This window comes from Mercenaria mercenaria, chromosome 7 (assembly GCF_021730395.1).
Source record: "Mercenaria mercenaria strain notata chromosome 7, MADL_Memer_1, whole genome shotgun sequence".
Taxonomy (NCBI): domain Eukaryota; kingdom Metazoa; phylum Mollusca; class Bivalvia; order Venerida; family Veneridae; genus Mercenaria; species Mercenaria mercenaria.
The window spans coordinates 12,203,381-12,325,276 of record NC_069367.1 but is presented as its reverse complement, the minus strand read 5'-3'; the positions used below and the strand labels follow the sequence as shown (position 1 = coordinate 12,325,276).

The 121,896-nt window shown below is 34.3% G+C and overlaps 3 protein-coding genes across 9 annotated transcripts; all 3 read left to right on the top strand.

The window, feature by feature from the left end:
• Window positions 1-2,827: 2,827 nt before the first annotated feature.
• LOC123554946 (RNA-binding protein RO60-like) lies at window positions 2,828-41,345 on the top strand. 7 transcript variants are annotated; one of them, XM_053547570.1, is made up of 7 exons: window positions 2,828-3,169; window positions 20,759-20,841; window positions 38,322-38,390; window positions 38,680-38,735; window positions 40,258-40,333; window positions 40,575-40,676; window positions 41,063-41,345. In XM_053547570.1, exons 3-7 carry the CDS (start codon window positions 38,377-38,379, stop codon window positions 41,175-41,177), a joined length of 363 nt encoding a protein of 120 aa, XP_053403545.1. In that variant the 5' UTR covers window positions 2,828-3,169; window positions 20,759-20,841; window positions 38,322-38,376; the 3' UTR covers window positions 41,178-41,345. The 7 variants fall into 7 exon arrangements, with proteins under 7 accessions (XP_053403545.1, XP_053403544.1, XP_053403543.1 ...); XM_053547568.1 differs by lacking the exon at window positions 20,759-20,841 and adding an exon at window positions 36,959-37,012 and having other exon boundaries at window positions 2,830-3,169; window positions 41,063-41,344; XM_053547569.1 differs by lacking the exon at window positions 20,759-20,841 and having other exon boundaries at window positions 2,829-3,169; window positions 41,063-41,344.
• An 805-nt stretch (window positions 41,346-42,150) lies between these two features.
• LOC123554915 (transient receptor potential cation channel subfamily A member 1 homolog) lies at window positions 42,151-69,110 on the top strand. Its single transcript, XM_045345344.2, has 12 exons — window positions 42,151-42,805; window positions 43,302-43,420; window positions 44,892-45,044; window positions 47,377-47,447; window positions 51,702-51,904; window positions 53,440-53,662; window positions 56,250-56,384; window positions 60,987-61,190; window positions 62,341-62,511; window positions 64,927-64,995; window positions 65,973-66,152; window positions 67,641-69,110. Exons 2-12 carry the CDS (start codon window positions 43,414-43,416, stop codon window positions 67,839-67,841), a joined length of 1,617 nt encoding a protein of 538 aa, XP_045201279.2. The 5' UTR covers window positions 42,151-42,805; window positions 43,302-43,413; the 3' UTR covers window positions 67,842-69,110.
• Window positions 69,111-79,864: 10,754 nt separating this feature from the next.
• Window positions 79,865-88,282, top strand: LOC123555630 (uncharacterized). Its single transcript, XM_045346224.2, has 6 exons — window positions 79,865-80,049; window positions 82,516-82,679; window positions 83,968-84,095; window positions 84,670-84,749; window positions 86,087-86,320; window positions 87,003-88,282. Exons 2-6 carry the CDS (start codon window positions 82,536-82,538, stop codon window positions 87,032-87,034), a joined length of 618 nt encoding a protein of 205 aa, XP_045202159.2. The 5' UTR covers window positions 79,865-80,049; window positions 82,516-82,535; the 3' UTR covers window positions 87,035-88,282.
• The last annotated feature ends 33,614 nt before the right edge of the window (window positions 88,283-121,896 follow it).

Genomic DNA, 121,896 nt, shown 5'->3' with positions numbered 1-121,896 from the left:
TGATATTTTAAAGCTTTAAAAATTTGTACAAATTCTCTCATAAAACATTTTTTGTCTATACATTGATTAATGAACAGTTTCTTTTTTTTTGTGCGTGGGGCGTCAAAATTTTCCTGCGGAGTCGTTCCCTTCCCGGGGGAAGCCGGATAGACATTTTAGTGCCCCATTCATTATACAAGTTTTAATAGGGACCCCCCCATCTTTTGATCGATCCGAGAAGATGACGCTTTTTTTCGCAACGTTGAGACTTTTTTTCATCAAGTAAGAAGCTGCAGGCAAAGTCGTAAATCTAAAAGTCGCTACGGCGAGGGGGGCCCTAAATACAATCGTCTGCCCGACTTAAAAGTACCGTCCCGATTTTGTACATTCTGTACGGGGCCGCCCTGTCCGTCCAGTTCCTCCGTTTCAAAAAAATGCCCCGGCGGTCCTAGATTGTTGTCGACCGAGTGCATGTGCATTTCAAGTTTTTTGTACTTATTTAAGCTTTTTTTTATAGAAAACAACTGACATTATGGAAAAAAATCCGGAAAATTTTTAAATAAAAACCCTTTTTTAAAATTTTTTGCGTAATATTCAATTTTTGTCCGTTTTTAAAGGAAATACCTTGAATGCGAAAAACGAAAAATTTTTCGTTTTTCACGGAAACCTGCATTTCCCCGAAGCATAGATTGCGTGAATTGAATGTCCTAAATACATGTAAATGAAAAGTTTTTGTTTTTTTAAAAATTTTAAGCAATGTTTAAAATAAGAAAAAAAATCGTACTTTTAATGGTTTGGTTTTTGAGGAATATCTACATGTATGAGTCGTAAAAAGCAGAATATACTTTTCGTGCTTGCTTTTCCTCGTATGTTGTGTGGGGTAATATTTTTTAAAAAGAAAAAAATGGAAAAATGCCAGGTCGCTTTTTAGCACTTTTAGCTTTTGAAACACCCATATCTTGGGTTTTGTAAATTTTTTTACTTGCCTCCGAATTCTGTTTTGAAAAAAGATCCTACATTTCATTGAAAATATAAGAAATTTGTTTAAAAAATTTTGTGTATTAATTAATCAGCAAAAGAAAGAAAAATTTATTCCGTCCCGTTTTCACTACTGAGACGGAAAAAGGAATACCTTGGTCCCTTTTAAATCAGATTTAAATTTTCGGAGTTAAAAAATCCCCCTGCAAAAATCGCGAAAAACCGACTTCATGCTTCCAGTTTTTTAAAGTTTCAAAAATGTAAATTCAGTTTTACTATCAAGATTGCTGTAGTTACAGAATATACGCTAGGTCGTTTGTCAGTTGCAAAAAATGTTTTTTCATTCCATAAAGTTTCCCCCGTTGTAGGGGAAATTCCGGAACACCTCAAAACGTTCACCAGCGTCATTGTAGACGGGGTAACGTCTCATTTTTTTCGAGAAACCAAAACGGGCGTTAATCCTCTTTAGCTAAATGCTGTTTTTGTCACTTAACAAAGAGAAAGCGTGTGTTTTAAAAGAGAGATCCCCGTCCTCACGTGCTTTATGACACCTTTTTATTAGCGAGTTCCCTCAAAAGGGTAAAGTTTTTCGGCCCCATAAAACGGTAAAAAAAAGGAAATGCGTCAACCCGAAAAAAAACGTTTTCTTTACCGCGCATTTCATGGATTAATGACGTTGGGGAAATATATTCATTTTCTTTGGTTTTTTGCGTTTTTTCTAGAATACGTTGCGCTGTTCTTTTTGTGTTAACATTTCAGACTCCCTCGGGGGTTTTTGGACCTTCGCCCTACGGGCGCGGGGACCCAAACCCAAACCCCTTTTTTCCCCACACCTTAAGTGGTGAAAAATTCATATTCCGGGCCCGAAAATTTAGCTGAATTTTCTTTATACAACCACGTTGTAAAGAGCTTAAACAAGGAATGGGATTTCCGCAGAAAATATACATAAGTTTTATAAGAATATGAATGAGTATTCTGCAATGCCGTGACCTCAATTATGTGAGCATAACTTGCGCTATATATCGTATTTGACAATCAGAAAAAATAGAATGTTCCTACACGAAATCTTTTAATCCGCTCATGTAAATTATAGATCCTATAAACGTTACTTACCAAATTCAACAAAGTAACAATTTAACACGGTGATAATGTTTAGATATAGTTGAATACTACTATTCATTTACACCACCTATTTTAAAGCAGCAAGTCACAAGTGTGAGGCAGCAAGTCAGTAATCACATGGTTCTTAATCTAAATGTGTAAGTAAGAATCTGTACAAAATCAATTTCCATATTAGACACGTTTAGAATTTGTTTGATATTGTGTTAATGGCATTCATCGAGGAGTTTCTGGACTTCATAACCTAATATCTTGTTCCCTTCAAATAAACAACAACTTAACTACATGAATTAGATGTGGAACATAGCCTTCCTTGAGGATAGATTTTGATTTAAAACAATTCAAATTGATTATACATGTATAAGATAAGCAGGAATGTGAGGACCCAGTTGACTGTTTTCAAATTGGTCTAACAAAAAATTAAGTACACGACCCTATTTTTTTGACATACAATAATGCTTTGAAAAAAAAAATTGGTTTGATAAAATTCTACATTGTAGAAAAATATTTATTTTGAATGTGCAGAACTACCTTAAACAGTTTTGTTATTTCACCTGTCCTATCGTACTTCATAAGCACATTAACTTTTCTTCACGTAGGTTTTTTTGTTTCTTAGTAGGGTTATCAACATATCAATATAAAGTTTTTGATTGTGGCATTAGTCAAGGCACAGGTTGGCATCTGCATGGAGACACCGACATAAGCAAGTCTGATGGCTTTCTCACATGTAAGAATTCTACACCCTAAGCGAGATTTGTTTACGAACCCACAGCGTTGAGTGGCAAGTGATTCGATGTAAGCGACCTAACCACCACGTGGCCCCTACACAGCCTCCTAGAACGTAAATATTAGAACAAACGCATTGAATAAAAACAGAACAGGTTAAACTTCGTGTATGTAAAATCGCGTTTTTAATGACTTTTAAAACCGTTCTGAAATGTAAAATATTAAAATTCATTGTATGTATCGCGTAAATGTTTATTGATTGGTGGATCTTACAATTTAGTAGTAAACTTAAACTAAACTGTGTATTCAATTGAATATGTGGACTGTGTGATCAGAAATCTTAAGGTCTGGGATAAAACACTTACTGGTAAGTGATAAAATTGGTCTTTATTTAATTTACATACTTTGATAAAATTTGATACTTTCTGTGTTTTTTTTAATTTCTACATGCTTGTATACGTCAGTGTAAAGAACACCAACGGTGATAATAGGAACTTTTAAATTTCCAAAATGTCTTGATTATGTTTGAATCTATTAGCTAAAAATGATTTTATTGCGGTGTTTTTCCTTTTAAATTTTAGCCATTTTAACAACAAAAGATTCTGAAAAGAATTGTTTCGAACTTCTGAGATTGCCCGATTTTTATAACGGAAATTAAATTAATGTCATTAAATTGACATTACAAAGCTACTGAGACAATTCTAAAAAATCCACCTACATAGCATTATCTTGTAAAAGAAGGCGGTAATTTACGACAAAACACTGCAATGAATCCCGTTGATCAAACAGTAAAGTATGCTGAAATATATTTTAAGTCAGAATCATCCATATAATCAAAACGTTAATGTCAATTTATAATTTATTTGTCGACAAACTTGGAGTACAGTAAGGCTAACATTTTTTTTTTCGCACATCTTTTATCATCTATTTTGTGTTCACAAAGTTTGGTATCTAGTTGATATAGTTGCGCATGCTATCTAGAGGTTTAGTAACACTAGTTTTCTTTCTTCTTTTTAGCTCACCTTAACCGAAGGTTCAATGTGAGCTATTACCATAGGTGGATGGCCCGGTGTCCGTCGTCAAAATATTTACTTAAGCATCTTCTCCTCTGAATCTACTGGTCAGAATTACAGCAAACTTTGCCAGTAGCATCCTCACATGGCCCTTTTATCAAAGTGGTTCAAATGGTTCACCTTGGCCGCTTTGGGCCCGCCAGAGCTAAAAATAGACAAACCTTAAAAAAGTTCTTCCCATGAACCGTTTGATGGATTTCCATCAAACTTGTTCTGTAGCATCATTGTAAGGTCCTGTCCCAAGTTTATTCAGATATGGACACTTGGCCTCATTTAGGGACCGCTTGAGCCAAAATTAGAAATACCTTTAAACGTCTTCATCTCATGTACTGCCTGAAGGATGTTCATAAAACTTGGTCTGTAGCATCATTATAAGGTCCTGTCCCAAGTTTATCCAAATAGGGACACTTGGCCCCTTTTAGGGACCGCTAGAGCCAAAATTAGAAATACCTTTAAACGACTTCATCTCATGTACTGCCTGAAGGATGTTCATAAAACTTGGTTTGTAGCATCCTGTCCCAAGTTTATCCAAATAGGGACACTTGGTCCCTTTTAGGGACCGCTAGAACCAAAATTAGAAATACCTTTAAACGACTTCATCTCATGCACGGCTTGAAGGATGTTCACAAAACTTGGTCTGTAGCATCCTGTCCCAAGTTTATCCAAATAGGGACACTTGGTCCCTTTTAGGGACCGCTAGAACCAAAATTAGAAATACCTTTAAACGACTTCATCTCATGCACGGCTTGAAGGATGTTCATAAAACTTGGTCTGTAGCATCATTGTAAGGTCCTGTCCCAAGTTGTTTCAAATGGTGACACCTGGTCCATTTTAGAGACCGCTAGAGCCAAAATTAGAAATACCTTTAAACGACTTCATCTCATGTACTGCCTGAAGGATGTTCATAAAACTTGGTCTGTAGCATCATTATAAGGTCCTGTCCCAAGTTTTTTCAAATAGGGACACTTGGCCCCTTTTAGGGACCACTTGAGCCAATTTAGAAATACCTTTAAACGACTTCATCTCATGTACTGCTTGAAGGATGTTCATAAAACTTGGTTTGTTGCATCATTATAAGGTCCTCTTCCAAGTTTGTTCAAATGGAAGCAGATTGTCCCTTTTAGATATACCGTTTAACGACTTCTTCTCATGAACCGCTAGAAAGATCTTCAACAAAGTAGGTCTGTAACATCATTATGAGGTCCTCTCCCAATTTTGCTCAACTGGAGGCAGTTTGCCCCTTTTAGGTCCCACTAAGAATAGAAATGCCTTTAAAAGGCTTCTTCTCATAAACCACTAACAGTATACTGTATCTTCATCAGATTTTATCTATAGCATCATTATAAGGTTCTTTCTCAAATTCGTTCAAATGGGGGCAATTGGCCTCTTTTAGGGGCCACCAGAACTAAACATATAAATGCCTTTAAAAGACTTCTTCTCAGGAGCCACTTAATTGATATTTATAAAATTTGATCTGTAGCATAACATTAAGGTCCTCTTCTAATTTTATTTAATTGGGGCACTTGGCACCTTTTAGGGGTCGCTTGAGCCAAAATTACAAGTACCTTTTAACGACTTCTTTCCATGAACCGCTAGAAGGATCTTTATCAAAGTTGGTTTCTGGCATTACAATAAGGTCCTTTCATAATTTTGTTCAAATGTTGGCCCCTTTTAGGAGCCAATAAAACAAACATATAAATGCCTTCAAAAGACTTCTTCTCACGAACTGCTGGATAGATCTTTATCAAACTTGATTTATAGCATTATCATAAGGCCCTTTTTCAATTGTTTTTAATTGAGAATACATGGCCCCTTTTAGGGGCTGCTAGAGTTAAAACCAGAAATACATTTAAACAACTTCTTCTAATGAATGGCTAAATAGATTTTTATCAGAGTTGGTTTGTAGGATTATTATAACGTCCTCTCTCAAATTGTTAAGATAGGGCAGTTGGCTCCTTTTAGGGGTTGCTAGAGCTAAAAGTAAAAAAAAACAAAACAAAAAAAACATTTTAATGACTATTTATCTATTTATCGTGAACCACTCAGTGAGTCTGCATTAAACCTGGTCTGTGGCATAAATATAAGATACTATCATAAATTTGTCCAGATTGGGGTGTTTGGCACCCTTAGGGTCAGATGGGTACGGTCCTCTTCAGGTGAACGACTTAAGCCCATTAAGATGCGTTTACATTACAACATTGCAAAGTGAATATATCCGGTAGTATTTTTTTTTGGTTATTTTTGCTATTGTTGGGTTTAACGTCACATCAACACAGTCATAGGACATATGGCGACCTTCCAGCTTTTCATGGTGGATGAAGACCCCAGGTGTCCCTCCGGAAATGATGTTATCACGAGCGGGCACATGGGTAGAATCACCAACATTCCGTAACCTATCAGGATGGCGTCCTCAATTGAAGAATTTTACGCCCCAAGTGAGGCCCCAACCCACATCGGTGAGAGACAAATGGTTTGAAATCAGCGACCTTAACCGCATGGGCACGGGGGTATTATTGTCCACCATTTCCTTATTTACAGATGTAAAACTCAGCGGCAAACGCTCAGAACAATTCTAAAGTCTAGGAATAATTCGTGTTTAAATAATAATGAAAATAATCAAAACATATTATGTATTATCATATATTTAGACTGAAGATAAAGTATTTTAAATGTTAACCAATATATACCGGTAAGTAGGGATTAGTGTGGATAGTAGTAGATCACGTTGTGCATGTCATTTTGATGTTGGTTTTAGCGGAGTAATCATACTTTATAGTTTCCGATTTACTCGGCCTACACTTTTCTTTACTAGTCTTACATTTTAAAAAGATTATATTGATAATAGGATTGTTAAAATTACAAATGTATCAGGTCTAACAGACACATATTTTCGAGAAGTTCCCGCAGACCGTCTTTAGCAGTCAAGTGGTGCATAGAATTGTATGTTTCCCATTTCTGGATAACTCTTTTTGCATTTGTTGTATGATTCTGATTAAACGTGATAAGACTTACAATTGTTAGGTGCAGTTTTGTATATTATTCGTTGGTTCCTGTTAATAGATATTGGCCGAAGTTTTGGACTTACGAGCCTGTTCTTATGTTTGAATGTCTTCTTCATTGTACATGCAATGTTTTGTTAAGCTTTGAAACAAAACCAATAAGTTCTTACGTTGCATTTTTGAGGTAGGTTTTTCCATACGAAGATTCGAATGTTAAATCTATCTCATAACAGACGTCTAATTGGGTGTGCCTCGGGACATTGCAGTTTTAAACATAACATAACGATCAACATATTCATTATATTCTTCAGTGAAAAATAATGTCTACAAAATTGCCATCAACCTTTCCGATACAATATAAAATCTAAACAAACTGTTTCAAGTATCATACATTGTGATTGATTCACTTTCAACTAAGTTTTGAAAACAACAGTTTCAATGTAGATTGTCGTAGATATGGAGAAAAGCACTCAAAAGTGATTCTTTATTTGTTCTGTTTCTCTATGTTGTGTTTTGTTATAGGACAGTTTCGGAAGACTGGCACTTTGCGTAGGAATATACAATTAAACGACAAAGAACGAATCTCTTGTTTACATGCACCCTAGATATTTTGTATTTATGTTGTATTTAACGCGCATCGGTTTTCCTCATATCGTCTGTTCACCAATAAAAGGTACTACTAATTGTTTTTGGAAGGTTATCAAAGATCTAGACGCGCAGAAAATGCTTACGCATTTAAAAAGATAGCCTTTAACCGCCGCTTCAAAGTTTTCCTCATATCGTCTTCCACCAAACATAGGTACGACTGTTTGTTTTAGGAAGATTGCCAAAGATATAGACAGGCAGAAAATCTGCTTACCCATTATAAAAGATAGCCTTAAACCATCGAAGTTTTCCTCATATCGTCTTTCACCAAACAATCAAATTGTACACAACTGTCTTCATACCTTTGATCTACTAATCCTTTGAGGTTATCCTCATAGTTTTGTGAAATGTGACTCACACTAGTTATTTTTCCTCATTCTAATCATGCACTGTCATGCTTTACTTGATTGTATTCAATCTTGACAACTTTAAAGCTGATAAGATTTGTTGAAAGGTAAAACATTATGAAACTATATAGGATTTCTAGCCTATCTTACTTTGTGAATATGATACTATTTGTGGCTATTGCGCATTACTTCACCTTCATTTCATAACTACCCTTCCGCTTTGTTTTGGTTTTCGTTGAAAAATCAGATAAGATAGTGACAAGTATGATACGTTACAAGTATTGCATAACATTACATAAAACTTGAAGTTAAATAATTATACCGCTACTAATGCATTTTTATATTCGCTATTGGATAACATAGTTATGTGTACATAAGTTGCAGGTGTAAATGTTTGTTTTTTATTTATTTTTTATGCACATTTAAACCGAGGTACCGTACTGATGTATTAAACGTTGCATTGTTAAAGAACCAGAGGACGCTTATAAGATTTAAATAATGTCTCGCGCGACCCTCCAGTACCTAAAATGACAATCATTCTTCTAAAATAGTCTCACATACAAGTAACAAGTGCCAACTATAAATCAGTCTATAGACCCAGTGTGCGTCATTTACAAATGATTTTGCATGATTTGCCGAAAGCAAAATTAGAACAAGACTTTTGTCAATCGAGCCCAAGTAAATTGTACAATACAATACCTTTCTAGTGACTAATTTTCCTTGGCCTTTTGTAGATATTCAAATGCCAACGTGTTTAAAGTTGATGATGTTGATACGAGTCATAAAGTTTTTCGTCATCTTTGACCGGTCCTGTTTAATATACAATAACACGTGCAATAAGAGTTGTAGTAGTTTCAGAAACTGCATGAAATGGATCAACGTGGGGGAAAACGCTTGATGAAAATATCTTAAAGGTGGAAAATAATTGAAATAACTTGGGATGCGAGATAGGCTCAATATCGTTTCTGAGAAGCATCGAAGTAATAAAACACACTTTGGGGGGATGTGGTTTGGGAGTTATTTCACTTCTCTTTTTTTTAAATGAATTTACTGTATGTTGTATAACTGGAAATTATTTCAGGTTTGGTTGAGGTGTTGCGATCATTCTTAAAAGCAGTTCAGTCAGCATTTTACACTGATATATTATATTACCGGTCTTTCAAATACATCCATGTACATACATCAGCCATGGGACAAACATAAGTCAAATGTGATCGAATGGAAAGGTAAAACAATGAACGTAAACCTAATTTTCCAAAAAGAAAATTTAAAGTACAGATAAAAGCGTTGGAATTCCCATAGACATGTCCTAATTAATAAAATCTGTGAAAGTGTTTTTTTTCTGTCATAATGTGTTTTTATCGCTCCTATTTCATTCAGCTATTAATATCGATGTATTAACTTGTGCATCCATGAAATGCAGCATCGGAACATTTAAACGCCTGCCTGGAATGTTGTTGATGATATGGATCTCTTAAGACGTGTCCTTTACCTAGGGATTGAAACTATGTGCAGTCCATCACATGTATATCCGGACCAAACATATGCCGATCTAATAAACAGGTCTGTTTACAGAGCATAAAACTTGTATTACTTATCATTTGTCAGAGAAAAAGTAATCTGATTGTAATATGCTGTACAAAACCTATATGTCCTATGGACACAAGTCTAGTTAGTATGTATCTTTAGAATTATGAGTATTGTTGGTCAAAACTTGTTTATTTTTAAATGTCAATTGGTTGTCGGCCCATGTGAGTGAGATGTTATCTATATGTAGATCATATAAAACGTTACTACATGTATATAAATACATTTACATTTTAAGAAAAAATACTTGTCAAGACATTTTAAAATAGCCTGCGGCGTTTTAAGGTAGCTCTTCACGTTCAATCATAACTTTGTGCAATGTAGAATTTGATTAAATCCTGACTTTTCAAGATTTCAGAATACATTAAGAAATTCGGATTTTACGGGAAAACCATTATAATTTTTCGCCAACAGAAAGTTTGCTACAATGTAAATATAAATGAAACTTCTCGTAAATAAACATATGTCTATAATATGGTAAATAAAATGTGTTGGGTCGTGTGCCTGTTTTGATTAATCGTGTTGTGAGTTATGGTTGTAACTGAAACGTGCCATATGACTTACATGTAGCAAAGAATTTAGTTTATTATCCATGGAGTTTCGAATGTGTTGGATGTGGTTAAACATGTTTTGCTTACTGTTTTCATTTACAGATGTTTTGATTGAGTTACTGTCCGTCAATATTAAACCTTTCCTCTAAATGTTTTAAATGTTTTATGGAACTGAGCCATGACTTAGTTCTGCTAGCCTGTAACATTTCATCGCATTTGAAAACATCCAGAAGCAGTTTATTTGACGTGTTTTTCACGAATTCTCTGATAGAATTTGAGCGTTTGTTGGGCAATATATTTTTAGGATGACAGTTTACATATAGATGCAAAGTTTGAAGATTTTTTATGCAATCCGAGTGTATATTTAAAAAATCTATTATGTAATTTTTCAAAAGGATATTGGTCAATATTCTGTTTTCTAACGTCAAAATCGATTATCGTTATTTCTGATCCATATGTGTTTATCGGCCTTATCAATGAGTCGAATAATTTTAGGCTTAGTTCCATACTACATGTAACATGTTCTACATTTGAAAGTTTTGATCGCAAGGCAAAATATGCTTTAATTGATTTGTTGTATACATTCTCTACAGCATGTTTCATGTTTCCGTTAAAATATAAAACTATCCTTAGATATTTGTATTCGTCTACTATCTCAAGATTTTGATTCCGAACATGAAAAGGAAACTTTTTTTTGGTATTTTTTTTCTTTACTCATTCGCATGATCTTCGACTTCGAGATATTAATATCAAGTTTCGAACGAACACAAAATGTTTCTAAATCATTAAGGCACCTTTGCAACCCAGAGCTACTTTCTGATAGTATTAGCAGATCATCAGCATGCAATAAGGTGATTGATTTTTATATCATTAAAAGTAACCAGTTCACAGTCGGATATGAATTGATGGACAAGTTGAATGTATAATTCTCGTGAATTACGTGTCAAAATTCTTTTGAATTTATTGCTTCCTTTTTTCGTGACAAAACCCTTGCGTTTGTATTATCAGTACTGTCTAAGCTCTAGTTCAAATCATTACCAAATGTCAAAACCTCACATACCTCGTAACATTTACGTGCAGACAGAAAGGCTTATCTCTGAAAACACAGGACGTCGCCTTTGACATGTTATATCATATTTCACCATGTATCATGCAATTAATGACATAATACTCCTCAAGGGCTTCATTAGTATAATTATGTCCGCTTTGAAAGACGGGGCGTATTATGGGAATCCCCTTGGCAGGCGGGTAGGCGGCGGTGTCCAAAATTTTTGTCCGGGGCATTTCTTCTTCAAGCATCGAGGGCTTTGATGTAACTTTGCACAAATCTTCACCACAATAAGACGGAGTGTAAGAACCAGGCCCCTAGGTCTGTGGTCAAGGTCACACTTAGAGGCCAAATGTCAGATACAAGAATGACTTTGTCCAGAGCATTTCTTCTTCATTCATGGAGGGATTTTGATGCAACTTGGCAAAATTATTCACCATTAGAGGCGGAGTGTTATGCGCAAGAACCAGGTCCTTAGGTCTAAGGTCAAGGTCACACTTAGAGGTCAAAAGTCAAATATAAGAATGAAATTTTCTTGTATGGCCTTTTTAGTGGGTTGATGAATGCTTCTACCTATTGTCACCAAACTTTATATGCAGGTCACTCATGACACTCATTAAGTTAGGAACCCATTAGTTTGTCCTTTATTTTAGTTTAAATTTTTGTTGAGCTATGCATTCACACCCATATTTCCTAAATGTTTCCGAGATGCTATACTAAATCATATATCATTGTATATAAACTTATCTCTGTGCTTGTACCATTACGTTATATAAACACATTTGAAGTCTTTTACACAGGTGAGCATTATAGGATCAGTGGCCCTCTAGTTTAATATTATTTGTTTATTAAGCACATAAGCTTTAGATGAAAAAGCTTTATCAAAACCTTGATTAAAATTTGATGGCAGAGGGCGTTTTACTGTAATGATAGACCATTGCGTCGAAGACTGTGATAGTCTCGGGTAACTCTTGCTTAGAATGGTTTTTCCATTTGATCAACATGATGTGATTTTATGTAATATAATTAGACGGTCAATTTGTTTCAGCTTGAATATGTTTTCCTGATTTTCTTTCAATCACTTGAGTTTCTGAATCAAGTGGTTATTACCACTAAAGTTTAAGGTACACCAAAGAGAGACATCGCTATTTCATTTTAACAGTGAAAAGGTATGACAAATTATGGATAAAGATTATTGTGGCTGTCTCTTTCGTTGGGTGCCAGTGCGTTCGCTTTCTAAAGTATAAATATTATTGTCGCGTGTGTGACAAGGTGGAACGATTTGGCCTTGAATATTGAATAAAGCGCAAGCGTACCTGTAGATGTTTTCCACTTTGTAATTTTACACCTACTCCCATTATACTTTATTCGGTCACGGCCGCTCTTTCTGAAATGCACTTTTGGTGCAATAGATGGTGAAGTAAATAAGAATTAATCTGGAACAAAGACTGTCATTATCGAACAAAACTTTACATCTGAGTTTTAAGAAGAAAATTAATGTGTATTGTGTGACCACATCTCTACAGGTTCGGAATAAAACCATTTTAATATAAATTTAATACTGATTGGATTTAACAACGTTTAAACTCGATATTTTCTGTTGTTTTTTGCAGCTTTTTTATTAAATTGTATGCGCGTGAGGAGGACCAGCAATAGACAGCCTTAAGTTCTTTTCGCGATAATGTGTCTTCGTTTGTAAACTATTGTATGTTTTGTATTTAACATTTAGACATGCAGATACTAGACGTGCCGATAATCTGTGTATGTATTTACGGTAATGGGCACGTAAAACATTCGTATTTTCTGTATGTTATTTCGTCATTCTCTGATATTTTTACGGAAAGTCACGTTGGCATTAAGCTTTAGTTACGTCCGAAGAATGCCGAATTGCCTATCGAGAATACGGAAAAACACGGAAATTGTCGAGTGTCATTACGGGCAAGCCGCCTTAAAGATTAGCCTTTATTCTTCCTCATGCAGTCGTTAAGCAAATAGAATAGCGCATAACTGTTTTCCAGCTTATTTGTGCACGATTTTTATGTATAATATACTTTTCTTCATCTTTGTCACAAAGTATTATATTAATAATCTTTTCTGTCTTAAAATTTGAAAGGGGTGCTTTGTCAAATTATTTCCAGATATTCTCTGATTTTTTTCGTTTGCTTTTACAGTCTTTAAGCAAATAAACAATTTCGTATGACTGACTTTCAACCATTTGACTGTTAATTCTTACATGATTTTGCTGATATTTTTATCAGAATTTTCAGCACACGACTACGTCAATGTAAACGTATTTTGGTCATTTTAGAGGGTCTTTAAGTCTTGAATGGAAAAAAATATTTGATTATCGAATGATTCCAGACATTTATACAGAATTGAAAAACCTAGTCCAACCTATCATTTTAGGCATCCGGACATTCGTTTAAATACTACAGTTTTCAGTCAAGTATGAGACCAATGAATAAAACAGTTCTCTAAAACTGTGACGATTTTTCCTGAAGATTAGACCGTGCGACTAACAAATAACAAATCAAAATAAAAAATGTCCATGTCATCTTTTACAAATGTATCTGACAATGATTCGGTTATCTGCATAACTAATTTTCACTTTACAATATGTACGCGAAGCGGGTGCAAATCTTGCGCATGTGGTGAGCGCTTTAGAAGTGTTGACGGTCATAATTCGTGAAAATTCTAACATTGGCCTTTAATTAATTAATTAAATTATTTCTAGAATTGATAACAGGATTACCAACGCATCAGGGTAAACAGAAAAAAAGTCTTCTAAGAAAAAACAAAACACGTGAATATTCTATGAAAATGGTCACACCACCGAAATTGTAAGTTATATATCGAGATAGTTTATGATACTATTTATAGAATTTGCACTTCTTCACTTTCTAAACAAAATGCGTGTACCAGTTGCAAAATAGGATTGCTGTTAATAATTTGGACAAAAGTATATCCTATTAAGTGTATGGTATAAATAAGGGCCAATTCGTTTCAATTTTCCGGCGTACGCCGTTTTGCCACGGGCAACCGGCTAGGCGTTCATTTGGTTTCCCGGCACTTCCCGGGTCTACCCGGCGTACGCCAATGTGCACCGGTCTTGCGAGATAGACAAAGCGGCGAATCATACATATTCGCGATATAAAATTGGTTAAACATCTGAAAATTTGGGTCAATAACAGTAAAGGTAGAACCGTTCTACAAGAAATATTTTGCTTACTTATTTCGAAAAGGTCTTAATAGAAAATTATATTAAATTAGAAATTTATCTTTTTTATTTGCACCTCACGTGTCCGGCGTACGCCGAAGCGCTCGTCTATTTTTTAATCTGCGAAAATTATTTTCTTATGTCCCGGGTTGAGTGAAACGAATTGGCCCTAACTAACACACGCATCTTTCATGAATAGATAGCTTATTGTCGTCGGATGACTAACATTTTAAACTTTCACGTTCAGTATGTGCAAACGGAAGTTAGTTTTATTTTCCTGGTTTATTTCTCACTAAATACTAATTACTTTTAAGAAAAATGTCTAAGCTTTAAACGTGTTCACAACATCATTATATCTTAATTCAAGGGCGCTTCATATTTATACGAAGTTAGTAATAACCTTTTGATGATTTTTTCAATGATAATATGGCTTTGTTCTTAACTGTTAAATTCCCGTTTGTGTTATCTGTCGTGTTTTAGGTCGACGTAGAACGCGCGACACGGAGCACGACAGGACGCGCTACAATACGACGAGGCACGAAATAGTGTCGAGCTTTCGTATTATAGCACGCACGACGCTGAAATGCTATTGTACGACGCACAGTTTTGAATATGCACGGTACGATGCGTGACATTGTAATGCATCGCGGTAAAAATATACCGCGCGTGGTATTATATATTCTTACCATTTCAAACCCTACAGATTCAAATTTATACGATACTGAATTCATTCAGTATTCCCGGTCACCCTACCATGATATTCATGATGGCTACATAATGAATTTTTAAACCAGTATAGACCTTGAGTTTTCATTAGTTTAAATCTTTGTTCAAGTTCCCTGAAGACAAGTATCTACACATACCCCTTTTTTGCATGTGTTCGACTAAAAAGGCTTTGTAAATAATGATAAAAGGCTAGTCTCGACTTCAAAGCTTGTTGTATCAAATGACCACACAGAATTGCTCAAATGGCGTCATAGGAGTTGACTAATTCAAACATATAATCTCGTTGACAATTCTATGCATTTACTGGCCATGAAACATTTTTGGAATATGATCGGAATTTTGACCTTTGACGCTTCACAGGCCCTTTCTTCGCAAAACAATTTTCGGTCTCAGCTGGGTTTTAGATTGATATCATGACAGCTAGTTTGTTTTGATGGTACTTAAAGATTTAATTCCAGTTGAGACTGACAATCCATACTGAATAGTCACTTGAAAATAGTCATGAATTTAAATCTTAAATTTTAACATGCAATATTGATATCAATAACAATATTTCATTATCAAACTCAACTGAGACCCAAAATGTTTTGAAAACAGAAGCCCAGGAATTCAGTCTTGGCGTGATCTCAGTAATCAAGATCGAGCCTGTCTTGAACATTTTTCAAAATCTGATATCAGATAAATATGTTAATATGAAGTGGATATTCTTTTTTTTTAATTTTCAAACATGCTGATACATAACTAATTCAGGATGTTGCCGCTAAATTATGGTAATATATCGGATCTCGTTTCGACAGAGATGAAAGATGCATGTATGAGAACTTCCCGTATGTTTTGACAAAGTGTTGAACTAAATCATTTAAGATATTTCATTAAACTTAATTCTCATGATTTTATGTAACATTCTACAGTTATCAAAATTAATGAAAAACAATGACTTTTTCAGTACAGAGGTCTACGAGAACACGGTATTTATACTATGCAACAGAACTTAAACGGACGTTTGTTTTATTCAAAATGTATCAATTTTTTTCACAATAATATTTTGTACTGCCTTTTTCTTATGTTGTTGCTAGGAAATACAAGTCTAGGAACCCTATGGACGGACACAAATTAAACCCAAACTGTTTTTTTTTTTATAGGAATCGCCGTTATCTTCAAATCCATGTTTCAAGTTGACTTTTTTGATGCATGAACATATTAAGGTGAAGTATTATCGTTGCACTGGGGATTCGAAGTCGTTAGCGTCGCGCAGAAGAAATGTCTCAATATCAAAACAAAATGTTAAAGCATACGGATATTTGAAGAACATGCTAAAGGCAAGTAAAATGCGACAGAGTACCGGTATTAAGCTGAATCTAGAGGCATCCTACATGTAGACATTTATGTAGCCGACTCGTTTAAATGTGACATGAACTAAAAATAATAGAGTATGACATCTGAAAATTGCGATTACATGTGTTAAATGTAGCCTGTTCACTATCCATATATTTTCAAATGTATGTACTGTTTTAGCAGATAATTATATCACAATACACTAATTTCTACAGTGAAGGCAAAAGTAACTACACATATAGGTAAAAGAAACATATATGCCATAAGTATCTTTTTTCTTGCGAACCTTTAAATACTTTGAGAAAACCTCTACTGTAAGTACGCAGTCCGTTGTCCGCAGTCCGCGTCGAAGTAAGTTGAAAATCTCTATTAGCCTTGCTTCAGACTTTCACAGATGAACAAGCTTGATGTGCATATGACCATAAAGGAGGACTTTTATCTTTATTTTACTGCAGTTATGGTCCTTTGATAGTTTTTCTATATAGAATACTAGTATAGAGAAAAATCTTGTGTGTCCAACTCCTCAAACATTATTAAAAGGATATATTTGAATGTTTCACAGATGAAGGACCTTCAATTAAAGATGACCATAAATAATGGATTTTTTCTGTGGCTATCTTTATAGAATTATGGCTCTTTCTTATTAAAATCTTTGCTATGTAGAGGATGGCGCAGTATGTGGGGGACATCCGTGTCCTATGAACACAATTCTAGTTTTTAGCTCACCTGAGCACGAAGTGCTCAAAGGTGAGCTTTTGTGATCTGTCGTCCGTCGTCGTCCGTCTGTCGTTGTCCGTCGTCGTCCGTCAGCGTCAACAATTTGACTGTTAACACACTGAAGGGCACAATTTAGGCCCAATTTTAATGAATCTCTCAATAAAATCTTGAATGAGTTTAATATTTGGTCATCTGGGGTCAAAAACTAGGTCGCCAGGTCAAATCAAAGGAAAAGCTTGTCAACGCTCTAGAGGCCACAATTTTGGCCCAATCTTAATGACACTTTATCCGAATGTTACCCTTAAATAAGTCTTGGACGAGTTCGATACTTGGTCATCTGGGATCGAAAACTAGGTCACCAGGTCAAATCAAAGGAAAAGCTTGTTAACATTCTAGAGGCCACAATTTTGGCCCAATCTTAATGACACTTTATCCGAATGTTACCCTTAAATAAGTCTTGGACGAGTTCGATACTGGGTCATCTGGGATCGAAAACTAGGTCACCAGGTCAAATCAAAGGAAAAGCTTGTTAACACTCTAGAGGCCACAATTGTGGTCTAAACTTAATGAAACTTGGTCAGAATGTTACACTCAATAAAATCGATTTTGATATTGGGTCTTCTGGTGGTCAAAACTAGGTCACCAGGTCAAATCAAAGGAAAATCTTGTTAACACTCTAGAAACGACATTTATGCTGTATCTTCATGAAACTTGATCAAAATGTTAATCTTTATGATCTTTATGTCAAGTTCGAATCTGGGTCATCTGGGATCAAAAACTAGGTCACCAGGTCAGCTCGAAGGAAAATTTAGTTAACACTCTAGAGGCCACATTTGTGACCTTATATTATTGAAACTTTTTCAGAATATTAATCTTGATGATCTTTAGTTCGAGTTCAAATCTGGGTCAGCTAGGGTTAACAGCTAGGGCACCAGGTTAAATCAAAGGAAAAGCTAGTTAACACACTAGAGGCCACATTTATGACCATTTCTTAATGCAACTTGGTCAGAATGTTAATCTTGATGATTTGTAGATGACATTTAAATCTGGGTCAGGTGGGTCATGCATCGGCGTAATTGCTGTTGTATTTTATGAGGTGACATCATTTGAGTATTTTTGGAGATGTAGCTCCATATCTTATAGTTCCCATATGTCTGTTCTTTTATGAACGCCTGCCTCGGGAAACCTTCTGATAGACAAAAAAAGCCCTTTAAGTTTCGATGGGTTTGCGGTAAAAAAAACTTTTCAGGAGACAGTAAAAACGTATTTACGCTGCCATGGCAAGGGCGAGTCCTTTGGAACAAACTTTGATGTTTTGAATTAGTTTTAAATCGTGTTTTATGTTCGCCATGAGCTTTGCATCATTTAAATATGTTTTATGGCTTATACGCAATTACAAGATTGATCTTACTAAACTGTATGCAAACCTTTTTCGGCCAGTACCAAAAATTGTGGTTCCTATTTACAATATATTACATATCAGTTTTCCATTCATTCAATCTTTCTCCCTCTTGACCAGGATATCATCCAACAACTTCCAGGTTTTATGTAATTTGTTTTTGCCTGTTGAGCTTAACAGATGACAGAGATGTTCTGTAACAATAAAAAGTATTATTGTTTTTCATTCATTTAAAACGGATGTGGAATTCCTTCTTTTGTCACATGTCCTTTACATAACAAACTGAACTCTTACAAAACTGCCTCAGTACTCTTTTAGATGCGCAACATTGCAAATATCACCAAATTATGTTAAAAACGCAGCAGCTATGGTTTGCATGAGCTATTTTGACGTTCTTGTCTCGACCTTTGATTATAACACTTGGATTATAGCAGATGATAGATGACCAAAAGATATTGAGATATTAAGATATAATAATACTTTTAAAATTGTTGGATGTACATTAAACCATAGTTTAGACAGAATTTTCATTTGGTCAAATATCAGGTCACAGAAAAATTCCATTTTTACGTAAAAGAAATAACATTTACAAATATGCAGCTCCAAAGAAATATTCACGCAGAAAAAACAACATATAATTAAAATTCAACAAAGCCGTCTAATTGAATACTCAAATGATATATTACAATTTGAGTGTGTATGATAATTACAAGGTTTATTATAACAAAGGTATGATACGGACAAACGCATACGGATTTTGATTTCTGTCAATACGTATTTTTTTTGTGAAACACAAGCCGCATTTTAACAAAATACATATCAAGATATTTATAGTCACACTTAACAACAAACAGCTGCAACCTGTCCAATAATTTGGCCTGCAATTTTCCGTAACGTTATGTTGTAACGAGATTGCTCGAAAATGATTTCAAAAATACATCTAACTGTGGAATTTATTAACTGTCGGAAAATTTTGATAGAACGAAATGACTACTACGCAAAATAGTTTCCGTTAAAATGCCTGAAGTAAAGATATTAGTAAGGTTTTCCGTGCTTGCACACACTGGTAACCATAACATCTTAAATATCTTGTTCCTCTTACCTAGAACACAATCATATATCTTCTTCATATTTACAGAAAAAAATACACCAAAATTTATATTTAAAAAGAAACGAACAAATACAGGTTTCATGTTTGTATTGAAGTAGTTTCAGTAGCAATCTACGATAGTTTGGGGGCATTCCCTGAATAAAAACGATGAAAAGGAAAATATCTCAACAATATAAAGAGCATGTATGCATGTATTGTACTGTGAACATATTGATCTGACTGTTTTCGTGCAGTTTAATAATTTTTATTTTAAAAGATTACATGCTACGTAGAATACAGTCTATGTAACAATCACTATACTCTTTTGTTAATTGCTCAACGAATTTCGATATCTTGATGTTAAGAACATCTTATATCGACATTTCTTCTTTAAAGATTCGAAGTCTCTATACAATTTTTACTATATAAAGATGTCTTCGGTCAGACGTACTACATTCAACGACTGAAATTTATTCATTAATATGTTACGTCTCTTGTGTAACGTTATCTCAAAACTGACTTCATGATATGCTGTTAACGTTTTATATATTTTTATATCTATAACATAGTTCATATACAGGAGCAATATTTTGTTTGTGAGTTTAAAAAAATACAGTTTACCTTAATCAATTGAACGGTGAAAATGTTCTGTTCTGATCTGCCCAAATCAGCCCAGGGCACTCATGTAGTAAAGGTAATCGGCTGGTTGAAACACCTGAAAACGACGAAAATTGGTTTTATTAGCTCTCTGATTTTGGAAAAAAATGTTAACCATCATTAGGTGACTGTAGGCCCAGAACAATACCTCTGATATGCATTTGTCAATGTTGGCCCTTTTTATGTTTTATGTAGGGAAGTTGGCAGTTACTTGCGGAGAACAGGTTTGTACTGGTACAGTATCCAGGAACACCGGTTAGGTTAACTACCCGCCGTTACATGACTGAAATACTGTTGAAAAACGGCGTTAAACCAAACACAAACAAAACAAACAAACTTTTTATGTTTAGAAAATTTGAGTTTTTTGTTAAAATTTTTTGTTTATGTCCACCTTTTCTCAAAAACTATTAGAGCAACATCTTTGAAACTTTGCACGCTTGTTAATCATTATTAAATGACTATGTACGCTCAGAACCATATCTCTAACCTGCATTTTGTCAGAATTATGGCCCTTGTACATTGAAATTCCGATCTGTAACTCTTTCTTTTTGATTATACTATCCAGCCGAGTGACTTGCAGTCGATCGATGGCACCCGTATGCGGTGCTTTTGTGCTAGGATACATGTAACAGACATTTAAAGTATCAGGTATGATGTGCATTTCTGTTATCAATAGGTCATCTTTATCTAAATTGCGGCTTTTTATAAGTGATCTGAATTTATCCTATTACATTTAAAACATTTTCTGTTGTCAAACAATTTGCATGGTTTCACATAGACAAAAGTTCTTTCCGCAGCGATCCAGTTATAACTGGGGATTACAAATTTATCAATGGCTTGATAGGTAGAAGTATTTGCAAGAGCGGCTGCGTGCTAATGAAACATGAAGTTAAATGCCTCAATATAATCAAATTAAGACTAAAGTATTATACTTAAATGTTATATATAAGAAGCCTCCGTTAATGTTTTAATCGTTTTTAACAATTTTAAATTTCAATTCTGTAAATGGTAGTCACTTATTTGAGGTCAAAGAACACATTAATGTAAAAAAATAAGTTAAACAATTAACAGGCATATCAATATGTGAAATTCCAACCTATATAGCAAATAATACGCAAATCGTATTAAAAATAAACATTCCTAAGCGTTACAACAAGCATTTTGCTTTGCAAAAATATCATGTTATGAAACTCAAATGATTATGATTATCAAATTAAAAGTGACAAGTTTTATGTAGGATTTAAGTACGAATATTAAATTGATCAAGAAGGAAGTTTCCTAGTTTTATACGATACATAGGAATGAATATTACATCATTCAGATACGTAAGTTGATATTTAAACATAAAGAGATGGGCTCAATATCGTTACTTTGAGGTAAGGAATTGGAGATGTAATGGTTTCGTTCTAATGATCATATTGTATGTTGTCTCACTGAAAGTTACTTTCGGACTTTCAGATTGGGATGAGTCTCTTTGATCATCCTTAAAGCAGTACAAACAGTAGTTTACACTGATATAATATTTCCGGCGTTTCATATACATACAACCATTTTAACTACTCATCAATGGGACAAACAGGGTCAAAGGACGGATGGCGACCTCAAAGAAATCCTTTCCAAGAGGTGAGATTGTTTCAGTAGAAAAAATAATTGTATCAATTGCTTGATTTAAACATACAATGAAGGTTACAATAAGTGGTCAAAATCAATGATAAAATTCAGATAAGAACGATTGGTTTTCAAAAGAAATAGAACTATAACATATAATATCAAATCTAAAGCAAAGTGGTTTGTATTCCTGCGATGAGGTATTTTTCATTTCCTTTCAGTCATATAAACGACGGTGTCTACTTCTAGTATTGGGCACAATGCCCAACTTTATAGTGCTGTCTCACTAGAAAATCACGCCGTAGACACGTGACATGATAACCCATCCAGACACATTATACTGATATCGGGCTGACCAGTCCTAGCACTATCCTGTTAATGCTGAGCGCCAAACGAGGAAGCTACTAGAACCACTTTTTTGTCTTTGGTATGACGTCGAAACCACGACCTCCTCCATTCGAAGCAGGCGCTCTACCACTAGGCTATCGGAGCGGTCCATATATAATGTACATGTATTTGTTTTGTATCTGTTTCAGGATGAAATGCCACATCCGAAACAAGTTAAAACGGACGATGGATCATATGTATGGATTGTTGAAGACATGGATCTCTTAATGCGATTTGTTTTCCTCGGGTCAGACACTACGTACAATGCATCAAACGAACATCCGCAACGAAAGTATGCTGAATGTATAGACAGGTCAGTGAACAGAGCAAACTATACGCTTGTATTACTTGCTGAAAGAGAGTGGTAATTGCAAAATGATACATAAATGAGACTGCGGCAATTTTTAGCTCACCTGTCTCAAAGTGACAAGGTGAGCTATTGTGACCGCTTGATGTCCGTCGTGCGTCGTGCGTCGTCCATCGTGCGTCGTGCGTCGTCCGTCGTGCGTCAACAATTTCTAAAAAAATCTTCTTCTTGAAAACCACTGGGCAGAATTACACCAAACTTCACAGGAATGATCCTTGAGTGGCCCCCTTTCTAAATTGTTCAAAGAATTGAATTCCATGCAGAACTCTGGTTGCCATGGCAACCGAATGGAAAAACTTTAAAAATCTTTTTGTCCAAAACCACAGGGCCTAGGACTTTGATATCTGGTGTGTATCATCATCTAGTGGTCTTCTACCAAAATTGTTCAAATTATCCCCCTAGGGTCAAATATGGCCCCGACCCGGGGGTCACATGGTTTATATAGATTTATATGGAGAAAACTTTGAAAATCTTCTTGTACAAAACCACATGGCCTAGGGCTTTGATATTTGGTATGTAGCATTATCAAGTGGTTGTCTACCAAGATTGTTCAAATTATACCCCTAGGGTTAAATATGGCCCCGCCCGGGGGTCCCAAGTTTTACATAGACTTATATAGGAAAAAAAGTTTAAAAGTCTTCTTGTCTGAAACCACAACACTTAGACCTTTGATATTTGTTTTGTAGCATTGTCTTATGGTCCTCAACCAAAATTGTTTAAATTGTACCCCTGGGATGAAAAGAGGCCCTGCCAAGGGGGTCCCAAGTTTTATATAGACTTATATAGGAAAAAGCTTTAAAAATGTTCTTGTCTGAAACCATACGACCTAGGCTTTTGATATTTGGTATGATGCATTGTCTAGTAGTCCTCTACCAAAATGGTTCAAATTATGTCCCTGGGGTTAAAAGAGGCCCCACCCTGGGGTTACACAGTTATGATGTGAGTTATATAGGAAAAAATACTTAAAAAACATCGGATTCTATTTTCAAGACTGTTAAATTATAACTACCTGATGACCCCAAGTAATATGATGTCACTTGACTGTGACATTGACCTACTGACCTTCTTTCTTGTTTTTTAAGCCTTGAAATTTTGATGACATGCACAGTTTTGCACACAAATCGTAAAACTGAATTTCATTGACCATGAATGTGACCTACTGACTTTCTTAATATTTTATCATCAGTTTGACATTTGAAACATGTAGCTCATATTATTCAGGTGAGTGATCCAGGGTCATCATGACCCTCTTGTAGTAATAATACGAGTATAACTCCTCGCTCTAAGCATTTAAGTTATACACGTAGTAAAAAGACTTTGTTTATTATTATGGATGTATTACGTGATGGCGCGTGCGTCCGTTCTTCTGTCCGTCTGTCATAGTTTATGTCCGGAACATAAGTCAGCCATTCAATATATTGGCTTTAAACTTGGCATATAGGTAGATGATGATGAGTCAGTTGAAGAGCGTATGGTCCAGGTTGATAGGTCAAAGGACAATGTCACAAATGGAGCTCAAATGTCAAAGTTGACTCTTTTATTATTTGTGTCCGGAATAAAAACTTTATAATTATTCAAGGTATTAATTTTCAACTTTGCATATAGGTAGAAGGCGATGAGGCAATTTGTAGGACGGTAGGTTAAAGGTCAAATTCGAAACTGGAGCGAAAATGTCAAATATGTCCTCTATATTACGTGTCCATAGCATAGCTTAATAACAATTCAAGTTATTGACTTTAGTCTTCTCATTTTGGTAGGTTGCAATGAGACGATGTGTAAAGTATATGTGCCGGGTCTGTATTAGAGAGGTCAAGGTCAAATCTGTCCGTCTTATATTGTGCCAAGAGCATAATTATATAACTATTCAAGGTATTAACTTCAAACTTGGCATATAGGTAGGTGGTGATGAGACAATGTTTATAGCTTATGAACTTGTTTGGCAGGTCAACCGTGAAGGACACAAATTGAGTTCAGATCTGCCCTTTGTATTTTGTGTTTAGAGAAATATCCCAAAACCATTCAAGGTACTTTATACTTGAAATATAGGCAGTAGTTGGTGACGTGACAACCCATATTACTCCCCCGCACCGGCCCCGCCCATCTCCCTCCTCCTCCACCCCGCTCCACACAAAAGCATTTATTTGATAGTTTAGTGCCTTTTTATTCGAGCGCATGAACCATGACGTTAGGTCAGAAGTCAAGCTCTTGTAATTGTGCAGGTCTCAATTAGTTATAAATACATACAATGCGCGCTGGAATTCATTGGTACTAGTAGTTCCCAATATGCTCATTGAAATGAAACCATAATACTAGAATGGGATTTCACTTTTTGTGCACTGGGATTAAGTTTCATATTTTGATATCTTTTAGACTGATTCGTGACGGAAGAGGAGAAGCTGTTGTGCGTCGTATATCAGAGATAAGTCATTATGGATGGGCTCCAAGGCAGAATTTCTTAATATTTGCACTTGCAGTCTGTGCGAGTTCAAACAACCTTGCAACTAAGTAGCTGGCTTACGAAAAGCTCTACACGATTCGTCGCACTCCTACCCACCTTTTCTTGTTTGTTCAATACTGCAAACAGGAAAAACAGGAAAGTGGTGTAAAAATGGGCTGGGGAAGAGCTCATAAAACAGCTGTATTAAAATGGTACGAAGAGAAAAGCAGAGACCCTGAAGGTATCGCGCGTCTTTTAACTAAATATAAAGCACGTCAAGTGGCTACATATGATGGAAAGAAGGGGAGATGGTCTCATAGGGTAATTTTTCGGCTTGCTCACCCATCACCGTCTGATGATCTGATGAAACTGGTTGTGGCGTTTGTCCTGAATGGCTTCGAGGAAGCTAAAAACCTAGCATCAAAGACTTCAGGGAATAATGAGAGAGTTACGAAGTTTTTGACTTACATTGAAGGAACAACGAAAGCAATGAAATGCACTGATGAAGATGAAATGGTGGAGCTTATCCACAAATATAAGTTAGAACGGGAACACGTTCCAACGCAAATGCTGAACTCAAAAAGCGTTTTTGAAGCAATAATCAAGAACATGAAGCCTGAAGCTAAGATCCGTAGTATCGGCATGATATCTGCTAAAGGTTTTTGTGGCGAAAAGTCCGAAATCGAAAAAGAAATAATAGAGACGCTTACCGATGCTAAGATTTTACATGATGCAAGGGTACATCCACTAAAAGTGCTATCGGCGTTATTGCGGTACAAAAATGGAAGAAGCTCAAATGGGGAAACAAAATGGACCGTGAATAAGAAAGTTGTAGAGGCTCTAAACAAAGCTTTTTTATCTTTTGATAAATACCTACATCCGACAAAGAAGAGTTTACTGCTAGCAGTCAATGTAAGCGACAGAATGAAAGTTCCATGTGAAGGTTGTCCTGCAGTGAAATGCCACCAGGTAGCGGCCGCGATGATGATGATGACAGTTCAAACTGAACCCAAATGTAAGATTTTCGGGTTCTCTGAAGGTTTGTCACCAATTTACCTTGCCAAGACAGACTCACTTTCTCAAATTATAGAGAAAATGAATTCACTGCAAGGGGGACAAGCTGATAGTGCAATACCAATGATGTGGGCAAAAGAAAAGAAAGAGAAGATTGAAGTTTTTATCGTGTACACTGACAACATGCGTACCGGAGGACAAACTCAACCATCAACGGCCTTAAAGGACTATAGAAAAGAAATGAATATGCCTGAGGCGAAACTAGTTGTGGTGACAATGGCATCCAATAAATATGCAGAAGCAGATCCTGAAGAAACTGATTACGGAGCGATGAACATTGTTGGTTTTGATGCTAATGCGGCCGTGCTAATAGCAAACTTCATTGCTTGAATAATTGTCGTTTTGTCTTGCAACTCTCAGCGGCTTATCGGTTGGACAGCTACTAAGCAAGTATTTCAGAGAGAGAGAAACTAAATGCTGTTCTATAACAACGAAATTTGAACTCTAAAGTAACGTTTGTGTCTGGTTTGATAGCTAATTTTGAGATATTGTATATAAGAACGACTGGAATTTGTTTTTCTTGAATAAACTGAACCAGAATTACCGCCTTTGAACGATCTGCGTCTACACCGGGTGGTTCTCTTACGCACGTAATGGTGACACGGAGCATCATATGTAAACATGCAGGAAAGTATGTGTTGTATTACTTTAGATAAAGCATTGTACACTGTGCCGTTAAATCATTTTTATTAGGTATCAAAAGCGCCTTAATGTAGAGGACCTCTTGGAAAAGATGCCATATCCCTCTTACTTCAAGGAATAATGTAAATCATTTACGCTTCGTTAGTCACATATTCCCAACTGATTTGTAACGTGTAAATTTCATACCACCAATCTGACATCAACAATAACATCATGTTAATTAGTGTCGTGGCGTTAAAAAGTACATTTTTCAATGTTACACAGCCAAAACAACGAAATGTTTCTCATTTAGTTGCTAAAATGCAGATGTAACATAAAATAGGCACTCACTCTATTGCGCTCTTATTTTGTGCAAAATCTTTGCTAGAGAGATCGTGCATATTTTCCGATACAAATCAAATAACCTGTCATTTTAAAGTGTATTGTCTACTGAAAAAATAAAATATAAATTACATGACAAAAATATATTATAGATGTTTTATTTTTTTACTTGATAGTCTTCAATGATACGATTTATCAAATCGCAGTCAAGAACATGGCTTCTTGCATACTTTTTTGGTCGTTTTATTTACTAATTATTGTTTATATTTTCGCTCTATCCATTGATATTTTAATATATTTTCTTTAGAATTAAGATATGTAAGTGTGTTCGTTCCTTATATTTGAAAATTCGCTAAAAGTGTATTCGATGTAACCATTTTATTTTACATAAAATAAAGAAGTGGGAAAACGGGAGGTTTGAAATTGTTTCTTAGAACCGGAAATTCGTTAAAAACATGTTCGTTATAAGAAAAGTTATGTATGATGAGAGATAATTGTTTTTCTTGTTTTGTTCTGCTTAACTTTACCTTTGTAATGAATAATACATTTACGATTACTCCGAGTATTCTAATATATACGAGGGGTGTTCAAATATGAATGCAACTAGGCCAATTTTCAGAAGTGCTTAACAAACAATGCCAAAATAATTATCTCAATCCTTCAAAATACTCACAACCATGTGATATACAAAGTTTCAGTTTTTTAATCCAATATTTAAATTCGTTTTCATAATCTTTTCGAGGTATACTGTTCAGACACTGGAAAAAAGCCGAACCGAGATTTTTGCGCGTTTGATATTTTCTTCCAGCAAGGTGTTTTTGAGCCTCGGAAATAGGAAAATGTCACAAGGGGCAAGATCTGGCGAATGAAGAGGGTGAGGAAGCTCGACAACCTTTTCCTGTTTCAGATATTCGCGTACATTGGCCGCTTTGTGTGACGAAGCATTGTCATGCAACGATCGGACACCACGGAGACCAAGTGCTGGTCGACGGTTTGCGAAATATTTTTTTTTAATTTATGAAGGACCTTGCCTTTGTAAGACTTGGCATTTACAGATTTACCCCTTTTGTACGGTAATTTGAATAGCAGGACCTTGATTTATAAAGAAAATTACATACATTACCTTTTTGACGCTCATGGTGCGTTTTGCTATGCAAGGTCTTTGGCTTCCTTTGGTTGCCCATATTTTGTTCTGTATCTTTCGCTTGGGCTCATAAAAGTGACTCCACGTCCCATCGACAGTGATCATATTGGCGAAAGAACGATTGTTGTATTAAGGGAACTGTTTCAACAATTGACGATTCTTACCCGAGCAAGTTTTTGCTCTTTTGTAAGGAGATGGGGTATCAATCTGGCACTTGTCCTTTTCATTTTTTAATCACGTCTGAGAATTGTATGAGCAGCTTCTACTGGGATACAAACGCCTTTAGCTGTATGCTTAGTTGTAAATCTTGTATCGGTAGCAATCAAATCCTTTACTTTTTCAACTATTTTTGGCGAAGTTGCAGTTTTCGTACAGCGTGCATGAGGCGTATCTTTTACAGAATCTACACCACTTTTAAATTTCTTACACCACCGTGTGACAGATGAAAAAGAATGTTCATTGTTCCCATAAACACGACATATTTCATTTAATATGTGTTTCGCCTGTATGCTAAAAATACAGCTGTTCTTGATATAGGACCGTATTTGGTCAGTGAAAGGAGACCTCTTCCTAACCATTTTAACTTTAGTGTACACGAGTAGATAGAGTTATTCGAGCTATTGTCAAAGCTAGACTAACGGATTTAAAAACCTGCTCCAGTCCTACCTTTTAACCTTAAACCGTCACTGAAAAAAGCATGAAAATCCTGACTATGAACTATGAAATAAAGTGTGGCGCGTGACCGTTAACTGTTACCTATTGTAATCATGGGTTGCACACACACAATAGGATTTGAATAGCCGCGGAGCAGGGCTTTAACATGTATTGTTTCAATGGATCTATGCAATGCATGCAATTTTTGTGTGCAAATCTTGGTTAAAAGCGAGATATTGGCCTAGATGCATTCATATTTGAACACCCGTCGTAATTGCATGTTTTTATACTCCCGTCTGAAAGACGCGATCGGCCGGCGTCCACAAGCATTGTTCGGTGCATTTCTTCTTTATGCATGGATGGATTTCGTTGTAACCTGGCACAAATGTTCACCATCATGAGACGGAGTTTCATGTGCGAAAACCAGGTTCCTAGGTCTAAGGTCAAGATCACACTTAGAGGCTAAAAGTCAACCTAAAAAAAATGACTTTGTCCGGAGCATTATTTTCTTCTGGCCGTTGAAAAAATTCAAAACCACTTTCTGTGGTACAACATGCATGTTATATCCATTTTAAGTGTATTTTGACCCAGCTCTACCTAGAAAGGAGCTTTGTGTGGAGTTGTATTATATAGAACTGTTTTAGGAATAACTTCCCTTTGTTGTTACTGTAAATATCTTATATTATAACTTTTTTATAATTGGCAAAAAAAATAATCCATAATTATGCAAATACAAGTGCTAGTGTAAAGGAATTTGCTATGACGGGCGTATATTGTGACATTCTGGCACTCTTGTTCAAACATTTGAATATTGTTTTACATGACAAAAAAGCATGCGTAATATACAGTTACATAGAAAGAGGCCTTGATCTCACATGCGGATTCTGAATTCAAGCTCTTTTAATGGCAATCAGTATGTAAATACAGAAATATTCAAGAGAGTAATAGAATTTTGTTATTTTGTGTCATTCCCTATTATGCTTCATTGTATTATTATTTGTTTTATATTGATGACTCATCGTTACTGCAAATGCTGTCCAAGGTTTGAGACGGAGGTAGGAGAAGACCTTTATAAGCTTAGCTTTCGGATCTAATCCTTTTTCAGCATGTATGATATCAATATTGTAAATTGTAAATTGTAGTATGCACATATGTTTGAAATAAAATATGTTTAAACTAAACTAAGGTTTGAGATATTATGTATTTCAATAAGTTATTTATATTCTACGGTTTTCTAGAGGGTTCCAGCAACAGGTTGTTTACATTATAGTAAAGTCTTGGTTATTCTGGATTTTTCCAGAATATTCTTTTTATTCTAAGTGATACATGAAAGTGCTGGAACCTTCCATGATGCTTTAAATTTCAAAACTGTCTGAGGGCAGGGCAAATCCTAAATAAGATTTTACTGAAAAACGTATTAGTATTTCTAGAAAGCAATATATTACCAGTTGTGCTTTCAAAAAAGAAATTTATCTTTAAGGAGAGGATTCAAATTTGTTGCATAAACTAAATACAGTATAAATACTGTGAGGAATTCGCAATTATTACTAATTCGATCGAAATTTTACTAGGACAGGATTTGGAATATTCTAAGACTGGATTTTACGGCTAGTTGACATTTTAAAGGCATTTTAATTGTTAATATTTGTTATAAACTTCGTTATGTTAATAGTTGCTGGTTTGTTTTTCTTTTACATTTAGTTCTTTAAGTAACAATAATCTATTACTCTAGTCGTAACAATAATAAATGGGGGCCTCCGAGCCGAGTGGTTTAGGTCGCTCTGACTTCAAATCACTTGCCCTTCACAGATGTTGGTTCGAGACTCACTCGGAGCGTTGCGTTCTTCATGTGAGGAAGCCATCCACTGGCTTACGGAAGGCCGGTGGTACTACCCAGGTGCCCGCTCGTGATATAATAATGAATGGAGGGCATGTGGGGTCTTCCTCCACCATCAAAGTTGGAAAGTCACTGTATGACCTGTAATTGTGACGTTAAACCCAACAAAAATAAGATAACAAAATTAAAAATGTTCACACTTATAAAAAAGGAATGTCATAGCATTTTTATAAGGTTATCGGATATCTTTATCAATTGGTGAAAATCTCTAGAACAGTCAATAATGACAGAAATAACTTGTGTGGTCTTCCGTATGTGACCTTCAGAAAAGTGTTATTTGTTGCTATGGATGCATTTAGCAAATATTCAACGCTGATTTATTGTAAAAAAAACCTTTGCACATAACCTTCTGTTTCAGTCAATTTCAGTAATGGGAAATACTACGCTTGTAAGTTATGGCATTTGAGTTAGCCAAACGTCATATTTTGTCCACATGTTATAAGTTTACGGACAATATTGATTGAAAGGGTATAACTGTTTCAGTTATACTAGAGTTATTACCCTTGAATCAGTTAATACTGCTCCTTTGCATATTTATTTATAATAGTTTTAACCGCCTCGATTGAGTCGCATTGAGTTATTGCCCTTTAATTATTCAACAATAGTACATGTATAATATAAAACAATTCTTGTCCGAAGAATTTGTCAGCAACCAGTGTTTGGAATTCAGCCATACGTCAGAAGAAATTTTTATTGTCTTAATAAGAATTGCATACTATCTTCTTGTACTGGTCAGATGATTTATCACAGTGTTATAGACATCTATTATTCAACAATATTATACTAAGGTACATCTCTTGTCTGGTGTGTTCCACAACAACCAATGGTTGGAATTTATTGTAACTTCATAGAAAACTTCACTATCATGATGAGATGAACATATTGTTTTCATTTTCCGGTCGGATGATTATTAACCGAGTTATTACCCTTTGATTATCCAACAAAAGTAAACTATAATACAATTCTTGTTCAGAGTATTTTAAGTACCACTGGTTCTTTATAGAAGACTCCACTATTATGAGTAGATGCGCATATCATCTTCATTTTGCGGTCGAATGATTTGCCACCAAATTATTGCCTTTGGACTAATTAACAGTAGTATACTAAAGTACAATTCTTCTCAGCTACTATTAGTCCGAATTTAGCGAAACTTCATAGGAAGCTTAACTATTAAGAGGAAATGCGCATATAATCTTTTTGTTTGGGTCGGTTTAGTTTTCGCTCAGTTATTGCCCTTATTATTCAGCAATAGTATACAATAGTACAATTCTTGTCTGAAGCATTTCTCAGGAAACATTGGTAAGCGCTTAGCCATTCTTCTTAGAAAAGCTCATCATCTCTAGGAGATGCGCATATTATCTTGGTGTTCCGGTCGGATGATTTTCACATAGTTATTGTCCTAGATAATTAAACAGTGATAACCTATAGCACAATACTTGTCTTGAGTATTTCCCAGCGATCACTGGATGGAATTTAGCCATACTTCATAGGAAATTTTACTAACAAGAGATCGAGATGCGCATATTATCTTTGTATTTCTGTCAAAAGTTTTTTTCACTTATTGCCCGTTGATAATTCAACATTAGTGAGCTTTAGCGCCATCATATTATTTCACAGCAACTTCTGCCAAATGCATAAAATGCTTCTCTCTCTAGAGGTGATGTGCATATTTTCCTTATCATCCGTTTGAATGATTTTTAATGAGATATCGCCCTTTGATTATTCAATATTAGTAAACCAATGAATTCCACTTTTTTCTTTTCATGTGCAATTTTCGAGGAGCATCCATCGGTTTTACCGATATTTTCTTGTTTATATTTATCTATTACCGCGTGAAACACAACAACATCTTGGTTTATATTGTTGCAGTTTTCAAACTTGCCATCGCGTTTCAACAACACAATAAAACGCATATTCATATATTTCTTTTTTTTTTTTATAACGCTGCAGTGAATTTTACCCGAAAGCATCACATTTAGATGGGAAAGTTATAATTGGGATTTCTTGCCTTCAAATATGTAGGGGTCAGTATAATAAAGGGGTAGTGTGTGTGGGGAGGGGGGGGGGGGGGGAGGGGGGGGGAGAGGCGTTAGCCGAGTCCCGCTATCTATCATACTGTGCCAGAATAACTTTTAGTTGCTTGTTGCTGAACGTCACTAAACCAGGTGTTGTAAATTATGTACTGCATATTAGTTTAAATGGAAGCAGAAAAAAGTTTACCTATATTTACATGTATACTCCTACCATAATGTCTCACCCAGAATTTCTAAACAGAGGGTTAATGATTGGCGTAAAATTATAATAACATGGAACGCCAGAGTTACAGATAACATCTTTAGATTGGTTTTTAATAGCCCTAGCAAATTACCAGCAAACTTCTGCACAGTCAGCATTTTAGCGCTTGATCGCCCTGTTAACACGCTAGAGGTCACAATCTTAACACAATCTTAACGTAACGTGGTCAGAATGTTAAACTTAATAAAATTTTGAATGAATTCAAGATAGGGTTATCTGGGGTCAACAACTATGTCACTAGGTCGGATCAAAGGAAAAACTTGTTAACACTGTAGAGGAAACATTTAAAACTGCATCTTCATGAAACTTAGTCAGAATATTATTCTTGATGATCTTTAGGGCAAGTTTGAATCTGGATCAGGTGGGTTCAAAAACTAGGTCACCAGGTCAAATCTAAGTAAAAGCTAGTTAACACTCTAAAGGCCACATTAATAACCAAAGCTCCATCAAACTTGGTCAGAGTTATAATCTTTATGAACTCCAGGTCAAATTTAATTCTTGTTTAGCTGGGGTCAAAAACTAGGTCACCAGGTCAAATTGAAGGAAAGCTTGTAAACACTCTAGAAGCCACGTTTATGATTATATCTTGATGAGACTTGGTCAGAATGTAAATCTTGATAATCTTTAGGTCAAGATCAAATCTACGTCATGTGGGTCAAAAACTAGGTCACCAGGTCAAATCAAAGGAAAAGCTAGTTAACACTCGAGAGGTCACTTTATGACCATTTCTTAATACAACTTGGTCAGAATCTTAATCTCAATGATCTTTGAGTCAAGTTCAAATCTGGTTCAGGTGGGGTCAAAAACTAGGTCACCAGGTCAGATGAAAGGAAAAGAATTTTAACACACTAGAGGCCACATTTATGACAATATCTCTATGAAACTTTTTAAATCTTGATGATCTTTAGGTCAAGTTCGAATCTGTGTCAGGTGGAGTCAACAACTAGATAACCAGGTCAAATTAAAGGAAAAGCTAGTTAACACTCAAGAGGCCACATTAATAACCATAGCTCTATGAAACTTAATCAGAATGTTAATCTTTATGATCTTTAGGTGAAGTTTAAATCTTTGTCAGATGGGGTCAAAACTTAGGTCACCAGATGAAATCAAAGTAAAAATTTGTTTACACACTAGAGGCCACATTTATGACTGTTTAGTCGTGAAACTTGGTCAGAATGTTAACATTAATGATCGTTAGGTCAAGTTTGAATCTGGGTTATGTAGAATGTGACCTACTTACCTACTTTCTTGTTTCTTAAGATACATCCTTGAAATTTGGAAAACCTGTTTAGTTTTGCACACTGATCTTACAACTGACTTTCAGTGACCATGAATAAGACCTATTGACCTACTTACTTGTTTTTAGCTCACCTGAGCCAAGGCTCAGGATGAGCTATTGTGTTCGCTCACCGTATGGCGTCCATCCGTCCGTCCGTCGTCCGTCCACACTTTCCTTTAAACAACATATCATCCTAAACAACCAATCCAATTTTGATAAAACTTCACAGTGTTGTTTCTTTCGTGATTCTCATTAAATACTTTTCAAAGAATTGAATTCCATACAGAATTCTGGTTGCCATGGTATCCAAAAAGAAAAAATATCTTCTCGCACAAAATAACAGTAATCACAATCTACCAAGTTTTTTTTAAATTATCCCCCTATGGTCAAATATGGCCCCGCCCCGGTCACATGGTTTACATAGATTTATATAGGGAAAGATTTTGAAAATTTTCTTGTCCAAAACCACAAGGCGTAGAGCCTAAATATTTTGCAGGTGGTATCATCTAATGGTCCTCTATAAATTTTATTCAAATTATGTCCCTGGGGTTAAAAGAGGCTACGCCTCGGGGGTTCCAAAATTTACATAGACTTACATTTGAAAGAACTTATAAAAATCTTCTTGTCTGAAACCATAAGACCTAGGCCTTTGATATTTGGTATGTAGCATTGCCTTGTGACCCTCTACCAAAACTGTTTAAATTATGCCCCTGGAAAGAAAAGAGGCCACAGCCCGGGGGTCCAAAATTTTAAATAGACTCGTATAGGAAAAAAACTTTAAAAAGTCTTCTTGTCTAAAATCACAATACCTAGGCCGTTGATGTTTCATATGTAGCATTGCGTTGTGGTTCTCTACCAAGAGTGTTCATATTATGCCCCTGGGGTGAAAAGAAGCCACGCCCAAGAATCCCAAGTTTTACAAGGACTTATATAGGAATGTTTTAAAAAATCTTCTTGTCTGAAACTGCAAGGCCTAGGCTTTTGATATTTGGTATGTTGCCTTGCCTAGTGGTCCTCTACCGAAATTGTTCAAATTATGCCTCTGGGGTAAAAAGAGGCCCTGCCCTGAGGTCACACGTTTTACATAGACTTACATAGGAAAAACCTTCTTGATTGAAAGTTCAAGGCCTTGGCTTTTGATATTTGGTATGTAGCATTGCCTAATGGCTGTCTAACAAGATTGTTTAAAGGATACTTCTTGGTGAAAAGAGGCCACGCCCCGAGTGTCTATATGAGTTATATAGGAAAATATACTACAAAAATTATCTGATCATATTTCCTAGACTGTTTAATTATAATTACCTGATGACCCCAAGTAAATAGGGGTTATTTGACTGTAACCTTGACCTATTGACCTACGTTTTGTTTTTAAGGCATATACAGTTTTGCACACCGATCTTAAAACTGTTTTCCTGTGACCATGAATGTGACCTACTGACCTACTTTCTTGTTTTTTAAGGTACAGTTTTGAAATTCGGATGACATATACAGTTTTGCATACCGATCTTAAAACTGACTTTCAGTGACCATAAATGTGACCTACTGACCTACTTTCTTAATATTTTAGCATCAGTTTGACATTTGAAACATGTAGCTTATTACTAAACTATCAACAACAAATACTGTTCTGTAAGTCAATTCTAAGTGTTATTGGACCTTTAACAAACAAAACAATCATGTCAAGATATTATTTTTTAGTAGTGATCAACAAAAAGCATGTTGTAAAGAAGTGGAGAACAAACATTTATAGACAAATTACAGCATGAGACTAATTTCTTGTATGCGTTCAGTACCAATATGATTTGATTAGACACTAAGTTAATAACTTCGATATGATACTAGTTTTTCTTTGAAAGCTACATTTAAAATTAAGTCATGTCATAAAACTGGTGAGTATTTGAACATACTCTCATCTGTATGTAAATATCGCGGTTATGTAAGTAGAAGTGTCAGTATATCTGGTTTAATTTTTAGTGTCTATTGCAATTCCTTTTTACAGTCAAACCTGTATAAAAGGCTACTTTAGAACAAAGACCACAACTACAAAACCTGTCGTCAACGGTCACCATTTTTAACTCATTTTTTTTATTTCACAATTATGTATAAATGTACTAGAAAATTATAATGAAAATAATCCATGACACATTAATATTATTTAAAAACAAATCTGGGCACTTATGCACTAAAAAGAAAAGAAAAAAACCCTAGTCAAGTTTGCTTAGTATTGTTAGAGCAAAGACTGAAAAAAGATAAATTGCAATTAAAAGAATTTTTCCATATTCTTCGGTTTTGCATTTTCAAGTAGAATAAGTGATCAATTTTGAACATGGTGCTTTGATTATTTGTATTATTTTTAATTTATTCATTGGTAAAGGTCTAAAATGAGCAAAATATCCCAATATGCCATAAATTCGAAGTGTGGAAATTACCAGTAGAAATGATAGCATATTTTCAAATGATAAATTACTGGCATAATGTTGCTAAAAGTACCCATACTTACTTCTGAGTTAAAGTGTCCTTTGGCTTCAATTTTCGTCTCGCTCCTTTCTGTGGAGTGTCATCCTGTTTCTTTTTTTATTGTCTTTTATTCTGCCTAAAGTATCAGCATGCTCTGTGATATATCTTAATTGAAAAATTGCTACCAAGGTTATATTCTACAGTTCCAGCAGTTAACAGCTCCGTTTTCAAGGAGGTTTGGCAGTGGTGGCAGTGAGGTATATATAACATTTGATACTGATTATAACAGTGAAATCTCGCTTTCATCTTTTGTAAGCATGTTTACGCATTACTGAATCCGATGTTACAGCAGTTCGTCTTGCAAATAGTCATACATATCAAGCCGATCCTCTGTTATAACTGGATTACTACAAGAAGGAGTTATCTTACAGAAGTAGTTGTCAAATACAGGCGTATGTATTACATAAGAAAATGTTTAAAGGTCTAATCAAATAATTTCCGATCTGCTATTTAAGCTTATGTTTTAAAATAATAATGTTAACATTTACTTAGAAGCTTTATAATTTAAACGAAATGATTTATCACCCAGTATATAACAATACAAGTAGTTCATTTTCCCTTTTAACTACTTGGCAGAGCCTTGCATTTTATTTTATTTTTAATTTGTTTAATAAATTCAGGTATGATATGACACTGCGTAAAATAAAATTCAGGGTATCGATCTTTTCAACGTCTTAATAGAACAGCAAACTAGGCCCGCCCACGATGAAATAAAAAACAGTTAACGACTTTTATTTAAAAAAAAAATACAACAAACAAAGAAGAAAAAAAATTATATCGTCTTGTCGATTCAATTTTGATATTTACAGTCAGATAAAATAGCTTTAGTTATAACTTGTTATTCTTGTCCAATTTTGAAAGATTTTTTCGAACGACGACATTTAATTTATGTGCTTTGAAATTCAGTAATGACTACAGATCGCTTATAAATATATAGATATGCCGATATGTATAAAAGCTTATAAATGTATTGATTTACATTGTATGATTATGTAATTCGACTAAAACTGGAAGCTTTTAAACTTGGCAAGTAACTGCTATCTGTATCACCTTATATTTTATTTTATATTATATAATTTGTTAGCTAAGTTGAATATATTTGAAATATTTTCTAAATTTAAATCAATATTTAATAGAATGATAAAATATTTTAGTGAAAGATAAACGCGGCACATCTTTAACGTAATTTATTTATATATATATATATATAATTTATTTGACCTGTCAAAACATGTTTCTGGCTTCCATGTTAATATCATATAGGCGTGAACAGAATATAATGAAAGCCGGGAACATGCTTTGACAGGTCAAAGTAATTGTACAATATATTTGAAACATCTGCTCCAAAAATAGGAAAATAGTATATTGTTTTACTTTGTTTGTTTTTAACTATTTGTGTTTCGTAATATTATCGTTTGATATTAGTAATACTATTTTAATTTTGTTCGTTTCCTATTTATACAATTCATATTTTGGTATTTTTATATGTAATAATTTTCATTTAAGATGGCGAATGAGACAGATCCTATGATTGCGGTTGGAAGTGAAACAGAGAATAGTCATGAAATGCACACGGTATGAATATTACGACACAATAGTCATCAACATTTCTCCTCTCAGTTACATAATAATTATACTTATCACACGTGTACAGTGTAAGATGGCCCATTTCGATATATCATTCAACTGCAAAGTTAACAACAATCTACAAAATGTATGAATGAATTGTTGAAATGCCACATCCCATTTTAGCTTAGTAAAACATTTAGCAACTGTATCAAAATGAAAAAAAATACTACAGCAGTTGTAGCATCAAGCTATTCACATAAAACTAATGTAATAGAATTATCAATTTACATTTTAGATCGAAGAAAACGGTACAAAAAGACCAGAAGAACGACATGCCTCAAATGGTGCTAAGTATGTCTCTTCTTTAATACAAGTTTTTACATTATATATTATAACATGTATATTATCATCCCTATCCGTATTTCATATGTTATATATTTTATGTTTAGTTTGTCTTACAAACATTTAAATACTTACTGTGATACTACGTGTGGTGACGTCAGGACTCCTTGCACACTGCACACATAATTCCAACTGATACAAAAACGCATCTATCTATCTGACTTAAGGAAGGTCGGTGGTTCTGCCCAGGTGCACGCCCGTGATGATATAATGCCCGGAGAGGGATCTGAGGTCTTCCTCCACCACGAAAAACTGGAAAGTCACCATATGACTTGTAATCGTATCGGTGTGACGTTAAACCGAACCAAAGCTTAAAGTTTTGCCGCTGGACATTTGAATGTGACTCTCCACTGTGTTCTTTTATTTGTTTGATTAATCTTTGTTGTTATTATGTTTTACTTTCTCTATGCATGTTTGTGAATAGTTTTGGCGATGTGCTCATTCATGCATTCATTGCTGTAAAGTGTCGGCATGTTTAGGCTGTCTTCTTTCCACTTTACTTTGGTATTGAATCTTAGGCTTTGTTTGATATATTTCTTTAATTTTGAATATCAATCGTGTGTTGCTTTGAACATCGCAGTTCTGTCTGGATTCATATTTCGCTCTACCAAAAATCATTAGGATATATTTTTATCTTTATTTTGATTATCAGTCATAAGGCTTAATGCAAGATTTCACTATTCAAATACTAAAGTGCTTTTTACTTTATTCTTGCAAACTTTTGACCTTATACTTGTACGCAAAACACACTGTTACAATCTTTATCAATCAAAGTCGCAAAAACAGTTACCTAGATTAACGAGAATCTCTCATTTACATAAAACATCGACTGTCATTCCTAACATTCTATCCTTTCTTTTCTTATGATGTGGTTTCGTTATACTATCGGTGTCATGGTTGTTCTTGTTTTCAGTTACTTGGTTTTCTACATTTGATAAACACAAAGTTAAATCATTACACCGCCAATATTGATACTTGCTACCATCTAATAGACAGTCTATGTTGGAATTTAATGCTTCATCGATAATTACTGCCATTTTATATATGCTGAAATCTGATGCAACATGTCTAACTGACGGTCTATGTTGGTCTTGAATGCAACTGTTACATTGATAATTATTGTCATATAATCGACAGTACTTTTTGCAACCTAATGAAACATTGATAATATCTGCCATCTAATAGAAATGCTGTAATGGAATCAAATGCAACATCAATTGTTGGAGCATACTACAGGCTATGTCAAAATCTAATGTAACATCAATAACTATACCCGTTTAATATAAGGCTGTGTGGAATCTAATGCAACATCGATTATTGCCGCAATCTAATGCTACCGGCTTCTCGTGATGAAGTATTTTCTGTGTACAGAACATATCAAAGAATACAAAGTAACGTTTCATACCTTGGTGTTTTAAGTAGTTAGCATAAAATCACTTTTCCATTTAGTATGATTCTTTTTTTTTTGTAGATTGTGTGAAAAAGAGTCCAATAGATATAGAAACACTGAAAGAGTTCATTAAATCTGGTGCAGATGTAAATTCTTTGTAAGTAGTTTTTCTAGTTTAGAAAATGCTAATTTATGATCAACGTATTTTTCTACCGCATTAAACTTCCATTGAAGTTGCTTCGATTTATTTTCTTAAGTTACATACCATCGTGTTTCATAAACACTTGTAAAAAATGTAAAATACCCGTGCTAATAATCAATACTGTTAAAATTTAACAAGAATACAAAGCAAAAATATAAAATTTGATTGCCGTCTTACGACTTTATATTCATTACAGCGACAAGAATGACAAGAGAACGGCTTTGCATGAGGCTGCCTTGAAAGGAGAAGAAGAAGTTGTCGATTTGTTGCTGAAAGCCGGAGCTCATATTGAATTTAAGTGAGACTTTCGCTCTTTTTACGCACACTTATTAATAATAAGTAAATCTGTGAGAAGTTCCCTTTGAAGTATGAAATTCAATAAGGCAAAGTTATAGAGCACAATCGGTGTGACTGAGGAAATGCAATTTGCATAATCTCTTACGCATCCTCCTCAGCAACAGGCACTCTCTTTTAAAGTAATACTTAATGGTCTGAAAGGACCAGAACAAAATAATTCTGAATGAAAAACTTACTTGATACATTTAGGTTTCGTAGCAAATCTTTATCTAAATTTAATCGAAACTATTTATCTTGTTCACATTCAAAATGAAACTTTTACGACTTCCAGAAGTAATAAATTATTCCTCTTATATCCGATAGAATTATTTTTTTCTTGTTTAACAGAGATACCGGTGAAAATACTGCACTACATTTTGCTGTACAAAGTGGTTCGGAAACGGCCTGTGATGTATTCAAACGTCTTCTTCCCCCAAAGGAGGTAAGGAAAATAAATAGATAGCTCGTTTCACTTATGACACAATATAATTTTTACCAACGTGCTATTTCTCTTTATGCGCCTGTGGAGATATAAGCAGCCCGCCTGTTTAGCTCAGTAGGGAGAGCGTTGGTCTACGAATCGCGGGGTCGCGAGTTCGATCCACGGGCGGGGCGTATGTTCTCCGTGACGATTTGATAAAAGACATTGTGTCTGACACCATTTGTCCCCCACCTCTGGTAATTCATGTGGGGAAGTTGGAAGTTACTTGCGGAGAACAGGTTTGTACTGGTACAGAATCCAGTAACACTGGTTAGGTTAACTGCCCGCCGTTACATGACTGAAATACTGTTGATACTGTTAAACACAAAACAAACAAACAAACAAACAAACAAGAGATGTAAGCATTAAAATGTTGATTGATTTAAAAATAGTTTACGGAATATACCGTAGTATACATTATTTACATAGAATATGTATCAGAAATTATGAAAGCCAAGAACAATTTTTCTAACTTAAAAATATTTGTGACCTTATCAACACTACAAATGATCTGAACAAAAAGCAATGACCCACAGTTATATATTTATAAAGTTGAAATAAGATAAAACAAGGACGGCCGTTTTACAGTGTTTTCCAATTTAGTTCTAAACAGCAATGATGGTGGTCTCTTCAATGTAGCCTTTGTAGGTTGCCTATGCATTGTGATTTGTTTTCGAATTCCAGATAAAATGTACGTTGTATGAAACAGATTCCTTTCTATTTGCCATAAAAATATCGGGAAAGTATATAGTTTTACATATTGTTTAAGTATATCCAAGCTTAAATGTTCTTATATGAAGACGTCTAACAAATTTATGTATTGAATTTCTTCTATATGCAAAAGAATTTTTATCACTGCTTTCTAATCATGACATTAGGAAGTATGACAATGTTTTTGAAGATTAGTAATTTTGTTACCAATATCATACTGTAACATTTTCTACGTATTGTTGGATTTTTTATGCCGACAGTCCTTTTAAGATTATATATTCGTTTCATAAGAAATAAGACATTTACGTATAAGTAACAATTAGCTATCACTCATCGTGTCAACTTTACGTTGGTTTTATTGATGAAAGGCCTCGTCTGACGTTTTCACAAGGTATACATTTATATTGAGTAAGAACCATTTGAGATACGACGAATTGCCCTAAAAGCTAGATGACATTCAAGATTTGTTTAGTTTTACGTAATTTGATTTGAACATTGTATCATACTAGGTCTGTAATATGTCTTTGAAATGGCTGATGTGTTATTAAATTGGTAAAGTTGTGTTTCCTTTACAATAGTTTGTACATATACTCTAACTGTATTTAAAGTTTTGTTGCAGTTAAGACCATTATATTAGCATAATCCTTATGAAACTTAGCATAACTTTAGATAAATTAATGGCTTTTTCGAAATCTATTTTATCTATAGACACTTGAAAAAATATGTGGCAATGGGGATGTACAGGAAACCACAAAAAGAGGTACACGTTATGCTCAAAAGAAGAGTGACCGTTGGATTGATACGGCTGTATCAGTAAACAAAAAAGGCTTCAATGTTTTAGATCTGGCGTTAGAGGAAATAGCGGCTGTTAAAAATGATACGATTACTGAGGAGAGAAGGTAAAATCTGTTTCATTTATAGATAGCGGAAATGTTCATTAAAAAGGACACAGTGGTAATATTATATATGATACAAATGCAAATACAGAACATGCTAAGGGTATAGATCCTTACGTCCAAAATTTTTGTTTTATTATTAAACATAGGTAAATCGGGAAAAAAGAATATTTGAAGATAACAGGGAATGAAAATATCATTTGATAGCGTAAGTATGAATTGGAAAATGTATTAAGGCAAAATGTCATTTAATTTACTGTATACCTTACAATGTTTATCTACGAAAGATTTTCTAGCCTAAGAACTTGTTTCAATGTTTTGTAAATACTGTATTGGTTTAAAGATGCCAAACTAAACACGTACCTGTTAATGCATTGACGAATGTGCATTATCAAAATGCCTGCAAGACAGATTCCTATCGTCCTGGTAACATTTATTCATTTCCAATATGAACACAATTTTCACAAGCTTCAATTATATAATTTCCGTTAAACTTTAGGAAAATTGTCCGTTATATAGTTTGGGAAACTGGTCGTGATTGCTTGCTTAGACTGCTTCGAAACAAAACTGGAAATACATTCAGCACGCCTTTCCGGGTACTCATAGAAAAGATGCCAGGTAACTGTTCATTTTCCCTTGTCCATACATTAAATTTTACGAGATGTATTGAAATAAAAAGCAGCGCAATAAATATTTTATAGTCCTATACTTACTTTACATAAAATCATAACAAGCTATGTCGCCTTTAGGGAAGCATTTAACCAATAATTCTGTATGCTCCTGATATAAACAGTTATTTGGTGGAAAGGGAAAAGTTATTGCGGCCCAGCAATAGCATCAATCTATCGTTAAAGTAGGAAAATGCACATGAAAGACAAGCACAATAATTCAAAATGAACGCAGCCTCCCGAAACAAAACCCCAAAAACAGTGTCTGTATGTGTGCTCAAAAGATAGATTACACATAAACCGTCTGACTTAATAAAACAAATAGAAATCAAAGACAATACAAACACATTAAGGAAAAGAGTGGGGCAGCGTCTTGGAAATGTCAGTCGCAAATTCACCACTCAGGAGCTTAAAACGGCTTATTCCGCGCAAACCCTTGCTCGTTATCCTAACCATGTTCCAAATTTACATTAACAGTGTTAATTAAAGTTATCCCCGCCAGGCAAATCCTTAACGTGGTTATTGTTAACTAACGGCACAGAAATAGTCATTTAAAATGTATATTAAACATAAAACACCCAATACATAAGTACTCAATGCATTTGCAGAAAGCAGAGCAACAAGTAAAACACTGTTAATTAGGACACGACGACACAATCAAAGAGGAAACTGTCAAAGAGTGAAAAACAAACATGTGGTGTGTCTCAAAATACTTGGGTCATAACTTATTTCAATTAAACTTCCACTTATCGTCCCAAACCACTTGGAAAATTGAAAAGTCCTTTAGTAAATAACTTCCCCATAAAAGTCAGGTTTTGATAAACCTCATCACAGAAGTGTTTTCACATTACTGTGAAATTTTGAACCCAAATCTGAATTCCGAAAGTAAAATATTTTCGCAGATTATGACAGCGGGAGCCCTGTTGAAGGAGTTTTTTGGTAATATACTAATTGTGTTCATTAAAACTTTCAGCATGTCTACATGCATCAGAAAATCTGATTAATTGAGAAATATAGACCCCATAAAATATTTCGCGTAGTTCATCTATATGAGGGAAATTAGCATTACCAGAATTAAAATGATCTTTCTTGTCAATTTAATCTTATTAATTTTAAACATTATTATATATATAGATAATTAAATCCTAAAAAGAAGCAACAATATCCGAACTGTTTGTTTCATTCAATATGAGCTCCTGGAGATAAATAATAGCAATCATTTGAGGAAAAACAACGGAGTATGCATTATATTAAAAATTTCATTCAGATAGCGTGGGTTAATGCACATCTATATACATTTCTTTATACGCTTGACGATATATTGTACTTTGAGATTTTAAAATGAATTCTAGGTTTTTTAAGTATAAACAGCAATAATAAATATTGATAACAATAATATTTATTTATTTTTATGGGATAAGAGATTGCATTGGAGGTGATGAATAAATGTATTACAAAGAAAGGGAAGGAGATACATTTTCATTACGAATTCTTGGACGACACTTATTTTCTGAAGTACTGGCCGCCGGACCATGATGATTACCCGTCTACCTGGGAGCACCGTTTGTTGACAGGTGGGTTTGTTCAAGTTCAGTCAAATTATGTGCGCAATATGACTTCATCAAATATAAATAATAAAGACATAAGTAATGAAGGTATAAGTAATAAAGACATAAGTAATGTATAGCAATTATGCATGCTAGAATAAATGCAGATGAATAAACTTTAGGGGGAAAAATCTTATTCAAATGTACTAATGCATATATCAGCTATGAAGTTGCATCCATTATAATGATGCCTGTTTCCCGTAATTTTTAATGTAACATTCCATACCGTTTTATCCGTTGTTTATTATTAATTTTCCCTGAAAAAGGCAGAGTAAATTGTAAATTGACTGCGTGTTTGGTTTGTAACAACAGTATGGTGAATGAATTTTGAAATGCTCTGTTCCCTCACTTTTTAAAGCTTTTCAAACTTTTTTGAAGTTTATTGATAAAGAATAAAAGGAAGCGAGCAAAATAATAGCTGATTCGGTTTAGAATCATTCATTTATTAGAGGTAATATAGTGGACATCAGTCCTCCATCCAAGAACTTCCTTAAAGGAAAACGATCATAGAACAAAATTGAATGCACTCGATGACCCAGTGGACCGTTGGAAGAAAAATAATAACAATGCTGAGTCAAAGTACGGTCAACCTTTTTGCGACCACCTCAAGGAATGTAAGACCGTTGTTGTGAAAATTAATGTGATGTGTAAGAAGACCCTTTGAAAACATACCAGTACGAAAACTTCAGAAAAATCTAAGAAAAGTTGTAAGGCAGATTCCGCTAGTTGCAATTGAGGTTTATATAACACGCTAAAAGCAGGAATATGCTGCGAATTATCTTAGGCGGAAACCAGTTTTAGAAATCTGCCCAGACAATATTTAACAGGGAAAAATCTGCCTAAAACTTCCGCCGAGAAAATTCATTAGCAGGCAAAAACCTTTCTAAATTCTTAACAGGCAAGAAATCTGCTTAAGAAAAAACATTTGGTTAATGGAAGTATTTAGAAAATACAAGGTTCAATGCTACAGTTGCATTTCCTACCAGGGGCATGAAGTATTAGTCAATCGTCTCGTTCAGTATCAGAACAGACGTAAATACCGTGATATAGGACTTTCCTGCCCATGGTCTATGCTTTTTGTCTGTAAAAATTTATATCTTGATATTGACACAATTATTCGTTAAATCTTCGATCGTTTCACTACCTTACATGAACAAAATCAGAAACGAGGTCAAAAGAACAGGAAATGCCATATTAAAAAATGTATTCACCTATACAAAATTTCGCATGCGTTTCCATACAATTTACTAAAATTGGCAAGTGTTATTACATATCTTCATTTCCGTTTTTGATGCAAATGACTTGTTTTATATTTTGCAGTTTACAAAAAGAATCATTATCTTTAATCTGTAAATATAATGTTTGGTACAATGAACCATTTAAAAGACATGCTCCAGGACACCAGTTCCGCATATTTGTCTTTAATATTGATATACGCTTGTTGGCTTTTCTAACTAGACCCCTAGCATTTCTAGGAAGTATACCAAATTCATAACACATTAATTCTTGGAAATTACTTTTATAAGTACATTTTGTACATGTTAATAAATTGTTAATTCACTTTATGAGAAAAGATCACGTTTTAACAATTGTAACACTGGAAATAATAATGTTCCACAACAAGACCCATGCAGTAACAAATAGTAAAATAATAAATAAAAATGTACACATAATTAAATTTTGTATTTAAAACTTGGGTTATCCTGCTTTCACTTCTTGTAAAATTACGTAATCAATGGCTCATGATGTTTTTTTTTGTAATGACTGATGAAATAGAGGTCAATACTGGTCCAATCTAAGGAATTTTAAGGGCATTTTCGAACTGCCTAAAATGCAGTGGTAATGGGTTGGCCACACATTCGTGCAAAACAGTTCTTAACCTTTTCTAAAATAAAATTGAAGACAAGTTTAAAAAATGTGTCTGACATATGTTAAGACTTGATTCTTTTATGTAATTTCATAACCGTTCTGTGTGACATTCCAGCTTGTACCATCCTTACTCCGTGTGCTTGCTTTTAGAGACGCAACGTAGTATTGTATTTTAACTCTGAAATACACAGCTATGAGATAAGATATCTTTATAATAATATGACCAACTGCGATATAACTTATTTGCACGTGCATTGCATGGTTCAGTTAATGCTAAGCAGGTGGCTAGCTGTAACAGACTTCCATATTATTTTTATTATTGTATAATTAACAAGTTATTTAAATACAGATTGGTTTGGTTAGAAAAATCCGGAAGTACACATGCGTATGTTTTAGATTCTTTATCTTTATAGTGCTTATATATTTACAGATACTGAGAACATTGAGGCATACATAAATAGTATGAAGAAGATGAAAACCAACCATCCCCTCCGGTTGATGGTATTACCTTTTTTATTTTAACAAATCAGTGCATCGTCAAAACATCGATCTAAGTTTCGCGGATGTTTACTTAATTTATTTTGACTAGCTTAAAAAAGATATGTTGTGATCCGTTAAACTAACTCTTAACACCATTAAATAGCTGCAACATTCATCATTTTGAAAATCATTACATGTGGTGATACTACGCATTTTCCCAAGTATATATTCCTCACTTTCACGTGGTTTAAATTTACATTAGTTTCATATAGAAAAGAGCTCAACACTGAACCTGGCCATTTTACACATCAAGTTTGCCTTGGCGGCAAACAGGTGACCATAAAACCTGCCTCATTAATCAATATAAACACAATTTATTTCAGGCGAAACTGGCATGAGATATAGTATTAGAGATATACCCAAAAATTTTCAATGATAGTACTACATTAAATAAAGTCTAGAAATTGATTTCCAAGTCCTTGAAATAACCAAGAATGATTTCACAAATGTGAAGTTTATGATAGTTTTGTTAATATCAATAACTGAAGTTTTTATTTTTGATTTAAAGTTGTGATCCACAAAGAATGACAACTCTTGCCTTAGGCTAGTACTTATAAGCAGAGATATCTATTAGTTTACTTCCCTTTCGATTACACAATTGAATGGAAAATGAAAACTGTTTTAGACACAATATCATACTTTTTTGCACAACTAAAACATCCAGGATTTATTTATTTGTGTTTGATTTACCCCTCAAAACATGGTTCCTATGATTCTGGACATGGTAAAAAATTAACTTTTAACAAGCCAATAATAAAACGAAGTACCAGTAAGTAACTAATAGTGCAGATAATACAGTTTTGCTTGTATCAAAATGTCACAATAAAAGCACTTTTGTAATACAGAACACCTGGTAGGATTAGTAAAGGTGCAATTATATTGATCTCTATTTCCTATGCCTAGATATAGATATAATAAATATGCAGATATCTGTGAAGGGGAGTTCTCACAAAATTGTTTCTCTAAGTATCATAGTTTGGGCTTATCTGGGATAATATTTAATATTTGAGATAAATATTGGAGAGTACTGAAAGAATTTAATTATACCACAATTAAGGATCGAAGTAAGTTAAAAAAAACATATCCTTGTCAGAAGTTCGAACATTTGATCAATTTCTAGATCTAGACATACAATGTGGTCAGTTAACCAAGCTCCGTAAGGGAGCATCCACCTGTTCCATAGACCACCCGTTTGTCTCCAATAATATGTGGCCAGTTATCGTAAGACGCTACACTAGGAGGGTTATATCTATTGAATTGTGCTCTGAGTTATATAAATATTAATTTTTAGCTCGACTTTTCGAAGAAAATGTAGAGCTTTTGCACTCGCCCCGGCGTCGGCGTCGCCGTTGGTTAAAGTTTTTGATAAAGTCAAATATCTCTGTTACTATCAAAGCTATTGACTTGAAACTTAAAATAGTTATTTACTATCAAAGTCTACACCAGGAAAAACAATCTCCATAACTCTGATTTGAATTTTGACAGAATTATGCCCCTTTTTAACTTAGAATTTTTGGTTAAAGTTTTTGATAAAGTCAAATATCTCTGTTACTATCAAAGCTATTGATTTGAAACTTAAAATACTTATTTACTATCAAAGTCTACACCAGGAGAAACAATCCCCATAACACTGAATTGAATTTTGACAGAATTATGCCCCTTTTTAACTTAGATATTTTTGTCAAAATTTTTGATAAAGTCAAATATCTCTGTTACTATTAAAGCTTTTGACTTGAAACCCAAAAAAGTTATTTACTAACAAAATCTACACCAGGAGACACAATTCCTATAACTCTGGTTTGAATTTTGACAGAATTATGCCCCTTTTTAACGTAGAATTTTTAGTTAAAGTTTTTGATAAAGTCAAATATCTGTGTTACTATCAAAGGTTTTGACTTGAAACTTAAAATACTTATTTACCATCAAAGTCTACACCAGGAGAAACAATCCCCATAACTCTGATTTGAATTTTGACAGAATTATGCCCCTTTTAACTTAGATTTTTTTGTTAAAATTTTTGATAAAGTCAAATATCTCTGTTACTGTTAAAGCTTTTGACTTGAAACTCAAAATAGTTATTCACTATCAAAGTCTACACCAGGAGACACAATTCTCATAACTAATTTGAATGTTAACAGAGTAATGCCCCTTTTTAACTTGGATTTCTTTTACTGGCAAAGCTCAAATTCAGAGTCAAGCACAGAGAAAAGTCGAGCGCGCTGTCTTACGGACAGCTCTTGTTATGTTAGGAAATCAATCTCAAAGAAATTAAAAGTATAGTCTATTGTAATAAAGTATGATCTGTTCTCAAATACGAAAATGCCAATCCCTATATTTTCATTGGGGCTGTTATTACCTTTACAAGGTATCAATTTTTCATTTGGCTGTTAAATGTCAAAGTCCTGTAATTTTCACTCTGACCAATTAATTTTCTTATTTCTGCTGTCATTCTAAACCAAACACTTCAATGCTTGGTTTTCCTTGTCTATCCAGACATGTAAAATCAAAAATAACAAGTTGTACTCTTTTCGATCTCAGACTATTTTCTTTGCTGTGACATCAAAAGTTCTGACTGCGAATGGTACTGCTTGCCTTCCTGACGGCGTTGTTTCTGAAAAACGTAGCGTCCATCAACATTACAATAGATACTGTTTTTGTGTGACATTATTACATATTCAGTCAATTCCAATTTGTTCAAACAAATCTGATAACATTTTTGGGATTTTGTCAAATATGAAATGAGCCTCTAAAAGCTTCTGATGATACCTCAGATTGGCGGTATTCGTTGGACTGATGACATTTGGGATAGGTTAGGGTTCAGTTTTATAGTACATACATCTACACAATGTATAAGATAATTCATAACTATAATCTTCCTCAATCTGAGTCTAAAGTTTACAGGATTTAAGTTTCCACATCAACCTTATGAACCTTCCATTATTGTGAACTTTAATAGCACGTTCTTTTGTTTGATCCTCTTTGTAGATGTGTTTGTCATTCTTGTCGCTTGGCTGATGTCCGTCCGTACGTCCATCAGAAATATTTTGTGTCCAGTTCCACACACAAAATTATTTTGATTTGCTTCAGACTTTCACAAATGAACAAGCTTGATGTGCAGATGACCATCAAGGAAGGAACTTTTTCTGTGACTATTCTTACCGCAGGAATGGTCCTTTGATAGCATAGAATAAAGAAAACATCTTGTGTGTCCAACTCCTCCTAACCTTTTAGCCTGATTTGCTTTAAACTTTCAGAGATGAACAAGCTCGAATGACCCAGAAGGAAGAAACTATTTCTGTGACTACTCTTACCGCAGTTATGGTCCTTGATAGTTTTGATATATAGAATATAGAGAACAACTTTGTGTGTCTAACTCCTCCCACACTATTAGCTTAATGTGCTTTAAACTCTCACAGATATAGATGACAATAAATGAATGAACTTTTGCTGTGACTATTTTTACCGCAGCTATAGCCCTTTCATAGTTTTGCTATAATGTAGAATAAAGTTAAAAGTCTTGTGTGTCAAACTCATCAAACACTGTTGAAAGTATGCTTGGACGTTTCACAGGTGAAGTACCTTCATGTGAAGATGACAATAAATAATGAACATTCTTCTGTGGCTATTTTTTTCTAGAATTATGACCCTTTCTAAATAGGCCATAGTGAAGAAATTTGGTGCGTTCAACTCCTTGTATACTTTTTGAGAAATGGATTCAAAATAACGCAGTTGCTGAATACAATTTGCTTCAAAACTGTTGTCGAACATCCTTCGTGTGAAGATGGTCTGTGCTACAAACTTTGCTATTCAGAGAATGATGCAGTATGTAGCGGCATCCGTGTCCAAATGACACAATTCTACTAAATTCGTGTGGTGATCTAAAGATAATTCAAACGGTCGTGGCACTTGAATTTTTACAGTGCTAAATTTGACCAAGGGTACTGAGCTTAAAATGAACAGTTTCGTCCTTCTGGCGGATCCAATCTAAATATATAGTTTTATATATTTCCAAGCTGCAGGCAATTAAACAGATGCAAATGGTTTTGATATGAAACAAATCGAGAATGCTTTTGTCAACAACAAATTTATATACACCAAACTTGCAGCTTGAAACTTGTCGGCATGATGGCGTAATTAAAATTGCGTCACTTCTATATAAAATTGATCCACTGCTAACTGATTGACTTTACTGAGTAACTTCTTATTCAATTTCAGATGGATTGCAAAATGACAGATCATTCATGTGATGGAATCTACCAAAAGCTTTTGGATCACCCCCTTGTAGTAGCCTTAGTCAGCCGTAAATGGAATCATATAGGAAAGAAATTCCATGCAGTGAATTTTCTACTTTATCTGATCTATCTGGCTGTTTTCACTGTGTTTGTGAGTACCACTGTTCCGCCGTATATACATTCTCGGTAAGTAGGTATTATGATTTACAATTTGGTTCAGAATATTAATGAAACTTATTGTTAAATTTGATAAACCAAATACTCTGACTCTGGTTCAAATACATTTTGAGATAAATTTGACACAAAATTTTATGCATTTATTGTATATTTTGACTAAGTCAGGGGCCATGACTCTGGTCTTAAAGAGTGAAATCAGGTGCACAGATTCACATACTATATAACAATCCCGTGCTTTTTTGTGACTCTAGGTCAAACATTTTCAAGACATGTGCCACATAAACTTTTAAGAGCTTTATGTATAAATAAGAACGTAAGTCTGAGTGAAATCCCCAACAGAAAGCAAGGTGCGCAACTCCACATTCTAAGTCAAATACTTTTTGAGATGCATGCAATACAAAATTGTATGTCCTTTGTGCATATTTATGACTGAATAAAGGGCCGTAACTCTGGTGTGACCGTCAGATATCCAAAACAAATCATACCTGCATAAATTTACATGCTGAAATATATGCATATTATGTTATGAATAGAATAGAACGAAATGTACACTGAATAGCTTTCAAAGAGCAAAGCTTACATTGTTATAAATAACCTCAACATAATATATGCCTATTATGTTTCATGACCCAAGATCAAATGAGTTTTAAGTTACATACGACAAAAACTTTTATACATAGTTTAACTAAATGAAGGGCTATAACTCTGATTTGGCTGAGTGAACTCTCGAACAAAATCGTAGATACACAACTTAACACGCTGAATACCAGCGTAATATTCCTTTGCTATATCATAATCCGAGGTCAAATACTTTTAAACATACATGCGACACAAATTTTATGGCCTTTAAATGCATAGTTTTGACTAAGTCAAGAGCCATAACTCTGGTTTGGCTGTGTGAAATCCCAGTTTAACACCAGGTGCACAAAATGCGTCGAGTGTGACATTCTACCAAGACTGACCATAGTCCTGACATTCATTACGAATGGAATATACTTCTGGCATTTAATAAGATATGTCGTGTGTGACATTCACCACAATTGGCCATGATCCTGACATACACTAAGAATGAAAATTCTGATATTTAATATCATTTTTATACAGCAAAATAACAATATTTACTCGTCTATTTCCCAAGAATGATAATCCCATATTTTATGAATACGTGAAGAAACCATGATTGTGTTTTATGTGATTTTTTAAAAATGGAATGAGGTCATGAATAGAATAATATATTAATATGATTAAGCCGCACATGTGTAGAAATTTGGTTTTAATATATCCACAGGATATACAAAAGGATGATGTTTTATAACGTTTCAAAATATTTTGAGTCTTTGTAACAAACTGATAAGCAACTGTCCAAGCATAAAGAAAAGAAAACAGTTTTAAATGGTACAAGATCAGATCAATACAAAGAGGAAATAAAAAACAATATGTGCAATTATATGTACTACTAAGGTACTCAAAAAGTTTAACCTGTGACAATGACCGAAATTGGAAGTTATAAGAATTTAAGATTTCTTTGTATATTGTCATTCTAGACGTCAAAGCGACATAACCGCATACGGGAACACGACTGCTGATCCAAACGTCTCCCCGGCAGAGACTAAGTGCCAGAACACAACTACGAGCTCGAACAAGACCACATTAGGAAATCCTGAAATCAAAATAGCGTGTAATTCTTTTGAAAGTAACAGAAAATCAACGATTGTAGATATGCAATGCTTAGTCATAGCCTTATCTGTCATCATGATTTTAAAAGAGGTAACATTTACTTACATAATAATGAAGAATAGACTATAAACTATAAACATTGATCGAAATTACATTAAGGTGAGAATATCTTAGTAAATAACAAACTCCCCGGTTTTATAATTATGGTATTGTTATGAATAATGTTGTAATGTTTGAGACTAGATTAACCGATGTGCAGGCTGATCATGATCTACCTGGTCGCAAAGTCAAAACCAATCGTGTTTAGCATGATAATGATTAGAATAGAATAGAACGAAACGTATACTGAATAGCTTTGAAAGAGCAAAGCTTACATTGTTATAAATAACCCCAACATTAGGTGAAAATGTTCAAACGTAGTGCTTTCAAAATTCGTGTTAAGCATGATAATTATAGGTTATCAGCTTTATATCGGGAAATATGCACGAGTTCTCAGTGAAAATATTGCGCGACGTTAGGAGCGCAATATTCTTCCGCTGAAGAACGAGTGCATATTTCCCGATGCAAAGATAATAACCTTTTTATTACATACACATCTACACGTGTAAATATCATAAATTTGTTCAATAGCCTGAATAAGATTGACAATACTGAACTAAATAGAAACAAATAGTGCGAGAACAAACAGTGAATTACGTCACGCACCCGATATGAAATTCAAGCGTCAGTGTATGGAAAAATATTGACGTTTCCGGTACCAGTGTAACTTAACGGGGAATAGAAACGTGTATGTAATAAGAGTTAGAATAGCATGGAACGGATCGCTTTGAAAGCGTAACGCTTACATAGTTATAAATAACGTCTAAATTCGGTGAAAACTCCAAAGCTCGCCCAAAAGTATAGAAATTGAGACCATACTATGTTGCACTTCAGATTATGTGCACGGAGATCGAAAAATTTGGCAATTGTCATGTCTACATCTTTTAAAGAAAACATGTTTTTAGGACAACTAGCGGAACATGTATGAAAATGGTCATCCCATTTTGCTAATAATTATCATCTTACTTCTTCCTGTATTGCTATTCTATTCATACCAAGGTCAATGTCTTACAGGCGGTATCACAAACAAAACACACATGGTCGATTATGTAAACTAGGTCAATCGTATTTGACAGTCCCGAGTGGACAGTCTGTTTTATGTCAACCTGACTTCTAAACAAAGATCTGAGGATGACTTATTCACATGCATGTTTCTGTATATTTGGATTTCCGATATTACTGTTTTCATTTTGCGCAAATAGATTTTTAACTCGACTTTTCGAAGAAAAAGTAGAGTTATATTTCACTCGCCCCAGCGTCGGCTTCGGCGTTGGTTAAAGTTATTTGATAAAGTCAAATATCTCTGTTAGTTTCAAAGCTTTTGACTTGAGAAACTTTAAGTGTTATTTAGTATCAACACCAGGAGAAATTATTTTGATTTGAATTTTGATGGAGTTATACCCCTGTTTGACTTAGAATTTTTGATCAAGTCAAATATATCTGTTACTATCAAAGCTGTTGTCTTGAATCTTAAATTAGTTATTTACTATCAAAATCTGTACAAGGAGACACAATCCCCAGAAACTCTGATTTGAATTTCGACGGAATTATGCCCCTTTTTTATCTTAGATTTTTTTTGTTATTTTTTTTTTTATAAAGGCAAATATCTCTGTTACTATCAAAGCTATTGACTTGAAACTTAAAATATTTATTAACTATCAAAGTCTACACAAGGAAAAATAATGCCCATAACAATGATTTGAATTTTGACAGAGTTATGGCTCTTTTTGACTTAGAATGTTTTGGTTTCATAAAGATTTTACTGGCAAAGCTTTAATATAGAGTCAAGCACTTAGAAAAGTCGAGCGCGCTGTCTTGCGGACAGCTATTTTTATTGGAACCAATCAGACGACACGTTTCAACAAGCATTTGCCTGACCATTAAAATAGCGTCGAATGCACAGGTTGAGAAAAACGTGCAGTTCGTCCAGGGCTCGAACCTGGGACCTCTCGCTTACAGGGTGAGTGCTCTACCGACTAAGCTAACAGGCTGCCTGACATATATTCGCCCCTTATGTGACCAAGTCCATACCTTGACATATGATACCTCTGAAAACACGAAGTGTTCTTTAATATTATAAACATGATAAACACAGGCTAAAGATATATATTTAAAACTTCTGCTTTCACTTTCAAAATATTGAAAGCAAGGCTCTGATAGGCTAGCAGAAGGGTCGTCGCCAAAACTAGTCTATCAACAGCACGTCTTCAGATCCAATGCGTAGCGTTAATTGGAGATGTACTTTTGTCAGATTGGTTTTATATAAACATTAATGATTGACAGTTTTGGATACGCCCATTACTGATCCTATACATTGTATCCTATTTGTGAAAGATCTGAAAATGTTTTCTTTCAAATTTTTACCATCTAAATTCTAAGTACCAGGTTTAATTTATTTCCTAATTAATATCATTTCAGATTTGCATAATAATTGTTTGAAGACCGCTTAAAATTTGCATGCTTTAAAAGGGTTCATTGTACTTATAGAAATACAAAGATCAGAATGTATAATAAGCCCTATTACAAAATTTAAATATCTAGCAAAGATAAATCTAACACCACCTGAAATGTTTCACAGGTTTACCAGCTGGTCCGAATGTACGGACGTGAATACTTCAAACAGAAAGAAAACTACGTGGAATTAGCTGTTTACATATCCTCTATCTTGTTTGTTGTAAACTTTACAGACTGCGAAAATACAGACTACCGGGCCGTATGTAATATTTGTCATTCTTTCACTAGGTGATGGTGTATACTGAAATATCTGACACGAGAGTTACTGTTTAGGCGGTAAGTTACCGCGAGAGCATTTACCCGAGAGATAGATATCTCCATCTTCTATAAATTCGTTTGTTTTTTGCAAATCTATTGGAACAAGTGAATGAAATATTGCCATGCAATACAAAGTCCCCTACTGGAAGACACCTAATGTTCTCTACTGCAGTATAACATAATGAACTGATATCTATCAATGATGTATAAACACTATTGTACTATATATATACTATATAAATATTGCATTCCTGAGAGGGTGATATAAAAAATGTTTACCGCCAGATATATGAATATCGACCGAGGCGCCAGCCGAGGTCTATATTCATATTTCGAGGGGTGAACATTTTTCATATCACCCTTTCAGGAATGCAATATTTATTTTATTATACCGAAAGATCATAAGGGTCAAAACACTTACTGGAAAATCAACATGATAATTATTTAACATTAAAAAGTAATTACTAAGGGGTTCCAATAATGCAGACAGAATTAAAGAGTCTTTACTAGTAAACACTCAAGAGTTTGTGGCGACTTTGCTGTGTAATATGACTTTTTTATAGATTTAAGTCGAGACGTTTACATATCGCTGACCCCTATATTCAAAAATAATATCACATGTGCAGAAAAACAAAATAGCGCTGTTGCGCATGTGATATGAAATTATGGATCATATCACCTGCGCAGAAATTGAAAGTAACGATTTTGCGCATGAGTTATAAAATTGCCGGGAAATGTGATATATTATTCAAGTTAAACTAATGGGAAATTTGCATTGGACATTTATGTGAGGTATAATAAAATATAATATAACAAAGTACTTGGATAAAAATTTGCATATTTTGCAAACGTACAGTTGTTTTCATTTCGATTTTGTTTTGGCCGATTACACAAAAAGTTATCATAAAAGTTATTTATAGTAACAACAAAGCGAAATTAACTCTAAAAAAATCTATAAAATATAAGTCCACAAGAACCTCTTTAACAGGAAGAAATAGATCAAAATTCACCTAAAATTTGGATGTACCATGCATGTTGTACCACAGAAAAGTGGTCTCGATTTTTCCCTACGGCCAGTAATGAAAACGTTACAATATAATCTATCTATAGTAACAACAAAGGGACATAATTCTAAAAAAGTGTGTCTCATGGTGGTGAACATTTGTGCCAAGTTACATCAAAATCCCTCCATGCATGAAGAAAAAAGGCTCCGGACAAAGTCATTCTTGAATTTGACCTTTAACCTCTAAGTATGACCTTGACCTCAGACCTAGAGCCGGGGCTTTGCGCACAACAAGTTGTCTCATCCAGGGGAATGTTTGTGCCAACTGATATTTAAATCATGTTTTGCATGACAAAGTTATAGACCGGACAGGAAAAAATCATATTGAACTTTGATATCAAAGTGTGACCTTGACCTTTAAGCTAGGGTTCTGGGTGTTGCGCATGATACGTCGTCTCATCATGGGGAACATTCATGCCAAGTAATATTGTAATCCCTTGATGGATGACAGAGTTCTGGACCGGACAGGAAAAAAACCCTATTGAACTTTGCCTCCAACTGTGACCTTGACCTTTTAGCTAGGGCTCCGGATTTTGCGCATGACACATTGCCTCATCATGGGAAACATTTGTGCCAAGTAATATTAAAATCCCTTCATGGATGGCAGAGTTATGGACCGGACAGGAAAAAAGCCCTATTGACATTTGACCCCCAATGGTGACCTTGACATTTGAGCAAGGGCTCCGGGATTTGCGCATAACATGTTGTCTCATCATGGGGAACATCTGTGCCAAGTAATATTGAAATCCCTTAATGAATGACAGAGTTATGGACCGGACAAGAAACAGACCCTGTTCATGCCATGTTAGCATTTGACTGCTAAGTGTGACCTTGACCTTTGAGCTAGGGTCTGAAAGTTGTGCACGACACATCATCTTATTATGAGGTATAATTGTGCCAATTGATATTAAAATCCCTTCATGGATGTAAGAGTTATGGACTGGACAGGTAAAAAGCCCTGTTGACCTTTGACCTCCAACTGTGACCTTGACCTTTGATCTAGGGGTCCGGGTTTTGCGCATGACACGTCGTCTCATCATGGGGAACATTTGTGCCAAGTAATATTAAAATCCCTTCATAAAAGAGTTATGGACCGGAAACTAAATTGCGGACGGACGGAATGACAGAATGACGGAATGACGGAAAAGCGCATTCCTATAGTCCCCGAAACTGGTTTTCAACCAGTAGGGGACTAATAAAGTTCTTTTTAACACTAGTAAAATATATATTTACCTTGGCGGTTTCAACATATGTCAGGTGACCAGTATTGTACTGTGTGAGTTCAGGATCAGGATAACGTATTAACGTATTCAGGTTCTTTTTAATTATATATAACAATATCCGAAACCTACAGTCAAAAAAAGGCCACATTTTTCTCCTACTGAACTAGAGTCCAAAATATCAATATATGTTCTTTGTATTGAACGGGACAACTCCTAAAATTCCTTTAGTCAAGGAGTTGATCGTTATTACTTCCCTTGTTGCATTTCAGTAAAATAGAAATAAAACCTGCGTTTCAGAACGAAATATACAAGTCTGGGCACTCGGTTTTCAAGTTAGAACATTTCCTATCTGTTGATTATGGTTTCAGTTAAAACATTGATGAAAAGTTGTTTCCATTTGTTGGCGCTTCTTATGTTTGTTGTATCTGGAAGTGTTTCCAACCGTCATTTAAAAATGTATGTAAATATTTGCTTTTCTATATATTTTTTTCATTATGTTATGCAGACAGTTTTACCACTTGACAACTGCGTCCGCTGTCAACATATACAGACACATCGTTTCAAGCAATATATCATATATTAATCGTATTAAGTTAGTGCGGAGATTGTAACGAAGGTTTTTGCAACGTCCAATATGGACTATCTTGTATCCATTGACGGCCAAGCGTATAAATGCAACTTTGGCAAAGAATGAAGTACTGATAATGCAAAATCATGAAACATAACAACTACAGTTTAGATTTTGATAAGTGTAAATTGATTGACTGTGCTTCTGTATACAAGCTTAATTTAGTATTTTAAGACCTGTACGGTATAAATGTATAGTAACTAAAAATTATTTTATGCCCCTGCCATAAAATGTCCGTGTCCGGATCATAACTTTAACATGCATAGTTCGATTTCAGAATAATTTAACAGAAATGATAAGCATGGATAGACGATGTGTCATGCTCAAAGGTCAAGGTCACAGTCCTTTGTTGAACTTGGCCGATTTTCACTACATCCCCACATATATACTGATAATGTGGTCTTCGTGGCCGGTCTATAACTTTAAAATGCATGGTCCGATTTCAAAATAATTTGACACATATGATAAGTATGGAAAGCAAATGTGTCACACGCAACAACTATTTCACTAGCTTAAAGGACAAGTTCACAGTCCTTGGTTGAATTTAGCCTTTCTGGTTTTACTACAATATTTTATTTTGTAAACAAATAGGGTCAAGGGTCCTTCTTTTAGTTTGTGAGCAGTACCATGCCTGTGACCATTCTCATGTTGCGTGGGCATCCGTGTCTGCTGTGACACATTTCTAGTTTGTTGTTTTTAGCTCGACTATTCGAAGAATAGGGGAGCTATCCTACTCGCCCCGGCGTCGGCGTTAGCGTTAGCGTGAGCGTGAGCGTCACACAAATGTTAAAGTTTGCGTGCCACCCCAAATATTTTCAAAGTCCATTGAGATATTGCTTTTATATTTTGCATACTTGTTTACCATCATGACCCCAGTCTGTAAAAAGGAGGAGGCAACTCTATCAAGCATTTTGACTGAATTATGGCCCCTTTTCGACTTAGAATAAATGTTAAAGTTTGCGTACCAACCCAAACATTTTCAAAGTCCATTGAGATAATTGCTTTCATATTTTGCATACTTGTTTACCATCATGACCCCAGTCTGTAAAAAGGAGGAGGCAACTCTATCAAGCATTTTGACTGAATTATGGCCCCTTTTCAACTTAGAATAAATGTTAAAGTTTGCGTGCCACCCCAAATATTTTCAAAGTCCATTGAGATATTGCTTTCATATTTTGCATACTTGTTTACCATCATGACCTCAGTCTGTAAAAAGGAGGAGACAACCATATCAAGCATTTTGACTGAATTATGGCCCCTTTTCGACTTAGAATAAATGTTAAAGTTTGCGTACCACCCCAAATATTTGCAAAGTCCATTGAGATATTGCTTTCATATTTTGCATACTTGTTTACCATCATGACCCCAGTCTGTAAAAAGGAGGAGGCAACTCTATCAAGCATTTTGACTGAATTATGGCCCCTTTTCGACTTAGAATATGCCTATTGTAATGTTAAAGTTTTACTCATTGCTTATATTATACTATCAAGCACTGAGAATAGTCGAGCGCGCTGTCCACTGACAGCTCTTGTTTTTTTTGTTTGGTAAATTGTAGTATCTTAATTGTTAAGTTTATTTAGATTGTAATCTTGTACACCATTGTAGAAATACTTCTTATAATTTAAACAGAATTGGCAGTGGATACTAGGCACATTCTCCATCCTTCTTGCGTGGACTAATGTGCTGACATATGCCAGGAAGACTTATTATCTGGGAACCTATGTTCTGATGTTGTGGACAATTAGCAAGACATTTCTGACGAAGGTGTTACCTATCGTCGCCGTCTTACTCACCGCACTTGGTACAGCATTCTGCTGTGTACTCCAAAATCAGGTTTGAAATTTTTGATTACATATTTAGCAGACAGTAATTTTCCCTACATTTTATAAGTAAGCATTTATAATGTTTGATACAAATCAAATCTTGATCTATTGCAATAGTATACTTAGTGATTTGACGTGCTATAGATATGTATTACTTTACTGTAAACAACAGAAATATTGGAATCGTACGAAGCTTCTATGCGACATCCCAACAGATATCGCGCTTTGACTGTTTGTACAAAAAATATTCGTATTTGTTCTGGTAATTAACTAAACTTGAATTATCAGCGTAATCATTGTATTAGTTTACAATTTCACAGAATAAACAGTGAAAAAATACACCAAAATAGATTCCGCGCCATTTCTGACGCCGTGTGGGTAAGATTAGCAGTCGCTGGTAATGTGTGCACGCACGACTAGCCTAAAATATAGTAAATTATAGATGATTTCGTACGTTCATATTGTCCTACATGAGCAGGCTCTTCATACCTAATGTTTCAAAATATGTATTAACCTGGGATAAGTTTTTTAATTGATTTTCTTACACCAGAGTGATATACATTCAAGATATTTCCAGTTCCTTTATTTGTATATTCAACAGGTGATCAAAATTCAAAAGCATTAAAACAGTTGCATGACTCATGATTTTTAACAAGAGAAATAGCTATTGTTTTCAAAGATGTTGCATGTGAAAATTCTCAGGTGGGAGAATCTGTTCTGCATTATACGTGTAATAAATGCTTCGGCTTTAGAAGATATCTATTCCTGAACAAAAGTACAAATGCTTGACCTGAAGCTTCATCGGGAAGCAGCATTAAACAATGTACTGATAATGGATGTTGTTCAGATTGGAATAAATGAGACAGCTTCTTCTCCTGTTCTTATGAAAATTAACATACTTCGGCTAAACACATGGTCAAGAAATTAGAATTCAACTTCAGGTAGCACACCACCCTTAGTGGTTTGACTTGTGAGGAGACATTAAATGATTACAACTACCTTTATTTGTTTAAAATTGTTAAATATGGCAGCATGTTGTTACATGTAGCGACGAATTTCTTGAAAAAGATCATTCACGATTCAAACGAAACTTCGTCATAATAAATTGTTATCGTAAAACAATTATCCTGTTAGTGTTTTCTTTCTTTTTTTTCTTACAGGATGAATTTGGAAATCTTGGGCATTCCATACTGGCGACGTCGTCATTCATGGTTGGCGGATTTGAGTATGGGGAATTTAAGGGCTTTGTCGATAACAATAGTTTAGCCCCTGTCGGTTACGTAATTTACAGTTTGTTTCTAATTATTACGATTATCGTCTTAAACTTGATGGTAGGTGTGAACACTATTAAGTTTTGTGTTGTTTTTTTTTTTGTATGCCCCTAAAATATTTTAGGGATCATTTAGAGTTGCCTTTGTCCTTCCTTTATCCCGTCCGTCCGAATTTGTGTCGAACATATCTCAAAAAGTAGATCTATTTGATCCAGAGTCTCACAGGATTGTTATTCAGCAAGTGAAATTGTTCATTTGATGTTTTATTGGGATCTCCCACAGTCAGGCTAGAGTTATGGCCCGTGACTTAGTCAAAAATATGCATAAAGGGATCTAAAAGGTTGTGGTATATCAAGAAGTATCTGAACGAGGATTATGAAACACATCATATTTATCATTATGTATGTGATTTTGTATATCTTGGGTTTTGTTAAAGATTTCAATAGGTCAGACCAGAGTTATGGCCCTTGACTAAGTCCAAAAATATGCATAAATAACATATAAGCTTTTGTCACATGTATCTCAAAATGTGCTTGACTTTGAATTATAAAACATTACTAGATTGATAAATAGAATGTGAAGTTGCATACCTGGTGTTCGGATTTCACTAAGCCAGACCAGTAAGTTCATTTTCATGACAACTGCAAAAAAGATGTAGATACAAATAGTATAGGTGTCAAAACTTTGTACGCGTTGCATCATGAAGTAGTAATCATTAAGGAAAAGTTCGACATGAGCTGTTCGGTATAAATCAGTTTAGTATTCAATTACTTCTCAAGATGTTAACACTTTATTTGCTGTCAGATCGTTGTTGGAACGATGTTCTCATTCATGTCTGTATGATAAAATATAATAAATGTTTTATTAGACAGAATGTATACCTATTATTCTGCCAAAAATACCGCTTGAAATTCACAAGTAAATACGAACAGACAGAAAAATACGTATTGTACCTTTTGTATTGTATGTTGACTGACTACTTTCATTTAATATGCATGGCCTGACAGAGTTCTATAAATGGCGAACACAAAACATATTTCAAAATCGATACATATTTTAGATTTCTTTCGATAACAAAACAACAAACAAAAAGCTGGAGGTATACAAAAAAGGGTCATTTCAACAGTAGCTAGATTTGTTATTTTGTATTCGGGTCTTTTGGATCTTTCCAGGTCGGATCACACCTGGCGCATGTGCGCGATCCGGCCTTGCAAAATTCCCTTAAGCCGAATACAGCATCCCAGCTCAAGATACTATTATATCTTACCAGCTCAAATACATGTTTTCCTAAATTATTCGTACATATTAAACATTTTTGTTAGTGTTATTGAATAATTTCATTATATTATTAACGTTTAGCCTTACATTTTGAGAAAAACAATTCAGACAACCTCAAATCATAGAAAGAAAGGGTTGTTTCACTCGAAAATTTAACATCGTATACATTATGTTTATAAATCTACAAAACAATTGTCTGTATACTGATATACACTCAACACAATTCCTAATTGGTCAGTTTCTATTGTATTACTTTTTGTTAATAATGCATGCATTTAAAAGAAATTTTACATACCGATATTTGAATAGGTACTGCAGCTAATTATTGATTAGTATTTGCCGACTCACGGCCAATGTAACAGCATTAATTGTTTAATCCATGATATCATATTTAGCACGTGCAGGGCATGTGCACCAATATGCACGTGTCCATGAACACTTACGGCATTACTGACGAAAGTCCTACTATAAAAACACAAATCATGGTGAGAAGAGCAACGCGCCCGGGCTGTCGGAATTTTACAACAAAATTCAAAATCGGTCACTTAAATGAATTGTACTTAGGTTAAATTTCGCCAAAAGAGCGCGGATGATAGATAACCACCGATTGAAGGTTCTTGTAAACGGAAATAAGGTTAAAAATGGAAATAACCGCCATCAAAGTGACAGCGACAAACAAATTATTTCAAAATTCTTTTGGAATTGCAAAAACAAATACACACGTACGTCTAATGCGGCCGTGAGTTGCCAAAAATAAATAAATAATTAGCTGCAGTACCTACCCAAATGTCGGTATGTGGAATTTCGTGTGAATATATGCATTATTAACAGATAGTAATACAATATAAACTAACCGATTAGGAATTTTGTTGAGTGTATACATTGAATTCCGGAAAGAGAGTGCATCAAAGTAACATACTTTCGTACAGTTCAACGCCTTTAAAACACAACATTTTCAAAGAACTATTTACATGTTTTCGTTTTGATGCATTTCTAATAATGCCCCAGTGTTCTTTTGCTGTAAGGCTAAGCGTTTAACAGGGTGTGAGGTGTGGCTGTTCCAGTGAATTTTGTCATTCAGTCGATAAGTCTCGCTGTATAGTCTTGAATTGAATGATATATCTATTAGTATATCGTAAGCGATGTTCGTTTTGGAACACCTAACGTTGTTATTTAAATGAAATTACAATTTTGTAGGTCGGGGAGGCAGTGGAAAATGTTGAGATGATTCACAAACGGGCATGTAATACCAGATTTGCTCTACAGGTAAGTCAACACTATTTATATATTAAAACAAACTGTGGTTGCTCCCCGTTTTATGTTCATCCAAGTCAGTCTATAGTAATAGATTTTAGTTTCTACATGTACCTTTTGAATACCGCTGGACATGTTAGTCAGAATGTAGTAACTGACATAGGAACGGACTACATTTCGGTTTCTTAAACATCATGTTTGTAACCTTAACGAATAAAAAATAGTAGAACCATGAATGTAACCACGCAAGTTTCGTATAAGAAGATTTACGGTCATTTTAACATGATTTTATAATACGTATATAGTGTTTTATTCCACTTTCTGTCCGTCTGAGTTATATATCGGACATGGTTTGAAGGATTTCAATGAGACTTGGTACAAATATAAACTGCTATAGACCTTTAAGTTTCATTCAGATTGGTAAAAGAAGACAATATTTATGACCCTTTGCAATTATATTTAATTATAGTGCAATACATATATAGTGTTTTTATTAAATTTGTCATCCGTCCAGAGTCATATCTCATAACTGGTTGGTAGGATTTCAATAAAGCATGGTAGAAATGCTGGCTGTTATAACAAAATGTGACTCTGTAAGTTCCACTTAGTGTGCTTGAGAATGTCTTCGACAAAATTTGGTTCCTTGGGTGAAGGTCATTATCATTTCTACTAAAAAATGAAAAAATAGTTTTTCGCATCATCTTCAGTTAGGAATGAGGTAAGCAGACCAAACCTGGTAAATATGTAGCTTCCATAGAGACCAATGCATTTGTTTCATTTTGGGTAGCTTGTATCAAGGTAACTTTTACTTAACATAAAACAGTTTTCAGTCAATAAATGAGTAAGAAATGAGTAGCTTTCAAAGAGACTAAATTCAATTGCACTTAAGTATCTTTATAGGCTGTGAATACTTTTTCAAGGGTGAAACATTCAATCCGTAAAGCAGCAGATACAAATTCACTGAGTTGATTGTTTTCTTTCACTACTAGATTAAATACGTTTTGGAATTCGAAGGAATTATATGCTTTGTCAGTTCCAAACTGGAGAAGCTTTGCTGTATCTTCAAGCTGAAGAAATGGTTTTTTCTTAACCCAAACGAAGCAATCAGTCTGAGAGATTTTAAATCAAGAGGACTTCAGGTGCAACCGATTTTGGATCTGATAGATAAGGTAAGAATGTAGCTACAACTACTACAAACTGACAACGCGATTATCTACCCTAGCGCTACATTAATCACTGCGTCATAAATACCACGTGACCATGAAAATTATCGTTAAAAATAAATTAAAAACACGCAAATTAGTTTTAATCGATGAACTATACTAAAAACAGCTACACTGAATAGGAAATATACATTGTCACTGAACCTACACATTTTTATGCTTTGGTATTCATTTTTCAATGAAACTTGTATCAGATTAAAAAGATTGGCTATGAGCAGAAATCTTCGGGGAACGATTTGTTGCCCCTAGGTTTTATATATTTATGAAGGTTGTACAACCATAGGGACCTCCATGGCCCAGTTGTTAAGGTCGCTGACTTCAAATCACTTGTCCCTCATCGATGTGGGTTCAAGCCTCAATCGGGGCGTTGAATTCTTCATGTGAGGAAGCCATCCAGCTGGCTTACGGAAGGTCGGTGGTTCTACTCAGGTGCCCGCTCGTGATGAAATAATGCACGGAGGGGCACGTGTGGTCTTCCTCCACTATCAAAGCTGGAAAGTCGCCATATGACCTATAATTGTGTCGGTGCGACGTTAAACCCAACAAAATAAATAAAATAAATGTACAGCCAGATTCAGTTGATTCATATATAACAATTAATTTAAAGTTTTATTTACTACACATGTAGTTGATCTCCCACATTTTGGAGAAAAACGAGAACTTCCCGCAACTCTTATCATTAATAGTGAAAACTTAATAATAGATGGTTTGTATCTTTAAAGGCGGTGAATCGTATTTTTATCAAGTAATAGTTTTGGTCAAAAGTTTAAGAAATGATCTATTACACGTAGTTGTGCCCGCTGACGACGTAATACATTTTGGAATTTCACTGGGAACATTTTTTTAAAATTTGATTGTCCTGTCCTTGTTGCGCAACCGAGATAGAGTTATTTTAGCATATGTATAAATTCAGTAAACATACTTTGTCTAAGATATCATATGAATATAAGAACTATTTTATTATATCTATGAAATATTTACATTGATTAATTATATATCCATTTAGCCGAAATTCACCAAAAACAAAAGTTTGAAAATATGATTATCTCCCTCTACCTATCTTGGATGCGCATCCAGGATAAATTGGACACTTAATTACCGAAGCTACACACAGATTTAAAACTTGCCTTCTTGTTCATATTGTTAAGATATCTCAATATCAATCAGATGCTAATGTAAAATTAGAGATAATATATAGAGATCAAAAGTTTTATTCCATATTTTAATACGTTAGTCTTAAAGGGGAGTTATTACAAAATCTCATGAAAAACAATAAAACATCCTTTTGTTCCTTGGAAAAATCACTAACAAATTGTACTAAATGAAAAGTGTCCGCTTTTAAACTATGTAAATTTGTAATGTTAACGTATATTTCACTTATTTTTTTTTTACCTACAACGTTCCGCATATTACACGGCGCTGCTGGTTTTTCAGACCAAGGAGACCAAGGCAAAAGAAGGAAAAGATGGTTTACATGAAGAAATCACTACTATCAAAGATGAAATTCTGAGTATGAAGGCGAAAATAGATGAACTAAGTACCATTAAAGATGAAGTTTTGAATATCAAGGAAATGCTGAGTTTACTTAGCAAAGACTTGGCTAATACAAACAAAACATCAACGAACCTGAACTGACTTGAAAGATTCAAATGGCTTTGGGTGTTATGTGAGACAATCCTATTGTATGCTATCAAAATAGTATTCATGCGAGCAGTATAAACTGTATAAATAACACAACAAAAGTTACAGGCGTTTGTCACGTCTAACGCTACCAGATTCACATATACATATACATATTTGAATGGTAATAATAGATAAGTCAGTTTTGCATTTAAATCTAAAGTCTCTAAGAATACATTACTGTATAATTTCTAAAAAGTGGTGGCAACCTTTGAAACATAACGTTGTAAATCAGCACTAGCTAAGGGGATGGTTTGTTTTAATGATTTAACTAGATTCGTTTTAACGTATATCAAATTTATTGTATAGGGATAGGAACATCCCTTACTACCTTAAAACGTCTAAGGTTGACTTTGGGTTCGCCCCGTTTCAAAAGTTTGTTTACAAATTCTTACATTCGTAAGATTGAAAAACATCAGTTGTTTTGGTAAAAGTAATGAAAAAAAAAATGTTGGAGTATTTTGACTCAATGAAACTTAAAAGTTTTGTTTTCATGAAAAACTGATGTAGATATATTGACTCAAACTGATAGATTCCTTGGCTTGAATGGTAAACTTGTTCTTTTTTATTTTGTTTTCGATGCACTTCTGATATCCAACATGTGTGCATGTACACCGCACTCGTGGCACTACTGAGTAAACAATCGAGAAGCTTTGCCTTATAAGTATATCATTTTAGATCAGTTAGGGTTAAGAAACGATATCGGAAAAACGGAAATAAATGAATCTTGATACAGGGTTTTAAAAGTTTTTTCATCAGATAAATTAAAGTTATTTTGTCAGCTAAGTTGGTAGAGTGTAGAGTCCCTTTCGGGAGGACCGGAGTTTGAAACCGGAAGCAGAAGGTTTTAATCTTAACATTTTTCATTTCAATTTTACCCTTACCTTTTGTCTTTCCTATATAGTACCTTGTGCCAGTTTTTTGCATTCTTTTAATTTCTTTGAAATCAAACAGGACTTTCAGGCAGATGCAAATACACAAATTGAAACAGCAGAATGTGTTTTATTTTCAGGTACGTTTTATTCACAGTCGTTTAAGAATATACAAACTGTTCCATACTTTAGCTTCATTGCTTCATATACTTCTCCAATGCATCGTTATGTGGTAGTTAATTGTTTACTTATTATACGTCTCTTTGTTCATTATCGTTAATGAATTAACATATATGTATATTTGCTGAGCTGCACTTAGACTTTTATGCAATAAAGCTGTCAGTACTTCCTATGTTTTAGTTGTTATTTGTTTGTTGGTGGATATAAAGAAAATTACCAGCTGTTAAATATTCATAGTACCCCTTTGCCGAAGTGCGCGTTTAAGGTGAGAAGAGCTTCACTGAAACAGCCTAGTATATATTCAGATTGGGTTTAATGATGTTTTTTCTTTCTGTTGGTTCAACGTCTCACCGACGCAATTATAGATCATATGGCGACTTTCCAGCTTTGATGGTTGAGGAAGACTCCAGGTACCCGTTCTTGCATTATTTCATCACGAGCAGGCACATGGGTAGAACCACACAGCTGGATGGCTTCCTCACATGAAGAATTCAAAGGAACCTATCTTGATGACTGGCAAGTGAGTCTAGATAGTCAGAGCCGTTAACCATGGTTCTCATAGTATTCCTAGGGATAGGGTAATACATGTACCATCGATGACATTTTTTCCTGCACTAATGTAAGTGCGCCCAGCGCCTAAAATTGGATATAAAATTCATTTTACATTTTACCCAATATATACCCCAATTTAAAAAAATAAATGAACGTTAACGAGTCTAAAAGATATCACAAGCTGTGGTTTTATGTAATATGGTTCATTTGCGTTGCTCACGTAATTACAACTATAAATCATGTTACATTTTATTTGGCCGTTTAAAAGTAGCGTAATCGCATTTAGATTTAGATACGGAAAAAAGTTTCTAATGCATAAATCAGTGAAACAGTTAGTGAAAACAAGAATTTGTTTGCTTTGATTCTGTTATTTTTCTCATCTATGGAACACATTAAAAAGTGTCATTTATAAGCCTACATTTTTAAAACGGTTGGTGATGTACTTAACCTCCTCCTTTATCCCCAACATGCTCCAAAGTTACAGGACGATGTATATCTACCGCTCAGCAGTTCAGCTCTAGTTATAAAGAAAAGCGTAGCGTACATCTGGAAAGAGGTATTACACGAAATATTCGGTGTATAGCAAACCGGCCGGACCGTAACCTCGATGAATGAACAATAATACAAACCATGATACAATATGAAAACTGCTAATGATAGTTTGTAAATAGCATCCTCATAAACGTAAAATGTGATATTTCTTGTCGTAAAACTGAGTTATTGCTTATTTTTAAACTTGAAAAGTACGATAGAAAGAAATAGGTAATGTATATACGTAAATTGTAATGGTGGTACATAGCAGATGAAGTAAAAATAAACATTGACCAAACCGACAATTAAAGGTGCACTTAAGTAAAGCATTTTAATAATGTAGCCCGCACAATTGGCCAAATAGGGAGAGCGCAGATTTACGGATCGCGGGGTTGTGAGTTCGATTGACCGGGCGAGGCGTATGTTCTCCGTGACGATTTGATAAAATACATTGTCTGTAATCATTCGTCATTCACCTCTGATTCATGTGGGGAAGTTGGCAGTTACCTGCAGATATTTTGTTTGTAGTGGTACAGAATCCAAGAGCACTGGTTAGGTGAACTGTCCGCCGTTACATAACTCAACTACTATTGAAAAATGGCATTAAACCCAAAACAAAACTACACAACGGTGTTTATAAGGAACTGTCATAAGTTTAAATTCTAGAAGGAGTTTTGTTATAACACATGGCAATTAGTTTCATCCCTCCAACTTTATTATTGCTAACTCAACATAATGAAAGAAAGTGACGCTGATAATAAAACCTTAATTTATCAGTTACTAAATCCAAAGTTCATGTTCTGCCATTAAAGGCCCCTGCACCAGAGAGCCGTCTTTACCAGATGACATGTCTGACAAAATTCAACGATATGACCCGCTCGTAAGTGTAAATGTCGCAAACATGAAATTTCTTTGAGTATGATTTTTGATATTAAATTCGTTTTCTACGAAACAAACTTTCCATTATCCTATTGTGATATGATTATGTCTTTCCTTGCATGAGAAACTCGTATTAATTAAATGTAAATTTTGAACAAATTGTATTGATTTCTGTCATCAATCAATCATAAATAAGAGTTCGTTAAATAAAATATTATTTTTTATTTTTATTTAAGAAATGTCTCAAGCAGTGATTTATTACTGAATAAAACTCAGTGCTTTGTGTTCAGATGCGAAGCAGTTATGTCACGAGGGCGCAACCGCACGCCTTGTAAACAAAGCTAACTCTTTCATAATAACACTCACCTTTGTTGATGTTCTTTATGGCGACATGTACTAGCTCGGAAGTTGCGACAGAGCTATTTATCGTATACTTCTGAAAGAGGTAGCTCTGTTGTTTACCAGGCGTGAACCGGAGTGATTTGATAAAACGCATCTTAAACAGCTAAATTAAATGTACTTTACCCTAATGTTAACGTGATTCCTGCGCAAAAGTTAGGACGCGCCTATTTCCCGAAAATTGTTGAAACAAACAATTTGCATTACTTGTACATTAATCACAGCTTGATAGCAGTATTTTGTTTAATGCAACTGCCCAATATATATATTCAAAACAGCTATGGCTGACAAAATGCACATAACAATAAATCGAGTCCCCATAAAGAAATTTGAGGGTTTTTTTCCCCGTTCATTTTCATTCCTGTTCCTATTTCCCCATTTTCTTCATTACTGATTTTCTTTTTGATAATTTGTATTCATATATACATGTATATCTTTAATTAACATGTTCTTCGTACTCACGTCCTGTTTAAACGTTTATATGAATTTAACATCGCGTTTGACTTGATACTAAACTTTTCCCTTATGCCGTATCGACTGTCGTTGTGTCATAGAGAAAATGAGAAAACACTCAAACCAATCTAAACACTTTTAATGCAAAAATAAAAGCTACAACTGCTGTCAGTGCGTCTCGAACCCTGACGGCAAAATCTTTTAAATATAATTAAGATAATCTACATGTATGCTAATTTGTCGCTGGTATTCAAAACAAGGATCCATGCTGTTCGCTTTCAAAGCCTATTGCAATTAGAGAAACTGTTAGCGAACGGTATGGATCCTGACCAGACTGCGCGGATGCGCTGGCTGGTCTGTATTCATGCTGGTCGCAAACGCACTAAGTTGGTTTTCTCATGGCGCGGCTCATTTCTTAACTAAGAAGTAGTTTTCCTTTCCTAACTTGAAAGCTTCGTTTATATATTTCGCTACAGTTAATATGGTTTTCTCGTTTCTAGATGATACAAAAGAAACCAACATATGAATATTCGGCCATGTAGTGTTTCTTAAATAATTGAGTATTTTTGACAAGTAAAATGGACTGCAAAGTAGAAAATGATATTCAGATTCAATCATAATCAAATCGAGAGTTTACTCTTCTCGAGTGAGGCGATTACTGAAGATGATGATGATATTACATGAACAAACTTTACAAATACATCCCCCTCTTATAGTTCCAGAAAATTTACCAGATTCTGTTACTAGCTCATGCGAGCTCAGTTTAAAGCATGTTAATTGTTTTCTTAATGCATTATTGGTTACTATATCTAGATGATTTCATAGCCAAAGTTCGTTTTAAATTTTTAGAATCGACAGTGTGAAAAATAAGAATTTGCCATGGCCATGGTTATATGTCAGTAACTTGTTACAATTTGCTTAAAAGTTATCACTATACATATTCTCGTCCATCGGAGTGAACCTTTTTCAACGTTGCGACAATTGTCTATCATTAAAAAATAATAATATCTTTGTTGATTATGTTATTTCAACATGTAAAGCGATTGATATGCTAGACTAAATCACCTTAACGTTTAAAAGAAAATAGTATTCTGAATGTATAATTATGATGTAATAGTTAAGCATGTAGTAAAAGTCTTAAATCAATGACATTTAAAGTAAACACTTGGTATAAAAAAGCATAAATTTATCCTTTCAAGAAATAAATGACTCAATTGTAAACTTAATGTATTTTTATCGGTGGGGTTGAAAACAGTCCGGATAATCAATTTGATGCGTACGACATGTTCCGATATATAGGGCAAATAGAAGGCTGACGAAACGTTTTTGTGACATGGAGATGAGGCTATATGTCTCGGTTAATGATTTAAAAATGTGTACAGGGGCCGTATTCATAAAGCATCTTAAGTATAAGTTTTGACTTAAGTTGAAGATTTTACTTAAGTTTGTGGTGATTTCAGATTAAGTCTAAGTAAAAACCTAAGTCCTATTCATAAAAAGCTTAAACTTAAGATACGTAAGAAATGACTTAAGTCAGAAAACAAAATAGCGTCGTTAGTACCATTAAAGTGTTGTTTTTCAGATAAAAGCACTTTAAACATAATTGTGCATGTTGTATCTGTCTGAAATTAATGTTGTTTTTGTAATGTTTTCGTCCACAATAAAAGCCAAGAATTACTTATTAAGTTGTTTTATGAATAACAAATATACTTAAGTAAAATAATCAATTTCTTATACTTATACTTATTAAGATGCTTTATGAATACGGCCCCAGGTCTATGCAATAATATTTGTTTTAGGTTGCTTATGCAATAATGTTTGTTTTAGGTTTAACGCCTTTTTTTTCAACAGTATTTCAGTTTTGTAACGGCGGTCAGTTAACCTACCCAGGTTCCTGGATTCTGAACAAGTACAAACCTGTTCTCTGCAAGTATCTGCCAACTTCCACACATGAATCAGAGGCAGAGGAACTGGTGGTTTCAGACACAATGTCTTTTACCAAGTCGTCACAGATCGAACTCACGATCCGCGGTCCATAGATCTGCGATCTCCCTATTAAACTAAGCGGGCGGGCTATTCTGATTATTGTAATTAGACTGTTACACGGCACTGTTATATCATTTTGAATCTGTTTTTTTTTTTTTTTTTTTTTTTTTGTATAAATTAGTAAATCAAGTTAGGGAGCACACTTTCTGTGTCAACATGATGCTAATATTGCTGTGTTTTAATGAAAAATATTTTTACGTTTAATCAGAATTATGGTTAATTAGGAAAAGCATAATTAACGAGAATTACGATCCCGCTTTTACTTAAAGGCACATCTGATAGTTTCTTTCTACTAATTTGTTTACTTGACGAATGGACTAAAAATACTTATTTTTACTTATACATGTATATGTTTTACTGTATGTTCCATATAGACATTGAACAACATTGTAAATTTGCCATACCAAAAGAGCACTAATGTATAAAAATATAAACAGAAGTGTTGAAGTGCTGAAGAGAAAAAACTCTAGCCATAATAAACCGGGGGATTACCCACTTTTCCCCTGGGCCATCATTTTGAACCAAATCACATGAATATTAGTCTCTAAATGCCGCGAAAAGAAAAATGTTGCCAAATCAAAAAGTCATGTTATGCATATTTTTACATTCTAATTACAAAATTAATGTACACGAAATTGTACATATCCACTCTATCAAATTATGACATTTATTGCAGGTCTTTCACTCAGAAACTTCAACAGTTACCTTCTATCACAGGGTGAAACAGTAATACATACAAGGGAAGTCTTCTAGCAAAACATGGAGGACTTTATGTGAAGAAGCTGACAGCATACATTTTGATTTCTGTGTAATGCTGTAACCGCTCTTTAATAATCACTTGAACATTTTTGTAACTTGAACAGTTTTGTAACCTGAACAGTTTTGTAACTTGAACAGTTTTGTAACAGTTTTGTAACATGAACAATTTTGCAACTTGAACAGTTTTGTAACATAAACATTTTTTTAACTTGGAATCAATGTGGCTGTTTCCAGTTTTCAAAACAAATTCTCGCTCTGGCAATACATTAGATTGTTTTGAAATACTTTTAAATTAGTACATAGGGAATTTTTATAAGTAACCAAATAGAGTATAAAATGATGAAAGTAACGTATACAAGTATAACATCATTAAAAGTAAATATCTAAAACAAACACGTCGCGGAATAACTAAATCACTGCCAAATATGTAGTGGCAAGTCAACATTAAGTGAATGAAACGTTTTGTTTGTTTTTTTCCGCAGAAAGGTATCATTCTTTTAGGATTAAAATTTGGATTACACATTAATGACTAAATGATAATAATCATTTTAATCAGAAATTTTACAGCTGCATGTTATTCTCTCAAATGGTTTCTAATAAAATCTGTAAAAAAGGATCCTTTGGAAGCATAGAATGCAACCAAGCAGAATAATAGCAGATCCGGTTTGATTGAGCCTGTTCATGAGAGGTAATGAAATGTGCAACACCTCTCACGCCCCATAGCACCGGCTTAAGCGGAACTCTGTTACACATCTATTGAATAGATTCCATGATCCCAAAGGTCCAGAAAATTCATACATTCATGACCCTAGAATGATTAAAGTTTCTTTTTAGTACTACAAACATTTATCTCATTCTTAATATAAATAAAATCGGTTTGAATTGGGAAAATCAGTACAGGGTATAGTCGATAATTTGGTATCCAATATATATATATATATATATATATATATATATATATTATAGTAGAGAGAATTTATACGAGTAGAGAGAATATACCAGACCAATTATGGCAAAGCGCCCAGCAGTACAAACGAACACGCACATGCCACAGCAAGTTTACTAACACAAATAAGATTAGTTTCGATGCTGCTTTATATACACGTCCGAATTGTACTACACATTCGTACTGGTTCAACATTTGCATATATACTCATATCTCTGTTTTCATGTCTCACAAAACAGAAGTGACATTAAAGTCGTTTTAACTGATTGGGACCAGAGAAGCTATATTTTCTCTCTCTGAAAGTAAACAAATTATTTATATGTATAATTCTGATCGCCACTTTAGTGTTGTATGATTATTGATATACTTTAGTGAATATGTTGTAGTTTCTGATAGAAGGTCACTGTGTATCATGGACATTGATTTGTAAATAGTACCAAAAGTACCTACGCACTCGGGTCCATACTAAAGTTATTCTAAAGATTTTATCATTCTAATCATGATAGATCTCATTAGGCAATGCAGTCATGCAGATTTTATTTGTGCGGATCATACTAATTTATATTGTACTTAATACATTTGATGATAATAATTTAAAGTTATTGTTCAATATGCGCGTGTCATTTACATCTATAAATAATGCTTAAAACTAGAACACACCGTTTTATATCCACAGAAAACAAGGAGTTCATTTCGCATTCTTATGTATTCAGGGTTCGGGATGGCTGGGGTGGGAGGAGGAGAGGGGGGGGGGGGTGTTGACCAATTTAGATCAAAGTCGAACTTACACCTTTAACAGCCGTTTAACGTTTTGAAATATTGATTATCTGCGTTTTATTCTGTACAGTTTCGAAAACTGCATTCAGGTTATCATTCAAATTATATTCCTGAAACATAACTATAAGGTCGTGGATCCGTAATGACAATCGGCAATTTCCGTGCGATTACGTATCTTACGTATGTGATTTCGGCATCCTTCGGACAAAACTGAAAATCACTTTTTAAAACAAACGGAGAATGCCGGAGAATGCGGGAAAACACATTCGGAGATTACATAAACGAACGGAATTTGCCGATTGTCATCACGCGTCCACTGTCTTAAATCAATAGTTTCGCACCTTGGTGTTACTATTTGGATTGCTATGGATGTTAACGGAAATGACGTCAAACCAAAGTTAATGATATATACAATATACGGTCTGCACTTACATAGCCATTGAATGTTCATTCGATATGCACCCTGTCGTCAAACTGTACTACAGGAAATTGGATCCTTTGGAGTAGTTCTTTTAATGTCTAACTTTTAAATTAATCATAAACAAATATTAAAGTATTAAAAGAGACAAGTTCATGCTTATTCCTATCATACAGAGCACTTTGACTTTTGTAAACTTTTATTACAGGTATTGATGTATTTATTTTCAACAAATGTCATTGTTAAATGTATTTTATACATATTCATAAATCAGAGTGGCAGTTTTTATTCATTGTAATTCATATTTTTTTCTGTTTTGTAAACTATTAGTATAAAGTAGCAGTAAGCAGAGCTGATTATAATATTTTAATACGTTGAGTGATTGATGTACCAATCTACAATTATAATGCTTAACTAAGAGTGCAATGATCATATAACTTGACATGAACTTTGCAGAAAATAAAAATTGTTATTTAATCGCAGCCTCCAGTACTTTTAACAACATTGTATTATATCAGTAAACATGTATACAGAAATATACATGTAGGGAAGTTGTGTTGTGCTATTTACGTACATCTGTATCAGTTCGATTTAATGGGATGCTTCTCGTATTTAGACAAATAGTAATTTGAACAATAACAAAAATGTACAAAATAATTATTATCTAAAATTAAAATCATTAATGTTATAACTTTACGATGTAGTACAATTTTGTGACGAAACGACTCAATCAAACAGGCTTGCTATTATCTTGCTTGGTTGCTTATTTTTTTGCTTTCAAAGGATTTGCAAACCGGCACCTTCGAATATCAATTATTCCTTTAAGTCATCACATGTCGACAGTGTCTACGTGAGGCTAATGAACAATCTTTGTATTTTTAACAGATAATAGGTGCATCAAAATACTGGAAATACTTAGAGATAGAATTAAAAATACTATTTAAATCTATAAATTGTATTTCTGTTTTTAAATAGATTCAGAATCACTACTTTGAATCAGATATACAGCTTCATAATTTAGATGTATATTGATATCTAAACCTAACAACATACAAAATTCTTATGAATTCATTGTTATTACGATTTTTTTCGAGTCCGGTTGCGGAAGCGAAGACATAGTTGTCCAAATGGCTGTTGTGTGTGTGTGTGCGTGCGTCGTGCGTCAGTGCGTGCATCCGTGCGTCCGTCTGGATTTGGTTGTCGGGACCATAACTTTGACATGCATGGAGCAATCTTGTAGGGATAATACACGTTTTTTGTGTATTAACATCTGCAGAAGCCCGCGGGATTGTTTGTGACCAAAACAAACTTGTATTGTCGCTATTCTTGCATTAAAAAAAAAAACATTACACGACGACTGAATGCATTGTTTTTATATGTGATGACTTTACGATTCCGGTACATGTTTAGTTACCATTCGGTTGTTCTTGGAAACGGTAAACATGTTTTAAATATCCATAACCGGGCGCACATATCAACAACACTACCAAGAGCGTAATTTGAAGGTTTTTGGGCATCTTATTTTTATTTCTAGTTATTACAAACGTTACATTACCCATAATTGTGTATATAACTTAAAAATTTGATTAACAGGAACACAATTTTAAGAATAATAACTTTACATTCGAATTATTTTGAGTACGTACACATTTAGAGTACGGATGAGCACGAACGTAGTGACAAGCTTTCAAAATGTTTTATCCGAATTCTTCGCAAAATTAGATAAAAACAATCCGACTGATACTTATAAAAATCATTAAAATGATTCCTAAAAACAAACAATTGCGCAAGTTACACGCAGTTCTTATACATTCACGGTTATCAACAAAAAATAAATCAACTCCGACTTCTTTAAGGGGGTGTAAACAAGGATGGAGCGAATAGGTACATTTTTGGGGGTAGTGCGTTTGGTTTTGTTAACTGATACAGCAAAACATACTATGGATTACATTGCATCTTTTATGCTAAAAGAAGAGAATATTATGGAAGAATCAAGACGCAAATACTAGATGTCAATCTGCGCAGAAATACATATATACATCCCTGACAAAGCATTTCAAAAATAAAAATCAAGTATTAACAGCACGTGAATTGCCTTGTTTGCACATGATTTTTCTCCCGTTAATACATGGGCGGATCAAGTAAAAAAAAATAGTTTTTATGCAAGAATGTTCATATTTGGCATAAATGTTTACCGCAGTGAACCGGAGTGTCATGTGCAAACTCCAGGTTATTGTCTCAAAGGTCAAGGTCACAGTTGGAGGTCAAAAGTCATGTCAGAGCTTGTAGGCCCATAATTTTGACATGCGTTGAGAAGTCTTGTTTATATTTAGTTTGATTGTTGATCTCACTGAGACAGAGTGTCACGTGCAAACCCCAGGTTCCTATCTCAAAGGTCAAGGTCACAGTTTGAAGTCAAACGTAATGACAGATCTTGTCCGACCCATAACTTTGACGTGCATTGAGGAATCTTGTTTATATTTGGCATGGATGTTTAACCCGATGAGACGGACTCTATCTTAAAGGTCAAGGTTACAGTTAGGGTTCAAAGGGCGGGCTTGACATTTGCCCGTGGGCATCTAGTTCAACCGTGTTTCCAAAATCTGGGTTTAAATAGTCTTTTTTGTTTTCCAAGTGTTTGCAAGCTCTGTCTAAAATATATATCTTCACATTTAAGTTCAGTTTTTATTAGATTGCACTAATGCAAAACTGGTTATTATCTACATTAAGATGTATCTTGTGTAAATTTTCAGTGACCTCTATAAGCTTGACCTTTAGACGAATATATTTTGAACGTGTTGTGACTGTCATTTATCATGTGCAAAATACAGTATCTATTAAATGAGAAGCGACATGCGAATACCAACAAAGTGCATTTGCGACTAGCATGGATGCGCAGGCTGGTCTGCATCCATGCTGGTCGCAAACGCACTGTGTTGGTTTTCTCATGTCGCGGCTCATTAATGATGAATGAATAGCCTTATTTGTAAAATGGCTATAGTTCCATTGCATACAAAACAGGTAAGAATCCCATCCTGGTGAATGATGTTTAACATTTTCATCTTAGCACAATCAATTAAACTTTTCGATGTTTTGCTGTTTTAATGTTTACCTTTTCAATAAACATTTATTTACGGCTCACTACAGAGTGCCGAACTGTATTGCAGTTATTATAATTTTAAATGACTGACTTTGCATAGTCATTCGAATAACAAGTAGACGTTTTCCTGGACTGATTAAAATAAATACGTCATTCAGAGTTAAATGCTGCTATAAATTGTGTTGCTTGGGGGATGCCCGATCGTTTGCACGTTGGTTCTCGAGGAAAAGATTATATTGCTTACCAGATACGTATGTAGATTATTTTCCTTTTAATATATTTGACGCATTACGTTAGTAACTAGATTAAGTCTGAAGTCAGATATTTGAACAAAATTAGAATGTCTTATTCTAAACTTGAAATTGATCATTTAAAATGTGAATGCTAGTTTCAAGCAGTATTTATTTGATTTAATAAAACATGAGGCAAAAAATTTTCATAAGATACGAGGAGTGTTCGATATGAATTGCTTATTGTCCTCTAGCTCGATATCCACGTGGGGCACGATAAAAACCAATACCTACCTGTATAGGGTTATTCAATACCTACACAACGGTGTATAAATGTACATGTTAGACTAAGTGTAAGACATAAAATTTGCCATTTGAATACACGCAATCATTGACCACTGTAGTAAGAATGGTTGGTAGAAGCGTCGACAAGAAAGATGAAATACGGGCTTACATCAAAGCTCGCTCAAAACTTGGTTGTTCTTTGAAGCAGCTGATGACTGAACCTTCTGCTGCTTATGGACCTTCTTGTGTGTCTTATGACACAGTTCGGCGGGGGAAAAAGAAATTTGAGTCTGGTGTAGAGTCCATCAAAAATGCACCGAAATCAGGTAGGCCAAAATCTGCATCTCGTAAAGAAATCGTTTCCAAAATAAAGGAAATCATTGAAGGAGATGCCAGATTTACAGTTCATGATATTGCACGAAAGGTAGGCATATCACTATCAATGGCTCACCTTATTTTGAAGAAGATTTTGAAAGTCAGATTTCTGCTAGATGGGTGCCACATCTGTTGACTGATGAGCAAAAGAGGCAACGGGTTAAATTGGCCAAAAAGCTGCTTCAAATGTTTCAAAAATATGACAAAAAGCAGTTTGCCAATGTCGTCACAGGTGATGAAACCTGGGTCCATTATTTTGAGCCCGTCAGAAAGGTTAGCAATAAGATCTGGGCCACTAAACACAGCAAACGCCCAATAATTGCCAAACGTTCTTTGAGTGCAAAGAAGGTTTTGTACGCAATCTTCTTCTCTGGTGAAGAAGTCGCAATAAAAGTGCCGGTAAAAAAGGGCAAAAGCATCACCGGAAAGTACTACAAAGACGTAGTACTGAAGAAACTGAAAAAATATTATCAGAAACGACGCCCTGCCACTGGTTTTAAACATGTCCGTCTTCTACATGACAATGTCCCCGCTCATACCTCCGCAATAGTTGCGGCGTTTTTGAAGAAAGAAAAAGTAACTGTTTTGCCTCACCCCCCGTATTCCCCAGACCTTGCCCCATGTGATTTCTTTTTGTTTCCGAAATTGAAATCATTCCTTGCTGGGCGGAAATACCAGTCCCGACAGGCACTTGGATCTGCCATTCATCAGTACCTTATTACTGTGCCCAAATCAGCGTACCGTGACGCCTTCAAGAAGTGGATACATCGGCTGAAACTTTGCATTTCTAGCCACGGGGAGTACTTCGAGGGCATGAAATGAGCCCTTTTGGGCTAACTTGAAATTTGAAGTCTCCAGATAGAAATAAGCAATTCATTTCAAACATCCCTCGTATGTAGGAATGCTAGGTATTACGCTAATCATTTAATAAAACACTGATGTTAAATAGTACGAATGAGCAGAAACTCATGGAATATTTAGTTAAATGTATTAGTATAAGCATTTTGATATTTACACACGTTGCTGTCATATTGTTTTTGCTTGCAATGTTCTTTTCAAGCATGCTCCTGAAAGCGTATTACAGCAGTCTTTCTTATTTAACTTTAGCTTAGATTTGTAGGCACATAATTATAAATAAGAAATATTTCTAAGTATAGAAACGTTGTTTCACGTTATTGACAAACTCTAGTTAGACAAATATTTATTATTTACTTAGTTAATAGATAATATCGTTGCTTGATACTTATGGTATTGTAAACTTTATCTAAGAATGTCAGATTATGATATTATTTGAAAATATTTTTGAACAAAAAATCCTTTTTCCAAGCATTTTCAACCAGTCACATGAAGCAACATTAGCATGGTAAGATATTTAGTTCAGCTTAATAAGGTTAAGGTTATGTGAACGAATCGTATAACTTTCCTTTACTTGCATATTCAATATCTTGACTTTTTTAGTTTGCTGCAGACATTATATTACAGAGATAATTTCCTTTTTACTTAATATTTCATATATATAAGCCATCTATGAAATAATAAGTAAAAAGGAATTTATCTCTGAAAAATAATGCCTGAAGCAAACTAAAAAATTCAAGATATTGAATATGCAAGTAGAGGAAAGTGAATCATTTTTGACACACACACACACACGCACGCACGCACGCACGCACGCACGCACGCACGCACGCACGCACGCACGCACGCACACACACACACACACACACACACACACACATATATGTGTGTGTGTATGGGTGTGTGTGCGCGTGCGTGTGTGTGTGTGTGTGTGTGTTTCAAAAATGATTCATTTTGCATTTATTTGTTTAGGTTAAAACGAAATAAAGACGATGACCTTAAAAGCTTTGATAGTTCTTGCTGTTCTAACATACACTAATAGCCAACTTCAGATTGGACAGAATCCACACCCTGGAAACGTAAAGGAAAGATTAAAGACACCGCCTCTGCCAATGCCTGGCTTCAATCTTCAAGCAGTGAGTTCTTTTTTATTGTTTATACGGTCTGATTAAGACTTAGATTTTCCTTACAATTTAAAATAGATGAAAGAGATGTAAATGTAGCTCAAAGGTACTAGTGCATAGTTCCCGTCTTTAAATGTTACGAAGAGCGCCCCCTTAAGGAACCTTCATTTCGCACGGAAAACCTAGTTATACCTCTACAAGTCAGGTGAAAATGGATTGAAATTGATTATTTTCCACACATGCATAAGAAACTTTATTTTAGAAGTTGTGAAATATTCACAAATCAGTTTTAGAACTATATTTAAACAAATATGTGAAAAGCTCGCACGTTTTGATCGGCGAAATGAGAGCTTAAAAGTACATGTTTGTTTTACATATCTCATCACATAATAAACAGAATTCCAAACGAACACGTGACATAGCATTGACGGATACCTTAAAATATGAAAGGCCAAACTTCACATTTGAAATCTTATCAGTATCTTTGTAAACATAGGATGCATATTTTACTGTACAAACAGTGTTATACGCCAGGTTTAAAATGATAAAAATTAATATCTGTTAATTGATAAATATCAAATGTAATTGTACGTAGCTTTCCATAAACAGTAAGTCTATTTGTTTTTGCTACTACACTATTCTAGCATTTCCATTGGTTAAAATGTGGTCACATGGTGGCCTTCTATGTCTGTGAAGAGTGTCTGCTCAGTAGTAATATTTACATTTCAATACAACAAATCTAAAGGGGAAATAATTGTGATTGGATAGAGTAGATTACTACACATTCCATTCCACTGCGGCCTCAATAGATAGATATGCATAAAGACTGTATTTATAGGATACAAATTTTTACCAGAAAATGTTATTGTATGATTATTAGTTAAATATAATAAGTTTATTGCCCTGACCAAGTGAATATAACCTTGGTCAGATCCATACGTATACTTGGATATTCACCGATATTTTCGTTCAATAAGTGTTTTGTTTTCTCACTACACTATCTTACAAAAGCAGTTTGGTTAATATTTTAGATTGTTCATTAGAAGACACGCAATACACAATTTTATCGAAATGGCAGGAGTCTCCTGATTGGGATAGATATGACTGACTGGTGTTGACAGATCTATATTTAATAACGCGCGTCAATTTGTTTCGAAAAATAGTTGCTTGTTCAAGTTTGTTTACAAGAGTATCACTTTTATGCGGCTGATGTCACATTCTATGGATCTAAATGAGATCGGTTATCGACCAATGAGATAAGCGGAATTTTCCAATCATAAAATAAATTTATACATTTCAGTGGAGTGGCCGGTGGTTTTTTCAGTACCATAAAGCTCCGTGTAGCTGGGCTATATCCGAGAAGTTCTCAGATTATACCCAATTCACTGAATTGCATGGAAACGTAGCTTTATACCACGAAACTATGAGGTAGAGTTACATCAGTTCTGAGATATTAATTCAATTAAAAGAAAATCATTTTGTATATGTGAATATGATATAAGTGTAGCATATGAATATGATATAAGTATAGCATATATCATAATTCTTTATGTAATCTAACATGACTCGATTTGATTTCCATTTAAACAAAGCTCTGTATATTCTGCGATAAACAACGGTTGACGCGCGGACCGATAAGAGAGCATTATGACGTCAATTATGACGTCAAATTGCCGCATGACGTCCGATACATTACTCCTCGGGTAAATGAAGTCCAGCATAATATTTATTAAAATATGTCAATGAGCATGTCAGAATGAAAACAATCAATGCCTTCTTGTTTTATCGTCTAATTTACAACGGTTCATCTTTCAGATGCTTCGGTATTTAATCATTCAGTATTTCAAACAGAATGATGTCATCCATCCCCAGTTCAATTCTTACGTATCTGAACTCTGAACCGTGGTAAATTAGACGATAAACCACACGAAGGCCTTGATTATTTCTAAATTAAAATATATTTTGTTAATGTTGCATTCACAGTAAACATTTTTTCTTTCAGGAATCATGACTTGTGTAATTCCGTTACATCATCATTACGCATTACTGGTCCTGGCGTTTTTATAGGCAATGACCCTGTTGGTAAATACATACCTATTTTATCTACTTTTTGTGGGTATTAACAATTTATTTAGTGTTCGCCATATATATGTAGGCTACGTCCGCGGTTGTGTTGTTAGGACAACTGCCTTCAATTTACTTATCTTCTGTTTGCTTGGCATTCGAACTCGCCCTATGTGGGAACCAGTCTTTAAATAATGGCCAGAATGTCTAAACCTCTCATATTTCGTTTCGGTAAGGGGTTATGATGATATTGCTTAGGGTCCATACGCACATCATAATGGGTATTAATGTATATTGTTAAATGATTTATATATGACTACTTATAGATGATTTGCTCTCAATGGATATATACAATAAGTAATATTAACGTGAAAGATTGTAAAACCGTACTTTATACAGGCATTTTGTAATATATGTATGATGAAAGAAACAAAAACAAAAAGTTGTATTAACATTGCGATATATAGTATCAGTAATTGCTTTTGGAAATGTGTAAATATTTGTGTATTTTTGTTTATTTATGTTTATGTATGTTTCTGTATATATGTATGTGCTATGTTTTGTGGGTAATTCATTATTGGAAAATAATAAGTAAATAATAATAATAATAATTCTATCAAACAGAATGATGTCATCCATCCCCATCTGGTTTGTGTAATACTGCCGTTTCTGCCCGATTACACGTAATTACACCCGTATGAGGTATCCGGAATTTTCCCCTACAACTATATACCAATGAAATGTCGCTTTGACTTGTATTCAAACAAAGGCACAAACCGACAATTCTTATGAATGTCTAAAAGCATATTTCGGTATTTTCAAATGAAGCAAATATGCGTATGCCATGTTAAACAAAAAAAGATGAATTTGCACCAAACGTTGTAAATGTATTAGTTATATCTAAAATTATGGTATCATCGTCCCTGAGTAGGAAAAACTAGCGCACAGTATACACGTCAATTTACATTCTGTGACTCCGTAGAAATTCGAAACAGCGCTACAAGATTTTAAAAAGCTACAATGTCTGATGCCATGCCATCTTACGTTTGCAAAATTATATATATTTCAGAACTAGTCAAACTGTAATCCTGTAAGAACTGGCAAAAAAGCTTCCTTTTAAAATGGGACAGTTTGTGTTAAAATCCGTGTTTATGATAATTCAATTTATTATGACAATGCGTTCACAACCTTAATTATTTCGATTTTTTAGCCTATATGAAAGTAAGATTATACAATAAAGAAGCTCAGTTAGTCATAATGGCATACCATACTACAAAATTATAAGCATATCATATAGATATCTAGGAACGTTTTTCGTATCAATGATCATTTTTATACTAACTAGTATGTTTCAGGCGACAATTGGAGTGGAAAAGTAATCGTGGTAGACACGGACTATAAAACTTATTGTATTACCTGGGGATGCACAAAATGGTCAGCTTTTTATAATACATGTGAGGATCCTTGGATATACATTAAAACAAGACAGATGAACCCTCATCGAGGAGTACTGAGGCGTATAGAAATGGCCCTTTATAAGCTATGGGGTATCTCTATTAACCAGCTGACGAGAATAACTCACGGAAGACGTATGTGTGTTTTCCACTTTTTCTGTTTGATGATTGTGTAACCATTACTTTTGCTATGGGTTAAAGATCATTCGATGATCTTCACAAAAACAAGATTTTGAGGTAACTGAACGCAACAAATTATAACTATTTTCAGTTTAACAGGTAATAGTGTAAGTAATCATTAATAATCTCGTATTGACCAAATAAATGAACTACTTCACGTAATTCAGCCACCATGGAATAACAGTTGTTTAATTACGTAAAATATTCCATAGGGTACAATCAAAGCCGCAGATGCAGTTAGAATTTCATTTAAATTTGAAACAAAACAAAACAAAAACGAAAACAAAACCTTTTGTAAAGAAACAAAAGTCTTAAGTTTCTTTGACAAAAATAATTATCAATGTTTAATCTGTGAAAATGTCGGTATCTTACTTTGTATCGTAGTGATACTTGCATGAAGGTACTCATAACATTGTTTTAGAATATATGTTGCTTTCAAAACGACACCAAAGAAAGAATTCAAAGTAAAAAGATAGTGAATTACCTCCCTTTAGATTTAAAAAGAACTCTTTTGGATGTCTGATAACATCAGAATAAAAGTGTGAGTATTTTGTTGAAGCAATGATAGAGAAACTATACTCAATCTTTGAAATCATTTTAGTATCTTTTTCAATATGAGTTTTTTCCTTTACTTTAGCTTGCTCAGCCGCAGGGAAACTGGCCTACTGAGTTAGCGGAAAACAACAGCAAATGGAGTGACATGACAGCTTTTGAATCGACATACAATTGATGAAAATGTGAAATGTATGATTGCGGTTTGGTTATGATCAACGCTTTAACCATTTTGGTGAAAAGACATAAAATAGTTTTGTACCCGTTATTGGGAGTTTTGTTATTTAATCTTAAAGTGCTTTTGGTAATAACTTCTACATGTCTTGAGATATTTAAACACTTAGTGTCTTGTATCCTACATGTAAGTGTTGTGGAAAAATGTTCATTTATTTTAAATTTCTATTGTTTACACCTCATATTTTTCATTAGAGTCTTTTTAAACTTTAGCGTAATCAAACGGATGGTACTTTCAACGGATATTCGGTTTTGTTGTTGAAAGCCTTTAATTTTGAGCACCTGTGCCGATTTTGAACAAACGCGCAATATAATGTAGATGGTGGATTGTTTCGAGCGAAGTACGACATGGCATTTTCTTTTGAGTATTAAAATCATCCCCAAAGGGTATATAAATGCATATGCTCTTGCAAATTCAACTTTAAATTTTCTATAAGTCCAATTTTATAAAATCCAAATGCAACTATTACTTACAAGTGCTCGTCAAATTCTATTTACAACCCCACTTCCACTTTATATATGTTAAGGTACAATTTTAATATTATAGAAGTGCATCTACATGAAGTACGAGTTACGAGTGAATCATTTGCTAAATTTCAAAACTGTGTTCCTACGTCATTGGAAGAGATCATCCAATCAGATTATTCGTTACATACTCTGTAGTCTAGACAAAATATAATGTAACTAAAACCTTGCTTGTGTTTTTGATAAAATGTAGAAACATTTAGCATATTATCGGAACAGGCATATAAATATTAAAAATCAGTTTTGAGAGTATTATATTATATATACATTTTTTAACTGCTGCGAGGAAGGCGCATTCATTCAAAATGGCTTAACTTGCATCGAATTTGCATTTAATTACAGACTCTTTTTAATTTTTATAGATTATTATCCCTTTTCCAAAAATATATGTTTTCTACTTCTATGTAGTTTTCGTTATTTTCATTTTTGCTTATTAATTTCTTAACTGCGTTTATTTATCAAAATTAATATTCGTTATTTATCGCACTTTTGCTTTTATTAATAAACATAATTTGTATATACATGCATTTATGAAATTCTTGTAACTTAGTTCGCTTTTTCCATGCACGTCTTCTAAATTTGTGTTGCTATGTGCAGAAAGCAATAAAATATGATGAAATCATCGCATAGACTTTCGTTCTTTTTATTTCTAAGATATTATTTGGTGATGACTGTAATACTAACACTTGGGAGTCTAATGTTAACCCTTTTAAGCACTTCTGTGGAACGTTCGAAGGATGGAGACACGATTTCAAGAACTATTAGTCTCTGTTCCATCTAAGAACAATGCTTCGGGATATTTTATCGGCAAGAAGGTGAGTATATGATACATATATTCCTGTTGCATTAGAAGTAATAAATCCCAATCAGTGAATTGTCGTTGAATAAAATCAATATTTGTAGTTCAGATGCGAAGGAATTCTATGACGAGGGCGCGGCCCGATTAATAAAATAATACAAGCCTGAACGGAAAACAATGATTTTGTTTGAGAGAAATTTATTACTTCGAATATATTTCGAAGATCATAATCCACATCATCCTTGACGGCGTCCGGTAAATATTTTCTAGCACGTCGGTATGACTTTTGACGCTATGAGGTAATGATATTGACTTGCACGCTGTGATTTTGTTGCATAATCAAACACGATCCGATTTATTTTCCTGTAGAGCAAAAAAGACCGAAATTATGTGTTATTTGGGATACATTCACGGTATACCATAGCGTGAAACTGAAAAACGAGCGACAGCTAAGCCCTCATGATATAATTTCTTCACATTCGAATTCCTAACAACTTTTCTAAAAGATAAATCACTGTTTTGGTATAAATACATTAATTCTGAAATATCATTCAGTGTGTAACTGGAAATTAAATCGGGTCGTGTTTGAATGCAATCTAACTTGTATTCATAAAGGTTTAGTAAATAAAACATATCTGTAAAAAGAGATCCTTCAGAAGCAAAGAACACAACCAAGCGAAATAATGGCTGACTGCAAATATCTTTTTCACTATTCGTTTTGATAACCGGACCTCCAGACAACCTATTTATAGTTTTAGGCTTCGAGTCTAGATGTCTAGTTACCGGACCCTTAGCCATTGTCTTCTATTATAGAAAAAATGAATGTTTTCCATGATTCAAAAAGAACCAAAAATACAACAAATATTTATTAGGTGAAAATTAAAATCCTTTGTAACATAGAACGCAACCAGACAACAAAATAGCAAAGAAGGCTCTGCATGACAGCCTATTCACGAGAGGTCATGAATTATGCAGCATTTCTCGAACCCGTAGCATCGGCTTAAAAAGAATCCTTTAACAGTGAAAATGAATGAGCTCCATGACCCTAAGGACAAAAATATACCAACAATGAATCCATATACGTGGGGGACTTTTACAGCCGCCACACGGTATTTAAAGACCGCTGTTGTGATAGTTAATGAAATATGTAAAAAAGATTGTTTGGAAGATAAATGGTAAGAATAGATTTCTCGGAAGCACAGAGCACCCCAAACACAGCCATAGAGCCATGCATCGCGATGTAGGCCCACAACAAAAAGAAGCTGTAACGGAAAATTATTGTAGACGGGTTGCTTCAAGAACAAGGACATTTTTAATTACATGCAAAATACATAAAAATGGGAGAGGGGTGGCAAGGTGCAGGCAAAAGAGTCGGATGAGTGTGTGGTTGGAAAGGAAGAGTGGAGCAAGGATGAATATTCAACACGGAAAGCCACGTTTCTTAAACGCAGTATCACTACACCGTAAACCACAGCAGCACAGACACGCACAGCTAACATACATAGATGAACAAACAGACAAGAAAGAAGAAAAAGCCCTTTGGGGCACCGCCAAAATCAAACAGGAGCGCATACACATACACAAACAATAACGGTGGTGAAAACCACGGCTGGCACGTCAACTTACTCGTAGTAAGGGAAGAGAGGATGCAAAAATAAGGTAGCACAAACGCAAGGGGAAGGGATTGGAGGGGGCGACGGGGGCAATGGGAAGAAAGAGGAAAGAAACGCTAACAACAAACGAGACAACACACGCAACACAAAAGAGACGGACATGCCAATGGGCCGATGGTCTAGTGGTAACACGCTTGATAGTCATTCCAGATATCCGGGGTTCGAATCCCAGTCCGGGCGCCGGAAATTTCTGAGATGCTCTTGAGCGTCTTCCGTCTAATTTAGAGTCCGTACTGGTTCTTTCCAGGAAAAACGGCTTCGCGTGAATTGGTGCTATACACCGGGCACGTTATTGAACAAGACTGTCTATTGGCAAAGAGCTAGGCTAAGTGAGTCGGACAGACTTGTATCTTAAAATTAATCAATGCTCTCTCTCTCTGTCTCTCTCTCTCTCCCTCTCTCTCTCTCTCTCTCTCTCTCTCTCTCTCTCATTCTGTTCTGGGGGCTTTATCTCACTCTGTCCCTCTTGTCAGATCGCTCTGTGTCTGTATTGGTAGAGGGTAGATTTTGCGCCGGATCTGTGTGGTTATATGGAAAGCGCATTTAAACGTTTTTATCATGGAAAGGGCGCTATATAAATCTGGTATATATGCATATCCGAATTAAAAAGCACAATACGGATTAAATACAGGAATAAAAATGTGGAGAAAGATGCTTAAGTCTTTACATTTTAATATTGTCTAATATAAATATTTCAAAATCAAAAAAAATAAAATCTCATTTCTATGTAAAAGTTTTATTTCTTGATTTTAAAATGTTTATGGACAATATTAAAATGTAAAGACCTGAGCATCTTTCTTCACATCTTTGTTCCATATTTATATATTTATCAAGTTAGAAATAGGCACAGCGCCTTGGAACTGTCAGTAACCTATATACAGAAAACTGGGGTTTTAAACGCGTTTTGGGCATGCCAACCGGGCACCTACCCTATTTTGAACAAGTTTGACAAGACAGTGTAAACAAGAGCACCGCAATGTGGAGCAATATACGCCCTAAGGTATGACTGTTGATCCTTAATTGTGATCTTGACTTTGAAGCAAGCGATCCAAAACACGAGCTCTGCAGTCTAGATGTGGTGAATATTTGTGACAAGTTTCGTTAAAATTCTTTAAGCAGTTCAAGAGTTACAGAGCGAAAAATGTATGACATTTGACCCCTACCTGTGACCTTGACATTGAAGCGAGCAATTCAAAGCATGCACTCTGCATGTCGCGATGTGGTGAATATTTGTGCAAAGTTTCTTTGAAATACTTCAAGCGTCCAAGAGTTACAAAGCGGACATGAAGTTGCTAATAGGAGGAAGGACAGACGGGCACCGGCGTCATAACCTTATATGTCCCTTTAGGCAGATATTAAAATCATTCCCCGCATTAGTGACAAAATACCAGATCATGTATAAAATATAAAAAAAGATCAGTCTAAGATATAATTACACCAATGTACGCAACAATTGTCTGAAGTCAGAATACCGCAGCCAAGCAACACAATAGCAGACTTGGTTTGACTTGATCTGTTCACGAGAGTACCATACCACGGTCTTATTTTACCTCCGGGAATAATCCTTTAAATACTGGATGCAAAGAAAGGGAGCTACTAGTACCATTTTTTTACGTGTAAGTTAAGGAGCGGTCGGGGAATTTCATTGGAGTTTATCGGAAAATCATGTACGCAAATCCCCATAAAGTCAAATGTGGCCGCCACCATTTTGACTAAGTATTAGGATATGGAGTTGTAGTTACACGGTACCATTGACCTCAAGATCTTCGCTACTTGGTTTACTCAAGGCTCAAAGCTATGGTCTCTCTTAGTCATAATCTATATAAAAGACATATTTATACATCACGAATTCGTCAACGACGTCTGCCACAGGAATAGATCAAGCCTCGATACCGTCTATCCTATTTATAATCTGCCATATCGTGACTGAATGGTAGAGTTCGCTGATTACGATTCACTTGTTCCTCATCGACGTGAGTTCAAACCCTTGCGTAGGATTAAGGATCCTTTAAATATGAAGATGTTATCTTGCTGGCTTACAGAAGGTCGGCTGTTCTTCCAATGTGTCCTTGCCTGAAAACATTGCAAGAAGAGGCCACCTTGAATCTTCCTTAACGGTATGTATTGGTTTTTAACCAAACCAAAATGAACGAATATAACCACAATGGCCATTCACACAACTGGCGTGAATATGAAGTAGAATTGTGATAGAATTACTAGTGATTTTGCAGTGTAAGTTAAGCGTTCGTGTTTGATTACCAACACTTAAATATCATGAATATTAAACTCATTAACATGATCCAGGACACATATCACGTCTAGTATATTGATCATCATTAATCAGAGTTAGACATTGAACAAAAGCTTGTATGCTAGAATAAGCCGTATAAAATTGATCTAGGTTACAAAAAGATTCCAAGTCTATCCAATGCATCACGTTTAAAAATATTGACAAATTACTCCAGGAAATAAACGCAGCCACTTTGTTATCAAACTATTCAAACAAAACGATTTTTCATTAGACATAAACCTGGTGCTTTGCTTTTGTTGGAAAAAAATCTCAGCTTTTTGAATTCTAATATTATATACAATATTACATACGGTTTCTTTCTGTCTCTTGAATACAATATAAACAATACCTTCTTTTGTAATTAAAGTTTAACCATTGTGATATCGAACTACTACTAGTTAATGGATATGACGTAATTTATTTAACTAAGTTCAACTAGCGAGTGAGCGCGGTTCGGGCTGTGGAACAGCAGCATTTTCAGTGCTTTATTTAAATGTATTGTTCTTGATTGCTGTTAAAAGATATCTGGAACACACAGACCGTGGAGAAATGTGTCTGTATGGTGATGTAACCTTTTTAATTGCCAAACGTATTTAAAAATAAAGTTTTAGGACAGTTCCTATGGTCCCAACAATATTTGTATAACCAGTATGCTCAATATAATATAGTAGCTATTAAAGTACGTTCGGTTTCGCGCATGTGCAGAAACACTTCCTATTTCTTACTATACTATACACTATAAACAAAGGACATATTAAGCATGTGCACATGTGTTTTTTCATTTTCAACTAAGTGTATTTGTCTATGACTTAATAGAGTATATACGAATACTTTGAAAGTTTCATTCTAAACTAAAACGATTGCACTTATTGTTTACTTTTAAAAGGGAAATCGAGCAATCGAGCAATTACAGAAAACTGTATTATAGTCAATCGATAATGATTTTAATAAATAGATATTTTGTTTAATGAAAGGCTGGAAAGTTTGAAAAAAAAGTTATCCACGCGGTTATTCATGAGGTTGTTATTGACTTCAACATGTAATAACAATTGCTTTGTTTGTAAATGCACGCAGTGAACTATGTTTGAAGAACTCCACGTATAAAGGTGACAACGCTTACGCTTTCATTATCTGCTTCTTTGTTATTTATTATTCATTTATTAAACTTCAATTAAACATTTTTTCTCCTTTTCATCGACATAATCTTATTTATTCAATTAATAGACTTATTCCTTAATGATGTTGATATATATTGTTGTAATACAAAGTACATGTACTTATGTATTGTTTCAGTTACGTTTTAAGCATCGTGTACGGAACCACAGTATTTGAATCAGATTTACTGAATAATGATATGTAATTATCATAATCAAAGAACATGTGTTTCAATCATGATTACAATGAAATAATTGCTGAACTTTTAAAGTCCTTTAGTGTACTTCTGAATCTAAATCATTTTGTGCTATAAATGAATTAATATTTTACTCGTTGGTAAATGCAAAAATTAAACAAGCTTGTAAGTGGAGTCATAAATGCTGCCATATTCGTGAACTAACATCATGTAAGTCTTTGTCTATCAGCAATTTAAAGGCATGTGATGCTTTAAATTTCCATATTCTTTACATCTTGTTCACGTGAAGATCGAGCAACTTTAACATTGTCCTACAGTCAAAAATGTTAAAGATGCTACCTACATTTGTAAAAAAATGTCAATATTTGGGTTACTATAACCGTTACTACAGAGTTTGTATATTTTTGCTTCATTGTTTTTCCAACGAATACTTGCTACAAGTAATGTTACTAAGGTAGATTTTCACTACAGCTCTGTATAAACAATTATATTCTATATAAATATTAAGCCCAGTTTGATATATTTGCAGAGAATTCTCAAGATCAAAATCGAAAAGTTAATATAGAATATAGTTGCAAAAGATGCAGCTTTAAATACGTCATACACTTTCTGGAGAAAAGAAGACTTCTCAAATCAAATAGAGCATAGAGCATAGCAAATCCCTCGTAGTTAAAATAATATTACTAAATTAAATAGCCATTCCAAATTATATATATTTCATTCTATGGCCGCTGAATTCACAGACTAGATTGTTTCTATAGCGGTTTTTTTTTATTTCTAATTTCTTAAACATCATTTAGAGCAAAATGTTGCAAAACCAATACATTTTTGTAAATGTCTTACATTATGTCCACTGTGTCATACTGACATATAAACAACCGACTTAGTGGTGTATTCACAAAGTTCTTCCCTCATGTAGATACTGATGATCGCATGACCTTCTCATTTATTAGACTGAGTACCTTACACATCTTGAAAAGACTACACTCATATGACTTAAGTTTACTAAGATTATTTCGTATTTATGTTATGACCTGAATACAATACTAGTAAGCAGATAAAAGGAATTTTATGAAATACAATTCGGCCACTATAAAATACAATTTGGCCACTATGAAATACAATTTGGCCACTATGAAATACAATTTGGCCACTAAAAATACAATTTGGCCACTATGAAATACAATTCGCCCACTATAAAATACAATTTGGCCAAAACAATAATGCAAAGCTATTACCGTAATCTTTTAAAATGATGAAAAGCATATCCCTTGAAATAACAATAATCATGCGAACAAAGGTAAATGTGCACATGCGAAATATAATAAACGTAGGTTACCATGTTCATTTCATTTTCAAACTTAAAAATAAAAGAGAGTTTTAAAGGTTGCAATAAAGCGTACCATGCCTGTTATATTGTTTGGAATAAAACACAATTGTGTACGAAAAGTGAAATTTAAGCTAAAACCAGACACGTTACTGTTCGTGCAATGATTTTAACATGCTTACCAGACTATAATTACGAGCACATAAACAATGAAATGTGTTGCTTCAAAGCAAATAGTTTCCTCTTCTTGAACACTGTAGAGTAGATATTCGCTTGAATAAGAATATTTCTTCTATTACAGCGGCTTCTTCGTTAAAACAATTCAAGTAATATTGCTAAAGAATAATCGAACAACCTTCTGTCATCTTAATTAGACTACGTCAATCCGTTCGTCCTTACTAAACTTGTTAGCCCAATAGTAACATTATTTTTGCCAATATCATTATATATTGTAATGAGATGCAAAGTGTTCTGAAAATTTCATAGGATCATCTGGAATTTTAATATTTCCTTTGTATTATAGAAATGGTGTTGTATGTCTTCTTATTTGCGGTAAATTTGATCGAAATCGATGATCATATAATAAATTGACATATAGAATATAACAACAATGTATTTCGTTTAAGTCCTTATGACTTTAGACAACGATAATCAGGAATTGCCCAATTTATCTCTCAAAACGGTTTGTATTTGCCTCCTTTCTTATCCTTGAACAAAATTTATACAAAACTTAAGTACTGTCTTTATAAAGCTGAATTCTTTGATATCGAAAACGTCTGCTGTTTAAACAACTTTATTTGATAAGGCCTATATTCCAGTTGTTATTTGGCTATTTTAAAATGCTTTGCTAGATTTGGCTAGGTTTGAAATATTTGCAAGATTTAGTTGAAATTGACTGCGAAAGCATAACAATTGAATGTTGCGTTCGTGTCTGTAGGTCTGAGCTTTTGGCGTTTATTGGCCCTTTTAGCATATGCAAGGTAGAAAGTATTTCAATCTTTCTATCCATTATGCAATTATGAAGGAAATAGTTATAACATTACCAGGTATGTATTCCCATTTTTATCAGACTAATATAATATTTCACACTGAAACAGAAGTTGCTGTATGTCAATTACATCTTCTCCAATTAACATCACCATTGTTTGTATTACTGATAATACAAATGAGTATCCAAATCATTCAAAGAACAAAAAAATATTGTAGAAATGTAAGTGTTGCCACTTGTTCAAAAGTAATTGCGTGAGTATTACAAAGTCCAGATTTAATGCAAAAACAAATAATATACATTAGTACAGTAAATCTTGCTGCCTTTTTACCCTGATACATGTGATAAGAGGGTTCTAGAAAACCATATCAAGCTATTACCAAAATATAAAAAGAAACTGCGGAACCATTAAGTCAAGACACACAGCTGAACAGGCCATCACTAAATTAACACTAGTGTAACGCTAACGGTGTGTGTTCAAATGTTTTCAGTCGAGTGTTAGGGGCAGGGATATTTAGGGTTTAGTGACTCCACGATAGGTAACCTTTAAGTAAATTTTCGGTTGCATAAAACAGAACATATAGATAGCATCTGTTCGAGGGATCAGTACACTTGTATACCTTATAACGTCGGAGCCCAACTCATAAATAAATTTGAAACAGAATATTTGAGATATTTATTTTACATAGTACTTTTTTTCATCTGAAATATATTTTCAAAATAGTGACATTTGTTTTTCAAACCTGCGACGTTTCATTTTAACATCTGGAATGTTATGATTTTGGCTAAGACTGCATTTACTACTTTACACTTCAGAGGGAAAGTTGGCAGTTACTTCCGGAGAACAGATTTGTACTGGTACAGAACCCAGAAACACCGGTTAGGTTTAACTGCCCGCCGTTATATGACTGAAGTACTGTTGGAAAACGGTGTTAAACCCAAAACAAACAAACAAACAAATATTTTACACTTCTTGTAAAACCGGCCTCTTCTTAAACAGATTTTGCAAAACTGAAATAATTGAAGAAATAAGAGATACTTTTGGGAATCAAATAAATTGTCTGCTGTCAAAAAAAGACTGTGGCGCCACGGACGGTTATAGAAGTTCCTAAGGATCATCTAAGCTGTCGGGATAAATAATGTATGATAGAGAAAAGAAGTTAAGTAACAAATCTTTGACTTTTTGTGTTCTTCTAATTAGACCTTCAGATAAAGTCGTTATGACAAGCAAGATTAACGATACCATGAAGATAAGTGTAAGAGTTATCTGTATAAGATTTGCTTTGAAATAATGTCTGTAAGTGTGACGTTATGAGTGGCAACGCAAAATATGAGAGATCGAAATAATTATGAGGAAGGATGTCCTGGATGTCTAAAATGAGGTCGGTCAGTTTCAAATTTCTGCTCCTTGATAGCTTTTGGTTTGTACCTGAAAATGTCTTTCACATGAGGAAGCAAGCCATCCAGCTGAATTATTGAAACTCGGTGGTTGTTCTACAAAAAATAAACAAAACAGTTGATAATTACAAACTATGAAACATGAAAAATCTCACTTTCATAAGGTATTATGATGGTTTATTAAAGGGGTTATGTAAATGAGAAGATAATTATACATGCCATGCTATCTCACGTAGAGGATATATAAATTGAATTTAAGTTATAAAATTGTTTTTAAAATTTGTTCTAGTAATGTTTAGTTTTTCACTTTAACGATGCTGCGTACTAACGAATAATACCAGACAGTCATGACTTAGTTAAATACCAGCCCTTGTGTGAGACAGTTTTTCATTTAACATGCTCCCTCATAATTCCAAGTATTTGCACAGATTTTGTGAGGGCGTTTAAATGAGCTATACAAATTGTTTGTTATTCAGATTGAAGTGAAGAATATAAGAAATGTAATTATTGGCGTCTCTTCTTGCCATGATTGATTTCTGTCGAATAGCACGCGCCAGTTTTACCATCTGCTATAATTGCCGCCTTTTCGCTAAATTTCAGCTACAAATTTGTCTTTTGCTTGTTACTGAACAAGTTCCTAGCCTTTCTAAGTTTGGAAAGCGAAAATGTTGATCAAGCAAATGTGAGTTAAAAAGCTGACCCAAATATATCTCTTTTAAGTCATGTTTTTGTTTTGTTTTGCTAGTTTGACCTCCCTTCTTTCTTCATGTGAAAGGTGAATGCAGGTTTTGTATAATCCATAATACTTATAATTATGAGAATGTTTGCATTGTAAAAATCAATTCAGAAACAGAAATTAAAATAATGACTTTAGATTTCATGTTATAATAATGATTATAAGGTGTCCGATTTCCAGATAGGTAACAATTGGATGCCTGGTGACCCCAATTTTTGGTATCATCTGAAAGAGTTGTGTCTGCTGAACAAGAATTAGTAAATAAGATGACCATTAATAATATGCAAGAATAATTACAGTCATTTTTTGACTGCGAAATGATAAATCTTACACTGTAATAATTGAATTTCTGATAAAGTATCACTGAAGATTATAAATTAAGAAAATAAAAAATGTATTACATATTTTTGTCATGTAATTTATATTATCTTTCTTCAGTTTACAATACACTTACAAATGATACCAAAGTTATATCAGCTTACCAGGCATCAATATTTGATATATTCTAATGGCACTGTTATATAGAACTTACTTATTTGTGGATAGGGTACCTTAACATACTAACAAGACACTACACATGATCATATAAAAATGATATTAATTCATTGCTTTTCATTGTGTTCTTTCCAATGCACACATCTGTATAATATTTTTTTCTTTAACACATATTTACTAAATGACAAGTGTAGGTATATATGCGAAGTAATGAAATTTAACTGTTCGGATAACTGAAATAGTCTTGTCATGCTTACAGAAGAACAGTTACCTCCCTTTAGTTATCCCTTCTCAACAAACAAACTATAATTATGTACGATTTTGTACAATTTAAGTTACATCTTTGGACGAGTGATCATTCGAAAGCACATATATGACGAGTCGGCAGGAAAGTCTTACTGTCACAAATTGACATACGGGCCTTATTTTAGCTGTAGTGTAAATGCAGGTATTGCATCATCTTTTTGTAAATTTTTGAGTTATTGAGGTAAATGTCAGATTTCACGCATGAAATACCTCTCATGTTTTTCTGTATTTCATAACTTAAATTTCCATGTAAATTTCATTAAATTCTGTTCAGTAATAAGAAAGTTGATATTTTATAAACTTCAGTAATTTATGTTTTTATCCCCAAAACCACTATAATGGGCCTCAAATTGTCAATTTAAATCCGCGCCAAAGTAGTTAGATTCCCCGGCTATATCGTGAATCCCGTGGAAACACAAATAGTCGGAGTCCACGGCTTAGCCGTGAATCCCATGAAATTTAGTATTTGGCGGGACATTATCCTTTAAATAGACTGGACTAGATATGCCTTGCGCACACCACCTTACGACTTTATAGACGAATCTATGTCTGAATTATTTTCTTGCTAGAAATTTATGCTCGATCGAGGTAAGAAATTTATTTGTTAGATTTTTGTATGATTTTTGCATTACGATTTTTATTTGGTAAATTTTTGTTCATTCTACAGAATTCTGTAACATTTACTTTTCGACACATGATTTTGGCTAGTTTCGGTATGTCATGATAATTCATTAAATTTTTCAGACTTTTGTAAATTATTTAGAAAGAGGAGTCTAAACGTTTCGTTTATATAAGATGTTAGATTTATACTGAAATTTGTATCGTGATAATTGTAAAGCACTGTTTCAAAAACTTATGTCAAACATTTTGTTAATTATGGAACGCCATTACTGCATTGTATTGTTATGTATAAATCTGTATGGCAAGTCTAGTACCATGTATGTAATATATTATTGTAATTTGTAATTGTGTGCCAGTCTATAGCACATCTAATTAATGTCCGTTGTAGTGTATGGCATTAGTATATGGATGCCAACTATGATATAACATTTGATTTACATTGAATTTTGTTAATTTGTAGTTGTAAATAATAGCTGCAGTTTATCATGTCCGTATCTATAATGTTTCATCATATACTTTTCATATCATTTCATACTTTAACTTTAGTCTTTTAAGTAAGTAATCTTTGTAATATGGAAGTAATAAGTGACGTATTTTAATCATGTGACGTTTGAACTTAGTAGCACATATGTTTTGTATAAGTAGCACGTATTATTTATGGGAGCCTGCGGAGGTATGGTGTACCCAAAGGAGCAGTTTTATGCCCTGACTTATTTGTTTTGCTATGGTGCTTACCATATGTTATATATTTTAGCTTCTTCCGCCAGACGATTTTTCCTGGTGATGTCATAACCCGGAAGTACAATGCCCGAGGTTCACTTGTCTTCACTCGCCTGGATGTGATATTCCCAGCGCAGAGCTTTCGTCCCATGGTTGTGCCGTAAACCGCAAAGACGATGATTTTTGTTATCCTCTGAAGTCAGCTCAGGGATGCAATCACCTACCACCATAGGGAGCCAACACGGAATCAACGTATTCACGGTTTAAAGGGACTGAATTTAGAAGCTACGTTTTGTTTGTGCTACTTAAAGTTCGCAATTAAATTAAAGAACTGTACCACGTCAGATTAGAAATGGAACTATAAGAACTTTTGTATCTAGAGATACTGAACTTTCTTTTTATTTTTTTTTTTCTTATAATCAGTTTTTTTTTTTCTTTTCATATCTATTCATTGTTAATAATCATCTTTTGTAAATAAATTTGTAAATATTGTAAAGGGTGTTGATTTGTTCTGATGGTTACTGTCGCCGGTACGGCCTTTCCTGTCACAATGGTGTCAGAAGTGGGATTGGTCGACCAGACACAGTAGCTATTCGAACATTATTAACACCCATTCAACTGCAGCAATAATTTGTAAAGATTCCTCTTGTTTTGTTCTATTGTTACACATATAATAGTTTTATTCATTTTTCAGAGTGACGGCTTACCTCAGACAAGACAAGACAGATCCGTAACTTCAGCTAACCAGCTTTAGTGGTCACAGACTAATAGACAGTTGTATACGACACTTGGATTCTGGGGTGAGTTCGTTCCTTTTATTTTTCTTTTGGGTTTATTTTGTGTCACTCTATGATTAAGCCACCATATATCTGTGCTGAGAGTGATCGCCCTTGACAAGGAGAGTTATCCTACTCACTCTTAATTGTGCGTCGCCCTACTTCTCCCAGTGATCCTATTTTGTATTAGTGTACTGTATACATACCAGATACAGTATTATTTTTTTTTTTTATTTGTGTGTTTTAGCAATCTTGTTTACTTGCATATACTTTAACCTACTCTTATGTTTTAGTGCTACACAGTTGTGTTATACCTATACTTTATCTTAGGATAAAACACGTTGATTTATTTTTGTTTATTTGTTACACTAAAGTGTTAACACTAGTTACAGTTGATTGATATTTGACAAGGCTAGGGTATTGTTACAGCCTACTGTCACTGTACATTGTTGATTGTTGCCTATATGCAACCTTGATTGACACATAGTACTGTTGCGCAACATAGTGTATTTTTTAGTGAGGACGTTTTGTGTAGTATATACGTAGAGTATAGTATTTTGTTTTGGCTTCAGTGGTAACTGTAGAGCCTTAGTGTAAACTAGTGTAGTCTAGTATTCCCTCACGATTGTTTATTTAGTGTCTCAGGTTGTTATAGTAGCTGTAGTGCGTAGTGTTATATAGTGTTAACGTAGTGTAATCAAACATGACTAGTGTAGTAGAGTTAACGAAGGTAGGACAGGAGTTAGGTTATGAAGGAGAGGAGTTACGTAACTTTGTTAAGGAAGAGCAGGCTAGGGAACGTGAGGAAAGACATAGTAGATTAGAGGCAGAGAAAGATAGATTAGAGGCAGAGAAAGATAGATTAGAGGCAGAGAAATTAAGAGCAGAGGCAGAGAAAGATAGGTTAGAAGCAGAGAAAGATAGATTAGAGTTAGAAGCTAGGTTGCAGAAAGAAAAGATAGAATATGAACGACGAAGTAGTTTAGAAGCTGAGAAGGAAAGATTAGAGTTAGAGGCTAGGTTGCAGAAGGAAAAGATAGAGTATGAACGTAAGTTAGAATTAGATAAGTTAGAATACGGACGTAAGTTAGAACAGGATAAGTTAGAAATGGAAAAGGAGAAGTTAATGTTAGCTAGGAAGTTAGAAACAGAGAAGGAGGAAGCAGAAAGTAGGAAATTAGAAACAGAGCATAAGTTTAAGACAGACTTAGAAAAGATGAGTAAGAAAAAGGTAAAGGTTAAGATGTCTCCCTTTGATGAGAAAATTGATTCCATGGATGCGTACTTGAATGTGTACGAAACGTACGCTGTTGCGCAGGATTGGGATAAAGAGATATGGTCACTTAACTTACCGTTCCTTCTAAAGGGTACGGCAAGAGAGGTTTTTGATAGGCTTCCGTTGGAAGATAGGAAGGATTATGATAAACTGAAAGCCGCTTTGCTACGTCAGTTCGAACTCACTGACGATGGCTATAAGAAAAAGTTTAGAACTGAAAGGCCTCGGGATAATGAGACCTTTGTGATGTTTCTAGCCAGAATAAGTAGATATTTAGACGGTTGGCTTAGATTGAGTAAGGTAGATAAAACGTACGAAGGATTATTAGATTTTATTCTTAGGGACCAATTTTTAGATGTATGTAATAGAGAACTATACCAGAATTTGAGTAGTAAGAAGTTAGTTAAAGCTAGGGATGTAGCAGAAGATGCAGATTTGTTTGCAAAGATTCGTGGAGGTCCCAAGTATGTCGTGAATCGAACCAATAAGGACCGGAACTATAAACCATATGAAATACCTCAGAGACAGTATCCTAGTAGTCGTAATGTAGGCACTAGTAATAGAGGTAGTAGCAATGTTGCTAATAGAGGTAGAGGTTTTCAACCCTTTGGTGTACTGAAGTGTAATAAGTGTGGTCGAATAGGGCATAGCTCATATTACTGTAGGAGTGGAAAGTACGGTGGTAATAGTGCTAATGCAGCAGTAGAGGTAGAGGTAGAGCAGGAAAGTAGTAAAGGGGAGAATAGAAATAGTAAGGAAAGTAGAAATAGAGGTAGAGGCCGTGACCGATCTAGGAGTAGAGGTAGAGGAAGAAATAGAGATAGAGATAGGAGTAAGTCAAGTAGGTCAGAGAGTGGAAATAGCATTATAGAACTAAGTGATGTAGAGGAGTTAGGTATGCTTAGTGTAAGTACATGTCCTACAAAACCCGGTACTTGTAATGGTAGGGATGTAATCGCTATGCGGGATACAGGTTGTACATGTGTGATAGTGAAACGGGACTTAGTAGAAGCAAGTCAGTTTTTAGAGAAAACCCGTAGATGTAAGTACATAGATGGGAGTGAACATAGTCTAGATGTAGCTAGAATAGATATTGATTGTCCGTATTTCAAGGGTACAGTAGAGGCGTTGGTTGTAGATAATCCTACCAATGATGTTATAATTGGTAATGTAGAGGGAGCTGTAGAACCTCAGTTTAGTAGTTTAGCGTCAGCAGTAGAAACTAGGGCGCAAGCCAAAGTTAAGAAGCAAGTAAAGCTTAAAGTTCCGTCTCAGATTTTAGATGTATCTAGAGAGGAATTCTTAGAAAAGCAACAGAAAGATAGCACTTTAGATTTGTGTAGAAAGAAGGCTGAGGAAGGTACGATTAAGCAGTGTAGAGGTAAAGGTTCAGTTAGGTTTGAGATAAGGAATAGATTGTTATATAGAGAGTATACCGCCCAGAATTTAGACAAAAGTAGACAGTTGATTGTACCTAAATGTCTTAGAGAAACTGTGATGAAAGTTGCACATGATTCGTTACTGTCAGGAAAACGAGTGATAGGGTATTAGGCGAATTTTACTGGCCAGGAGTAATGGCAGAGGTTAGGAGGTACTGTCAGTCATGTAGTATTTGTCAACGTACTATAGCTAAGGGTAGAGTAAGTAAAGTTCCGTTAGGAAAAATGCCTTTGATTGATACTCCGTTTAAGAGAGTTGCCGTCGATATCGTTGGTCCGATCGAACCTATGACTGATAGGAAAAACAGATACATTTTGACTATGGTAGATTATGCTACTAGATATCCGGAAGCCATAGCACTACCTAGTATTGAAACTGAGAGAGTAGCAGAGGCATTAGTAGATATGTACAGTAGATTAGGAGTGCCAGAGGAAATGCTTACCGATTTAGGATCGCAGTTTACGTCAGAACTTATGGCAGAAGTAAGTAGGTTATTGTCATTAAGGCAGTTAACTACAACACCGTATCACCCTATGTGTAACGGTTTAGTAGAGAAGTTTAACGGTAGTTTAAAGCAGATGTTGAAGCGTATGTGTAGTGAGAGACCTAGAGATTGGGATAGGTATTTGAATGCTATGTTGTTTGCTTACCGTGAAGTTCCGCAAGAAAGTTTGGGATTTTCTCCCTTTGAGTTACTTTATGGTAGAACAATCCGTGGACCGATAACTGTGCTAAGAGAGTTATGGGCTGGTAAGACGGAGAATGATGAGGTTAAAACCACTTACCAGTATGTTATGGATTTGCAAGAAAAGTTGGAGGATACGTGTAAGATAGCTCAGCAACAGTTAGCAAAAAGTAGTGCTAAATACAAGAAGTATTACAATAGGAAGGCTAGAGATAGGAGGTTTAAGGCAGGTAGTAAGGTACTTGTATTGTTACCTACGAAACATAATAAGTTGTTGTTACATTGGAAGGGTCCTTACGTAGTAGTAGAGGTAGTAAATAGACTAGATTACAGGATAGATGTAGACGGAAAGTTGAAAACTTTTCACGCAAACATGCTGAAACAGTACTGTGAAAGGAAGGATGATAGTAAGTCTATACCAGATAAGGGTATTTTAAGTAAGGTTGGAGCAGCTATTGTAGAGGAGGATCAGAGAGATTATGACAGATTAGATCCGAATGAAAGTAGTGATGAGTTTTCAAGTAGAGTAGAAAAGGATATAGTTTTGTGTCCTATAAAGCAGGGTACAGAAACGTACAAAGATGTAGAGGTAAATCCAGAGTTACCAGTAGCATGTAAACAGGAAGTAGTAGATTTGTTAGACAATTTCTCAAAGGTATTGACAGATATTTATTTTGTATGTGTATTTTTATTGATATTTTTTAAGTTTATCTCAAATTTCGGCGCCATTGCAGTTCCACTCACAGATTTGACGAAAAAGGGTCAGCCAAATCTTGTAGAGTGGGGTGAAAGTCAAGAAAAGGCTTTCCAGACTTTGAAGGCTAGCTTAATGGGTCCGCCTATTTTGAAGTTGCCAGATTTAGATCAGACTTTTATATTGAGAGTAGATGCTTCAGATGTAGGTTTAGGCTCAGTATTACTTCAGGAAAGTGATGGAGAGAAATTACCTGTAGCGTATGCTAGTAGAAAATTGCTACCTAGGGAGCAAAAGTACTCAGTGATAGAGAAGGAGTGTTTAGCGATAGTATGGGCAGTAGCTAAGTTTCACCGGTATTTGTTCGGTAAAGACTTTGTCTTAGAGACAGATCATCAGCCGCTCACTTATTTGAATAAAGCGAAACTTAGCAACTCCAGGCTGATGAGATGGGCATTGGCATTACAGCCATATAGGATCAGTATCAGAGCAATTCCTGGTAGAGAAAATGTAGGTGCAGATTATTTGAGTAGAGTGTAGACAGGTGGCTATATTATATGGTGTACAGATAGTGACAGTGCGTTTTTTTTTGTTGTGTTTGCTATTTTCAGTATGTCATTTTGTTTTCATTTAAGAAAATTATAAATTTTCTTTTTAAGGGGGGGCGTGTGTCACAAATTGACATACGGGCCTTATTTTAGCTGTAGTGTAAATGCAGGTATTGCATCATCTTTTTGTAAATTTTTGAGTTATTGAGGTAAATGTCAGATTTCACGCATGAAATACCTCTCATGTTTTTCTGTATTTCATAACTTAAATTTCCATGTAAATTTCATTAAATTCTGTTCAGTAATAAGAAAGTTGATATTTTATAAACTTCAGTAATTTATGTTTTTATCCCCAAAACCACTATAATGGGCCTCAAATTGTCAATTTAAATCCGCGCCAAAGTAGTTAGATTCCCCGGCTATATCGTGAATCCCGTGGAAACACAAATAGTCGGAGTCCACGGCTTAGCCGTGAATCCCATGAAATTTAGTATTTGGCGGGACATTATCCTTTAAATAGACTGGACTAGATATGCCTTGCGCACACCACCTTACGACTTTATAGACGAATCTATGTCTGAATTATTTTCTTGCTAGAAATTTATGCTCGATCGAGGTAAGAAATTTATTTGTTAGATTTTTGTATGATTTTTGCATTACGATTTTTATTTGATAAATTTTTGTTCATTCTACAGAATTCTGTAACATTTACTTTTCGACACATGATTTTGGCTAGTTTCGGTATGTCATGATAATTCATTAAATTTTTCAGACTTTTTGTAAATTATTTAGAAAGAGGAGTCTAAACGTTTCGTTTATATAAGATGTTAGATTTATACTGAAATTTGTATCGTGATAATTGTAAAGCACTGTTTCAAAAACTTATGTCAAACATTTTGTTAATTATGGAACGCCATTACTGCATTGTATTGTTATGTATAAATCTGTATGGCAAGTCTAGTACCATGTATGTAATATATTATTGTAATTTGTAATTGTGTGCCAGTCTATAGCACATCTAATTAATGTCCGTTGTAGTGTATGGCATTAGTATATGGATGCCAACTATGATATAACATTTGATTTACATTGAATTTTGTTAATTTGTAGTTGTAAATAATAGCTGCAGTTTTTTCATGTCCGTATCTATAATGTTTCATCATATACTTTTCATATCATTTCATACTTTAACTTTAGTCTTTTAAGTAAGTAATCTTTGTAATATGGAAGTAATAAGTGACGTATTTTAATCATGTGACGTTTGAACTTAGTAGCACATATGTTTTGTATAAGTAGCACGTATTATTTATGGGAGCCTGCGGAGGTATGGTGTACCCAAAGGAGCAGTTTTATGCCCTGACTTATTTGTTTTGCTATGGTGCTTACCATATGTTATATATTTTAGCTTCTTCCGCCAGACGATTTTTCCTGGTGATGTCATAACCCGGAAGTACAATGCCCGAGGTTCACTTGTCTTCACTCGCCTGGATGTGATATTCCCAGCGCAGAGCTTTCGTCCCATGGTTGTGCCGTAAACCGCAAAGACGATGATTTTTGTTATCCTCTGAAGTCAGCTCAGGGATGCAATCACCTACCACCATAGGGAGCCAACACGGAATCAACGTATTCACGGTTTAAAGGGACTGAATTTAGAAGCTACGTTTTGTTTGTGCTACTTAAAGTTCGCAATTAAATTAAAGAACTGTACCACGTCAGATTAGAAATGGAACTATAGAACTTTTGTATCTAGAGATACTGAACTTTCTTTTTTTTTTTTTTTTTTCTTATAATCAGTTTTTTTTTCTTTTCATATCTATTCATTGTTAATAATCATCTTTTGTAAATAAATTTGTAAATATTGTAAAGGGTGTTGATTTGTTCTGATGGTTACTGTCGCCGGTACGGCCTTTCCTGTCACACTTACATGTTTTTTCAGATTTGCACGAATCAAAATATAACTCGCATTATTCTAGAAAAGTGTTAAATTATAATCAGACGAAAACAGTCACTACCACTTAACATTGAAATGAATTTAGAATCAGTGTAGAGGCTACCGTGGTCGAGTGATTAAGGTTACTGGCATGAAATCACTTGCTCCTCGGAGGAAGCCATATCTAGCTGACTTACGAAAGGTCAGTAGTTTTGCCCAGGTGCCCGCCGATGAAACATTGCCGAAGAGACATTTTGGGTCTTCCTCTACCATCAAAAGCTGGAAAGGTCGCCATATGATCTAAATTGTGTCGAATTTATGTCGGTATGACACTAAACCAACAGAACCAACGAAACAAAATCGACCGCAACTATCAGCTTAGATGACGCCACTAGCAATCGTTTTACTGTAAAAAAATGGTTTACGAGTTTTATGATATTATCAAGGCTATGATTAAGGATAAATTGATATGGAACGATCAATTTGGTCTTTATGAAATAAATGAATGTTCGTGAATTATAAAGCTAATAAAGGTGCCACTATACCATCAGTGTTATACAGTCAAACAACATTGGATTTTTAAGTTCAATTCTGCAGTGACAAATTCTTTTAAAAATGGTTATTTTCGTAAAAGTGTCATTTTTTCAACATGCTAATATTAAAAACATTGTTGACAGTGCGCAGCGCTTTTGGTATAAATAAGAAACACTAGCGCCTCAGATATAAGCCAGACAGGTTTTGATGGTTTAAATTATCCATTTGTAAAATATAATAGCAAATGTCTTGAAGAACTCACTGGTCCATTGCCAATGATCTACTGTCGTAAAACGTAATGTTGGCGAGAGCGTATATTGTCTTGAAATAGCTGTATACATTTTTTGTATATCGCCTTTTAGATATAAACATCATAACAGGCATAAAATCATTTGGAGAAATGATACCACTGACCGTTACCTGTTTTGATTACAATTGCTTCAAGATCAACGACAGGCATCTAGTAGGGTTTCCTTCGGTCGAGATATGAATATGTATATAACAGATATGTACACACAATACATTTACTCAGCAAACAAAAAGACAAGTAGGAAAATCAAACAAAAAAGAAGTTTAATTGGGCTCTGCCTGTGAACGTAAAGTTGCCAAAGAAAAACCAAAGGGACTTTTGAATTGACTACAGTACAGTGAACACAAAATGTTTCCCCTGCAAGACGAATCCCTAACAAACTTAATTGTTATAAAGGTCATAAAATGTGGACATATTAATATCTATAAAAATGACATATCCAATTACTGCAGAAGAGTAAGCATTTAGAGGAAATCAATCACGGGAGCAATAAAAATTACAAAGTGGGATACTTCATAATACATGTGTATTGTATATAAAGCTGTATCCGAGTGCAAACAATAACGGAATAAAGAAGAAAATTGAATTTATTGCATTCAATAATTTCGACGATCGGTTCATCCGGATGATAATACTTACATTTCTAACAAATTAACAATTTCATTTTTTTTTTCAGCAAATATCGTGCAATTTCTTTGAACTCAGCTCATTTTCTATACATTCATTATGAGTCATGTCCGCCGCCAATTTTGTGAACACGTTTTGTTAAGCTGGACAAATTTTTGCTTATTTAGATAGAACGGGGAATATAAGAAATGTGATTAATTCGAATCTCTTCTTATGGTGACAGATGCCTGTTGAATGCCCCCGCCGATTTTGTCATCTGCTTCAGTTGTTGCTTGTTTGCTCAATTTGGGTTCCGATATGGTCTTTGTGTTGAATAAAAAAACGAACTGAATTTTCTGATTTGCTTCAGGAAAACCGAATAAGTGTTTAGCCTTCCAGGAGATGAAAAAGAAATATTGATTAAAGACGATCTTAAAACTCGACCCGAAAATTACTTTCGCAAATCCTTCTTTTGCTAATGAAGTTTTTCTTCTTATCTGAACGTTTTGCCTGAAAGATGAATAATTATCTGAATAATGTTTGCATGATAAGAGATAATTTAAACAAAGACTGAGCAGTCATGCCTTAGGAAAGTTCGATTTTAATGTATTCTTTATAATCCCATATCGATGAATGGAATTGTTTGGTTGTAAGTATTTTAAGAATTATTACTACCTTAGGTACATTACAGCGTCATATGAACAGTTCAGCAATAACACAACTTTTATTGTTCACGCACACTTGTACTATACTAAAGTTTGTTCCTTTCGTCCTCCTTGTCTGTATTCTTTAGATTGTCTATGTAATTTTGTGCATAATTATGATAATCAAGTACATAATCAAAAATTTCTCTTCTATAGGACTTAGGGGGCAATGTCCGTGAAACTGAACTTTTCCTCTAGGATCTTTATCCATGATTGCTGTCCATTTTCTAATGCATTACAGTTTGATTACAAACTTTTTAACCGGATGATGAGAAATAATTGAATGCAACCAATTACAGTATAAACAAAAACTTGATTTGATTCAGTCTGTTCACATGAGAGGCAACTAAACAAATGTGCAACCTCCCTAAAGCCCACTGGCATTATATTATACCGATATTGAAATGACTGTTTGATACCAAATGATTTATATAATTCAGTGCTCTTGTATAAATCGTTCAACCATTGTACGCCAAACAGCCAATCTGTTTAGTTACATTTATGTAATGTTGAGAAGGAAAACCTTCACCTCACCAGTTATATAACTTCTGTTTCTGTCTGTATCTTATGGTCATCAGAAAACAAGAATTGTATTTGAATGTTCACATTAAAGGGATGGGTTATACGTCCCATTTTACGACTCTATAACTTTGTACTAAACAATGCCACTCATATTATAGCTACATCAACTCATTCAGAATATGTAAGAAATAGAATTCGCATGGTTTACAACACTTTGTAGGTATATGATAAATCGATCCGTCTGCATCCGCAATTTGGAGCATTTTCTAATTTTGGCTGTTCTTCTGTCACGTTAAGTCTGCAAATCAGTATTTTCTGAACTTTACATGTATTATAGAAGGTGGCTAGTAGTACATGCGAATATTTCTAATGGTATGCTGGACAACAGTTTCTTATTTGAAAACAAGAGAATAGCTAAACGAGGTTAATGTAAACAAAATATTCGATTAAAAAGTTTGTGTATTAACAGTCCTATTAAAATCACAGAATAAATGTTTACTACCACAAAAATACTGGAAACTTTTGACAAATGACTGTTACTTGCATGCCTTTAGATTATGAATGTCACTCTAACTACACAATTTGGTTATATGTTTAGTGAAGTTAAATACTGTGACACTTGATGAGGATTTTCTACGTTTGAAGAAAATGTCTAAAAATAGAATACTTAAAAGAAAGATGGGAGTTTCATCTTGTCCACCTTCTTTTAAATTAGAATTTTAACATTAATTTCTTTATATTTGTCAATGAGTAATTTGTTTCATTTGTAGGACTTTTATTTTCGCAAATCTGTATAAAAGTCAATTTGCTAAGAGTAATTTCCACATACTTTTAACCAATTCTGTTCATTGTGTCTCTGATGTCATAAAGGCACATTAAATTGCCATAGAACAATTAAATTGTTACCGCTAATGTCGTTTCTTAACAATGTTTATGAACATACGTCATCTGATTTAGAACACCAAAACCGTCGTAACCAACTAATTGAAAACGAAATCTGTCATCAACCTCAATTACTGAAACTTGATTTTGACTGTTAATTGCTTACCGATTTAATTGCAGTTGGTCTTTAAATTCATTTAAACTAACTTTGTGTTCATGTGCATGTTTGATTTGAGTGATTACATCTAAAATGCAGTAGACAATCTTTAATCTTTTAAAAATGCAACACAAAAATAGTAAGTGTTCATTGTGGTTCATTTTCGTTTGAAGAGTGGAAATTTGCGGTAGAATCTGTAATTATAAAGTCATTAATCTTAATCACCGCTTATTAGAATGTCATATAACTAATTATAAGAATATTTACAATATATCAGTTTTATTGTTAAAATCACATTTTCGTTAAACTGAACATGCGTAGTGTTCCATTTAGCAATCTGCAGTCTGTCATGCTAAGAAGGAAGTTACGCGTTTATTTCATACAGTTTTCGAACACGATTCGGGCCCTTATTTTACACTGATGTACAAAACAATAAATATGACTACATACTAGCAGCATATATTCTGAATGTTAAAACTTACATTTCACAAATGTTGAGAAAAAATATATTTGAGAACATTATCAATAAATTCTGTAGTAAGACGAAAACTTCGTTTATTAAATGGGTAATGAAATCACTTCATCCAATGAAAGAGTTTTAATTGAACAAAATCTCAGCTTCCCGTGTTACAAAATTCTGCACCATATTCCTGTGCAACAATGAAACAGCACTAGCAAGTGATTTACTCGAGCAAAATAGTGTAATAATGTACATCAATAATACGTGCTCAGTTGGAAGAAAGAGATGTAAGGTACTATGTTAGTATTAAATATTTCATTCTATGGTGTTTAACTGTACATAATCCTTTAAGTATGTATATTCAATAAACAAGGAAGAATAGGTAATATCTAACAGCAAACTGTTTTATTACTAAAAGTGAATGTAACATTCCAACTAATAACGACAGCGTACGCAACATCCTCTGTGCAAAACCTGTATTAAAATACAAAATATTCACGAAGAACATTCTTTTACCTTTCACGTCTGAAAAGGAGAAGGTTCACTTTTGCCCAAAAATGGCCTAAAAAGTGAAAGTCTCTAACTGGAGTAAAGAACACGTTTTCTTTCATCTAGAAGTATTTGTTTTATCAAACTGCACGAAATATGTTACAATTCATTCATCATCACGTAAATGAAAATACTTTTAACAGTATTGGTATGGGAAACCCTCAGCTTTTAAACAAATCTGAAATTTAGAAAGAGTTTCTAAAAAATCTTATTAGCTTACTACTCGATCCTTCCTTTTGTAAAAATGTATTGTAATCACATGCTCTTTGATGAATGAAATATTGTTTAAACCAAAGATCAGCCTGCACATCCCTGCAGGCTGATCATGGTCTGCACTGTTCGCTATTCAGTTATTAAATTTTCAGTGAACACCCCTTCGAAAAATAAATGGTACTGCCCAAATTATAGACCAGTCCATTTTAGACATTTAGCAGGGTAAAGGTTAAACCACTTATTATGCAATACTTATGTCATGTCAATGATACAGGATTTCTCATATATATATCGTAAAATTATAAAATGACTTCACACGCTCGCTTAGTTTTTCTTAAATTTTAATATAAAAGTCACAAACTAGTTTCGCCGTGAATGGCTCATCAGTGTTTTTATTTATTATATATATATATATATATATATATATATATATATATATATATATATATATATATATATATATATGCGACATATTGTTACAGTTACCCAGGATTCGAGCCCGCATCAATAGCAATCTACCTGTAACGCGCAGTTGCCAGATTGCTGAGAATAATAAATTGTTCTTGTTGTCAAACAGATACAACACAATAAGTCATCGCTGTCAGATGAAAACCAAAAGAAATAATTTGATGCTACTTCTTATTTAATTTTCTCAGTAACCTTCACATATCCGAAGAAAATACTCGACTCTGTAGCTGATCAGACACATAACGGTATATTTTCTTATTAAGAAAACATTATGCATGATTAACACTTACTTTGAACGATATGAAAATATTTTGTTTTTTTGTTGGGTTTAACGTCACATATGGCATACGGCGACTTTCTAGCTTTGATGGTGGAGGAAGACCCCAGGTACCCATCCATGCATTATTTCATTACGAGCGGGCACCTGGGTTCAAAGACAGAACTTCTGTAAGCCAGCTGGATGACTTCCTTACATGAAGAATTCACAGCCCCGAGTGAGGCTCAAACCCACATCCACATCGGTGAGGGGCAAGTGATTCCAAACCACTCGACCACGGAGGCCCTGAAAAAATTAAAAGTCCAGATGTTCCATGGCCCTCGTCGAGCGATCTTCAAACGAAGATCATCTACGACAAGTTTCGTTGAGGTTTTGTTGACATGTTCTACACGTCTAGTCTTTTAATGCAACTTTAATGCGACTTTTCTAAAATGGAATGAAGTAGTAAAATGGCCAAATTAATATGACGTCTTAGTTTGAATATATTATAATTTTGAAAAAGCATTAACGACATATTGTTCTAGCGTATTGCAAAAACTTGCAAGGAAGTCCTTTTCGTAATTTTTAAGATGGAAGCTGACAAAATAATAAGTGGCGGGTAGCCGTTTTGTTTTCAATGTATAATTGTTTCGGACTTGAAAATCATTTGGATCAAAAGGATACAATAAATTTATACATTAATTACAAATACATCAGTACCACAATACATAATAAGCAAATCATAATATCTAAGCATAAAATACAAGGAAAGCTGAAATTACAGTTTAGGCGCAGTGTTTTGTATGTTTTAAAGCTGGTTATTGTTGTACCTTTCTTACCTAAATCGTGTTTCTCCGAATGTTAATATGCCTTTCTATTAGCAAGATTATTTCTAATGTCTACGATCGTCTGAAATAAACTCTATCAGTGTTTCTTCTAATTTTAGCTGAATTTGTTTTCTAGTGTGTTAGACAAGACATCATATGTTAAACAATTTCTGCCAATTTTGTACAGACGTATTGAGATGTTCTGTAAATTGTTGCTTGTTTAGATCGAAAGCAGGAATATCAGAAATGTAATTTATCCGCATCACTCCTTGTGGTGACTGATGCCTATTGAAAATGGCGCGCTAATTTTGTCGTCTGCTAAAATTGCTGCTTGTTTACTCAATGCGGTTCATAGTTGGGCTTTTATTGAATGGGAAAAATAAAATCCAATTTCTCTAAGGATACTTGACCAAACAAGTTTCTAGCTTTTCAGAATATATGAAATTAAAGAAATATTGATAGAAGAAAATGCGATCGTAGAACCCTGTCCGAAAATTATTCCCGTTTTTGTTTTCTTTGTTCATTAAGATTTTTATTCCCTGTTAATTATCAGAAATATCCATGCAAGCATTATGATGTTTATATGATAAGGGATAGTTCAAATATAGAGAAACAATTCGAACTTAAATAAATTTGATTAAATACCCTATGTCTAACTTTGCACAAAATGTCAAGACTAAACAGTCACGGCAAGGACAGATTGATCAATGGATTTCATACATAAAAGAAGTTATTGTAGCCTAGACAGAATTAACACCATATTATTCTAAAGTTAATACAAACACATCTATCTGTTTGTCTGTAGATATTAGAACTCAGGCAGGTTACATCACCGCATTTATGCAACTTTATACTGTTATACTGGTTTTGCACGTTTTCGTATGTATATCCATATTATCCAATATACTTTATTTTTCTCCAACTGCCAATTAAAAGTATGTCGTAGCTCTTGTTGACAAGCGTACAGTAATCTGCTCTCTTCATGACATATATCTGGAATTAATTGCAGCAGAAGACGATGTAGCAATGGTAAGATATGGAAATCAGTGTCGTAATAAGAACAATACAGTTGGCTGGTTATAATGTAAATGATAATACAATATTATTAAGCATCTATTCAGTTACCTGGTTTTGAGTAACGCCACATAATTTACATATTTTGATAGGATATAGAGACCTCAACTGACCATTTGGGTATTATTTGGAGAACAAAAATGAACATTGACAAAACCAGATTTTCCGGAGGCCAGTCGGATAACTTATTCTGAAAAAAAAGAACAACATAGCACTGCGTCCCATTTATTGTCACTTGGTATCAACGACAGAACCTGATTAGTTCCAAGTAGAACAATTTTTGTACGTGGTATTGTTCAGAATCAATGTATGGCTGTGATATTCGGCACAGCTAGTCACATGATAACCAACTAAATTAAAAACAAATAAATCTAATTATATCCTTTTAATAAAATCAAATAGTATGAAAAGAAATAGTTAATACAAATCTAATCAGTCTTCTTCAAACCTTACTGAAATAAAATCAGATCAAATATAGAAGAATTAAAAAAAACCTATTTATTTCCTGTTGACCCAGATCTTATTATAATCATAGCAAAATAAATCCAAATTAATTTTAATTGTTGAATTTGCGCTCCTTAAACCGGAAGGGAAATAGTATTCTTTCAAGCTTACTTTTCAGTTCGTCTTCTGCAAAAAAATATCATTATTCAATTATTCTTTCCGTTCTTTCACTACAGTTCGATTACGTGTACTAGGTCACACGTGTTTACACGTTTTCAAACGAAAAATTCTCTACTTACAAAATCGCCTTTCTAATTTTTTATTGTTTTGTCTTAGCTTGAGCTCACGATTTACTTATACTAGAAACATTAAAATATGGAAGCCGGTGTAAAGGTTACAAAACGCAATCTTTAATGTTTACAAACATGTTGTTTACAAAAACGAACTGTACAGACTATTTATAAATAGAAATGTTTTAAAGGTACCGTTGGTTTAACCTTAGACATCTTTAGATGTACAGATACTTTAATGATACTCTATTTGTGATTCGTTTATTGCATTACATTAAGCATTCCAGTGTCGCTTAAGTGAATATTTTGTTAGAAGGGAATATGCCGCTACATGACATGTTAACATATTTGGTGTTTACGGTTTTTTAACGTCACATTTTATTTAAATATATCCCGCACGTATCAATTACTAAAATAGTTTTTAGGTACTAGCTTTAAACGTTAAAAAGTCTTCATCGAACGAATTCAACTTGACTAAAAATATAAACTCAATATGTTTTTAGTGTTACATTCACTATTAAAGCTATTCGCCCACAGTTTGGGTGATTTTATTTTCAACTGTTCATTTCCACCAAGTTTGGCATAGAATTTAAATATGACACTGAAAAAGATAAAAGTGGGTGAAAATGAAGGGTAGATACTATAAAAATGCAAGAATAATGTAAATTTTCTGCAAAATTTCAAAAGCGTTGCAACTGTTCACTACCTTCCGCACAATACTTTTGGTTATTTATAAGAATATCCTGCAAAGGTCTTATGTCAATAAGTTTTTGCCACAAGTCACTTTCAAAGTACTCACTTTTATGGATTTTTGAGTTAAATTATTTTTCGCCTATTAATAAAATGTCCTTTTAAATATCCTGTGTAACAATCGTTACATGTGTTCACAAATAGCCAGATTTTCAGTGGAATATAGTCATCCATATTGTGCTTAACTAGTTTTACATATATTAGGTACGCACTATTCTACGTTTATAACAGGTTTGACTTGATTTCTAGTTAAACAAAGAAAACCCCCAGGTATGGCCCTGGATTGCCACATTGTAAGAATGAAAACAAGCAAGGCATTCTTGTGCTTTATCGTGTAATTTACCACGGACTGACGCCCCTGTACATATGATCTTTGTACCGTGATGAATAAGACGACAAACCACACTAAGGCCTTGATTATTTGATCATTTTACACACAAAAAATTGTACAAAACGTGCAAAAACGTTTCGGGGTATGGCATCCAAACAATTAAAATTATATTTCAAGAGCGTGAAAACACACACCCACACACACCCACACAAAAGTTTTAAAAACATTAGCAGGATATTTCATTGAAAGGCAAGCACAGTTACTCCAGAGTGAAAACACTACAGCCAATATAACAGGTCCAATTGAACAAAATAACAGCATGCATTTCTAATGAAATATTCCACTTTCTTCCCGCATAACAATTTAACAACACTTGTGAATAATTTATCCTGGTAAACCGTGATGATATTGGCTACGATAAAATTAGATATGTTATGAAAACGGAAACGTAATTGTACGTTGTGCGTGGAAATTACTCATGCCCTGCTGGTTAATTTACGTAACTGTTGACAAATAAACAAAAATTATAGCTAAAATTGCCAATCGTATCGAATGTTGAATCCTTCCGTCAACGTGCCTGTTATCCTCTTGCATTTAGCAACAATAACTGACTTCTAATTCGACATATATTAATTAAAATGTACTTGCTGGCGGATTTTTGAAGCTAACTGTCTACTATAATTCTTTTTCCTTTACAGGTCCTTTTTGTGGCGGGCCTACTTTGCGATGCATAGCTCTGTGGCTGTTTGGGCTGCTATGTGCTTCCGGGAAATCTACCTTACCTTTTTTCTTCTGAAGCGAGTTCGTAATTTACTGTATTTTGTTAATATTAGTAACATATTTGATATAAACCATCAGGAATCATCTTCTTCTAACAGGTCAATGTCTTCAGAAATATTGTATGCTGGATGGAACTTTTTGAGCTACCATTTTAAAGGAATATTAGATCCAAATTTCATATTCAAAAGCATGAACTGTTACAATTACTTCATATAGTCTTTTTATAAACATAAAATTAACCTGTTTATGTGTATTAAAGGCCCATAACGCTTTAAATATTTATCTTAAAAACAGATGAAACAGCTATCCATATAGATTTGGGCGGAGGGGGGCGGGAGGGTAATAAAATTAATAGATTCAATAAAACATTCTTACTTTCTTCAAATACCTAAACGAAAGTATTATTCAAAGTATAGTTAACTTTCAGACACAATTTGGGTTTTCTCTAGCGTTGTAATAATATGAAGTTATCAATATAATCTGTCAACCGACAGCACGTTTCACTTAATTTTGACATTGTCTTTGCAATGAAGTCTATGATTAATGCCGTCCTAAATTCCTAGAAGCCTTTGTAGTAAAAGCAAGCAAGACTCCTAATAAATTGTTATTGAAATTCGCTTTAGGCTGGTGTTTGGCTTACAATTCCTTTTTCAGTCTTCCAACAAAGATATATTAGAAAAATCGATTTGCTTATTTTCTGTCGAAACATATCAAAACAAAAACTAAAAAATGAATGATGTTAATGATGGAAAGCAGTGTCGTTAGAATAGAGGTTGAATATCTGAAGTAGTTAGTGTAATTCAAACTTCGCGATACTGCCACTAAAATAGTTTTCTTACAAACAAATTAAATTTCTAAGTAACGGCTACATATGAGCCGTGCCATGGGAAAACCAACATAATGGGTTTGCGACCAGCATGGATCCAGACCAGCCTGCGCATCCGCTAACAGTTTCTCCAATTCCAATAGGCTTTAAAAGCGAACAGCATGGAGCCTGACCAGACTGCGCGGATGCGCAGGCTGGTCTGGATCCATGCTGGTCGCAAACCCACTATGTTGGTTTTCTCATGGCACGGCTCATATCTATACACTTATCTCAAGACATCGGAATGATTTTAATGTATTTGCGCACTTTGTCGAGCTTATCATTAAACTGTAAATCCTATTACACCATCGAATAATCTAAAGCAACCCATAAAGGTATTTGCTACACATGTACGTCAATTCTTTACTGCTGCATTGTACATACGCGAAAACATGCATACATTTTGTCAAAGTCAGCTCTTAATATTTGCTTGATTCATTTTAGGTTTGCTTCTTCACGTAAGAGGAGGTAACTCAATGAGCACAACTGACTTATTTCATTCTACAGAAAAAAATACTGCTTTACAATTCTGCAATCAATAATTCCCAGTTATAGTAAACAATGCTGAAACACTTTTGTTATGGATTGCTTTGAATTATTTTGATTAACGTTTAAGCCATAGCTCCGTAGATTAGGCGCGCATGTACATATATGAACAGAGAGAAAATGAGATAATAATCATCGGTGGAAGGGAATTCGTCTTATAGAATAATATTTAGAAGGGAGCACCAACCACACCAAGAAGCGTTCAAAAATAATATAAAATTCATTCTGAATACATTCTAAATCTGTAATTGTCCTTTAATACACTGTATTACGATTTTCCCTAATCCGTGTACATGTATCTGTTAATTTAAAAGTCCTTTGCTGTGTTGAAAAAGGTATAAAAAACAACACAAATACATATATCAGCGGAGATCATGGACAGGAAATCTTTACAATTATAAATGATCGTCATTTTTGGTTTAATAATTGATTTAATACATACATTTTTTCCGTTCAGGTTATAGGGCTAGGAGCATAGGCCATAATGATTCGTAAATTACACTTACAACAATTACACTTAAGATCTTTTATTTCTGCGACTCTGATATTTAAAATATTTTCTGCAACTTCAAGTCTTCCATCTACCATAAACATTTACATTTTAACATTACAGTTACACAAGCTGATACGAAATTTTCTAATTTTAACAAGGGTAATTACGCATATGATACATGTATAATAAGATAAACAATATATATTTTTTATTATGACTATATCATCTTCGTGCTCATAAATTATTCTTTCCCTCTTCGACAATAAATGAGCAGTAATTAAATTTAAAGAAATTGCAGACAAGATCCAGTATCTCCCGAAGATCTGTATAAATTATTTGTTCTACAAAATAATGCTATTATAGAAATTAAGTTACGACTACGAAGGACAGATCAAATACGAAGCTGATTATAATGTAATGTAAAATGGTCAATGAGTAAATTGACCTTAAAATGTTTGATACATAATGCATTCAAAAGTTTTCATGCAAATTTGACTGTAAATAGTAATAAGAATTAATTACTTCCCTGTACTTCGTAACTGTGTTTCAGAATAACTATCTGTGTTTTCTGCTTCTAATATTGTTTATTATATAAATGTCACTAGATATTTGGTTTGATTGAAACATGAAAGTGTTCCACAGTTGCAATTAAAATCAAGACAATCTATTTTAAGTCCCCTATCGTGAGAATATCTACTGAAATCTCTTTGCGGTAATGTTTTGCTTTTTTTGTATAAGACATTATTTTCTTTATGTTTCGCAATTAACATTCCGTGTTAAGTTCTTAAATAATATAAGGCTTATTTCCAGCGTAATTTTATGTTCATGTAAGGAATTTATGTGATATATCAGAAGGGTTACTGAAAACTCATTGATTTTATATCTATTTTATCTATCCAATCGCGAACATTTGCAACACGTGACCGTACAATATATTGCGGCATTTTGACGCACGTGCGTACAAAAAAAATCCTGTATTTTCTGTATTTGGACGCACGTGCGTACAAAAAAATCCTGTATTTTCTGTATTTGGACGGTTCACAGTCCCATGTTAAACATACGATAAAGCCAGAAACGCATAAAAAAATCCGACTGTAAATCGGATGCAGTAGGCCCTCTGTGACAGAGTTTGATTATCGTCTTGAAATCAGGATTTTATTGTCGTTTGTTTATTTACAACACACAAAAACATTCAAGTGATGGCAATGCTATCTGATTTAGAACAAGTCTCAGAAGAAGAAGAACTGGTATTCCCATATAGAAATTATATACAAATCCAACAGTTTTCATCCGATCTTCACCAAACTTGCTGACAATGTGTGTGGGCATAATATCTCGGCGTATTATGTGGACACCCGTGGCAGCGGGCGGGCGGTCGGCATCCAAAGCATGTCCGCACTAATTCATTTTTCATCGGATCTTCACCAAACTTGCTGACAATGTTTGTGGACATAATATCTCAGCCAAGTATTATAACCACCCAAATCGCCAAAATGGCTGTTGTAGGGAGGTTGCACCGTATAATTTATTTAAATTAAATACTGATACGCAGAAAAACAACATTCAATGCATTACGTATATTACGTATATGAAGTAAAAGAAATATTGAATAAAAAGGTTATTTAGGGCCTAACATTGTTTTGTATAATATATACATTTGCACTCATACCAAGCAGGGAAAATACAGAAAAGGCAGGAATACAATATTCAGTGAAACATTTTTAATTTAAACTAAGGTACATGTAAAATAGATATAGAATAAAATGTTATGTAACATTGTACAGTACAATACGAGATATATTTGGACTCGTACCCAGCCTAGCGGCTCGTCCAATATCATGGTTTTCACAGCGGGGTACTCGTCCAAATATATCTCCGTATTGTACAGAACAATGTTAAATAACCTAATATTATACAGTGTAACTTCCGAAAACCAGACCTTCTGATAACTGGAAACCTTTGAAAACCGCACGAAATTCAAGGTCCCGTTTTTTCTGTTCTTATTTCTATATATTTTTAACCTCTGAAAACCGGAAGTTCCGACTTCTGAAAACCGGACGGTTTTTGCAGCACCGTTTATGTTTTGACACTACAATTGACTTCTGA

Excerpts from the sequence above, each read along its gene's own strand:
- LOC123554946 (XM_053547567.1), top strand. The coding sequence starts at position 25,164 with ATGGGCTGGGGAAGAGCTCATAAAACAGCTGTATTAAAATGGTACGAA.
- LOC123554915 (XM_045345344.2), top strand. Across the intron at positions 51,905-53,439 it reads CCGCCGTATATACATTCTCG|ACGTCAAAGCGACATAACCG; the intron begins GTAAGTAGGTAT and ends TTGTCATTCTAG. Across the intron at positions 53,663-56,249 it reads TCATCATGATTTTAAAAGAG|GTTTACCAGCTGGTCCGAAT; the intron begins GTAACATTTACT and ends AATGTTTCACAG.
- LOC123555630 (XM_045346224.2), top strand. The coding sequence starts at position 82,536 with ATGACCTTAAAAGCTTTGATAGTTCTTGCTGTTCTAACATACACTAAT. Across the intron at positions 84,096-84,669 it reads TTATACCACGAAACTATGAG|GAATCATGACTTGTGTAATT; the intron begins GTAGAGTTACAT and ends TTTTTCTTTCAG. Across the intron at positions 86,321-87,002 it reads GAGAATAACTCACGGAAGAC|CTTGCTCAGCCGCAGGGAAA; the intron begins GTATGTGTGTTT and ends CCTTTACTTTAG.